This window comes from Tenrec ecaudatus, unplaced genomic scaffold (assembly GCF_050624435.1).
Source record: "Tenrec ecaudatus isolate mTenEca1 unplaced genomic scaffold, mTenEca1.hap1 Scaffold_539, whole genome shotgun sequence".
Lineage (NCBI taxonomy): Eukaryota > Metazoa > Chordata > Mammalia > Afrosoricida > Tenrecidae > Tenrec > Tenrec ecaudatus.
This window is the reverse complement of record NW_027459453.1, coordinates 1,398,624-1,542,802: the sequence shown is the minus strand read 5'-3', so window position 1 is coordinate 1,542,802 and position 144,179 is coordinate 1,398,624. Positions and strand designations below refer to the sequence as shown.

The 144,179-nt window shown below is 41.1% G+C and overlaps 1 protein-coding gene across 1 annotated transcript; it reads right to left on the bottom strand.

Moving 5' to 3' along the window:
* Positions 1-33,312: 33,312 nt before the first annotated feature.
* On the bottom strand, positions 33,313-130,065 carry LOC142436671 (thyrotropin-releasing hormone-degrading ectoenzyme-like). The gene is made up of 2 exons (XM_075540174.1): positions 129,167-130,065; positions 33,313-33,963 (listed from the first exon to the last, which is right to left on the bottom strand). Exons 1-2 carry the CDS (start codon positions 130,063-130,065, stop codon positions 33,900-33,902), a joined length of 963 nt encoding a protein of 320 aa, XP_075396289.1. The 3' UTR covers positions 33,313-33,899.
* Between the last annotated feature and the right edge of the window lie 14,114 nt (positions 130,066-144,179).

The following is a 144,179-nucleotide window of genomic DNA, read 5'->3' as shown; positions in this document are numbered from 1 at the left end:
CAATACCAGTGACTTTACCCATGAATGATACATCGGAAGGTGAAGGAATCTTTGGATTATAGAAAAAGATGTTCCCCATCTCTGGCCAATAATATCAATGATAAGCTCATTTTTCACCTCTGAATAGGCTAGCATCCTCATCTTCCATCATTCCAGTGCTCTTTGTAAATATCCAGTTCATTTTCACTGACCTATTCCTACTCTTTTAACTAAAATTGAGGAGACCTTTTAAGTCCCATGGTTTATTAAAAGGTAGAATAGGTAATGACGCATGTAGTTTTACAATTTTTGTTTTTTCAGTGACGCTGCATTTAAGGTTCAAGATTTCTTATTAATAATGTTCTTCAATGTTTTGTAAAACAATTTTAAAAACTGTTATTAGTGTGAACTCGATCATTCTTGTCACATGTTCAAACGGTCTGCAGGAGCACTGAACTGTTGAATGTGGCTTTTAGGGCCCAAGTCCATAACTCTGACCTAACTGCTTTTTTCCTGCCTGGGTCTGGGGCAGAAGGTGGAAGAAGGGACTGATAGAATTCATCTGTGAGTAATCGTGAGTAGGATTTATTGGAATACCATCCAGGTAGGATAAAAAAGCTTCTGAGGAGGGATGCGGTTGTCCACAAGAGTCCGGAACAGAGTGAATCCTGTAGACCCCAACACCCCTGTGCACTGAACCTCGTGGTTCCAGAAGATAGTTGTTACTTCAGAAGAGCACAAGGAGAACCAGGAGCCACAATGTGAAACAGAGTGATGGATGGGCAGCCCTCAGAGAAAGTAAAGCTGAATGCTTTTGTATGACAGACTGCCTTGGGGAGTGGAGTGCCTCTGGCCACTTAATTGGAGAAGCAGGCCTTTCATCACCACAAAAGTAGAGCCAAGTGCCTTTGTGCTGAGGCTTACTAGAGTGAGGTGCCTGGGACACTCAATTCAGGGAGCTGGGCTTGCTGACCCACAGACCTTGAGCTGAGGCTTACAGGGGAGTGGCATGACCTTTGCACATTATTAGCAGTCCTGAAAAAAATTTCCAACACGTCACGATGAGAAAAGTACATCACTTGTGTTATAACTTTTTTAACTTCTTCAATAAGCCTTGTAATCATTAAAATTGTATGTGAGATTGCTGTGTAGCAACTGTAATTACTATTAGAACCTAAATGTAAAAGTAGGTAGCGTTTGAGACAACTGACTACCAATCGTTCGCTTAAAAATTTGACTTCTGTCTGTATAAGGATGGACTGAAGGTTCTGGAGCATCCCAATTTGGTTTCAACCCTTATGAGTTTTCTTTGAGCATGACCTTACGTGGCTTAATCTTGTAAAGGCATAGTTCTCATACGTTAAATGTGGATAATATCAATGTCAGGATTAGATGAGATAGTGGATGCAAAATGCTTAGTAACTACTTCATATTCGAGAGCAAATTGTATCACCCCACAATCCATGTTGCAGTCCGATCTCATGGAATTTGTGAATGTGACTCAGCTCCAAAAAAGGATTGTCTTTTGTTATGTTAATAAGATGTCGGCTAGGTCCTAATGGCAATGCTAGGAAACTAAGGCACTTTATATAGAGCAAGTTTTCAGTGAGTTTCAGCCGCGGGTGATGTATCATTTGTATAGATATGTGTTAATATCCTTGTGAGAAATTTAAAAGGTAAAAAGTGTTACAGCAGTCTGCTTTCAAAAAGGATGATCATTTCAAAAGCCAGAAATCACTTAAAAATAAAATAATAGAATTATTCCTCTGATTTTAAACCAAGTGAAACAGAGTATATAACATTAACCATAATGTAAAAGAATGAAAATATGTGAATAGGACTTTCTTAAAATACTTTATAATAATGACTTGCTAAACAACAAACTGGTGGTATAGTGATTATGTATTGGGCTTCTAGGTGCAAGGTCAGCAGTTTGAAACCACTAAGTGCTCTGAGGGAGAAAGATGAGACTTTCGACGCTAGTAAAGGTTTAGTCTCAGAAACCCAGAAGGAGAGTTCTAGCCTGTCCTATAAGTCTCTATGAGTCAGAAATAATTCTACACCAGTGAGTTTGGCTTGGTTTTTATAATTAACAACGGCGCCCATATAGAACACAGGTCTAGTCAAGAATACATGGGGCTATCTATAATCACAGTCTCAATTTAATCTGACAGGTTTTGTTTTGGGGGTTTTTATTTAATATCATTTGTACAGGACATATAATTCATGGGAAAAGATAGTGCAGTGCATTAGAATAATTTTCTAATTGAAAATCGCTTCCTTCAAGCAAGGTAATAAAATATTCTAGACAAGAAGATAGGAGAGTTGTGTGACTTGGCAGCAAAGTGTCTTAGTAGTTATAACTTCCTTGAGGAAAAAAAAATCTCAAAGCGAATTGCACATAATGCACGCTGCAGCACAAATGTGAAATTTAACAAAATATATGTCATTTAAATCCAGTCTTATATGAATTCCCTTAAAATCTTCTCTATAAACTTGGTATACAGCTTAGTTAAGCAGCTTACCAATGCATGCTAAACCCTAAGGGATTTTTGCCACTATCCTCCCCAAAGTTCTATCTCTTCCAAAGTTTGGAGTCACTGCATTATCTGTCAATAGAAGCTTCCCCACCACACAGCTCGCAACTGTCTCACTGCCAACTGCGTCAATTTCCATCTCACCGTGACCTGAAGGTGTGCATGCCAAACACTGACTTAAACTGAAAATTTTACTCGCAAAGTGTAAAATATGATTTGGTTATACCGTGATATTAAATAAATTTTCAAGTTGTAGAGAATGTATTTATCCTTTCAGCAAAATAATTCTTCATACCAATAGCAGTTAATACCACTGTCTAGTTTTCTCCATTGCCATGAGAAAAAACTCTCCCAAATCAACAAGTGACTTTAATATTAATAGAACATCAACTATGTGTCCTATCAGTGGATTTTCACTGTAAAAATATTTATTTCTATTAATACACAAGAAAACACACTAATCTGATTTAACTGAAGTATTCACAAATCTATATAGGTATTTAATGTACATTCACCAAAAAGTCATTTTGATACAAATAGCTTCATACCTGTCTGTCAATAATCTGGACAAAAATTAATATGACATAGAGTAAGATCCCCATTTATTAGATTAAGAAACTAAGGTCCATAGAGATTTTTGCCCAAGATTAAACAGTGAGTTAGTGGCAGTGTGGGAAATTAAATCTAGAATCATTGCACCAACTTTTTCCCTTGATAGCTTATTCATCTACATTTTAAAATAGACGACAGACAATTGAGATACCGAGGCAATAAAGAATCTAGAAATTTGTCAGTCATCTGTCTTTGAGAGTTTACATTTTTCTAAAAAAAGTAGTCTTCGTAACAAGTCATCAAAATAACTACACTTTAATAAAGTATCAGAAGAAAAGAGTGGTTTTAATTAAACTTGTGCAGAAATCTTCTAAAATCTTGTGAAAGTAAGTTATGTTTGCAGTTTATATGTCTCATCAATTACAAAGTGGGTTTCATGTGAACTTTCTGCATCCAAATTTGAGTGTTTACCAAGAGCTATAGGGTTGATCAGGATAAAAAACTCTTTCTTGGTGAAAAATGTTATTGCAACATTGACAGTTATGTTACTGTAATAAATAAATCATCTAAATATTCTGTATGGTTATAAGAAGCACAGAAATATTTTTAAATTATTAAACAAAAATAGTTAAGTTCAAGCTTGTATTATTCAGAAATTGATAACATTTGCTGTCCAAAATGGCTTATATTTTTCACAGTAAGATTTAGGAATGCTTCTCTTGTGAATTAAATGTCATGATCTAATTTTGGGGGGAAACCTTTCTAAATTATTTTGTAAAGATTTTTTTCACTATGATTTTTGGTAATGCCCAGAGGATTTGGGGGTTTTGTGTTTTGTTTTTTTCTATTAACCTGTAAATATTCGAGTGGACTAGAGAAAATGTTTTTGATAACATTAAACATATAGTATTTTAATATTCATCTGCTGACGATGGGTAGAGTAAGGGCAGTTCAACCTCCCCTCCTCTCCACATTAAACACATAAGGACTACTTTCATTCATTTTCTATATTGGGACTTAAAAAAAGATTTTTTAAATGGATTCTGTTGATTAAAATTAATGGACAATGTATTCAAATTTTAAAAGTAGTAAAAAATAATAGGGAGGAAAGTTAATTTACAATAAAACACTGGCATTTCAATAATTCATTTACCAAATCCATGTTGAGTCAGCATTTATTATAAACCAAACACTGTTGTAACAGAGACTACCATGCATGGTTAATCCAGTAAAAATCCCTCTCCCAGCAAACCTTACACATGTAATAAACTGTTGCTGTGGTGAGCTGCCACCAAGTCCGTTTCAAACAGAACCACCTTATGCACAGGACAGAACTCTACCCAGAGCTGTGCCACCCCCATTGCTGCAGCCACTGTGTCGTTTCTTCACCTCCAGGTTATTTCTCGATTCCCGGCCGCTCCCCTTCACCAAGCTGGATGCCCTTCTCCAGGGACTGCTCTCTCCTGACAGCTTCAAGTGATCTAAGACGGAATCTGGCTAGCCTTGCTTCCAAAGGCACGCTTCCCATGCTTCTTCTGAGACGGGTCTGTTTGTCCCTGAATCAGTACACGTTACTTTCAATATTCTTTGGCAGCACAATTCCAACGTGCCAGTTTCTCTTCGATCTTCCTTAATCAATTTCCAACTCTCCCCTGCATACGAAGCAACTGAAAATACCACATTTGAGGTCAGGATGACCAGAGTCCTCCCAGTAACATCCTTGCTTTTCAATAATCTAAAGAGGTCTTGTGCAGCAGATTTGCCCAATACAATGGGTCTTGATCTGCTCACGGCTGCTTCCATGATCACTGATTGCAGATCCAGGAAGGACAAATCCTTAACAGCTACAATCTTTTGCCATTTTTAGTGATGCTATCTGTTGGTCTAGCTATAAGGGTTTGGATCTTTCTTGACATTGAATCATAATCCATACTGAAAGCTACAATGCTTGATCTTGATCAACAAGTTCGCCAAGTTCTCATTTTCAGCAAGCAAGGTGTGTCATCTGCATATTGCAGGTTGTTAATAACCCTTTTTTCCAATCTTGATGCCACATTCTTCTTCATATAAGCAGTTTCTCTATTTTTTCAACATATAGCTTGAATAATTATCGTGACGTACACCTTTTCTGATTTTAAACCATACAGTAGTCCCGTGTTCAATTCACACAACTGCCTCTTGATGCATGTATACATTCCTAGTGAGCACAATGAAGTGTTCGGGAATTCCCATTTTCCTCAAAGTTATACACGGTATTCTATGATCTACACAATTGAATGCCTTGTCAAATCAATACAACACAAGTTTTATTGATACTAGAATCATTCTAGTATTCTCTGCTTTAGTTGACATAGGAAAAATTTAAAGAATTGCGGTTTTACACAATCTTTTTAAAGACCCTTCATATAAATAAAATGGCATATAATTCAGTGAAACTCAAAACCAAACTCACTGCCATTGAGTCAGTTCTGTCTCATAGTGAACCTATAGCCCAGTGTAGAACTGCCTCTGTGAGTTTCCAAAACTTTTAACAGGAGTCGAAAACCTCATATCTCTCCCACAAAACGGCTGGTGGTTTCCAACCTCTAACCTTGCAATTAGCAGTCCAATGCTTAACCACTACTCCATGTAATTCAAGAGCACAGAATAACGAATACTGCATAGAAAACCAATATAAAACTCAAAACTCACTGCCATCAAGTTGATGTCAACTCAAAACAACCGCAGGTGACAGGGAAGAACTACAGCTGCGGGTTTCTGAGACTGTAACTCTCTACAAGAGTCAAAAGCCCTGACTTTCTCCCGAGGAGCTGCTGGTGGTTTCAAACTGCTAACTTTGCAGTAAGCAGCCCAACTCAGAACTACTATGCTACCAGGGCTCCTCTGAAAAACTATATAGGACAAGGCAATAGAGTCTAAGTTTAGCTGTATTTGATAAGTAATCAGGGAAGATTGGTTATAGGAAGGTCCCTTTTAGGAAGTGTTATTTGAGTATATTACCAAAATAAATCTCTAATGAAAAAGTACTTCAGATCGAGGGAAAGAGAACAAAAAGCTTCGGAGAAGGAACTGAGACTGGTGTCATATTATGTTATAATACGGTGGCTGTGTATTTTTCTGATGCTGTAAGTTGTGCCATTAGCATTGCAGATAGCAGCAAGGTCACCAGAGACTTAAGCAGACCTTTCAAACTGTGTTAGACAGGGTTCGCTAGAAAAAAACAAAACCAGGACACTTATGATTTGAAAGCTAGATACAGCACAAAGGAATATAACAGCTAATTAGTCCGTGCAGCAGTATAGAGGGCTCAGTTCAACTCACTTCCATGGAATAGTTAATATACTGGAAGTCCTCCAACTCATGAGCACTGCTCAGTCCAAGGTTAAGGAACAGACAGCTGATCAGGCAGAAAACAGCAGGACGGGTCACCAATAGTCAGCAGCTCAGGAGCTTAGTGAAGCAGGCCCAGATGGGACATCAAACTCAAGCAGTGCAAGACACAGGATCCAACAGCCTCAAGCTCGAGCCCTGTATACACCAGCTCCGTGGTGAAGCAGGTCTTGCAGGAACTTCAAGTTCTAGCTACAAGATCCACAGGTTGGCTGTCCCACAGGTAGTGTAGCTCACAAGTTGAGAGCTAGCTAAAGCAGCCTTATGCTGGTCCAATCACCAGAGAGCAAGAGAGAGGGGCCAGGGTTTGGCGAGCCATTTATCTATTTGCCCTCCAAACAAACTGCAACTTTATTAATCCCACATGTTCTCATTGGCCATGTTGACACAATACCTAACTATCACACAAACTAAGATAAATTAGGGAAAAAGTCTGGTGAGCTAACTCCATATATTAGCCATTGAAAACACTATGGGTCACAACACAATATTTTCTGATATACTGCCAGAACTTTACCTCCCTGCATGTAGACTAGAAAACACTACATAATGGCCACAAATTATGGAATCAACCATACCAACAATAATGACTATGATGAAAGACCAGGCAAAGCAGTCAAAGACAAAAGCCAGAGGAGTGATTACAGTGCGACATCACATAATCTCACCTGGGTGAAATGGGAAGTTGAAAGTGATGTCTTCATAATCTATTACCTAGACTACTAATAAAGTTCTAGTGAATATATGTGTATGGATATTCAAGACCATGAAAATCCTCACAACTGAGTTCATTGAAAGCATCGTGATAAACGGAGAAAAGATTGGCATTGTCAAGCGTTCCATTTGACTTAAATGCACATCTATGTATGTTGACGGAGCAGCACTCAACATGCTCCGTGATGCACTGCGCTGGTACCTCTGTTGCGCGGGAGTTCTTTAGAGTGTTGAAGAACAAATAAGTCACTTTCGAGGCTAATCTGCACCTGACCCGAGCTATGGTATTTGCAATTACCTCATATGCGTATAATATTTGGACATTAAATAAGGAAGATTGGAGAACCAATGCATTTGAATTAAGGTGGCAGCAAAGAATATTGAAAATATCATGGACTACCAAATAAGCCAACAAATTTTGAAAGAAATACAGCCAGAATGCTCCTCAGAAGCAAATGGTTAGACTTCGTCTCATATACTCTGGACATGTTATTAGGCGATACCAGTGCCCGAAAGAGGGCATATGCTTGTGACAGCAGAAGATTGTCAATGCGAGGGACTGACACTGTGGTTGCAGCAATATGGACTTGTCAGTACGATGGACTTTGTATTGGACAGGGTTCTCTAGAGAGACAAACCAGATTGCTAGTAATTATATATAAATATATTTATAAAGATAGACATATAATTCAAGAAATGAACCGTTAAATTATATACAGCTATATAATACAAGAAATTAACAGTTAAATTATAAAGCAGTGAGACACTAGCAGTCCTTTAAGGTTTGAGAGCTGCCAGTTGCCAGTCCTCTTCTGTAGAGAGAGCTGGGCTACATATATCCAGGCAGCAAACAGCAAGGCCTGTCCCGAACTGTCATCAACTGTCAGTCCCCCGCTCCAGAGATGAACATTCCAATCGTGTGGGCTTAAAGGGACCTCAACTTACAGCGACACAGTCCACAGGCTAGGCATCCCACAGGTAGTGTACCCCTTTAAACTGAGGCACAGAACAACCAAAGTGAGGGTCACCGAGCCATTTATCCCTCTGCCCTTCAGTTAATCCTACTTGTGTTTATCAGCCAGGCTGGCACAATAAACTATAGCAGACTTGTCGATGCAATGGACTTGATGATGCAATTTGTCGATGCAATGGACTGATACAGTGGATGTAGCAATATGGACTTGCTATGTGATGGACTTGTCGATGCGATGCACTTGTCGATGCGATGCACTTCTCGATGCGATGGACTGACATTGGTTGCAGCAATACGGCTCAAACATAAGTACAAATGTGAGAACGGCACAGGCCTGAGCAGTGTTTTGTTCTGTTGAGCGTAGGGTTGCTATGAAGCAGGACCGAATTGAAGGCACTTAAGAACAATAACATACAGACATTCAGATAAATATCTTTAGGTTTTTTCTCTCTCTAGAGCAGTGATTCTCAACCTGTGGGTCGTGACCCCTTTGGGAATTGAACGACCCTTTCACAGGGTCATCCGATTCATAACAGTAGCAAAATTACAGTAATGAAATAGCAATAAAATAATGTTATGGGTGGTGGGTCACCACAACATGAGGAACTGTCTGAAAGAGTCGCAGCATTAGAAAGTTGTGAACCACTGGTATAGGACATGTATCGGGACCACATCATCTGACTTCTAATTCTTTGGATGTGAACCAGAGGCCTATTGTATTGCTTGTTGCTCTTAAGACTCATCTGCTTCCAATAGATGTCAGCAGTCTGTTTGACCTGCCAATCTTAGGTTCATCAACCCTGAAGCTTCATGAGTAAAGAGAAGCCACCATACTGACTTTTCACCCATGACTTGGGAATTCCAAGCCTCTCAACTATGTACCTAAGGTACACCTGACCCAAGCCCTGGTAATTTTAATTACCTCATATGCACTGTTTGGCAGTGAATAAGAAGATTAAGGAAGACTTGATGCATTTGAACTATGATGCTGGCTCAGAATACTGAATGTACCATGAACTGCCAAAAGAACCAACAAATCTGTCTTGGAAAAAGTACAGCCAGCAGGCTCCTCAGAGGCAAGGATGGTGAGATTTCTCTCACATAATTTGGACATGTTTTCAGGAGAGACAAGTCCTTGGAGAAGGACATCATGCTTGGTGTAAAGTAGCAAGGCAGAAAGAAAGAGGAAGACCTTCAGCAAGAGGATTGACACAGTGGCTGCATCAATGGGCTTAAGCAGAAGACAATAGGGAGGATGGCGCAGCACCAGGCGGCGGAGCTATGAGCTGGGCCCAACTCGATGGCCCCTAACAGCTAACAGCAACACTATGAATCATTCCCTTAAGATTAAAAAAAAAGTCTCTTTCTTTATTTAGACACATATATAAATTTTACTGCTTTTGCAACTATCTACCTTAACATTTTAAAAATTTTACCAGTCTCAGTACAGATAACTAAATATCACGCCTGAGTGTGTTCACTTAAGAAAGGAGTGCACATTTATTATTTTTACTCCAAACCCTTTTCATTGTCTTCAAAAGAATTTTAGAAACACATGCATGAAAGATACATTGCATATTAACTTTGATTCTACTATATCCTGAAGGGCACAAAAAGACTAATAAATAGAAAACTTTAATATTTTGTGAAGTTTAAAGTAATATCTTCATTATATTTCTAACACTTCACACATGACATCAACCATAGAGATTCACTTTCTAGGCTCACTATATAAAACAAAAACACAAAATACAACAGCATTATATCAGCCCAAATAAATCAACTGCCATCAAAAAATGAGGATCAGTACATTTTCTTTATTGTGATCATTTATTTGTAGGGTTTTTTAATCTTAAATTTCAAATGACTGATATGTTTGACAACATATATATAAAAGATGACACTGTGTACAGATCCTCAATTTTTATATCCTCTAGCTTTGAAAAATAGAATTCATTCTGAAACATGTTATGTTCTCTCTAAGATTGTTGCATTAAAGACATCCCTTGCCTACTCTGACCTCACTTCACCCGCACTTCGCAGGGGTAAATCCATTGCCATATGGGGAAGAACTCTATTCTTCCTATGGCCAAGTTCTGAAGCAGGGGCGTTACATGCCTAAGCGTGAGCCTTAGTGAACTTAAACTTTTAAGAAAGATTGAACCAATAAAAATAAAAATAGACAGCACATATTATAAAGTCTCCGGGTAGCTCAAATAGTTAAAATCTTGAGTGCTAGCCAAAAGGCTGCTGGTTAGAACCCACCCAAAGCTATTTTGGAAGAGAAACCTAGCACTCTCGTTCTGAACTCTTAAATATCTTTAAAAATTTAAAAGGGTTTTTAACTCTGAAAATATGCAGTAGCCATGCACCAAAACTGTCTTGATAGCAACTAACAATAAAAATACTGTATTAGTTCGGGTAGACTAGAGAAACATATTCACAAACATGTATATGTATATAAGAGACAGGTTTCTGTACAAGAGCAATTGAACATGGAGAAAACATCCCAGCCCAGTCCAGATCAAGTCCGTAGTCTGATATAAGCCCATATGTCTGATATCAATCTATAAAGTCCTCTTCAGAATCACGAAACACATGCAATGAAGCCAAATGCAGGATGATCACAAGCCAGTGGGTAGAAAGTCTCCGGGTCCAGTGGCGTTGTAAGCATCTCAGCGCTGGCAGGGGTTTCTCTGTGGCTTCTCCAGCTTCCGAGGTCTGGTTGCGTCCATGTAACTTGTCTTCTGCAATGTCTCCCAAGGAATGGGAGAGAGAGAGGTGTCTTCCAGCTCTCCAAGGAGGAAGTACCAGATTTCCCAGAATTCTCAGGAGAAGCCCATGCCCACACAGAAGTCTCATTGGCTATCTCCAGATTGACAACCTAGACTTAACCCGTACACTCTCAATCCTTAAATTGACACCAGATTAGGTGACTACCACAAACACATATTAAAATACTTACAACCTACAAAAAGAAAAACAAAAACCAAACTCACTGCAATTGAGTCACTTCTGACTCACGGCAACTCTGTAAGACAGGGTAGCACTGCCCCTGTGAGTCTCCGGGTCTGTAACTCTTCATGGGAGTAGAAAGCCTCATCTCCCTCTCCAGGAGGGGCTGGTAGTTTTCAACTACCCAACGTGTAATCACTACACCACAGGGCTCCTTGAAACATACCATGGACACAGTAAATCTGTGAACTTGGAAACATTCCCATTTATAGATTTAAATATCTGAATGCCAGAGATCTCACAGACACTGAGTAGCAGACCTGAAATTTAAATCCAGTTCCCTGAATCAGCAGTATAGAATCAGTCATTATGCTTTACTACCGCTCTTCTTAATTTTCAGCATTATTCAAAGTGGTGAGAAAAGTGGGTTTATCGATCCTGAAGTTTCCAGATATTATTCATTCCAGGTGAGAATGTTAAATAAATTAGACAAAAGTATCAACATAAGTCTTTAGATGAATATGCAATATTGATTTTTAATATACTGTACATAAATATGTTTAATATGGTACATACAAATAAATTAATTTATCCATACATATAATTTAAACTTTTCAAAAGTTATATAGAAACAAATATAGTCATTTATCATATACAAATAATATAGCATATGATTATAATTTTGATACATATGTATACTCAATTAATGTGGGTACCATTATATATATTTATAGACAAATTGATTATCTTAATAAAAACTAAATGTACCAGTTCTTTTTAATGTGACAGTTGAGTTTTATTTTTAAGCATATATAGAAATGTAGAAAGAAAATACATCCCTGATTATAACCTCTTAGTTTAAAGAAACTATAGGTTTTTGTGTTGTTGAATGAAGGAGGCAATCAAGTAGAGTCCGTGGCCAAATCCACATGCCTACCTGTTTTTGTGTAAAATTTTACTGGGACGCCTATCCTCATTCACTTATAAATTATTTATGGCTGCTTTCTTGCCACCTCTACGAAGTTGAGTAGTTGTTGATGTCATGTTATGGCTCCCAAACTGTAAAATATTTATCTAGTGTCTGATCTGTTACAGTGAATGTCCTCTAATCACTATCATATTGATTTTGGAGTTTTATTTCCTTGATTGAAATTTATTCTTATAAATTGTCTCAATACAGATGCCAGGAAAGGGTAAGGTAGTTTAACAGATATTAAGATGATAACCCAATTAAATCTCTTAAATGATTAAATAATTAATATAAAGTGAAACTGTGAAAGGGAAGCCTTATACACTTTATGGCTGTCATATCTACATTTGGGCCATATAGTCTTTGACAATCCCTCAAATCTCAGCAAGTAGCACTGAATGTGACCCAAGTCCATGCATAAGTATAGAAGTATAACCAAACTTCTGCTACAGCTACAGAGTGTTGGTTTCGTCCACTGGAGAAGTTTGGCTCACCAGGATTCATACCACTCACTATCTAGTTTTATTAATATTAATAAAAACTTGCAGGGTCTATCTACATGTACTTAAGCTAAATGATCCTAAACATTATAAACCTACCAATTATTTTACAGTCAAGTGAATGTTTTTCCAGTCTGTAAAATAGAAGAAAATGCTAAACAATTTAAAAGCTAAAAAACATGCTATTCTATCTTATTGAAGAGATACTTTAGGTCATTCATGAATTATTTCTCATAAGGAGACTAAACCCATAGGAGAAAATAAAGCCAATAAAGAATAAATCTAAACTATAAACCATTAAAATTCCTCCAGTTGAAAAATGGCATTTGGAACTCACTCCTTCTTTCAAAATTAGACTCCCTAAAGCTTTAGAGATGCCCCAGGGGCATCATTTACGACTGCCATATTGGATCCGCTCTGCTTATGTATGGCAACCTCCCATGCAGGCCACCTCTCTTTTTTACACTTCAGTCTGTTTTACATTTACATGTGCTGCAGCTGCATCACAGTTCTCAAAGATCGTGAAAGAGGTTGTAAGGCTAAAACTGACGTAGTAATATATTTTCCATTTGAAAATCATAATGTTTCAATCTCAATCTCAGATACTGCAGTGGTACAGTCAATCAAGTAAAAATGTAGTTTGCAAAAATCTTATTTTATAAATATAATTCACTCCAATATGGATTTCAACTCAATCTGAAAAAAGAAACAAAAACCCCAAGTGCTTAAAATTGGATCAATACATAACATCATGTGAAACAGAGAGAAGATTGAAGTGCTCAAGAACAGAATGCTCCTCAGCAGCGAAGATGGTGAGACATCTCACATACTCTGGACATGTTACCTGGAGAGACTGGCCCCTGGAAAAGGGCTTCATGTTTGCTAAAGAAGAAGGAAGCACAAAAATATTACTACCCTCATCAAGATGGATTGACCCTGGCTTCAACATTAAGCTCAAGATAACAAAAACTGATAGGAGGATGTAGCTAGGCAGTGTTTCCTTCTGCTCTCTCTATAAAGAAAGTTATGCGTCTGGGTTGTATCCTCTTACCATACTTGTTTAATATATATGCTGTGAAAATCATGAGAGGCTGGCTTATAAGGAGAAGAATGTGGCATGAGAATTGGAGGAAGGCTTATTAACCCCTGCGATAAGTAGAGGAAGGCTTCGAGCACCTGCAACATGCAGATGGCACAACCTAGATTGCTGGAAATGAGGAGGACTTGAAGTATTTGCTGTTGATGATCAAGAACTGCAGTCTATGGTATGGATTACAACTCAATGTCAAGAAGACCAAGATCCTGACAACTGAACTGACGGGTATCAACATGGTAAATGTAGAAACTGAAGTTGCCAAGGATTCCATCTTGCTTGGATCCACAATCGCTACTCATGGAAGCAACTGATGCATTGCATTTGGTAAATCTGCTGCACGAGACCTGTTTAGAGTCTTGAAAAGCGGGGTGTTACCTTGAGGACTAAAGTGTGCCTGACCCATGCAATGGTATTTTTCATTGCCTCATATGCATGTGAAAGTTGGATATGCAATAAGGAAGGCCAAAAAAGAATTGATCCATTTGAACTGTGGTGCTGGTCAAGAATATTGAAAGTACTTGGACTGCCCAAAGGAGAAATAAATATCTGTTGAGGAAGAAATATGGCCAAGAGTGGTCCTTAGAGGCAAGGAAGGAGAGACTTCATCTTACATATTTGTACATATTATCAAAAGAAACAAGTCCCTTGAGAATGACACCAAACTTGGTTAAGTGGAGGAGCATCAATATAAAAGGAAAGTCTTTAGGGAGATGGACGGACACTGTGGCTGAAACAATGGGCTCAAGGGTAGGAACTATTGTGCAGATGGCACAGGGCCGTGCGGTGTAGCATTCTGATGTGTATAGTGGTCACTATGGGTGGTCACTGACTCCATGTACCTAACAGCATACTTGCACTCTCTCTGAGTTAGTGTCAACTTAATGACTCCTAATGATGACAGCATCGATCACTATTTAGAAGACTGTACCTTTGTTATTAACTGGAAAAATATTTCAATTTATTTTTCTTGTGATAATTTCCTCATATCCATCCCAGTTTAATTTTTATATGGTTTGAGAGACAATCCCCTCTGAGATTACAGAAAATAAAAAGTAAACAAAGTATACCTCACTCAGGTGAGAGAGGGACATCTGCTTTTCGCTCCACAAGATTGGGAGTGAATATTCCATGGTTTACAACAAAGATCTTTGTTACTCTTCTTTATTGTATCAGATCAGACAGCCTAAATGCTGAAGGTAAAGGAAAGCCATGATCATGGTCATTCGAAGCCCCTAAACCGCAGAAAGGATCATCAATCAACAAGTAGTCCCTGTCTTTTTTCTGAGAAGCTCAGAACTGGATAAAGAATGCTTAAAATAACACTGGGAAAAGGGAGACAAAAAATATATTTTGACTATTTCTCTCTTAGAGAGCTTTCTGCCTTTATTGGCTTTTAGAAGGGTAACCTTAATTTACATAACGACCCCTCAGTCTCAGTTTCTTGTAATGAAGCTATTTTGAAAAACCTACTGATCTCAATATAAGCTATTTTAGCTCTCAAGTTTATAGGAATGGTCACCTTTCTTTTCAAATTGCCTGATTGGCAGTGCTTCTGTCAGCAGTACTCCCCAGCCTAGACTTTAATGAAATGTTGCGCTTGTCCTCTGAGGCTTAGGATAGCTATTTGGTTATAATTAACTCCGGATTGACCAATGGCCAGTGAAAGAACAATTTACTCCAAGAAAAGATTATTACAACCATCATTTTGTTCCAAGTACAGCTGCTCTGTTTGGACAAAACTGAAAATACAAATGACTCATCCCACTGTGTTAATTTCAAACAACCACGAGGGAATAAGGAAGCATGAAAAGATTGCGCCCCTTCACTGTAGCTATGCAGAAGTGTAAGCTACAAGGGAAAGAAGAAAGAGCATCGTTTTTCAAACTAGTTGCCACCAAATTACACTAAAAAGCAGTTCAGAGAAAGAGGCACCCAACTTCCTTTTTTCCAGATGTAATGCAGCAAACTGTGGTGGGTCTCCTCTCAAAATCCATCCAAAATAAGTTCACTCTGTCAACCTCTACTGCTAGCACTCTTGTAGAAAATTCCATTCTTTCTCAGATTAATGCAGGAGCCTCTCAGCTTCTGCCCTTGATTCTCCTCTATCCCCCAAAGCCATATTATATGAAGCAGCTAAAAACTGAAACTCACTGCTATTGAGTCTATGCTGATTCACAATGACCCTAGAAAACACAGTAGAACTGCCCCTGCGAGTTTCTGAGACTGGACCTATTTATGGGAGTAGAAAGCCCTATATTTCTCAAACCAAGTTTCTAGTGGTTTTGAACTGCTGACCTAGCAATTAGGCAGCCCAATGCGTAACAACCATGCTATCAGGGTTATTTAAGTGACCACTTAATATTAACTCAAAGCAGAGTTCAATTGCTCCTCTGCTCAAAATGAAAGTGAGCCTTTCATTAACCATGGAAGATCTTTGATTGTCAGCAACAGTTAGTTTACAAATCCTACTCTCAGGTCCATGCAGTCTGACCCGGTCCCCCGACTTTTCTCCAAGGAGTCAGACAATGTTCTCCTTCAGGCTTCTCTCAGGTGCCATTGAGTCCATGTCAATTCACAGTAATGCCATGTGACCAAGTAAAATTATCCTCTAGAGCAGCGGTTCTCAACACATTTCCAATGGTCTTAGGAACCGAGACCCTTCTCTATCTGTCTCCAGGCAGGTCCGCCCACATGCAGATACACCCACATACAAGTACTGGGCATGAAGACTGTTACCCATGCTACACCATGCTTCAAGACCAAATTTCTTTTATTTGTCATTAAAAATAAATGTTTCACAATATATAATTACTACAGTGATTATCCCTATGCTTTAAATATGTTCAATTTGTTTAACAATGAAAATACATCCTGTATATAAGATATTTACATTATGATTCATAACAGTATCAAAATTACAGTTATGAAGTAGCAACAAAAATAATTTTATGGTTGGGGGTCTGTATCAAACATGAGGACCTGTATTAAAGGGTCATGGCATTAGAAAGATCGAGAACCCCTGCACTAGAATGATCTTAGCTGCAATCAAATGATCTCCAGTTTTTGCTTCTACCGAATGAATGGGTGGGTTCCGTCTGCCAACCAGTTGGTAGGGAGCTGAATAATGAACCATTTCACCATTAGGCCTTTGAGATAGCATCAATGAATATGGTCCTTTGGCCACAATCCTTACATGATGTACTAAAACTGCTGGCCTCTGCGCTGCTGGCTCGAATTCCGTTTTGGAGAGAGCTCTCTACTGCACTGACAGTAGATTAGGGGGATGAAGTCTCCACTGCAGCAGAGGGGGTAAACCAAGCCAGCACCCTGTTTCCTTGGGGCTATGGTCTGCTGAAAGATTAAACACCACACCTCAAAATCATTTTCTCTATATAAGAGACACTTCAAAAGCAGGAGCAGAGAGAGAAGTCCCAGGATCACCCATCAGAAGAACAACTACCAAAGGAGTATATTTGAAATCCCTTTCTAAAGTAGCACAAGCCAAGAGCAAAGACACCAGATACACCAGAAGATATGATGTAGACACCATGGGACTTAGCAAAGAAACCAACCCAACATCAGAGGCTGAAGCAGAGAGATCATGAGAGAGAGAGCAGACACTGAGACTGCGAGGCAGAGCAGCAGGTCAGCTTCTTGGCCGCAAGAGCCAGAGGCCAAGAGATCATGTGGCGAGAGGCTGATACTATAGAGAGAGCTGGCTATTGGCTATGAAGATGCTGCTGTGGACCAATGACCATAACTGTATTGTTTGCTGATCCTGACTTGGGATTACCTCCCAATTCCCCTAATACACAATTGTGGGTCCTATGTGTGACTTCTGCCTCAGCATGAAACGCAGCATGAACGTAGAGTGTCATGGCAGGAATGGTCCGTGTCAGCATAGGATAGAGAAGGACGGAAGGTCGAGGCATGGCTGACGTCTGCCTCATGTCAACAGGCAGGCCAGGGGTCAGGTGGGGCCTCCTCCATGCCTTTTGAGCAGCTTTCTCTCCTGACCACACACCTTGTTTAAAACTACAGCCCGACCTGCCAACATTTTATTTTTCGTATATAAGTTATCACTTTCTAACATCATAAATGTTTTGTTTTCGACCTGTCTTTTCCCATTAAAAAGTATGCTCCAGGAGAACAGGAATATCTGTTTCATTAACTGCTGATTTTCCACCAGTTGGCAGAATAGTATCTAGTAAACAGCCAATAAACATATGTCAAATCCATTAATTAATGTGGTTCTAATGCCCAAGAAAAGCGAGATTCTGCATTTTCAGAAGAAAAAAGCATTTCATGCAAAACCACCCTTCTTAACAGCTCCACCCTCACACTGCTCTGATGGTAAACAAAGCTCAATGCACTTGCCCCCAGTCTTCACAGCAAACTCTACTTGGGGGCCCTAATGGCAGGGCTGTTGCAAATAGAGATACCACATCTTTAGTCTCGTTGACATCTTATTTACCGAAAAGGCACAGCTTTGGCAATTATGAGGAAAACCGTCATCATTTTCTCAAACAAGATGAACCACGAGAACTAGATGGTAGCCAGCTACCATTACTGAACATCTTGACCAAAGCTTCTGTGGAATAACTGGACCAAACGGGAGAAAAGTGTGTACCAGCGTTTCAAATGCTCATAGGCTTCACACTACCTGGAGCCCTTGAAACTGCATGAGATCAAGCTGACCAAAGCAACATGAAATATTAACTAGAAACCTCAGGGGCAAAACGTTCAAGTTCCTGGAGGGGAATGACTCGGCAAAGGAGAATGAGGAAGGTTGCAGACCTGGGGTATGTACTCACTAGCATTAAGGTCAACATGGGGAATTGGTATATACTTTCAACAACAGTAAAAGAAAAGGTTTGCTTCTTATCTTCCACATAATACAAAGGGTTAAAATGGAAGATGGGAAAACACTGAAAGATTTGTTAAGTACCTCCCTTGGGTCAGGCACGGCACTCGGCAGTGGAAATCGAGCTGCAAACAAGAAAATAAAACCATCTCTTCTTGTATCGCCTATCTTGAGGTCACATTCCTAACACCCAAAACCAAACTCTTAAAAAAACACAGAGTGAAAACCCCTAAAGTCATATATAATTGGCCCCTTCTGATCTCATCTCTTGCTACCCCTTTCCCCACTGACTTTAGTCCAACCTCACTGGCCTTGTTGCTGTTAATCAGACTAAAACATTGCACACCTCAAAGCCTTGGCAATAGATCTTCCCTCCGACTAAGACACTCTTCTCCCCGCCGTCCAAGTGCCTGCTGTGGGACAAGGGCTAGAGACCAAGATTTAATAAGGGAAATGATAACCTTAATGCTGCATGAAATGAGGGAAAGGGAGAGGAGTAAAACAAAGAAGGAAGATAAGGAGTGACCGCAAGGCTATAATATAAAAAGCGGAAGTCAGAAAACACAACTCTGAAAAACAGATTATTTTAAGTACGCATACATCTGAAGGAAGGGGGGCTTTAGGCTGAAAGAAGGGCAAGTGAAAACACCCAAGTAAGGAGCCTGCGTAGTGCTTGTAAGAAACAGTAGGCTGGCAGTGTAACCAGAACAGGTGTGCACAAGGAGGAGAGGAATCGGAGACGAGGATGGAGCGGCAGCCACACCATCCAGGGTCTTGAAACACCAAAGAATCCCTGAATGGGCACTAGGTGCCAAGGCAAGGTGTGAACAGGAGAGCAGCAGCAGCAGCTAAATCTAACATCTGTCCAACAGAATCTTAAAATTCAGGACATATCACATTCACATACCACTTAACATCAGAATCCATTTCAGTTAAAAGGTGCACAAAGACAAAGAAAGCGGGGCAAGTCAGATAACAGTATGAGCTGTTACAATGGTAAATGGCTAGAAGTGATCAGATTTCCAAGATATTTATAATATAGAACCAAAAAGATGCATTATGACTTGGGTGTGTGACATGAGAGACAAAGAGTTTAAATCTAAGGTTGCTACTTTGTTTGTGTGTTTTCTAAACAATGTAGGGGTTCTCTAGCTAGCACACTTCAGTGCTTGGCTCCTAGCTGAGAAGCTAACGATTCATTTCCCCTCAGAGATACCAGCGAAGACAGGGCTAGCGATCTACTTCCAAAAGTTCACAACAACGAAAAGCAAACGGAGTCGTATTCTAGTCTACACACACACAGGACCACCGTGAGAATGAATCACCAGACAGCAGCCAGCAAGAACACCAAACAACTTTTGGAGGAATGGATCTGCCCTGTTCTGAGATAGGCAAAACTTCAGAAGGAAAAAGAAAGTGATTTACAATGTGTACCTCAAATTTGAACATGGTAATTTTCATATACGCTTTAGACACTCAAACAGATGCCAAATAGTACAAAGTAGACATCTGAAATTGAGAGCGAACTCAATTGGAAAGATCAAATTTGGGAGTTGTTAGCTATCAGCAGATAGTAATTAAAGAAGCTAGGTGAAGTCAATAAGTGACTAAAGTTGGTAGTTAAGAAAAGAGCTACGCAACTTGAGACCCGGACACTTCGAGAGAAAATGTGAAGAGAGACGGAAAGGAAAGTAAATACATAGGAAGAGAATTCCCAATGAGCAGCAGGAGGGATGGCAGGCAGGGAAGAGAAATGTGTTGTCTGAAAAGACAAGTGAAAAAAAAGTATCTTAAGGAGTTGAGAGAACAACTGTGTCAGAATCTGCTGGCAGTTCAAGATGAAAACTGGGAATTGACCACTGAAGTTCACAATGGAGAGGCATTCTTGCACTTGACAAGCACAGTTTTAGTGGCGTGTAGGGGGCAAAAGCCTGGTGTTAAGTGCATTCAAAAGACAAAGGAGAGAGAAAAATTGGAGTCAGTACAGACAGCTAACCTCTTAAAGGCTATAAAAGTAAGGAGAGAAATTGTCCAGTGGCTGGAATGAGTGGGAGTGGAAGTGTGTGGGTCTGTGTGTTTAAGTGAAGAGAAACAGTTCCCCATTTTTAGTGCCAACAGAAAAGGACCCAATAAAAGGGGAAAATCAAGGATTTAGGGCAGGGACAGAACTCCGAGAGATATCTGGGAGCAGGCGAGCGAGGCTGGGCTCGGGTGATCCTGAGAGAAGGTCCCATCACTGGCGTGGCATCATTAAAGCCATGGGAATAGGGGTGGGGGGGAAGAATACAGAGCATGAGACTTTAGCAATGATTCAAGTCAACATAGTGGAGCCAGTGCGTTCTCTCACTTCACTGCAGAGCTGTCAGGACCGGATACTGCTGCTGGAGTCTGTAAACAACGCCTTGGGGGGCTCCTTACAAACACACCCGAGCAAGTTAAGCACTTTCTGAAATTGCATGTAGTTTCAGGAGGAGAAGCACTCTTTCACAAGACTAATACTAAATTAATGAAAATATGTTTGGGCACAAACCCAACGTTGTAAAGGCCAGACACTCTTAAAAACGAACGCATAGGGGAGGGTGGTAAGCAAACTGAACATCAAACAATGCTGGCAAGCTGCACAGTCATAAAAATCAACTAGGTTTTAGGTTCCTAATGGAAGAGACCATTTATTATCATCGCTGAGGACAACGTTATCTGGTCACTACTCAATAAATACTAGTTGAATTAGTTAATTCAATTCTGTTGTGTTGCATTACATGCTCCTCTCAATGAACTCATGGTTTGCTGGTTTATAGCCGTAATAATCTCATGCAGCGTCCCCACTAAAATGCATTGTTTTCATTGATTTCTCTCATTGTCACAGTGCTATTTTTTGGCTTTGCATTTTTAGTGTAGTCTTGGAAATGTACACTATGCGGTAAATGCAAAATATCTTAACAAGGACTGCTAAATGATCATATTATAATTAATGAAGGGAAAATTGCCTTGCTGGATTGTTGTAAAATGGCTGATAAATCCTGAAGTGACTTGGATTTGGTATTGTTTTAGCATAAGGCAGTGGGGGTAGGAAACGCATAAAAATATTTGCCATTGAAATTAATGGGAACTGCCTTTCTTTTTCCTTAGAAAAATCACCCTATGAAGGACTTTGACGAAATAAATTAGCTCCATGAGGCAGGAGGCGTCTACATTTACTTGATTCCAAATGGGGAGCAAGGATAGTCATTTGCACAAAAGTATTTCCCGGTGGTACTTAGAAAACTGAAACGAGATGGACTGCCTCACCTGTTTCCCTGAGAGCCCACCGAGACAGCTTATGTTAGTTTCCACCAATAACCCACTAGATTAAATAGCTCTATTGTAAGTTTGAAGAGCTCTAGTTGAAATAAAGTGTTTTGAGGATGAAGTCAGAATTAGACTAGGCTATACAGACCTCCCAGAAATTTTATTCCCCCCGACAAAAAAAGTGTTACTTGATCAACTTAAGAAAACACACACCCCCATATACTCAAATATAAGCCGACACGAATATCAGCTGAGGCACATAATTTTATCATAAAAACTGCATTAAAAATGTGCTGACATATTATTATATCTGCAGGTCCACCTAGATAAGATAGGCGGGACAAACAATGTAAGAAGAAAATAACGGGACCAAAGGTCCCGGAGGGAAATGAGAGTGTGGGAGGTGGGGGAAAGGAGGAGGTATTGGCCAACTCAGGGACAAGGGAACAAGGAGTGGTTCAAAACCAGTGCCAGGGAGGGGAAGGGAGGACTGGTAGGGAGTGACCAAGGGCAAGGTACTGAGAGGAATTACTGAAACCAGAAAGAAGGCTGAACATGGTAGTGGGACAGGAGGAAGGCGTAAGGAAATAGAGGGAAGGAGTAGGAGGAAAAGGGCATACCCAGAAGCCTAAATACAGACATGTACATATGTAAATATATTTATGATTATGGGGGAAATAGACCTATGTGCATATATTTATAGGTTTAGTAGTAAGGTAGCAGGTGGACATTTGGCCTCCTCACGTGCATTCCCTTAATACAAGAGCACCTTGCTCAGCTAAATGGTCATTTCATGATTCCCACCTTCCCAGCATGATCGCTAAAGATAGACGTATGCATAAGCAAATGTGGTGGGAAAAGCTGATGGTGCCCGGCTATCAAAAGATATAGCATCTGGGGTCTTAAAGGCTAGAAGACAAATAAGCGGTCATCTAGCTCGGAAGCCACAAAGCCCACAGAGAAGAAGCACACAAGCCTATGTGAACACGAGGTATTGAAGGGATCAGGTAGCAGACACCAAAGAACAAAAACCATCATTGTGTGATCACCTTCCCCACATAAACGCTGAAGATGAATGTGTGCATAAGCAAGTGTGGTGAAGAAGGCTGATGGTGTCCGGCTATCGAGAGATATAGTGTCTGGGGTCTTAAAGACTTGAAAGTAAACTAGCGGCCATCTAGCCCAGAAGCAACAAAGCCCACATGGAAGCAGCACACCAACATGTGTGATCATGAAGGGCCGAGGGGACCAGGTTTCAAGCAACAAAGACAGGTGGGGAAAAAATCATATCATTGTGAAAGAGAGGAGCGTGTGACGGGGACCCAATGCCCATCTGTAGACAACTGGACATCCCTTGCAGAGGGGTAGTGGGGAGGAGATGAGTCACTCAGTGTTCACTGTAGCAATAATGAAACTTTCCTCTAGTTCTTAAATGCTCCCTCTTCCCAACTATCATGAGCCAAATTCTACCTTGCAGACCTGGTTAGACCAGAGGATGCACAGTGGTACAGATGGGATCTGGAAACACAGGGAATCCAGGACAGATGAACCCCTCAGGACCATTGGTGAGAGTGGCCATACCAGGAGGGATGGGGGTTAAAAACGGGGAACCGATCACAAGGATCTACATATAACTTCCTCCCTGGGGGATGGGCAACAGAAGAGTGGGTGAAGGGAGACACTGGGCAGTGTAAGATAGGATAAAATAATAATTTATAAATTATTAAGGGTTCATGAGGGAGAGGGGGGCAGGGAGGGATTGGGAGGGAAAAAAGGAAAAGGAGTTGCTGATTCCAGGAACCCAAATGGAAAGCGAATTTTGAGAATGATGAGGGCAACGAATGTATAAGTGTGCTTTGCACAATTGATGTATGTATGGATTGTGATAAGAGTTATATGAGCCCCAATAAAATTGTTTTTTTTAATGTGCTGAAAAACTCGGCTTATACACAAGTATATATGGTAAATGGTATTCAGTATTTGTACATTCCAATAGCTAAGCAAAAGCAGAAAAAATATATACGGAGGAAGAAAAAACACACTGAAAGGATCACAAATAATCACTATAATATGCATAATCAAGTATTATAAATCTATTACCTCCAATTAAAAACAACAATACAGCCACTGATACAGGGAGAAGACCCAATCACAGAGTAAGTATGGAACTGTAACCACGCTACCGGATGAGAGACAGTAAGCGTGCCTACCTTCAAGGAGAAGGACTGTCGTTGTCATCAGTGCTGTCAGCATGAAGACATAGATACATCTGTGACAACTTGAGAAACTACACAAGCTAACCTCTCTCATTTACAAAAATTCAAAAGGTACTATATCTCATAATTTGTCTATTATAGGAAAGTAAATCGATCAACATACTATATAAAACCAAATGTATAAAGTGAAATCTATGAGCTTTCCCTAGTACACAACATGAAAACTGATCTCCCATCTACTTCTATCTCTTCTTCTCATTCAATTCCCCTCTCTTTTTCTGGACTTAAGTAAAATGAAGGCTGCTTTTAATAGGTATTTCATGTTCTGGATATATAGTACAATGAGTCACTGTTCATAGCCTGGCTAGCAGGTAATTGTACCGTACATTTGTACCGTACACGTTGGTACTTAATTACATCCCATATTGTGTAAGTCTCTAATTCACACATTCCTATAAATATCTCATTGCTTCCTCATCAAAACCACAATCTCCCTGAAGGCAGATATTCTTGTTACAAAATACCAGTTCTTCCTCTAAGATGGCACCTCTGTGCCAGGTGGGTAATGGATCTTCATAAAAGCATAAAGTGTTGAAAAGAAGTAATCGAGCATACGCTTTAGAGAACTTCTTGATATACAGATTTTGAGCAGCACCAAAAGGAAACTGAAAACTATCAGTCTATAATTAATTGAAATTTAAACAGGGTGAATAACAAAATATTCCAATAAAATTCTGACTCACTTTATCTATCACTGAATTAATTATGAAATGTCCATGAAGAAATCACACTTGAAATACTCAAATATATCTTCGGAGATAAAATTAGGAGCTATCATATGTGCACTTTTAGCTAGTTAAGTTTCCAGTTTTTCTATAAAGAACATGTATTGCCTTTAAGGAACTAAAACAACAATAACAACAAAGGAAAAAGTCTTGTATTATTCCTGAGAACAGATCATGGAGTTTGAAATTCCAGATCCAAGTGTGTAATCTGAGTACTTTACTTCATCACCAAATGCCTAGTTTTCTTCATCTGGAAAATGAGAATATAAGAGGGACTATCTCCTAAGGCCATAGTAAAACACTAAATGGGTCAAAATGTTCCATGTCCTAAGGAGTGACTCATATATAGTAAAAGTGATATAAGTATTTGTTGTTGTTATTTTTAGTATGTCTTTGGGATAGGAGGAAAGAGGACAATTTCATTCTTCAAATTTCTACAACACATCCTTTTAAGAAGCACTCCATGCCTCTGAGGGTTCTCATGAAGATAAAATATAAATAAGATAGCTTGCTGTATTGTATCAAGTAGATGATACACTTTTAATTATAATTGAACAGCTAGAAATAGAAAAGATCTGCCAATCTCATATAAATAGATTACCTACAGATAGGTTAATTATCAAATTTAGAGATTTAAAACCAAATCCTCACATGGTGAACACCAATTACATAATTCTCCTCTGGGGTCTCTCCTGGATAAACCGCATGAGGAGAAAATTCAAACCCTTGGGGGTATGTTAACAGATGAGACCACAATAGAAAAACAGACTGCTCAGTACTACAATTGAAAAAGAACTTGGGAAAGAAGGAAAAGAGAGGAGAGAAGGCATTGCAGAGTTTATAATCGAGAAATAAAAATTACTTTTAAGATTTTTAAAATTTTAATATTTGTTAATAGAAAATTTTATTTTAAGGTCATTGGTCATATAATACCCTTACATGCACATTTCGCCTCCATAGCTTAAGTAAAATCAGGTCAACTAGTAGTTTATTATTGGCTCAATTGGTCTAAAATTTGACTTTCTAATGGAAAGTAGCAAGCTCCTTATTCCTCTGGGATTTGGTTGGGGAAAGCAAGTTAAGGCAGCTCTCAGCTCTCAGCTCTGCAGAAGCAGCCTTTGTCCACCAGAGATAAGTATTATCAGAACATAAGCCTTTCTTCCCCTCCTCCTCTTAGAAAATCACTGGGAATTCCTAGAAACCCATTGTCTATAGCCATGCCCCACATCCATTGTCTCTTCAACACATCTATCAGGTATTTGTTGCCAACATCCCCTGCAACTTGTCAAAGTCACTGTGACAGGTAAGTCGCGCCTCATCTTGGCTGGGTCAGGATTCTCAATACGTTCCCAGTAATCCTCCACGATGTGATCTAACACAGCACAACAATTCCCATCTTGGGGTCTGCTTGTGAGTAGACAAGCACAGGTGAGAACATAAAGGCGGGATGCAACCTCCTGACTTAGGTCACAGCCCTCATGCAATGGGAAGGAGGTTTCTTTGGGGAATGTGTCCTACTACTCATGTACTGGTCAGTTGAGGCTGTGGGAAACTGCCTCGCTTTTTGATGGTGGGGATCCAACATCTGGCTCATCAACCCCTGGGGTTCTTTGGACTTCAACCAAAGACCCACTATCTACATTAATGACCCTCGACGTCACCAATAGTTTGCCATTTGGCCTTCTGTGCATGGATTTTATGAACTCTGCAGCCACAAGCCTGACCTCGGACCTCAGACTCATCCTCCTCTGTAGTCATTGACCTTTCTGTCTTCTTTCTTTCTGTGTAATCAGTCACTATAGTTAGGCAAGTCAGGAGAAGCCCCCAGCTTAACATCTGATCCATGCACTTGAGCTAGACTGAACTTACCCATGTCTACAATTGTATGAGGCATTGTCTTGATATCAATTTATCTCTTTATAAGTGTCCCTAGTTTTGCTTCTTTATCTGTAACACAGTCAGTAATTACCTTAACGTTGCTAAAGTTAATTCTCAGTCAGTCCGCCTGTAACATGATGTGTCAGAATTGTCTGCTCCTATTTGAGATACTCTCTAGACATTGTCTATTCCTGGTTTCCTCAGCACCTCTATTAGCAGCTTTGCAGTTGCTGGAATCCACTCAAGGGCATGTAGATGATAGCCTCAGATGACTGATCTCTGTCAGTGCTGCCTTGTCCCATTCTCTTTTCTACCTTCTTTCACCACCAGGGTGAGTGCACGAAGCTTCACATTTCATTAGATACTGACAAATGTATATCTCAAGCCAAACCACTCAGTCAACTCCAGTTTCAAATCCAACATCTGTTTAAATTTCTAGCAGATATAAAATGTCTACCTAAATGTTTAATAGATATGTCAGTCTCTAAGTGATCTCCTTCTTGGACAGACGATCTTTTGTCTCAGCAAATGGAAATTCCACCCTTCTCATTCTTCAGCCCTGGTGCCAAAGTGACTTGCTTGTGGAGCTAACCACAAAATCAGCAGTTCTAATCCATCACCCACACCGAGGAGAAAGGATGACGTTTTCTGCTCCCACAAAGGTTTACAGCCTCAGACACCCAAAGGGACAGTTACACTCTATCCTACAGAGTCACTGAATTGGAATTGACTCAGGGTCAGTGAGTTTATTGATATATTTATGGTTCTTTCCTCAAAACCTTAGAGTTGGTGCCTTGATTTCTCTCTCTTTCACACCTCATACATCTTCGTCAACAAATTCCAAATGGTTCTGCTACCAACCAGAATTGTTCTACTCCTGTCTATGCCACTGTTAACAGCCTACACTAAGTGGCCATCATTTTGGGCCTGAATTTTAACTGCTTTTCATGCCTCTGCCCTTTCCACCTACAACAAAGTTCTTTTATGTGAACCACTGCTGACATTTTCAGATGAACAGTTGGCCTCACGATGTAAAATGTTTAGCAGCACCTCTGGCTTCTAAATGTCAATATCATCTCTCCGCATTTGGGACCATTGCAAATGTCCCCAATACCTCCGAATGTTTTGGTTTTTGGATGGGGCAACAAATTTACCCATGATTAAGAACCAATACTATATAGCATGTCTTATCCAAGCCATGGGTCACCTCAAATACACATGAAAGTTGGATAGTGAATAAAGCCACAGAAGAATCGATGCAATTGAACAATGGTGCTGGCAAACAATATGGAAAGTACCATGAGCTGCCAGAAGAACAAACAAAGCTCTCTTCTAAGAGATGGACAGCAATGATGACTGTGTCCCATTTGAGGGGATCAAATAACAAAACTGTAGTAAGCAGAAACATTTGATGGTGTAAGATATGGCAATTTAATAATAATAATATATAATAAGGTTTCCTGGGGGGTAGGGAGGGCTAAGGAGGGGATAAAGGGGATCTGATATCAACAAGTTCACGGAGAACATGTTTTGAAAATGATGGTGGCAGCAACTGTACAAATATGCTTGATCTAATTGAAATATAAATTTTTATAATATCTATAAGAGCTACCAATTTTTAAAAAATAGAATACAGCTAGAATGCTGCTCAGAAGTGTGTGAGGCAAGACTTCATCTCATGTACTTTGGACATGCTACCAGGAGAGATTAACCCATGCCAAAGGAAATTATGTTTAATAGAGGGTCAAAGAAAAGGAGGAAGAACCCCCAACATCATGGACTGACATAGTGTCTGTAACAACGGGCTCAAAAATAATAAATGATGGCGAGGATGACATAGGAATGGGCCGTGATTCACTTTGTTGTCCAGTAGAATAAAATAACGAGGGAGGTGCTCTCAGCCATCCAAACAGATGAGTTTGAAAATGTTTCCAAGAATGGAATCACAGATTTGACTAATGTATTAAGTATAATGGATAATACTTTGAAGGTTAAAAGGTTGTTTTGTAAAAAAATTTAAATGCATAGCTTAGAAAAAAAAAACCTGGGTTATTTTTGGATACCCGCTTGAATGTTGTCATCAAGTCGGTGCTGCACAGTAACCCTATGCACATCGGAACAAAGCACTCGTCTCCATCCCAGCGTCACGCCTGTCCTTCACTTTGAGCTCACTGTTGCAGTCACTGCCAATCCCTCTCTCTCATTGAGGGCCTTCCTTCTTTACATTGCTGCTCCACTTTACCAAGCATGATGGACTTCTCCAGGGACCGGTCTCTGCTGATAATAAGTTCCAAGTATGTGAGACAAGGTCTTACCATCTTTCCTCTAAAGAGCGTCTGGCCGTCCTTCACCAAGATAGACCAGTTTGCTCTTTTGGCAGTCCGTGGGACTTTCATTCTTCTTTGCCAACACCGTAGCTCAAATGCAGAGAATCTTCTTCTGCTTCCTTATCCAATATCCAACTTTCACACGCACAAAAAGTCACTGAAATACCATGGTTTCTGTCCGCTGTACCTCAGTCCTCAAAGTGACCTTCTTACTTTCCAATACTTGAAAGAAATTTTATGCAACAGATTTACATAATTCAATGTGTTGCTTCATTTCTTGAGTGCTGTTTCCATGAGTGTTGATGATGAATCCCAGCAAGACGAAATGCTTGCCAACTACAATCTTTCTGTTTTTCCTGATGTTACCTATTAGTCCAGTTTTGAGAATCTTGGTTTTCTTTACATTGAGTTGTAATCCATACTGAGGCTGAAATCCTTGATTTTTAACAACTAGAGCTTTAAGTCCTCCTGTCTTTCAGCCAGCAAGGTGTGTCATCTGCATATTGAAGGTTGTTAATAAGCCTGCCTCCCAATCCTGATGCTGAGTTCTTCACATAATCCCGTTTCTCTGATGATTTGCTGTGCAAACAAATTGAGTAAGTAGGACAAGAGGATTCAATTCTGACACACGCTTTTACTGAATTTTAAACCAAGTAGTAGTCCCTTGCTCTGTGCACACAATGTCCTCTGGATCCATGTACAGGTTTCACATGAGCATAATAGGTAGTTCCTGTTCTTCTCAAGGTAATCCATAGTTTGCAGTGATTCATACAGTGGAATCCCTTCACATAGTGAATGAAACACGCTGCACAACAGCTGGTCTTCTCTGTGTTAAGCCAAATCCATCTGATTTCAGCAATGATATCTTTTGTTCAATATCCTCTATTGAATCTGGCCTGAACCTCTGGCAGCTCCAAATCAATGAACTACTGCAACTGTTGTTTACTACTTCAGCAAAATATTGCTTGCATCTGATATCAAGGATAATTTTCTTATTCTGTTGAGTCACATTTATTTGGAATGATTATAAATATGGATTTCTTCCAGTCAGTTGACAAAGCAGCCATCTTCCAAATTTCTAGAGGAGTGCTACCAGTGGTTCATCACTTTGTTGAAACATTTCAATTGATATTCTATCGATTCCTGAAACCTTGTTTTTGGCTAATACTTTCAGGACAGCTTGGATCTATTCCTTCAGTGTCATTAGTTCTTAGTCACATGCTACATCTTGAAATGGACAAATGTTGATTAGTGTGGTTCAATGACTGTGTATTCCTTCTTTCAATGCTTTCTCCATCATTCAATATTTTGCAGATAGAATCTTTCAAGATTGAAACTGAAGGCTTGACTTTTTTAATAATGAGTTATTTCAGTTAAAGATATGCCAACTATGTTCTTTCTTTTTGGTGTTCTAACTCTAAGTCTTTGCACATTTAATCATAATAATTTATTTTGTCTTCTCAAGCTGTCCTTTGAAATTTTCTGTTCATCTCTTTGTGTCCATCATTTCTTCCATGTATTGGGCTAATTTTTCTACTACCCTAAGTCCTTTGCTCAAAAACCATTTTCCCAATGGTGTCTTCTGTGATTTCCCATTTAAAAACCTCAACACCTTATTAGACATAACCAAACACTTATTAGCAATGGTTAGGGTGACATAGGTAATTCATGAAGGCGATGTTCTAAGGCCTACTTTGGTGAGTAGAGATTGAGGCCTGAAAAACTCATGTGGCCATCTAGGGTACAATTACTGGTCTCCTTTGCTCCCCCACTGGGAGGAGAGAAGACTGATAAAAATAGAAACTCTCATGGAAACAATTAGTCTAATAGTTGTATGGGGCATGCACACATCAGCCTTCACATCCATGAAACACAAAGCACTAGGTGGCGCCTGGCTACCACTTCCACCTGCTATGGAAAGGCTTACACAGAAGGCTCGGGTAGAGCAGAGGAGAATACAGTACAGATTCCAGAATCACAAAAGAGACCGGGCTCACAGGCTGGAGAGAGACTGGTGGCACCCTGAAGTCTATGATCCTTAGTCACTCCTCAGGTCTGTAACTGGACTCACCCTTGTAGTTCACGTTTCAGTCACACATCAGACAGGTCTCAAAGAGGGATAACAGCGCTAGTGTGGTAGGCACACCTGAGTATAATCAACCAATTAAGACCCAAAGGGCAGCATTTCCCCAAGGACAAATTTCAGAGCATTCGAAAAGAAGCATGGATGGGAACGGGTAACAGAAAGGAAGTACATATGTGATGGTACATGAGATGAAACAAAATGTGTTTAATTGTTGAAAAAAACTGATGATCTGCTCTGTAAACCGTCACCCAATTCACAACAAAATCAATTTACAAAAAGAAAAAAGTAAAACAAGTAAAAATATGAGCTTCATCTACAGTGCCACACACACACACTTTCTATTCATCCTTTCTGCCTTTGCTAACCCCAAGGTCAGCAGTTCAAAATCACCAGCCACTCCATGGGAAAAAGATGAGGTTTTCCATTCCTGTAAGGAGCTCCAGTCTAGGAAACCCACAGGGGCATTCTACCCTATCCTACAAGGTCGCTGTGAGTCTGCATCAATCTTATGGCATTGAGTTGTTTTTGTTTTGTCTTTTAATCTGTAGCTGATAGGCTATATATTTTACTTAATGATTTAACTTGCCTCAAATTAATAGGTTTTAAATATTAGTATAGAATGAAGTTTTGCATTTTTTATCCACAACTCTATGGCTATCAGAAAGTTAAGTGTCTACAACAGGTGAGTGACCCAACGAACACCTGCAGAGGAAATGAGAGGAGGAGGGAAGGTCGAAGAGAGGGCAGGAAGGGAAGATAGGTAAGGGAAGAGAGGATGGGTGAAATAGACTCTATAGTAAGACAGCCACAGCGAATACCCAAAACGAGTCTGCCTGGGTCATTCATAAAAACCGAGTTGATTCCAAAATATTCCTTTTTTGAAAATACAATTCACAATGTATAACAAAAGCTAAGACTTTGTCAAACTACTTCTGCTTTTACCAAACTTTATGTAGGATTTTATATAGAAAATGTACTTATAATGTCATTAACAGACATATGAAAATATCTATAGAATGCATAGAAACTGAGAGAAATTTTACAAAGCACATGGGCTGTGATATCTTCCCAAGATAACACTGACTGTGCCGGGGTAAAGTCAAATCATTCCATGCCATACACCCTAAAGTATGTTAGCGAGTCACCATCACAGTGAACAGCGTCCATTTCTACAGAGAAAGCGTACATGGTTCGGCTGGGAGTGAAGCAGAGGAGCAGAAATGCTCCCTGCTGCAAGCTGACAGTTACATGGGACCCCTGAAGTTTTAAATTGAGTTCCTCTGCTAATTACCGGCCTGAAAGAGACAAAGAATGATCCACATTTTATTCTCTGCTGAACTTGCAACAAGCACTCGTGAATGGGACATTAGGGTCAAGCTGGGAAGCTCCAGTTTGTTTGACCGAGTACAGAGCATGGTGTCACCTCCCGCGCAAATAAGGTCAGGTACACCTCCCTGCCTTGGGTTCCCACCAGGGAGATGTCAGTGTAACCGGGGCTAACTGAGGACTTGAGAGAGAGGATAAAACAAAAACGCAAACAAAACAGAAAACAAAAAATCACGTTGCCTATGGATTTGAAGTTCTGTGTTTTAAAATGAATTCAAATGTGTACAATCTCATTCTTTTCCATCACATGCTACACCTAGTGGTAAGAGTGTCAACTATTCTGTCTATTTTCTAAACAGCTCATTGTATGACCAGTAAAGCTACACAGCAGGCAGGTACTTTAATGAAACAGGCCTATTCTCTGGGGACAAGAACCTGTGGTTGAAACGCTAGCACTGTGATCATGAAAGCACTTTGTTCTTGCCAATGAGCAATACTTTTGATGTGGATCCTGATCAAAAATCCCCTTGGGAAGGAAAAACGTGTAGCGGTGGGGAGGGGGGAACAAAGGAGTGTTGTGATGTGAGATTTCAAAACAGATTTTCTCAGAAGAAAAAATACCTTCAGCATTCAAAATGGGTATGCATTCTACCTTTCTGGAAAGTCATAGAATGACGTTGCCAAAGCAGCCTCATTGAAGTTAAAGTAATAAAAGTAATTAATTTATTCATTCAACCAACAGTGTTGAGTATACTACTTTCGTGCATGGAAGAAACATAAGAACACTCGAGAACACAATCCCATGACCAGTGCAATTTCTTTCTCTCTTCTCTTTATTTAACTTACTATAACTCGGCATCCAACATGTGGCTGAATGAAAAAAACCTAGGGGCAGCTTACACACTGTAGCCCGGCATGTGAGAGTTAGGAAACAAGCACTAATCAATGGGCACCTCCTCATAGTGTCACAGTGAAGACTTTGGGGAATCACAGAGAATGTGTTTGACATCCCAGCTCCTTCATTTAATGGCTGTCTGCAGGAATAGGAAACTTCATGGTCTCAATTTCCTTAATATAAAAAATAATCGTGTAGCAGTGCCTACTGTACACAGTAGTTAAGAACATGAAGTGTGACACTGCCAAGAACCTTTTACGCATGTTTTTAACAAAGTAGAATTATTTTGGCTATCTTTTAAAATGCTAAACCTACATCAGTTCTTAAATAATTATACACATACTTTGTGGCAAGAATCCAGAAGCACCAAACTTTATTTTACCTCTTGTGAAATCATAGCCTCTAAAAATATAACCCTTAGACTGTTCATGCGTCCTAAGCATCTTAACCAATAAACTCCACCTTCAAGGAGCCCTTCTGAAAAAATAAACAAGAAAATTCTTACCGAGTTTTGGCAAAGAATAGGGCACTTTAAAGTAGTCTTCATAAAACTCAATTAGTCTCTTTGTTATATGGAGGGCGTAGTGCCCGGATCCTCTTCTGATGGCGTCGGGTCTTGCATACAACCGCACCTAAAACATATGCAGACGCAGCACTTTAGCCTTTTGGTCTCAAGTTGTATCTATCGTGCAAATATGAACCTACACAAATTACTTCAAGGACTACAAAAACTAAACAATATCCTTTGTCCATTATATCAAGGCACTTTGTAATTGAAAGAATCAAACTACAACAATTGAAGTAACCAAGGTGAGCAAGTTACAATTTCCTCCCTTTGCAAGACGACAAAGAGAACAATTCTATACCTTGCTTCAAAATAAATATTCAAAGTGATCACTTATGTGCGCCTGTTAGAGATTTGAAGGTATGGTGGATTAATATAATGGGTCCCTAACGATGCTGAAAATAGTCAGGATACGGTGGCTCAGCAGGAGAGAAAATTCATGGTTTGTTAAAGACATATTATAACAAACTTTGAAAGTATTACTGAGCAGGGCAGAAATATAATTTATGCCCCCTTCTTTTCTTTGGAAAAAACCTGTCTTGTTCCCAATCTGCAAACCAGGGATAGAAAATTCTTGCCTGGACATCAACAATCCTCATTCTGGTGGGCACTCTGCAAGTGCTCCTGGCTCAAACCCAGCTGAACATCATTCATATTCCAGCACAATCTGGACCCTTAATATGGATTTTAAATCAAGCACTGTATATTATCTAGTCCTCAGCCAAGAAGGATCCTAAGGCAAGTAACATAAAACTGAACAAAACTAACAATTGTACAGAAAAGGCTAAAATGAGATTAGTTTCCATAAAGCTTTCATAAAGCTATCCAGCATCCTTCTTTCCAAAGGCTAAGTCTATTTTTCACAGATGTGGTCCCTAATCCTCATATCAATTGTGTGAATAAGAAATGTGTATTTTGTACAGCAGTGGAGAGCAGTGTCCTGGGAGTTGGATTTTAGTCCAACTCTGCCACTAAGAACGTGGGATGCTGGTGAGCAAATTACTTAACCTGCTTGGGTCTCAAATGTTCTCATTTATAAAATAAAGGTGTTTGCCACCAGATAGTTCTACAGTGTTTTTCAATTCTAAAACACCTATTCCCAATCCCATTTTACAGATAAAAGGATTTATTATTTTCTTACTGGTGATTTTCCCAAATCAGTATAAAATATTTTATTTAGTATATGTAAATGGATATTTATGTTCATAAAGACTACAAAGGAAAACTGTAGTCCATGTGTAATGGTTAGATCTTATACTAACTTGGTACTTTTGTGGAGGCAGGGGTGGAGTCAAACCTGTCAATCATGTAGTCGCCTAGTGACGCCTCCTTGGGGGCGTGGCTTTTTATAAGCGAACAGCAAGAACTTCTTTCTCAAGCCCGCCGCCTTCCCTGCTTGCCAAGATTGTGTCTGCCTCTAGCGTCAGCCCCATGTGGACTGCAGACCCTGCATGTTTCAACACCCTGCCATTTCCCACCAACCCTGGATCCACAGGACTCTGCGCCCACCTGTGATCCCCCTGCTTCCGCTAAAGGTACTTGTTCTGTTTCATCCGCCTGCCTCAGCTGGGATGCATTCTTGATGTGAAATTGTTTCTTGATATCAAGGGTTTTTTTTTTTTCTGATTTCAAATCCATAAACAATCTATGTCATTGGTTTTGTTTCTTTAGACACCCTAGCCTACCCCATCGCAATATAACACATGATTGTACAGGTGACTCTTTACCATCTATATTAAAAGGAGAGAGAAGGGAAAACCAAAGCAGCTGCTCTTAAGTCAATTCTGAAGCAGCAGCTCGATATGTCCCAGAGCAGACCCGCTCCATAGAAGTGTATCACGGTAATTCGTCTGGAAGTCGTTCCTCGGGACTTCCTTCAACAGAATTTCTGGGTAGGGGTGAGCCAATCGCAAACTATCTGTACAGTCAAGATATAAGTACAATCTAAAAGCCTAGAAAATCGAGGAAAACACATTTTGACTTTAGCTTGAAAGACCTATAATTCAATACCAGATTTACTGACTAACACATTTCCAACAAAAATGGCTGACAGAAATATAACCTCTTCCATCAATCAATTCCACAAATCAGTCAAGATATCTGCAATGAATTCAATAACAATTAACTACTAAAATGATGAAGCTGCTTCTCATGCAGCAACTAAGTTAGATATAAAATTGGGTCCAGTCACCACAGATTTAGTCGGCAGCGGTAGAAAGCCGACACTCTCAGGAAAGCCCATCTGAAAGAGCAGCACATGCCACTCTTGACACTCGGGGAGATGCAGTCATTCCGAGTCCCTGCTGTGCCTGGCATCAACTATTCTGTATACATTCGGTATTTTAGGTGGAATTCCCAAGAGATAGGCCACAAGACAAGTAGGGTGTGTGGGTGATCAGGAAAGAGGCGTGCCCAGGAGATACCTCCGAGGGAATAGGCAAAGCAGCATCCAGAAACGTGAGAATCCAAGCGAGGCTGCAATTTCAGGTGAAATCTGGAGCACAGACTGACCCACAAGGGCCTCGATGATCTGGAAAGTGTGTCCTGCGTGATTGGCTGGCTCCCATGAGCCTGGACCAGGCCTCATTGGCTGCTCAGTGCTAAGGACGGGCATAAAACCTCAGGCACTTCCTGTTCTTGAGACAGCTGGGCAAGGAGCTCCCCTAGTCAATTGCTCTTGTTTTGGGACTCTCAGGTGTGAGCAGTTAGGAGTAAAATCACTAAAACGGAGCAATAGGGACATCAAATAGGGAAGGGGATCTAGCCTATACAACAGCAACTGTCATAGAAACTAATTCACTGTCAACAGATATTTAATTAGCACGTGCTCGGTGCCATAATAATCCGAGAAGTGGTGGACTGCTCACAAAAAGGTCAGTGGTTCAAAGCCACCAGCTAACTGAGAGGTCACCACTTCAAACTCACACTTCAGGAGCAGCATGAGGCCATCTGTTTCCATTGAGGTTTACAGCCTCGGAAATTCTAAGGGACACTGCCTGCCTCTCTGTCCCGCAGGGTCACTATGAATCAGAATTACTCAATGGCAGTTGGTTTAGTTTTTTGATTATTTTTAATAGGGATGAAAAAGACTACAGGAGGAGCAGGTGTGCATGTGTGTGTGAGAGATTGAGAGAGAGAAATGACTCAATGGCAGTGGGTGTTTTGTTCTTTGGGGGGAATTTTGTACCATGGTCAAGGCTAAGTATTTTTTATTTAATGATGAAGAAAACATGGTCTCTAGTTAAATGAGGTACAAAGCATTAAGGTACAAAGATCAGAGATAATATAATCATCATTATTAAAAAGCTTAACATATATTCAGTAATTTAGTATTTGTATTTTTTAGTTACATTATTTTCATATCAACTTGAAGATATGAAAATGTAGGGGTGGAGTCCAGTCTGTCAATCAGGTCACAGCCTGATGATGCCTCCTGTTGGGCATGGTCTTCTCATATGAAGGATCCTGGGCTCTCTCTCTCTCTCTCTCTCTCTCTCTCTCTCTCTCTCTCTCTCGCTCTCGCTCTCGCTCTCGCTCTCGCTCTCGCTCTCGCTCTCGCTCTCGCTCTCGCTCGCTCTCTCTTTTTCTCTTCCCTCTGCCTTTACCCTCCTGCTGGCAAGCCACTCAGAGACCTTCCAGAGCCCTGTGATGCTTCTACCACCATTTGATCCACAAGACTTGTCACCTACCAGCCTGTGATCTTCCTGCATTTTGCATCATGGCTTGCAGCTGTGTGAGTCTGAAGAGGAATTTATGGACTAAGATCAGACTTACAGACTAGTATTGGACATAAGGACTTTATCAGGACTATACTGGGATATTTTATTTATGCAGAATTACTTCTTGATATAAAGCTCTCTCTTACACATATATGAGTGTCCTTGGAATCCACTCTGTCCAGCAAACACATTGTACAAGTAACATTTTCCTGTGATATAAATGGCAAATGTATCATGAGAAAAATATATAGCTTTCAGAAGGTTTGAAATGAAGTAACTAATAAATTCAAGTTAAAACTATAACTAGGACCACTACAAAATGACAGAGTAAGGGTCACTGATTTTAATCTTAAGCACCATCACCGATTTTGGTAAAAATGCAGCTATTTCTATCAATCAACTCCACCAGTCTGTCAAGCTATCTGCAGGACCAGACAAGAAAAGCATGATTGAGTCAATCTGGTTGTTAAGAATTGATGGAAATGATCCAATTCCAGGTGAGGAAATAAGACATAGAAGCAGTGTCTTCATTTATTCATTCCAACATGTATTGCATGCCTGCTGTGTACCAGGCACTTTACGGGAGCCTACAAATAAAACAAGACCACAGAGTGCGTAGCCCTCGAGGTCTGAAGTTTGAACTCACCAGCCGCTCCAATGGAAAAAAGATAAGTTTTTGGTTCCTGTAAAGATTTACAGCCTTGGAAACCAAAAGTGGCAATTCTGCTCTGTCCTATAAGGTCAGTGTGAGTCAGAATTGACTAGATTCATACCATGCACTTCATAGCAGTGCCTAGATGTTGATAAGTAATGGCATGGATTAAGTTGTGTATCCTCAAAAGATGGGTGAGCTTGGCTGGATCATGATTTCCTGTATTGTGATTTTATTACTCCCCCACTTCGTGATCTTCTATGTATAGCTGAAGCTGGACTAGGTCATGGTGATGAGGATTATGTTATGTTTGTTATGTCACCGAGGCAGGATTCAGTGGGAGGCAACAGCCCTAGTCAAGATAAGGCCCCTCGTCCAGTGTCAGGAGAATCCTCCGGGGAGATAAGAAGAGAGAGAGAGGACCCTCCCCACCACAGTGAAAGAAAAGCCAGCAGAGTGTGTCTTTTTCACCGGGATCCCTGCCCTGAGAGCCTAGATTCAGGGAAAGAGGGATGTCCATACAGATGGAAATCTCCAAGGAATGCCAAGCCCACAGATGCTGAGGGCAGACAAGGACTTTGTCTTAGAGTCAACAGAGGAAGAAAGCCTTCCCCTAGATCTGGCATTTTGAGTTCTGACTTCTAGCCCTGAAACCATGAGAAAATAAACGAACTTGTCAAAGCCATCCCGGTGCTTAAGCTGTGTTGTAGCACCACTACTCTTCACGGCATCTTAAATGACACACAGATTAACAGCAAAAGGACAATATGAACATCAAAAGGGCATCTTTTGCTTTTCCTCTCATTCCAACAGATCAACTGATTAATCTCTTGTCCAAGGCCAAGTCCTTATTCCATCCCCTTTTACTTGAACAAAGACGTCACTGCCAAAATGCCTTCCCCGTTTCCTGCATCACCAACTGATGCCTGCCTCCTGGATCATTCTCCTCGGTAGGCACATACTCTGTTTTGTCTCCTTTGTTAAAATTAAAAACCGAAAAACCCTTAACCTCTGTTCCTCCAATTATTGTCCCATATTTCCATTCCCTTTTATATCAATGATACTCAAAAGAGTTTCCTATATTATAATAAACAACATAAAATGTAATATGAACCAGCATGAAAGTGGGCATATAATATAGAGACAATTATAAATGGGGTGTTTTGAAACGTATATCCCCTGCTTTTAAGTTGCTCATGAACTACAACCAGGCTTTTTTTTTTTTTTTTAATTTTAACAATTTATTGGGGCTCATACAATTCTTTTCACAGTTCATTAACCAGGCTTTTATACCCAGAAAACCAACACTAAATCCAATGTCACTGAGTTGATTCCAACTCCATGTTGGGTTTCCAAGGCTGTAAATCTTCAAGGGTGCAGAAAGCCTCAACTTGCCTCCATGAAGCAGTTGATGCGTTTGAAGCCCTGACACTGTGGTTGGTAGTCAGCCCAAAGCACCACCTGGGCCCCCAACAGTCTACCAGAACTAGACGCACCAAAAGTACCCTACTAATGACTTCACAATGCATGCTTGCCCTGTCAGCAGTGCTTGGGACAGGCGATCATGTGTTCTCTTTGAAACACTTTTGTTATTTGACTTCTATTCCCACTTAAGCACTCCCAAGTTTGGCTGGCTCCTCCTCTTTCTTCCCTCAATGGTAGAGAGATCCGGATTGCAAGCCATAGGCTTCTTCCACAGGCTGTCTACACTTAAGATCTTGCTAATCATATATCATATCTAGTTTTCAGATATTAAAACTGAAGACTTTCCCTACAATTTCAGATTTGTAAATGCAGCTGCCAACTGATACCTCCACTCAAATATCTATCAGTCATATTAAAACCAAACCTTGATACCTTGATATCTGTCTCTCTCTCTCTCTCTCTCTCTCTCTCTCTCTCTCTCTCTCTCTCTCTCTCTCTCTCACACACACACACACACACACACACACACACACACACATCCTGCTTCTCCTATAGTCTGTTTCATCCTGTTTAAAACTAATCCAAAAAACAAAGCAGCCACTGTTGAATCAATTCTGACTCATCGTGACACTGTAGGACAGAGTCAAACTACTTCCAGGATCTCCAAGACTGTGAACTGTACATGCTGACAGAAAAAAAACGCATCTCCTCTGTCCCTGGGAGTAGCAGGTCAGCTCCCACTGCAGACCTACCTAAAAGGCTTATTAGTGTTGTGCTTAACCATAGTTAAGTGCATGCAGCAGGACAATGGTACACTTACCCACTCTATGACATTTCAAAGTTTGCATAGACTGGCAATAGAAAATAATAAAAGAAATCTGCATGCAACTTTCAGATATGTCTCTTATGAAAGGCATTTAAAACAATCAGGCAGATAGCCGTGAATCTAAACCAGCCAAAGACCATAAGCTGGAGCTCTTCTGACCCCAGCACTTTAGTAACAATGAAGATAAATCACAGCGTCAGTAAAGGGAGATAGAATGCATGTCAGTCTTGGCTCCATGGAAAAGACATATGAGACACACTCGGGGAAACTAAATTTACACAGTCTCCAGAATGAGCATCAAGGAGGGAAGCTGATCACACTCTATAAATACCACCAAGGTAACACCATAAATAATTAAGGAGAGGAAATATTCGTCATCTCTGAAGGAGCTCTAAAAATGAAGTTTTAGATTTACTTCTCTATTCCCACTTCTTGGCATCAAAACAGCTTTGTGTTGAGAGTTGGTTGCTCCTGCCCAGGACATATTGGCGCAGAAGAGTTGACATGTGGCTATAGTTACTCAGCCCTGCATAAGAAGAAGGACTCTCCTTTGTCCCACAGACCATACAGCTCAGACCCCCCAGCAGTGGAGGGATTAGACCTCTGCCAATCAACACTTCTGAAGCATGCCTCTAACCACCCCAGGGAGCCAGTGTCCAACCCTCCTAAACACAAGAAAAAGAAATTGGATTTGTGGCTTCTCAAAAAGTTAAAAATGAGGGGTCATAGGGAAGAGATGAGTCAGTCAGGGTGCAGTGTGGCACCAATGAAACACACAACTTTTCTCTAGTTCTTTGGTGTTTCCTTCACCCCACTATCATGACCTCAATTCTACCTTACAAATTGGATTAGACCAGAGCATGCCAACTGCTATAGATAAAAGCCCCAAACACAGGGAATCCAGGATAGATAAACCCTCAGGGCCAACAATGAGAGTGGCGATACCAGGAGGATTAGGGGATAGTGGGGGAAGAAAGGGGGAATCAATCACAATGATCAACAAGAACCCCCTCCAAGGGGGACAAATAATGGAAAAGTGGGTGAGGAATGATGGGGGACAAGGTAAGATATGGAAATAATAATCTATAACTTATCAAGGGTTTGTGAGGGTGGGTGCGGAGGGGAGGTAGGGGAAGAAATGGGGAGCTGATATCAGGGGTTCAATTGGGAATAGAATGCCTTGAGAATGATGGTGGCGGCATATGTGCAAATGTGCTTGGCACACTGGATGAATGTATGGATCGTGATAAGGGATGTAAGAGTCCCCAATAAAAGTATTTTAAAAAATGCAATGACCACATAAGACAGCAATTCCACTCCTAGGCATATGTTCAAAAAATTAAAAGCAGGACACTGATACTTATATACCAATGTTCATTGTAGCATTAGTCATAATAGTAAAAACTCGAAACAACCAAAATGCCTGTCAACAAATGAATGGATAAGCAAAATGTCTGTGCATACCTATGAAATCTGCTGTCATCTACGCTGGCTCATGGGGACCCCGTGGATGTCAGAGGGGAAGTTTGTTCCATAGAGTTTTCCATGGCTGAAATTTTACAGAAATAGACTGGCAGGGTTTTCTTCTGCAGAGTTTCTTGATAATTTCAGACAGCCAGCCTTGTAATTATTAACTGACAACTATGTGTCTCACCCAAAGAAGGTACACACATACGATGGAATATTACTTACTCCATACACATAAATGAAGTTAACATACACATACTACAATAGATGAACTTAGAAAGCATTCTGCAAAGTGAAATAACCCAGAGAGAAAATGACAGGTGTTGCACAATCCCACCTAAATAAGCAATAAAGTAGGCAAATGTACAGCGTAGAATGTATATCAGTGGTCCTCAGGCTCAGAGGGGGGGGAAGGAAAGTAAGGACTTAATGTGCACTGAGCTCCAGGTGACCAACGTTTTAGAATAGCACTGCCCACAACTATCCAAAGGAAGAAACACAGTAACAGTGGGTCTACTGCATGTATGTATGTATGTATATATATGTATATATGTATATATATTCTATTTGCTCAAATGAGTGCTCACCATGTAATAACATGGCATTTAGCAACCTGTAAAGTATAGGTAAAACATCTAGAGATTTCATTAAAGTGCAATTCTAAGTAGGTCTGAGGGGATTAGATGTGAAAGTTGAGAACAAAGAAAAATCAGTTTAAAAATATGACTTTGGTCATAGAAAAAATGCTGAATATTGTTTGATAAAACATTTCAAGACCAATTACCTATTCATTGAAATGCCTTTTTTAAACAGAATAAACTATACACATGGAAATGGTTGGTTAGAATACACAAGAATCAATCAACTTTATCTGTGTAAAGACAAGATGGAAAAAGTTCAATTTCATTAGACAAAACAACGTCAAGGAACAGCCATGAAAAGAGATCATCAATGGCTCATATGCAAGTTCAAGTTGAAGCTGAAAAAAGAAATCCATGAAAGCCAAAATAGAGCGTGGATTTAAAAGGCCATCTCAAAAATAGATAGGACACATTAGACCAGATGAGTTGTGGGATCATATCAAGGATACCATACATTGAGTCTCTCTCGGCCCGCTGAGGGCCGCTCTGGCCGGTGCTTCGCCCCGGCGCCTCCGTGCGCTCGGCCAACGGCCTCCGAGAGCGCCCCCCCGAGCGCCCCGGGAGCCAGCGGGCGGCGGCCCTCGCCAGGGACCCTCCAGCGGGCCCAGGGCCCCTTTTGTTCCCCGTAGGACTTTTTGGAAAAGAACTTAAACGAATGGTTTCCATGAGGGGGCTTCAGAAAAGTCGTAAGCTTGAATTCAGAGATGATGGAGTTTTTCCATTTTTTTTAAGCACCCTCATGTACATAAAAACCTTGAACTAAGACCACACCATATATGCTAAAAAAAAAAACAACAAAACTGGAGGGTGTTTTTTGGGAACCAAGTGGCTCTAAATCCAACACATGCCCTTTGAAGCAAGTTAAAGGATTTACTATGAAGCCCAGAAGCAGATAGTGCCAAGTAGCAGGCAGTAGTAGTTACCCATTTGGTGAGTGGGGCAGCATTTCCTTCCCCCACTGCTGCTGAGATGGCGGAAATCAGTCGCATCCAGTATGAGATGGAATACACCGAAGGTATCAGTCAGCGAATGAGGGTCCCAGAGAAGTTAAAAGTAGCACCGCCGAATTCTGACCTAGAACAAGGATTTCAAGACGGCTCTCCAAATGCTAGTGTGATAATGCAGGTCCCAGAGAGGATTGTTGTGGCAGGAAATAATGAAGACATTCCATTTTCAAGACCAGCAGATCTTGACCTTATTCAATCAACTCCCTTTAAGCCTCTGGCACTGAAAACACCACCGCGTGTTCTTACACTAAGTGAAAGACCGCTAGACTTCCTAGACTTAGAAAGACCTGTACCAACGCCTCAAAATGAAGAAGTGAAATGTCGATTGATGACAAACCTCGTCCTGGATGTGTGTCAGCTTCCCAAACAGACGAAAATGATGACAAAATCTGTGCACTTGTGCTCAAAGACTAATGACAGACCATTGAAGAGATGGGGACGTTATCTGAGCTCAGTTCAGCAAATTGTAACGGAAGATTTAGGAATGAGAAGGGACGCTGCAAAGTTTGTTCCATGGGTTCTGACTGACCAGGGAAAAGAGCCGTGGAAACATGCCTGTGCTCTGAAAGAACAACTCTGAAATGCCCCCAACATTTTTCTCCAAGGTCATTACTGGTAAACAGACATGGTGCTATTCTTTATACCCCGAAACCAAACACCAGTCAAGCCAATGGAAGACGCATTGTCACCTTGCCCAAAAAAAAGTTCATCAAGTGAAATCAAAGATCAAGACGATTCTCATTTGTTTTTGTTTTTTGGATATAATGGGGGATAGTGCATTTGGAGTTCATTCCACTACGTCAAACTGTTAATCACACTTTCTGTTTAGAGGTTGTGAAAGATCTCGTAATGTTGTGTGACAGAAGTCTGATCTGTGGCAGAAGGGACACTGCTTTTGCCACCATGACAATACACTTGCTCATGTAGCCATCTCATTGTGCCAGGTTTTGCCAAAAAGGGCATGCCTCTCTTCCCCACACACCTTACTCACCTGACTTTGCTCCGGGCAACTTCTTTTTGTTTCTGTGAATGCAGAGGGACATGAATGGACAGTAATTTGATGACATAGAGAGGTGAGGACAAAAGCGAGGGAGGCGCTATCAGCCATCCAAATAGATGGGTTTGAAAAATGTTTCCAAGAATGGAATCGCAGATTTTACAAATGTGTTAAGTGTAATGGAGAGTACTCTGAAGGTGATAGAGTTGCTTTGTAAAAATATTTGAATACATAGCTTTGAAAAAAAAAAAAAGGATACCATACATTAAAAAGGCAAAGTCAGAAAAATTTTTAAAAATTAAAAACAGAGGGGACCCGGAAATGTGCTTTGGGGCACAGAATGGTAGCTAAAGCCAATAGAGAGATGCTGAATCAAAAGAGTTACACAGAAGGTTTCAAAACCTAGAGGTTGTTATCATGAAAAATTCAAACACCTGGAAATAAACAACTAAGAAGGAAAAACATACCCAATATTTTTCAAGTTGAAAGAACTGAAAAGGAAAGGGTTCAGTCATAATATTGAAAGATTCGGCAAAACAAGAGGGAAACCCTACAAAAGATGGCTTTCCAGAATGGCTGTTACAATGGGCTCATCCATGACAATTATGGAGATGGTGCAAGACCAGATAGTGTTCTGCTACATATAGTGTTGTAATAAATCAAAGATGACCTGGCAATATCACACCAACATCATAGACCAGATACTGAACAACAAAAATATAATCAAGAACTGACAGCACTAAGAAACTAATGACACACCCATTCAGAAGTTTCAATAAATGGCTCCAACCCTGGACACACTCACACATCTGTTTAGAAGATGGCTATCTGTTTGGAAGATAGTAACCAGACTAAAGCCTGAAAAGATGCCTATTTGTTCCCATTCCAAAGAAAGGTGAGCCAATTGAATACCAGGCTTTTCAAAAGTTTGTGAAAAAGAAAAGAGATTAGGAAAATGAATTTCCACTAACTTTTTAAAGCCCCCTTGTACCTACATTATCAAAAAATATCTTTAATATTGAATTGTCTTAGCGTTCTCTATTTTACTTCTCTAGATTCCAATATCCATTGAAGTGGCTACACAGCAACTCAGAGACCAAATCCACGATTAAATGATTTATTAAAGAAGTTAACAAATTGTAATGCCCATAAGAGGTGCTCAGGGTAGTTGCTAACCAGGACATGTGTGTGACAAAGTCACAGGTCTGTTAATACGGCCAAATTGGCGTACCCTTTTGCTGTAACCCTCAATCCAAAGGCAGTCAGCTCAAGCTCTATGGATCAGCAACCCAGCTCTTTTAAGAACCCAGAGGTGCCCCACTGGAGAAGTCTGCCTCCTGAACAACAGCCCTAATCTCAGCTCGGAAACCCAGCCCTCCCCTCTCATGCTCTAGCTCCTGGTGTGACAGCTGCCCCTCTGCTGCGATAACTGTCATCTGGATCCAGAAGGACCCTATGCAGTCATCTCTGGTCCACTCTTGCGTCCTGCTGATAAGGACATCCCTACTCTTCCTTCTCAGGTGATACACAGCAGGATGGCACTCCCAGGAATCCTGTTTTCAATGACTCACAAGTGAATCTGATCAGTATTATCCCCACCTTCTTACCAGACCCATGCATGGAAAGGTTGTTTATGGGAGTTAGAGACTTTGGCCAGAAGAACCACATTAAATCATTCAGTGCCCCTTCGAGTATCACATGCAGTTAAAGCTTTACTGAAGATAATTCAACCATGGCTGCAGCAGTGAGTGGACAGAAAGCTGCCAAAGCTCAAGCTGCGTCCCAAAGACGATGCTGAATTAGAGACGCCATTGGGGGAGTCGGGGGATCCTGGCAAGAAGCAGAGAAGACCAGAAGCTTATTTACCTGTATTTTATTGACTACACAGAAGCATTTGACTGTGAGCATCCTAACAAATTATGGAGAACACTGCAAACAATGACCACTGCAGAACACTTCACTGAAGGCATGCAGAAGCTGTCAGAGACCACAAGGCAACTGTTAGAACAGAACAACGGAATGCTGTGAGGTTTAGAGCAGAAGGGAAATGTGTCTGGGTTGTGTCTATTCCATCTGTGTCCTGAGCAAGTAATCTGAGATTCTGGATGTTTTAAAGAATATGGCGTCAGGACTGGAAGTAGATTGACAACCTGCAATATATAAATGAGATAAGCTTGCTTGCTGAAAGTGAAGAGGACTTGGAACACTTCCTAATGAAGATCAGAGTGTAGCCTTCAGCAGACTGCAAATCCATGTGAAGAAAACAATGGACCCAAGTCAACATCATGATAAACTGAGAAAAGATTCATGTTCTCAAGGCTTTCATTTTATTTGTACCGATAATCAATGTCCATCGGAGCATCAATCAAAAAATCAAATGATCTATTACATTGGGGCAATCTTTTGAAAAAAGAGTTCTTTAAAGTGCTAAAGAGCTAACTTTGAGGACTAAGGTGTGCCTGACTCAAGCCATATTCTTTTCCATTAGCTCGTGTATGTAAAAACCGAGCAATAAATAAGAATTGATGCCTATAAATCATGGTGTTGGTGAAGGATACTGAAAGAACCATGGACTTCCAGAACAAAAACAAGTTTGCCTCAGAAGAAGTACAGGCAGAATGCTCTTTAGATGCAAGGATGAAAAGGCTTTGTCTCGCGTACTCTGGACATGTGATCCAGAAGGTCCGGTCCCTGGTCAACACAGACCGATTCTCACAGAAGTCTACACAGTGGGTTCCAAGATAACAGTGTTTCAGGGTAACCCAGAACTGGACTGCGTTTCACCTGTTGTACATAGGTTGCTCTGTGCTCCATTAAATTGGCAACCCACAATACCAACAACAGATCCGGGAAAGACTTTGAGAGTCTGTTTTTCTTAGTGCTCCTAAATGATCCTGAGGCTGCCGTGTTATGGGCCACTCTTTAATAGTAAGCATCGGAGGAGTTGAGAGTTTTGTGGGAGAGACAGGCACAGAGAGATAAAACTAATCTAACGACACGGCAACAAATAATAGAATTCGCCCTAGTAATGAAAAGAGTGAGGGGTTTGGTTGCTAACTGAAAGGGCGGTAGTTTGAACCCACCCCATTGTTCCACAAAAGAACTACCAGGCCATTTGCTCTATAAAGACGACAGACAACGCTGTATGGACAGCTTTACGGGGTCCCGTGAGGTCCTTGTGGGTCACAATTGACTCAGTAGCACATAACAAGCACAGCAACAACATATTATAGGTCACTAACTAAGCCTGAGGAAGTGCAGTTTCCCAGAGAAGAAAACTCTTCATTCAGTTCTGAAAAATGATGTTATTAAAGATCTTGAAAGGACGCTCAAGAAATTCTCGTGACATTTCCATTCACAGATAGTTAATATGACTAAGTTGAGGAATAAGAGGGATTCAATTAGATCCTGATTGACGTTGGTTGGCCTGGGATTTTACAGTGACTGAACAGAAGACAGTATGGAGCAGAACAGCACGGGCTTTCAAATCAGGTAACATCTCTGAACGAATGTTTCCCATGGGGAAATGGGCACAATAAAACCTGTCTCTGGGGTTGTAGAAGGTATAACAAATGTGAGCTCTTAACATGTGTCACGCTCTCTCCCCTTTTATTGGCATCTAAAATCAATGGCAACTCCAACCTCACCATAAATGCTCTCCCCACCCTCCATCCTTTATAGTTACTTTCATTTCTGATTGCTCTAAATGTGCTTATGTCTCTAAAAAAACACTGAATTTGCAAATTTTCTGTCTTCTAGGGAAAAATGAGTTAAATGTATTATTCCACTTGCTCACTGTTATTATTCTTTAAATAATAGTTCATAAGCCTATTCCTCAAAATAAGTAAAGATGTGGTCATCGTATATCTGCCTTAAGTTTTTCAAGGGAGCTTGGATTTCAAATATTCTGCCCACTCATTAAATAATGATCACCAATTTTTGGTTTAAAAAATGGCTACCACTGACATAAAACAGAGCATAATAAATTGCCACCATGGGTCCGCAGAAGGGTTTTACTAAAAAAAATTTTTTTTAATAATCTCATTCTAATGTTTGTCTTCAATTCCTAACATATAAGGTATGATGGGGCAAACCTCCATGATTACCATATTATCCCTGTACTCAGATTGTGTATAATCTGGGGGTTGGGGGGTGAGTCTGCAAAACCGGTTGCCACAATGTTGGAATTGGTCTGCATAATACCAAACCCAAAACCAAACTCACTGCTATTGAGTCTATTCCAGCTCACAGTGACCCTACAAGGACAGGGTAGAACTGTCACTGTGCATTTCACAGACCCTAACTCTTTATGGGAGAAGGAAGCCCCTTCTTTCGCTTACAGAGTGGCTGTTGGTTTCAAACTGCTGACCTGGTAGTTAGCAACAAATGGATTACCCTTATGCCACCAGGGCACCTTCTTGTGTGCTGAAGGCAGTTATTTCTTCCAGTGACCCACAGACAACACTTGACTCTCTTATTTTGGTTTCCATCTTCTGCTTGCCAGCCAAACAAAGAAAGTCTAGGCATTCTGCTCCCCATTTCTCTCCCATTCTACATGGAACAAAGTATTGTGATCTTAGTTAGAAGTTTGTTTCATGTTGCCTCTTGCAGTGCATAAATCCAGGCAATTATGTGATGGCCTTGCTGTTCCCTTGGTGCATTCTCTTCATACTTGCAGCGTTGGCCTGGTAGTGGCGAATTCCCAGAGCATTTGGTTGCGGAAAATATCGTGATTTTCCACACTTGTTTTTAAGTGACATCTTTCTGGGTAGAGGATTCTTAGTTAGAGATCATTTTTGTTTAATAATTTATACATTTTGTTCCATTGTCTAAAATTGCTGGGGGGTATGTACACTGATTCTATGAATGCTTCTCAGTAAGTTACACTGATCTTTGTCTCTTGCTGCTTTCCGAATTCTTTTGCTTTGGTTTTGAAGAGTTTTATTAGAAGACGGCTGGGAGTTAATCTTTGTCTCTTTTGGTTGACATCCATGGATTGTGTTTGGTTGCAGTTGGTTTGGGCGGGGTGACTGGTTGTGGTTGGGTAGTTGGGCGGTTGTGGCTGTTGGTTGTTGTTGTTGGCTGTGGTGTAAATTCCACTCAGAGTGACCTGTGTACAACAGAAGGACACACTGCCTGGTCTTCCACTGTCCTCACAATTGTTCTTTTCAAGGTCATTGTTGCAGTCACTGTGTCAGTTAATCTCTGTGAGGGCCTTCTGCTTTTTCACTGTGCCGACACGAGTCCGTAAGTCCCTCATTGGACTCATGCAGTCACATGCCATGATGCAGAATGCAAGAAGATCACAGGCCGGTGGGTGCAAAGTCTCGTGGTTCCAATGGCCGTGGATCCGAGAGTTCTCATAGTGACTCACCAGCAGGAAGGTGAAAGGAAAGAGAAAGAGGCGCCGGTCTCCAGGCAGCCATTTATTTCATCGCACCTCCTAAGGAGGTCATCAAGTTGCAACCTGGCTGGCAGGCTATCCTCCACCCACATCTTCTTACAGGAGCCAGGTACAAACAAAAAAAAACCCCCCTAACTATCACATTGTGCTTTTTCAGGAACCAGTCTCTACTGGTGACATGTTCAGAGTACACAAAACTAAGTCTCGCCATTCTCACATCAATAAAACACAAGTAAACTACTGGTAAGGATGTTTTCTTTCATCTAAGATCCAGCAACATCAATGTCATCCCTCCTCTGATTCCTGCTCAAAGTTCTGCTCATGTAGCTTCTCGTATTTGTTTCTCTGTTCAGTTCTGATCATCTCTATGGTTATCGCTTGAAAAATAATATCTATGTCTTTACTATTACTATAGAGTTCTGGAATGTCTATATTAGACTGATTCCTAATTAAATCAAATATTACCTTTTCTTTTGTTTCTTGTTCTTGAGGCTTGTTATTTTGTCTTTTAATTCACTCATTCTACAGTTTGTCTGTTGACCTCTACTATGGTCTCTCTCCTATTATATTACTACTTTGCCTTGTTTTCCAATTTTCTTTCCTTTTTAAGTTTCAGTTTCCTTGTTGAATCTCTCATTTTGTTCCTCCATTTTCTTTTTTAACCATTTCACTAGCATATAATTCACATATAATACAATAATTCAATCATATTTTTTAAAAGTAATACAATCATCACCACAATCAATTTCAGAACATTTACCTCGTGTATCCATTGTCATTAGCTCGCCATTTCCCTACAACCTCCCCCACTGTGCCATGAGGAAACCATTCATCCAATTACTTACTTGATATATTTCTATCTCAGTCGAAATATTAAAAAACCTTGTTGTATTTAGTTTAGTTTAAATTTGTTCTAATTTTAAAAGGCTCAAAAGAGAGATCAAGTGGTAAGGTGATACATTTTTAACCTAATTGTATCTTTAATAATCCACTTTCCAATACACTCCTTCCATTGTTTTCTGTGACTTTTGCTTCCTCCAAACACATTTAGCACCACGGTCTGAAAGTGATTGATTCTTGGCAGTAGTCTGACCTCAGAGGATAAAATCTCTCTCCTCCATGCTTTTCTTTTGATTGATCCTTCTCTTGTAATTCTGCGTGCTTTACTATTTTTAGTTAAACCTTGGTCATTTTCCTATTTCTTTTTTAACTTTAAATGTCATACTCTAGTTTTCGGTGGGAACTGTCTCTGATTGACTGACCTGGTAGCACCAAGGTCAAATAACCAGGTGCCAATCAAAAGACTGGGGTCCACACTCAACAGCCTCTGCGTGGGGAAAGACCCCTGCCTTGGAAACCAGCGGGGTGCTGCACTCTGTCCACAGGTCCCTGTGTATCCGAATCAAGAGAGCAGCCATGGACTAGCTATCTTTTCCTGAAAGAAGTCATTATTCAGTGCTGATTCAGTTCCGGATGCTTGAATTCAGAAAGACAACAGGTATATATGGAAATGGCGGGAATATTTAGCTGCCTGGACTGTGATGTAAGCAACAGGGCTTGACTTTCCAGGGCAAAGACTAGAGGGCTCTTTCTTTCCCTCATGGGTGCCCCTTTACCCTCCTGAGTACCCCTTTACAGGCTCTCCGATGGTGTCTCACAGTAGACCAAAAGCTGGCTCCTTCTCTCTGTGTCAGTAACGGTGTGGACTCTTCCCCCGACCCTGCTGCTTGCAGTTCCTCCCTGTCCTGCTGTCCATTTGTCTCGAACCTCAGCAAGATTCAAGTGTTCTCTCGTAGCGGCACAGCCTCCTGTTAACCCCTCTCAGGTTCAAGGCCTATGAATTCCTATCACCAATCCACACTGCTTTAACATACCAGGTGACAGCTTATTCAGGTGAGTTTCTCTTTGATGTCCCTTCTCTGGAGGACTGCCCAATCCCAGCTCAAAATGGCTGTGAAGAAGGAGTCATACAACGTTAGTGGGAAGGTTCTCTCGGCTGCTTTGCCATCGCTGGTCCTCATCGTCCCTGCTGCTGGAGTCACCCCAACTCCCAGGTTCTTAGCTGCAGCCCAGAATTCTGGGGCTTCCATCCATGCTGTATTTATTCACTGTTCGTTGAACAGGGTCACATTAGAGTTAGCCTGCCACCAACAAGGTTGGCAGTTCAAACCCACCAGATCTCCACAGGAGAAAGTTGAGACCGTTTCTATAAAGATTGACAGCCTCAGAAAACCTACATAAGATTGAGTCAGAGCGACTCAAGGGCGGTGGGTGGGTGGTTGCACTGAGCCGGTTTCTGGGGAATGAACAGGGGCACGCGCGCACTGCTTCTTCCTCCTCATTCTCTTTGCACTCGCTCTGCTTTTATGCTTCTTAACTCAATTCAATGAACAGTTTTAATTTTCTAAAAGCCGAACTATAGATAATGGTTACATAGGTGCTGTTATCATGAAACCCCAAAAGTTATTATACTTTCAAAATTTTGCAATTTTTCACAAAAGACTTCAAAATACCAACAAAAAAGGCGCTGAAATAAAATATCTCTAGATGCCAGAATCATTTCATATGTATATGTGCTCATCAGTTTATCTGGATTTCATATCTGTAGTCCAAAAAATTAATTCCTCATAAAGTAAATATAAAATGTCATTTAGGGCTGTGCAGTCTTAATGTTCCCTAAACTTTCTTGCCAGAGCACAGATGTCGTCCTCGGCAGAATATAAAGTCAACACTCTATGACTGGCAAGCTCTAAGCAACACATAGTCACAATAACAGAATCTGAGTGGGAGTGGATTTGGAAATACACAGTTCTTGTACCTGTTCTATCATGAAGAATCAGAGTGAACCTTATAACTACACCCTAAGTCATTTTTACTAAGGCAAAATTCTGGCAAGAAAGGAAAAATCTACAAATAAGCAAAGTGCCGACTGAGGCAATCAGGATGACGAATGATTTGCTGAACAACAAACGTTACAGAGATTTCTGCTCTCTGTGAGCATCGGAATGTGATTATTTTATACCAGACCCCTTGAGATACAATCCACGCTGGAGAGGCGGAGCGAACGACCTCAGTTCTCCTTCTCCTTTACAAAGATTAGAAGAAGAGAAAATAATTAGGAAAACCGTCCAGAGGCCTCTGTAAACCCAGAATTGTACCCATTCCACTAGATAAAAAAATCAAAGGTTGACTTTAGTCTCCAAACAACTGAACCATAAAACACTATTTCTCTATGTGCATCAACACTTGTGTTTGAATTATCCAATGTAATATTTTCATTTTTTTATTTATAAAAAAACCTGTTCCTAAAGGAAAATTTTTCCAATATTGTCTATTCAAAATATGATGTAAATAAACAATGAACAAGATACATTTCAGCTATACCTCAGTGCAAAATCACTGACCCTAAAAAATGGTATGAAGATATTTTTATCCCTATTTCCCATCACTTGAAGTATATTTAGGCTACATGGACAAGAGGGTCAGACATGGTTCACTAAGGACACAAACGGAGCTAATCATTAATGCTTGTGAATTTCCCCATTACCTGGGCCCTTCAATCTATATCCTTCTGCTTTTAATGCCTAGAGCAAGAATGCTTTAGTACCACACTACTGTTTTAACCTTCTTAATGTCACAAATTCCAGAGACTTTCCAAATTGCCTTGTTTCCTAAGTGGATCTGAATTATGTTCACTCTGATTCTCATTCACTGCCACTGAGTCGACTCCAACACATAATGGCATTCTAGGACAGGGTGGAGCTGTCCCTGTCCCTGGGAGTTTCTAGGACTGAAGCCTTCACGGGAATAGTAACTTTCAGCTTTCTCCTGTGGACCTGCAGCCCTTGTGGTTAGCATCCCAATGTGTAATCATCTTTGATTCATTCTCTTCTAATTCAAATTCCTATGATTTAACATTCTCTCATTCAGATAACTTTCTATCTGCTAAAACTTTCTTTCTGATAAACACAGAGCAAAACTCAACCTGGGGCTATTGATTCGGACTAACAGTGATGGAGGACAGTTGCTCCACGGGGTTTCCAAGGTGGAAAGATTTACAGAAACAGACTGCTTCGTCTTTCTCCTGTGGAGCAACTGCATGGCTTGAACTATAAGCGCCACCAATGTGCCGCCAGGTTCAGGACAGCACCAATATATTTGGTAAATATTCAGACAATCTACAGTTTCTGGTGTAATTTGTATTAGGTGTATCCGTGATTCCAATAATCTTCATTCTGCTCAGAGTTCAACTAAAATGCTTTGCTCTGAAGTAGGTGCTGAGGAAGAGATAAAAAAGGAAGGTGTGTAATTAACGGTGGTCCAAGACTGCCGCATACTTACTATTTTAATGTCCTCTTTTCATGATTATGACATGCATTAATCTGGTAGCCCTGGTTATGCTGTGAGGAATGAATATTATTGAAAATTTACCCTGGTGCCAACCTCCATTGAGTATGTAGTGTCCAGTCACGTAAGAGTTCAACATGTGCAAATCAACAATTTATGTACTGTTGGTCTTAGCTAGCCTATACTTGAGTAATTTCCTTTGCTCGATGGTGTTTTTGATTCTAGTGAACAAATGAATGACACTATTAATAGATTTGTCTGATGCCCCTGTTCTGTATCATAAAATGATAACGATGTCTCTAAGGTGAACCAGAGACATGTATTAACCATAGAGACATGAATGGATCTGGAGCTTGCACTTAATGCCAGCCCGGATCTAAGAACAATTAGCTTTTATGACATGGCCCCGCTGGATGCTCATCCACATGAAGAGATCACTGAAGATAAGGATGTAAGAGCAAAGTGTGGTAAAAACGAAAAAACTAGATAGTGTCTGGCAATCAGAAAGACTCACATCTGGAGTCTTAAAGGCTTGTCTTCAAACAAGCAGTCATGTAAGTAAGTGGCCAACGAAGTCCACATAGAAGAAGCAAACCAGACTGTGTGATTCAAAAAAATGGTAAGCAATAAAACTCAAATCTTTCTAAAGGTGTTCCCTCCCCTCCTGGTCTCAGAGCCAAGTTCTGAACACCTGCCTGGTTTGCAGAAGGCTGTGCTGAGAGTAGAAGTCCAAATCCACTTGCAGAGCCCACGTGTGGAATAAGCTTCTCCTGAGTCCCCTCTGACCATAGTCAAGGGATATGAATAGACTTGTTATCCGACAAAGAGCATCGTAAGGTTGATTATGGTGGGTATATTTAGGTTAAAATGTAATATCTTATCATTTGATTACCCTTTTGACACATTGTCCAGTTTTTTCAGTTTGTTTTTTTTTTAAGTGAAGAGACAATATTCATGGACAGAGCTGCCAGTGAATCCTCTCAGAGCACAGATCAGGGCTGTGAACAGCCTTATGCTCATCCAGAGTGCAATGGGAAATAGGTCAGCGCAGATGAAGCTCACTTAAAATGGTCATTTAAAACACCTTATCATTTGAGCTCCTTTGTGTTCTAGTTCTATTTTCTATCCCCTTTTCAACTGAAGTTTTTCTCTGTTTTCCTTTGTTATTGTTGTTAGCTTTGGCGGTGTTGTTTTGTATGTTTTTCTGCATATGAAATCTAGGATATACAAATCTATAGACACAGTATTAATAGTTTCTTGAGGGTACGGCTGGAGAGGCTGGGGCAAATGGGAAGCTAATGACAATGAGTACAACAAAAAAGAAAATATTTTAAAACGGTGATGAGGATTGTACAACTCCTCTTAAGATGGCTGAATTACTGAAGGGTATGATATGTGCATTATATGCCAATAAAACTGTTCAAAAAAAATTAAAAACAGATAAAGCAAATTATTTAAAGGAAAAAAAGATAATTGACGTGCTCCCCTAGAACTAGCAAAGTAAACAGAAACAAATGCGGCTGTGAAGAAAGTAAAGCCTTTGACTACGGTCATTACTTCCTTGAACCGAACATCTCCAGGAACAGATCAAGTCTTTTTACCTGCAGACCACATGGTGGGTTCAGTCTGTGACCTTTGGTTAACAGTGAGCACTTAACCACTACACCACCAGGGCTCTTTCCTGTGTGTGCTGCTGCTAGACGCTGCTGAGGCAACTCTACACCCAACAGAACGGAACACTGCCCAGTCTTGTTCCATCGTCGCGTGTTTGCTGTTTGAGCCCATTGATGCAGTCACTGTGTAAATCCACCTTGTTCGGGTCGTCCTCTTTGCCACTGACTCACTGCTTTACAAAAACGATGCCCTTTTCCAGGGACTGGTCTCTTCTGATAACATGCCCAACGTCCATGAGATGAAGGCCTAAGGAGGATTATGGCTACTCTTCTTCCAGGACAAACGTGTACGTTCTTCTGGCCGTCCATGGTACTCTCAATATTCTTCAGCAATATCAAAAGTCAAAGGCATCAATCTTCTGTCCTCATCATTCAGCTTTCACATGCATGGGACCCACCTGAAATGACCATCGCTTAGACCGCAAAGTCACGCCTTAGACCTCAAAATGAAACTTTAAAGTGGTCGTGTGCAGATTCACCAATGCAAGCAATATGTCATTAGATTTCTTGATTGTTGCTTCCATGAATATTAATTGTGTATCCAAGTAAAATGAAATCCTTGACAACTTCTTTCTTTTCTCTACTTATGATTTTTCCTGTTTGTGAGTATTTTTGTCTTTCTTTTTTATAATTTCATTTCATTATAATTAACGTACAGTTCAATAACTCAGCCACGTGAAGGTTTGTGCAGTCCTGACAACAGTCAATTTTGGAACCTTTCCTTCCTTCTCGTTCCCATTGTTGTTGACTCCCTATTCCATCCCACAGCCCCTTCCCTTGCCCCCGGCAACCATCAGTCTACTGCAGGGCGTTGTCTTCCTTTACCAGTGAACATTTTCAAGTCCTCTACGCTCTCAGCAAGCAATGTTGCGTCATCTGCATATCAAGAGTTGTTCATGAGTCTTCCTCCAATCCTGATGGCAAGTTTTTCTTCTTAGAGTCCAGGTTCTCAACTTATTTGCTCAGCATACAGATTGAAACTTGAGGGTTGATCAAATCATTTCTGCATCCAATTTCCCATGCTGGCCATCAAGGTCACCCACATTTAACTCCGCATCCCTATCCCCTTGCATTGTTCTACACCATTCCCTTAGCTGGGGCCATGTTTCTCACCGCACTTATCTATTGAACTGCCCGTTCATCTCTCGAGCATTTCACACCTGCTCCCTTTCCCACTTACACTCGCTCAAGTCCTACCTCCTCCATAAAGTCTTGCCCAGTTTCTTCAGTCATACCAGACATTATTCTGCCCCTCAGGAAATGTGTACCTCATCAGTCTTTGAGGGCACTCTAAGAGAGCAAAATGCATGGGAAGCATCTCAGATCAGAGACATTTAGTCTATTTAGGAGCAAAGTCATGAAATGCGCTCTATTGGTGTAAAAAGTTCCCTGCGAGTTCAATGTCTTGTATTTGCACTGTCCATGCAGAGTAAAGAAATGTAACCATCCGAGCGTTTTTCATTCCTTGCGTGGGCTATACGGGCAGGTGAACTCTTTTAAGTATTTTCTTTTTTATTTTAAAAGACACTCAAAATTCTGAGGTGTGGTACTTACAACAAGGGTTTTAGAGACCAGCACTTAAAGATCAATCGGCTTCCTACTTATTAGATCGATAGCTTTGGCCAAGTCCTATAGCTTCTGTAAAGCCAAGAGGCTCTGTTGAAAGGAGCACATGATACCTCACAAAGCCATTATAAATAGTAAATGAGATAAAATACATGCGAGCTGCCTACAGAATACATGCTGCATATAAACTCCTCAAATGTTAACCTGGCTACGACAACCACAGACAAGTTTATGTAGGCAATGGTTCTCCACATACACTCCTGAGAGATGCAGTGGCAGCATCACCTGGGAACCATCTAAAAAGGCAAACCCCCAGGCCCCATCCCAGACTTTCTGAATTAAAAGCCCTGGGAGTGGAACCAAAGAATCTATGTTGGGAAAAGCCCTCCAGATAAATCTACTACACACTAAATACTGCCCCAGAAAATCACCAAGTTGTAAGAATTAGATCATATGTGTAAACCGCTTCGCTTAGTGACAAGCAAAGAGATACTAGCTAAATGGTTCCTATTATTTTTATTAAGATATATTTAATCTAAAAGTGCTTTCACTCTACTTCTGAACACATGTCCTGGCCTGTATATCAGTAACTCTCTAGTTGATTCAGTTACCTCGCTGCCTAATTACCAACCTTTGAGGCTGCTCCAAACTGCTGCTCACAAACGATATCCAATTGCCTGCCTAGGAACACCCCTGGGTCTAATTACAGCACCTGACCTCTGGCTGTAGGCGCATGACCATCAGCTAGCCCATCACAGGGGCGAGCACCAGTGGCCTCAGAATGGTGCTCACGCAGCTCCAGGCTGGACACCTCCTCTCGTACCCTTAATGTCACCACCCTACGTACACGACATGCAGGGTTCTGGATTGCTCGGATTTGTTGAGGTTTAGATTTTATTTTGTCTTTGCTTTTATTTTTTGAGGATTAGGGGCCTGAGTTGGGGAGAGTTGCTTTTGTTTCCTTAACAGCCGAATAGTAAAACTTTTCCATAAAAACTGTGTATTGCTCAAGGCCAGACCGTTAAGCAGCTGGGGCATTTTTGGGCACTGCCTGTTACTGATTTTATTTCTTTTTCACTGCACTTGCAAGCAAGTCATTTATCTTTAAGTTAGCAAGCAAGAAATGGGAAATAAAAGAAATATGTTTTATTTAAAGCAGTGTTTGGGGTTTGGAATGATGGGGGAAATGACATGGCCTACGCTGATTTCATTTTCATTCCACTGCACTGACAGCAAAACCATTTATCTTTTCTACAGCCCCACTTCCATCTCTCCTCTTTCCCTCCTGTTTCCCTTGTCTGTCCCCTCCACACCCTACTCTTGTCGCACCAGTGTTCTTGAATTTTGATGAGACCAAACTGGGGGAAAGCAGGACAAGTGATTCCTTTGGGTAACAAGCCCCAAGCTATCCGTCTCCTCTGTGATAAACAGATGGAATAAATAAAACATTATTTCAAGGCATAAATCAGAAGAGAACTTCCTTTTTCCATCCAAATGGAACAAATGATAATCAGAGAGACTGTTCCACTCACTCCCACTACTTATTTTCCTTTAAAATGGAGATGCAACATGCTACCAACTAGCGCTGCACCCTATGATGTAGCTGTAAAGCACAACAGAAACAACGTACAATAGCCTCAAAAACTGATGTTCTTTGATAAGTTCTATATGCTTTGTTTTAATGTAATACACTTTCTTATCATGGAATTGGTAGGTAAAGGTAGGCATTACCAACCTGTAAGGAAAAATGGGTTCAATGTTTTACTATAATTACAGTCACTCTGATTTCCCACTCTGCTTGAGTCATACCCAATATGTATTTCTAAATCAAATGGTATTTTCATAATTTTAAAAACTTGAATATCTTTATTTTTATTAATTGAAGCCTCTAAGGATTTATCTGACCTAGATGGACTCTGTCCTTGTTTTTTATTTAACCTTTAACCTCCCATAATCCCCTCTGCTGGCTTCAGCAGAGTTGACAACGGTCTCTAGTTTCCTATCAGACTTCCAATCAGTCAACTGTGAGTAGGGAAATATGGGCTAGCACCTCAAAGCCTAACAAAAGACAAGAATCTGGTGAGCTTTCCATAAATATTTTTGAAATGTGAACTTTATAAAAGAACTTTGAAACTAGTATTCATATTTTCATATATATTTCCAGTGACATAAAATTAGGATGTCAGAAATTATATATATGATATAAATATATATACATACATACATTTCTTACTGTCAGTTGATTATGACTCATATATAGATGCATATATAATTAAGGTTTTAAAATACACTAGATATTATTAAACATGCTCATACAAATTATAAGCTACATCAATAGCAAAAACTCTAGAGATTGTGCCACTTGAAAAACCGTAGTATAGCAATGCAAGCAAGTCAGAAAGAAGGACAATTTTCCTCTCTGTAAAATTACTTCATCCCACTTACAATCTCATCTTGCCTGGTTAAACTATTTCAACAAATTTATCTCTCACCCAGACCACTTATGATTCATGTGTAGTACCATTTCTCTCTAAAATATAACATGGTGAAAATTTAATAAAATTTCACAAGTATCTAGGGTAAAGATTGTCTGTTTGCCTATGAAAGTCTCCAGGTCATAAAAGTAAAAAGTATTCTCCTATTGTGTCTGTCCATAATTACAATGAACTAAATCACTGATAATCTAAAAGAAAATATACAAATATCTCTGTAACAACACTTTAGTGCCAGCATTTGCAAAGAAAATGAGTGGAACGTTGTTTCTGAAAAGAATATCGATCAAACTTAAATTTGACCCATTAATGTGTAATAAGTGACCCTACTTCAGAAAAGAAATTCCAAATTAGGAAATTACTTGGAACGCGTCAGTAACACTCAGCTTCTATTTTAAATCTCCTTGAGTCTGCACCCCACCCAATCAGTGACTGCCTTCACAGGAATTTAATTTTAGTAGGTGTCCATATGAGGTGATCCAAGAAGTTCATGGAAATTTTATATTATTTTTCACTTCCATTTTGTCAAAAAACTTTTTGAAGCCTCCTTATACACAGCATCACAAAAGCATACTATAATCATATCAAATTCAGAATGGAATTTGCGAGATTGGGTTGGAGTATTTCGGCTTCGAATGATATAATTCATAACCTGACATTGTTCAAACCTAGTAGAGCAGTTTTTTCCTCTCTGATACCCCTGGGTAATTTACAATGTATGTCAATATGCAAAAACCAGAGTGCCTGGTGTTGATTAGGCAAAAGCCAAAACACGCACAATTACTAAAACTGGGCTGCTTGCCCTGCATACACTCCTAGCAAGAAAACTGATGAGAAAACGTGTGGGAGACTAGCAGAAAGGGAAGTCTGAGCAGAACGAATTCCCCAAACAATCTTTTGAAAGTCAAAGCTATATCTTTTATATTTCACCCTGATAGGTAATCAAATAGCTTAGGTGTTAATTTTATGTGTTACATTTTCTTTCTTTCTACTATTAATCCGATAAAAGAGAATAACTGCTAAAAGCTAGCTTCATCTTGGATTTAAGGAGCTTTAAAAGGAAAATAAATAGTGTTAACAATGGCAAGGGGGTGGAGATTGTACGATATGTCTTCATTGTGGTCTCAGCAGTTTCCCACACTGGCAATTTCATGATGGGTAGACGTTGAATTCTGAGAAGAAATATCTCTGGTAAGTGTGTTCTAATAGGTGATCAAAAAAATAATGACAATTTCCCAAAGACTAATAATTTTAGAATATCACTCGTGCACATAACCTAATTACTTTTGTTAACAGCACGGGTTAATGGTATAAGAACAATCGTTCATTCTTTCACTCACTCACTTGCCTGACCAGCACTACTTATTTTTTCAGAAACTCTCCTACCCCTGTGAGGGTCCCACCCTCCAGTTCACATCATATTCTCACTTCCTCAATAGAAGTCTTAATGTGAATTAAGGAGAAATACGGACACTGCCCCTGACTCCCTCCCCTCCGAACTCTATTCCCTCTAATTAAAATCTGTTTCTTTAAGGTCTCCACCTTCTTGCACCTCCTCTCACTGGACACATCTGGTCAGTGCACATTATGAAACATCTTTGCCTCTGTAAGCGGGGAAATGAATAAGGCTCCTCCGAAGGAGCGATCCCACCCCTCGCGTGTCAGTTTGAGATAATGGACGACTCACCGGTGGCTGTGACGCTGTACTTTAAATGCAGCCAGGGCCACCAAAGGAAACGCATTTCAGCGAGCGTTCCCACACAGAGACCCCAAAGCAGAAATCAGGTATTAGCCACTGACCACTATAACGAGGGGAACACTGTTAGCTGCGTACCTGAAGGGGACCAGGCTCCCACTGCTGAGGGATTAAGAACACTGCTCGCTAAAGTGCCAGAAGCTGAGCCCCTCACCTTGGAAGGCCCTCAAAATAAGATAAGGAAGAGCTGCCTTCTCAAGGCAGAGTCCACCATAATAATGTGGATAGAGGAAAGCTTTGGGAAACTTCATTTACAGACAGAGCATCAAAATAAGAAGGAGCTACAAATATCAATTAATAACTAGAACATAGAATGTACAGAGTGTGGGATATAAAAAAGACTTCTCCCCAGCTTTGTCTCCCCCAAAGATATGCCAGACATTAGAGGCTGTTTGCAGGCACATGGTGGGAGGTCAGATGCTTAAGAGATATCCGCCCTGAAGGCATTCAGCCATCAGACTACTGTCTGGTCCCACCACAGGTGGGGCTCACTCCCTGCTGTTAGGGACAATGGAATGCTTCCCCTGAAAGCTTGGAGTCTGCAGCTCAAGGGCAATCAAGGTTAGCCCACCATCATGAGTCTAGGATCTGCCCATCTTGTCACATGTGTACCCCCAATAACTCCCCTTCCTATTGTGCGTATACCCCTAGATTGTCTCCCTCATTACTGTAGTACCTATAGTACAACCCTTTCCTGTGACATATGTCTTTACCTGTAATTAGGGGGCTTGCACACCCCCAAAAGATATATAAGCCTTGGTTAGTAATAAATCTTCCTCCTGCCCTCTCTGCCCGCGCTGTGCATGGACCTGGCTGTTGAGATCATGGCCATCCAGGAGGTGAGCATGCTACCAAGAAATGTGTCTGATTTCTTTATTTTACTCTCTCCCATCTCTCCCATTTCTCTATGACTTTATTATAATCTTTATATAGCTCAACAGTACAACTGTGCTTACTGAACCCATGATTATTTGTGGGGGGCTGGCTTCCCCCACAACAGAGTATGAATCTAGTAAAGTTGAAAGTCACCAAAAATGAAATGGAACACACAGAGATCAATATCCTACATATTCGTGAGCTGAATGGAATGGTTTTGATCAGTTTGAATCAGGTAGTGATTTGGCTATGGGAAGTGGGATAGTGTCAAACTCATCATCAAAGAGAATACTTGAAGCGCTCCCTTGAAGAACAATGTTGTCCGTGATAAAATATTATCTATACATCTACAGGAAGTCCTGTTAATACAACTTGTATCCAAATTTACAAACTAACACTAAAGCTACTGGTGAAGACATTGAAGAACTGTACCAATTTCTTCAGTATGAAACTGAACAAATATGCTATCAAGATGCCATCACAGTTATTGGCAATTGCAATGCAAAAGCTGGCAACAAAGAAAAAGGGGCAGTCATTGGGAACTATGACCCTGCTGACAGAAACAGTAACAGAATTTTGCAAGAACAATGACTCCTTAAGGATCTCTGTAGGCATGGTGGGCTATGCATTGAGCTTCAAACCACAAGGTCAGTGGTTCAAACACACCAGCAGCCCTGAAAGATAAAGATGAAGTTGTCTTACTCCTATAGAGATTTAGTCTCAGAAATCCAAAGGGGCAGTTCTACTCTATCCTACAGGGTTACTATGGACTTGAGTTAACAAATTCTGCAATGCAAATACCTTGTTCAACAACATAAACTGTGACTTGTACACATGGATCTCAACAGGTAGAGTACACAGGGATCAAAGGGACCACATTTTGAAGTTGGAGAAATGCAATATCAGCAGCCAAAGTGAAGCCATGAGCCAACTGTGGAACAGATCACCAATTGCTCACACACAAGTTCAAGTTGAAACTAAAGAAAATGAAAACAAATTGACATCGCTAAAATACAACTTTGAGTATATCCCATCTGAATTTCAAGAATACCTGTGGAACAGATATGCTCCATAGAAAACTAATGAGAGAAAATCTGTCATCTGTAGGTTGACATGAAGCTCATACATGAAGAAAACAAAAGGTGTTTAAAAGACAGGAAGCAAAAAGAGATCAAAATCCATATCAGAATAGACTCTAAAGCTAACTCCTGAACATATACAGCTATAGAAAACTGCAGAGAGGATAAAGTAAGAGCTTAAGGTGACCAAAATGAAGATGGAAGTTATCAAATAAAACCATAAGTACCACATGGAAGTAAAACTTTGCCAAAGATAATTCAACAATAGTCAATGCAGCATATTGACAGGTACCAGGCAGAATTTCAAGCTGGATTCAGAAGAGGACATGCAACAAGACTAACAATGACAGAAGATCCCAGAAAGATGTTTACTTGTGTTTTATTGATGGACTATGCAGAGTCATGAAGCTGTGTGCATCATAACAAACTCTGGGTAACATTGAGAATAACGGGAATTCCAAAATGCTGATATCATAGTGCTTATGCAAAGCCTGTACATGGACTAAGAGGCAGCCATAGGAACATGAATGGATGTACACATTGGTTTAAAATCAAACAAGGTGTGTGTTAGGGTTGTATCCTTCACTATACTTATGCAATAGCATGCTGATCAAAAGATCTGTGAAGCTGCATGATATAAAGAAGAAATTGGCATCAAGATTGTAGGAAGGCATACTAAGAACCTGTGATATGCAGATTATACAACCTTACCTGCTGAAGGTGAGGAGGAGGAAGAATTTGCTGATTAAGATGAAGGACAGTCGCTTTTTAGTATAGGTTGCAATTCAATGCAAAGAAAACAAAAATACTCACAACTGGACCAATGGGTAACATCACAATAAACAGGGGAAAGATCAGTGTTTGCAAAAATTTTATTTTGTTGGTTTTTTCCCCAAAAAACCATTTTATTGGGGGCTAATATATTGTCATCCCATAGTTCAATCACATGGCGCAATACTGTACAACTGCTACCACAATCAGGTTCAAAACATTCGCTTCCTTCTTGAACTCTGACATCATCTCTCTCTCTTCTCCCATCACCCTCAATCATACTCCCAGAAACCCTTATTCTGCCTGCTGTCTCTATAGGTTCATCATTCCTGGATCTGATCAACAGAAAAATGTAACAAAAATTCAAGATAATTACCCCCAAAGACAAATTGCATCTAAAATAAAACCCAGTATAAAAACACAGACGCACACACAACACAGAAAATATTGAAAACCAGATCAGGCCCAACATTCATCACAGGAGCTTACCCTCAATGATAAAATACATCGAAGATAAACCCCGTAATGAAAAAAAGAAAGAAACTACAGAAAATGATGAAAACCAGATCAGGCTTAACAGAGGGGAAATCAGCTGCCAAGGTTTTCACTGCTCAAGTTAGGTTATCATTTTGATCTCCCTAGAGTCATCTTGCCATGCCCTTGGTTTGGCAACCAGTTTCGTCCCATCCCTCAATTATGGATCTAGGGAATCAAGGAAGACTTATTTCCTATGTAGAACTCACAAACGTATCTTGGGCGCCCCCCATCACTCATAGCCTTCTGCAAACTAATGTCTCACAATTTAGGTTCTGATATTGTTGACCTCCTTTGGCTTCAGATGATATGGTTTATAATCCTTTGGTGGTCACTGATATTGGTGTACTTCTAAGTGGATTTAGTTGACATCTCACTTAGATGGCTGCTTATTTGGAAACAATCCTTTAAGACTTCTGATGTTATCTTTTTTCTGATAGTAAAGCACCATCTAATTTCTTCACCACACTTTGATATAGCATTCATATATCCTCGGTTCCCTATCAAGCAGGGCCATGATGTAAGCACTAATTGTTCTCTATAGGATATCGTATGAACCCAAAATCTATTTCTGGATGTATGGATTTTTATCTGCATTTGGCTCCCTTTAGAGACCGCATTGTCAATTTATGTTAGAGAGTCTTATTGATCACCTCCTTGAGGCAAAAAGATCTTCTGTTAATATTGTCATTGATTAGCCCCTGGTACCTAATTTTTTTTAAATAGAGATATCGGTCCAATGTAGACTAACTCCCTATCGCAGGACCTGAATTATTCGCTTGTACAGAATCAATCGTTTCATGGCTGGACGCTACTTATACAAACAATGGGAGTTGGCTGCCAGGGAAAACTTAAAATAATACTCACTGAGAATGTCAGTCACAGGTTTGCTAGAATGATATATATCTTCCTATAGCATATGGGGCATTGATGTGGTAAGACAATGATTGTCAGCCTACTGACTGTTCAATAATCTTGGTATAGCTGCCTTCTGTTTAGTAACCAGGAAATTTAGTGAAATATTTCATTAGGCAAATCTGCCACACAAAACTACTTTAAGGTGTCGAAGAGCAAGCAGGTCACTTTGAAGACTAAGGTGTGCCTGACCAGGCCCTGGTGTTTTCAATTTCCTCATATGCAAGTGAAAATTCGACAATGAATAAGGGAGATGGAAGAATTGATGCATTTTAATTAATATGTTGGAGAAGAATACTGAAAGTATTGTGGACTGTGAGAAGAACAAATAAATATGTATTCAAAGAAGTACAGCCAAATTGTTCCTTAGATACTCTAGTGGTCTTCTACTTGACCAGAAGTGCTGTTCTATTCCATAACTCGACCAGTTCAAATCAAACTAGTCTTAAAATGATCAGTTCATATCACTAAGGTCTTCATTGGTTAATGTTTGTATCGGGCCTTTCTTCCTACTCTGTCTTAGTCTACAAGCGCTGCTAAACCTATTCACTGCGGATGACCCAGTTGGTACTTGAAAGACCAGAGGCATAGCTTCTAGGATCACTGCAACACGCAGCCATCAGAGCACAGCAAACTAACAATCGGGTGGAGGTCTAAATCAGGGTGTTTACATCGGGAATTCCAGTTCAACCCACTGCTGATAATTTCAACATCCATCTCACGTACACTGAATCAGAATCTACATTTTAATAGGGTCTAAAAGAATCACATGAATATCTTGTCCAACTATAGAGTCAGTTTCAATTTATCTGGAGAAAAAAAGGAAATTTTCAACAGGAGGTTAACCAGAAAAAATAGGTTGGAAGATTTTATTTAAATTACATCCATATACACTTCACATAACAATATTAATAAAGATGGCTTTCATCAGTAACAAGGAACAATTTGACACCCAGACTGACATTTGTTTTTAATGGTCAGCAAGAATACATTTTCTCCCTCCAAAACTAGACAATTATTTTCTTGTATGCACTGCATCCAATATTGAGCCTGTAGTCCCATAACCAAGAATCAAATATTCTGTAAATGGCAAAATGCATGTTACAATAATTAGTTATATACTCGTGTATAAACCAAATTTTTCAGCACATTTTTTATGCAGTTTTTGTGGTAAAATTAGGTGCCTCAGTTGTTAATCAGGTCAGCTTATACTCAAGTATATACGGTAGTTAAGGCAAATAAAATGTACCATTAAAAAGAACTGGCAGTCATATTTTCAATTTCACTAAATAATCCTTCATTTCAAAGTAATTACATTTATCCTTATAGAACCTCGACATCGGAGGTTCTCAAACTGTGGGTTGCGACCCATTTGGAGGTCGAATGACCCTTTCACAGGGTTCGCCCGATTCATAAGAGTAGCAAAATTACAGTTATGAAGTAGCAACAAAAATAATGAGGAACTACATCAAAGGGCCGTGGCGTTAGGAAGGTTGAGAACCACTGCTCTAAATAGAAAGATTGACTTGACTAACAGTCTGACGTGGTGGAATGAACTCCAAATGCACTACAAGTCAATGTTTCAATCTGTTTGGGAAGTTAATGGATGTCCAGAATGAGTTTTGTCATCAATAGACATTTCACCTTTTTTTTGAAACAAGGAAAACACTCATACGCTTGAGTTTTTCCCATAGTGCTATCCTGTAAGCTGTGTTCAACATCGCAACAGTTTCTGTGTCATTTTTCCCGAGCAGGAAACAAAACTTCACAGCCACAAGCTGTTCACTTAAATCAACCATCACAAGAAATGAGGTTTGAGAGAAACTGGTTTTATGAAAAAAATCCACTGAGACCATAGAGAACCTCCCCAGGTGACACCACTGGATACACTAACTCAGAGAGAGTTGCTCAATGCTTGCCCAGTGGGGAAAACACATACTAAGAAAGCTCTGCCAGCCCAATTCTGGTTTTAGGGGGTATCCCTTTGTATATGACATGATTTGAAATCAAGAAAGGTGTGTGTCAAGAGTTGGGTCTTCTCACCTCACTTGTTCAATCTGTAAACTGAGCAAATAATTAAGGCCCCTGGATTGCATGGAGAAGAATATGGCATCAGGATTGGAGAAAGGCTTATTAACACCTATGATATTCAGATGATACAACCTTGCATACTGAAAATGAAGTCCAAGGACTGCAGCCTACACTATGCATTACAACTCAGTGTCAAGGAAACAGAAATCCTCACATCTAGTCCAATAGGCAACATCATGATAAAAGAACATTGAAGTTGCCAGGGGTTTCATCTTGCTTGGATCCATAATCAACATTGAGGGCAGCTTAGTCAAGAGATCAAATGCCACATTGCATTGAGTAAATACGCAGCTCAAGTTCTATTTAAAGTGTGAAAAGCAAGGCTGCTATTTTGAAGAATAAGGTGCCCCAGCGCCATGCCATGATCTTCTTCATTTGCTTCATAGGCATGTGAATGTTGAACAATGAATAAGGAAGACTGAAGAAGAATCTGCACATTGGAATTGTAGTGCTGGGGAAGAATATTGAAGGTACCGTGGACTGCTAACTGGACAAACAAATCTGCCTTGGAAGAAGCACAGCCAGAGTGCTCTTTAGAGGCAGGGATGGTCAGACTTCGTCTCAAGTATTTTGGCTATGTTATCAGGAAAGACAAGATCCTGCCACAGGGCATCCTACTCAGTAGAGATGCATAAATAAATTAATTAAATAAAGCCCTCAATAAGATGGATTGGCACAGTGGCTGGCAACAATGGGCACACAAAGGAACGGCGGTGAGGCTGGAGCAGGACCCGGTAGTGTGTCGTTCTGTTGTACAAACCGTTGCTCTGAGTCAAAACTGGCCTCATTTCATGTAACAACATCAGGCCTCTTCTGAGACTTGCCATTCCAATGCTTTGACCATGTTTTTACCAATGCCTGTTCGCATTCTAGATCCCACTAAATTTTAAAAGTCGAGTATCTTTTACTTCATCACCAAGTTTGGACCCATCCAAAACAGTGCGAAAGGCACTACAAGTGATATAAGTAAAACATTCTTCTCTATTACTTTTTCCTCTCCAGCAAAAAAGGATTGTTGATTGCTGTACTTTTCTTATTAGCATAGTTACTCTACTCTTAAAAATACAAAATTCTGTTTACAAAAACAAAATCACCCTTGTTTTCTTTCTTCACAAAAGTTATTTGATCAACAGAAATGTTCATTTGTTTTACAGGCTTTCTTTCCTATTTTCCCCCTGAGATTTGAGTAGAAACATACAGATATATAAATCTCTCAAGATGAAGTCTAAATCTCTTTAGTGGACAGTACTTGAAATTATGTAAAAAAAATAGTTTGGAGAAAAAATGGTGACTATGTGCAAATAAAACTGGATAAACAGGCTTAAATGGAAAAAGATAACATTTAAATTGGAATTAAACCATTTTTATAACAATGTGATGTTGTGAAGTCAACATAAAAATAGGTGTGAAAATTTCTTTGTTTATTTTTTGTACCAAAGACTGGTAAAATGACTATGGGCAATGTGTGATCTGGGAAAAACAAAATCAGTGGCAGAGATGAGTCATGGGGTCTGCGGTAAATACCCTGCCGCCAGTGTGACTCGCCCACTCTGTCTATTCTCTCATCCTCTGTCAACCAGACTCCCCACCACCCTCATTTTTCTGTGTTTATGTTTTTCTGATAAATTTTTTCTTGCAGAATACCCATCATAACAAACCCAACCTCTCTCAACACCATGACGCCTTTTAGCTGCAACTCCATGTGGCTTATTTAAAATTTACGATGAAGCAATGTGATTGGCCCAGTACACTTTTTTGACCCATGTCATGCTATTAGCCATCATAGTCAATTATTTTAAAATGGTTTCCTTTGGGTCAGATTTTGACAGATAGCTCAGTTATTTATTTGTGTACCTGGGCAATAGGATGGGTTTGGGATCACCTGGAACAAACCTGTTTGTAGTTTGTATAAGCACAGCGCCTTCAGAACCGACAGCAAGTAAGTTGTTGTTTTGTTCTAGCAATTCATACAATATTCATTACAAATGGTTTTCAACCTTATTCAAACCCAACATAAAGAGTCGACAGGAGCGGTGTGTGTTTTTAATGCGAAAAATTCTGCTTCTCACCAGATGACTCTAACAAGCTACTCTCTGCCCTCCTCCTCCTCTAGGCTGGAAAGCACGGCTCCATAGGCTCTAATTGATCTCGTTACATCATCTCCGATCTTTGTGTTTCAATTTCAGTATGTTCTCTTACAACTGGTGGTGACCTTCCTCACTATAAGTACTATGCTTTCTATAGAAACATTTTTGTAACCGAATTTCTTTTTCCCTTCTCCTAGCGCATGGGGAAACACAAGTGGTAATATTTTCACAGACAAATATAATTGTAAGAATAGAACTCTGAAAATCTTCATTTACGCCATCCTTTTAAAGATTAAAAATGAAACCTGAGAAACTGACAATGGCTAATTTGTTAGGAGGCAAAGATTAGCACTAGGTCGGCAAGGGCTCCAAACAGTGCTCGTGTATTTCCAGCATCCATTGCTGATGGTACCAGCCCTGGAGAACCCAGGTCCTAGAGCTCACTTAAAGGAGTGCTAGGGACACAGGTTAATGCTCTCAGGTGGTGACCGAAACACAGAATCCATCAGCTTCTTTGCAGGAGAGATGTGGCAATCAGCTTCCATAAAGAGCACAGGATTGGAGACACAAAGGTGCAATTCTACTCTGTCCTAACGGGTCATGTGAGTCGGAATCAACTCAAGGGCAACAGGTTTTTAAAACTCACTCCCAGCTTAGTGTGTGGCGATTACAGAAAATCTTGATCTACTTTTTTTTTTGAGACATACCTGATAAATTCAAGCTCAAAAGCTCATTTATAATTTATCATATGGTGATTACTGACGTTTTCAGATATCCCTTTTAATTCTAAAGTAGTGATAACAAGTCTAATACATGGTGGAAATTAGTCTATTATCTGGTGTTCATATATTTATATATAATCTGGGTAATGTGCTAGTTTCTCAATTTCATTTTTTGATATCTTACCCCGGGGACCTACTATAATAAGATAAGCAGCCAACAGTCCTTTGATGTTCCTGGAATACAGTCCCTAGGAATACCTGTTGTTTGATATCAGCATGTTACCACAACTAGGCAGAAGACAGCAACACCTAACAAAACTGTACATTATTCACAAATAATTATTTATAAATACTGCTTCCTTTGTATGCTGCATGAATATATTAATTGTGCATTTAAAAATATACCTTTGTAATGCATTCATAGTAAAAAGTGCCTTTTAGAAACAAATTTGAATATTTTTAGAACACCATGTATAGAATTTAATGAATATTCACCAGAGAAATGCTTTGTAACACTTAAAAAATAGATGTGCGTTTGCTTTCTACAAAGAACTTAAAAATTTATTCCTTTTTGGGTCCGTGTTGCCTCACACATGAGCCGAATTTCAGAAATACTTTCTGTAACTGAGGTCATGACCTAGTAACCACAACTTATCCTGTCCTCCCTGAACAGTGTTCACCAATATATGTATTTTTAAAATTTTGAATTAATTACCAAAAACTATATTGGGAAGACTTTTTTAAAGGTTTTTTTTCTGCCTTCTCTTTAAAAACAAAACCATTCCCATGTATGCCTGGTAACCACGAGGAGTCACTGACTCGTGGCTGCTGGCTGTATCTGACATTAACCCACCTCCTGCCACTGTGCTGACTTAGACTCACAGTCATCCTCCAGTCAGTTTCCAAGATTGTGTGTGTGTTTATGCGACAAGATGACCTCAGCTGTCTTTGGCTGGTGGGTTTGAACTGAGAAGCTGGAAGTTAGCAGTCCAATGCTTACCTACCGGCCCCACTTGCGCTCCTTGTACAGGACATACAGAAACACGCATCAACGATCTTCCACTGAGTTGACTCCCTCTCGCGGCAAGCCTCCCTGTGTGTGCTATAGTGGAATGATGTCCCACAAGTTTATTTCAAGGGTAGATTGCTAGCCCTTTCATCGGGGGTGTTACTTGGTGGACCTTCACTGCCAACCTTGTGGTTGGCAGCCAAGATCATTAACTATTTGCTTTACCCAGGAACTCCTACAGAACAGGGCAGATGGTTCTTCTAAGTATTGTTTCTCTGCTACTTGCTGTTACCCCTGATGTTGCAGTGAGTTTTCTATTCTAATATTGAGAGAAGTACTTCTTTTACTAATGCCTCCATCGATGATGAGAAAAAGGCAGAGAATCACAGGATTCGTTTTCTTGACCCCTGATCGTTCACATTGGTGTTAAGTTGGTGGCTCCTGTTCTAACGCTGTGACAGATACTCTTCTAAGAAGTGAAAATCAAAACTTGGATAACAATATTACCTCTAGCTCTTTGCAGTTTACAGAGGATTATGCATTATCCAGTGTAATCTTTGCAATAAAGGAAAAGTAGGTAGAACAGATATTTTTATTCTCATTCTACCGAGAAATTCAAAGCTCACACAGATTAAGTAGCTGTGTAAGGCCACACAGCTATTAAAAGACCAAGAAGGATGAAATCCTTCTGATTTCAAATCCATAGCTTTTCCTAACACAATCTACACATGAGTTACACAGCTAACTCATTTTTCTTGCATATAGCATTTTAAAATACTTTTTTACTGTTCATGAGATGGAGATTTACAGCAGAAATCGGTTTTATACTCAATTCTTACACACTTTGTTGCAATTCCCCCCAAGGTACTCTCACGTACACCATTGTCTTCCTGTGTGTCCTATTTCCATTCCTCTTCATTCCCCGTCAGCTAAGCTTTGCCTTGAGTATTTCCTGTTGCTCTTAAATGGTTGATGATTCTAACAAAGGAGTTCAGTTCAAAACACACAGAAGGACTAAGGGCCATAATCACGGGGGTTCCACCTGTATCTATCCAACCATTAGAAAGCCTGATCTTTTTTTAAGATTTTTAGTTTTGTTCGACATTTTTCTCCTGCTCCATCCAGGACCAAACATAATCCTTTTCAGGGCAGTTGGCAGTGGTGGTGGGCAACATCTAGTTCTTCTGCTCTCAGAATTATAGTGACTGATGTCTGCATGGTTCGTTAGTCCATTGGACTAATGGTTTCTCTTGATTTTCATCACTCTTCTTTCCTCAGGTGAGGAGACCCCAAGATTTGCACCTTAGATGGATGCTGATAGTGTTTATGACCCCAGTCACTACTCACCTTAGTAGGATGTAGAACATTGTCTTTGTCATGCCAATTGACCATGGTATCTCCCAAGACTACCTTCTTGAGAGAGCAGGTCCATTCCCTGAGGTTGTTTGGTTATGTCTAAAAAGTTTTGATAGCTTGATCCCCTGTACACTCAGCCACATTCATTTCTGTCATTGAATTCAAGGTAAAATCACATATACAAATAACCTCTGTCAAATCTCTGTATGTACATGGGCTTACTTCCCCCTCCACCTCCCATAGCTGTTCAGCCTTTGTGTCTACACAAGCATGTACTTGTAGATCTCCATGATTGCACGATGGTGTCTATAGTAGTATTTGCCTCTGGTTCCTTTTAACTCTAGAAAACCTCTTACCCTGCTTCCATTATTCTTTAATATATATATATCTTTGTAATAAAGATAAAACTCCCATCTTATGAAATTAGGATGTTTCTTACATATGCCACACAAAAGAGCCCATTTCAGTGGAATAAAGAGACGGTTTGTCAGGTCCTTGTTAGTGCTTTTACAATGACATGTGTGTAAGCCTGTGCAAAGGAGCCCTGGTGGCACAATGGTTTCCAGCTTAGCTTCCAACGAAAATATCTGTAGCATGCAATACTCCCCGGTCCCCACAGTGGCTCCACGGAAGAAAACGCTTCCAACGAAAATATCTGTAGCATGCAATACTCCCTGGTCCCCACAGTGGCTCCACGGAAGAAAACGCCAGATATCTGCTTCCATACAGATTGAGCCTACGAGACAGCTCTACTCTGTCACGTGGAACACACAACACCTATAAGTAGCAACAAAACTGTTGTGTAGGTACACATACACACTCAGGTATTTATAGGACAAACAAGAATGTAAGCGCCTTACCATCTTCCGAGTACCTTACTCGAGTAATGAGACTAAAGAGAACTGAGAAAAGGTGTGTAACAGGAAGTAAAAAGAGGAGAGAATAAAGCCAGAATTTTGATTAGCACTATAATTACTGTTATTGGTAACAGATACTTCATTCAGAACCATATGCTTTCCTCTGAGTTTCCCAGTGACTAACTCAAAGAAGGAAATAACAGCAGCTACATAATTCACCATCAAGGGAGGGGGGCGGTGAATATTCAAGAGAAGTAGAGCACTTCCCGTCATTGATCACTGGAAGTTACTTTTCTCCCAGAGTCCTCATGTAGTCTACCTAGTACACTATCGAGAACCAGATTATTCACAAAACCAAAAGTGAATTAAAAAATAAACCATGGTTCCTTGCCAGTTCCTTATAACATCTCTCAGTAAAAATTGGTTGCACCCTGCCAAATCATGGTTTGTAGAAGCAACCTTATTAAGAACCAAAGTAATACGGTCCATTACTCAGCAAACCTGATGGCCATAGATGGATGGAAGGACAGATGTGTAGACAGATATATAAAATTATCTAAGGGACTATCTAGAAGAACACCTTATGTTTTTCCATCTAAGCATTTGTGAAAGTATCATGCAGAATTATTCAAAGTTAAAAGCCCCAGACAAGATTTTCTTGGCATAAGAATGTTCTGTTTTGCATCCCTTGCAGAGGGGTAGTGGGGAGGAGATGAGTCACTCAGGGTTCAATGTAGCAACAATGAAACTCACAACCTTCCTCTAGTTCTTAAACGCTTCCTCCCCCCAACTATCATGATCCCAATTCTACCTTGCAAACCTGGTTAGACCAAAGGATGCACAGCGGTACAGATGGGAACTGGAAACACAGGAAATCCAGGACAGATTAACCCCTCAGGACCAAGGGTGAGAGAGGCGATACTAGGAGAAAAGGGGGTAGAAAGGGGGAACCAATCACAGGGATCTACATATAACCTCCTCTCTGGGCGATGGGCAACAGAAAAGTGGGTGAAGGGAGACACCAGGCAGTGTAAGATAAAATAAAACAATAATTTATATATTATTAAGGGTTCATGAAGGTGGGGGAAGCGGGGGAAGGGAAAGAGAAGGAGAAAAAGGAAAATGAGGAACTGATTCTAGGAACCCAAGCGGAAAGCAAATGTTGAGAATGATGAGGGCAATGAGTGTATAAGTGTGCTTTGCACAATTGATGTATGTGTGGATTGTGATAAGAGTTGTATGAGCCCCAATAAAATGATTTTTTTTAAAAAAAGAATGTTCCATTTTGTTGACAAAAAGCAAATCCATCATTTTTGACAGTCTGCTGATTGTTTGGTATTATATATGAGATCATGGAAACCTCCTCCCTCAGACCTGCAGAGAGCAAAGGGGGGAGGGGGGCAAGGATGAAATGAGTGGCACTTCTCACCTGTGGACAGTTAGGCCCTCTCTAAGACAGCAGAAAGCACAGTGGTTAGCACGCCTGGCCTGTCCCTGAGTTTCGGTTATGTATCACCAGCAGCTGCTGAACATCTCCAGCTGGCTATCATTCTTGCCCTTTAATCTTCCTTGCGATTCCTGTGTTCCAGATCTATTGTGAGAATCTCACCTCCCACCGCACATTTGGGGATAAACATAGGGAGACTGTCGTATAGCCTCTTCTTGTCTTCGCGCCACCATCTGAGGCCGAGTCTTGTCTAACGTCCGTTTGGATTGCCTCTCTCAGAGCCTACTTCTAGCACCCTGGCCGAGCAGTCAACCAGCTCTCCTAAGCATTTCCTTCCTCATGCCTTTGGTTCCAATTCTGATGGAGTAATATTTCCAAAATAATAGAAACGATTATAATTACTGAAATTTTACTATCTCCCAGACATGATTCTAACTACATATATTATCATCCCATATATTCCATCATAACTCCATGAACTAATCCTATTTTCAGAAAAGGAAACGGAGGCATAATGAGTCTAAATAGCTTGCCAAAGCTCACTCAGCTAAGACAGTGGAGTCTGAATACATAGCTTGCACCACTAAAATCTGGCTGAAGAGACACCCCGGACTGGCCCTCACAGCACAGCTGCAGTGTTGTCCTGTGGGCACAAACAGTCCCAGGGAACACCAACATCACCCAAGGTCACTATGACTTTGATGAAGGGAGAGCAAAGCCAAGTCTACTTCATAATCCTGCCTAAGCATATAAAAAAACAGATGTATCGTGTACTCCGTTAAAAAATGCCAACCACACCCTCTCCCAGCTAATATGAATAATTTCTGCTTTTTCTGAGACCAATCACAGTGTCAGATTTCTTTCAGCACTCCTACTAAATCCAATTTATAAAATTACCAAATTACAGAATTACCTCTGGTTCCTGATAACATCCTTTGACCTACCCTGAATCACCAAATCATATCTTAACTTTTTCTAACATACTCTACAGTAAGAATAAGTCCAGGTTATTCCATTGCAGACGCATTATTTATGGGCTTTGGTTAAAGGATATTGGTGTCACTGTGCAGTACTGATTCTCCTGTTTCCCCCCTGATAAAAGTCCTATAATCACTACAAATTACCTATATGGAAAAGCTCACACTCATTAGCAGGAAAACCCCGTCCTCCTCGTTCTTGTCCATGCCTCACGTCCTTTATTTTTATTCCCCCTTTAAAATCATTTTATTTGGGGCTCTAACAATTCTTATCACAATCCATACATACAACCATCGTGTCAAGCACATTTGCACATTTGTTGCCATCATCATTCTCAAAACATTTGCTTTCTACTTGAGTCCTTGATATCAGCTCATTTTCTTTTTCTCCTTCCCCATCCCCCTCCCTCATGAACCTTTGATAATTTTTTTTCATGTCTTACACTCTCCAACATCTCCCTTTACCCACTTTTCTGTTGCCCATCCCCCAGGAAGGAGGTTATATGTAGATCCTAATGATTCGTCCACCCTTTCTACCCCACCTTACCCTTCCCCTCCTGATATCACTACTCTCATTATTAGACCTGAGGGGTTTATCTATTCTGAATTCCCTGTGTTTCCAGTTACCAGTGTACATCCTCTGGTCTAGCCAGATTTATAAGGTAGAATTTGGATCATGATAGGGACGGGGGGAGGAAGCATTAAGAACTAGAGGACGGGAGCCATTAGAGGGGCCCGAGGGCTCGGTCCCCCATACCAGCTACGTGGACAACTGCCATTCCCCCCAGAAGAATTTACTTTATTTCCCCATTGTCATATAGAAATATATTTATATATGTACATGCTTTTATTGAGACCTTTATAAATGCCCTTTGCCTTCTAGCTCTTTCCTCTATTTCCTTTACTTTCCACTTGTCCCACTATCATGCTCAGCCTTCATTTGGGTTTCAGTAATTCCTCTGGGTTACATTGCCTTTGATCAAGCCCTACCAGGCCGCCTACACTTTCCTTGCCATTGATTTTTGATCACTTGTTGTTCCCTTGTCCTTGGTTTGTTAACACCCACTTCCTTTCCCCCACCTCCTCCTTTCCCATGTCCCACCCCCACCCCACCGGAACCCTGGATCCTGTTGTTTTCTCCTCCGGATTGTTCATCCCACCTATCTTATCTAGATAGACCTATAGAGATAATATGCACAAAAAATAAGAACAACAAAAAACCCAATGACCAAAAAGACAAAAGCCTATAAATAGTTCAAGGTCTGTGTTTTGGTACCCCCTCTGGACTTCCTTGCTCTGCTCACCTTGCTGTTCTGTTGCACACCCTTAGTGTTTTGCCTCGGTGTGGTGGGGTCAGGTTGGGCACAATTCCCACACTGTGTCTCCAGTGTTGCCCCCCGTAGAGCTATGTGTCAGTGAGGGATGTCGTGTGTCATAGTGGGCCCGGCCATATGTTCCTCTCTGTGCATTGGCTGCTCTGAGCAGGAATATTGTCCTCGGGGCTTGGTGGGTCAGGATGTGCTCCCCATTCTTTTCCTCCCCCTCCGTTTACTCCCTCCGTTTACTCCCTCCGTTTACTCCCTCTCCCTGAGCTGTAGATCCAATAGAGAGGTCTGAAGGACCAGCCCCAATCCCAACTAGGTGGGCAGCCCTCCCTCTCCCCAGAAGAATTTCCTTCAGAGGCCAGCACTGAAGGCTCAGTTCTACCATGTGCTTTCTCCTGCTATCCTACCCCATGCCCATCTTGAGCTGTAGCTGTGCTCCCCACATCGTGCCATGCCTCCGCAAAAGCACCTGTTCTACTTTGCATGGTTCTTGCACATTCGACCTACAACTGTCTCACTACCCTGAAGACTTACATGCACTGATTGCTCCCATGCTTCCATTATAATGTACAGCCATTGTACAAAAGTTCACATTTAAGCAGTCACTTTCTCTGTTTGTATCTCTAGTGCCACAGAATACAAGCTACAGGAAGGCTGAGGTTATGCCTTAGCATGTTTTAAGAAAGTAGAGTTGAACACACATGGAACTTGAAGATAAGAAAGCAGCCTAAATTTTGCTTTACCACTTAGAAGTTGCATTGTAGGCAACTAGCTTCAGCTTTCTGAGGCTCAATTTCCTCACACTAAGGAATGACAATACCTTCTAGGATTGTTCTGAAGACCAGAGTACATAGTAGTGTCAACACTCAAGGTGTGTTTAATGAATTTAATAGGATAGGACATGTCATAACTGCACACACTTCTTTTAATGTCTGCTATACACAAATATTTTCATTAAAAATAAATGAATACATCCTACCCTGTCAGAAGTGAGTCTTGATCCTGTATGAACGATCCAAGAAAAGCATGTAGCTTGCATGTGAGAAACTTGAACGATCACTGACTTAGAAATGCACACTACACAACTAGCGCGAAGCTACTTGATGCCACGCACTCTTGCTTCGTTAATGAGCTGTGGTATGTTCGTAATAAAAGGAGACTTGCTGGCACACTGATTGAGGCATTCATTGTTGCTAACCAAAAGGTCAGGGATTCGAACAGCCAGCTGTTCTTCAGAGGAAAGAGGGGCCATCGTCTGCCATAAGGTTTCTCAAAGAATTTCCCCTAGAGCAACCCTTGCTAGTCTCGAGCAGGGGCAGAATCTTGGGAGGCAAAACGTCCCGCTCATTCTTCGAGGGTGTCAAAGGTATTCCTTGAGAATTTACTGAGAAATCTTTACCTCATTCACCCAACAGCCTGAGCTTGCCTCTTCAGGCTTCCTTTTGTTCAACAGGGAAATTCATCTGAGTCCCTGGAGGATGGCAAATCTGCCATTTGGGCATGGTGTAAAGCAAGAGTGCAGAATTTTTCAGGAATGGGTTACAGAGAGGAAAACCAAAGCCCGCATGGAAGAAGCACACCAGCCTGTGTGATCACTAGGTGTCAAAGGGATCAGGTATCAGGCATCATCAGAACAAAAAATTATATCATAATGAATACGGGGGGGTTGTGCGGGTTGGAGCCCCAAAGTCCATGTTTAGGCCACTGGACATCCCCTTACCAAAGGGTTTCAGGGAGGAGACGAGCCAGTCAGGGTGCAATGTAGCAACAATGAAACATACAACTTTCCTCTAGTTCCTAAATGCTTCCCCCACAACCCACCCCCCACTATCATGATCCCAATTCTACCTTACAAATCCGGCTAGACCAGAGGATGTACACTGGTACAGATAGGAAGTGGAAACACAGGGAATCCAGGGCGGATGATCCCTTCAGGACCAGTGGTGTGAGTGGCGATACAGGGAGGGCATTGGGAGGGTGAGTTGGAAAGGGAGAACCGATTACAAGGATGTGTACATTACCTCCTCCCTGGGGAACAGACAACAGAAAAGTGGGTGAAGGGAGACGTTGGACAAGGCAAGACATGACAAAATAATAATTTATAAATTTTCAAGGGTTCATGAGGGACAGGGGAGTAAGGAGGGAGGGAGAAAAGGAGGAACCGATACCAGGGGCTTAGGTGGAGAGCAAATGTTTTGAGAATGATGAGGACAATGAATGTACAAATGTTCTTTACACAATTGATGTATGTGTGGATTATGATAAGAGCTGTATGAGCCCCTAATAAAATGATTAAAAAAGGAAAAGAAAGTATGTAGACCTAGATGGAGAATCTGTTGAAAAGTAATACCTGCACCTTTAGATTTTTTTAAGAAAGGCCACTATTAATTTTAGCAATACTTTTTGACTTAATAATACTTCAAAAAATAGTTTATTTTGAAAATTGGTATCCCCAAGTGCCTTGTGGTCTTTCCAGGCCCCATTAATCCAGCAAAGTCATATAACAAACCCATGACTCAGAATTAAAGCCCAGAAGCCTTATCTCCATGCCAGGGTTCTGGATTTATGTGTGTATAAGGCTATTCAAAAAACATATATACCAGTGTCTTCTCAAGGAAAAAGTTCCTTGGATCTGTACATTGAGAAGCTGGGATGGAAAGTGTTCAGTGGAGCTTGGTTTTGGCCCTATCCCAGCTTTTGCGCTGGCTCGCTGGCAGAACATCCTCCGAATCTGCGAAAATTTGCAAATCAAGGCCAGGCTTCAATCTGCAGCTGGCACAACGCATTTCTGTTTGAAATGGATTTCAGTTGCAGTTTTTTCTGACTAAACTACACATCAAAGGGGGAAAAATGAATGCTTATCCGTTAAAATGACCATGGTGCCAAAGCCACACAATGCAATTAAAACCCTGCGGGCAAGGAGGCTGCATGGCAACAACATGGCAGCACCAGCTCCCGTTTTCCGCCAGCGCCGAAAGCCTACTCAGAGACAGCCATGGGTAAAATGGTGCCATGCTGCCCTCCCTAACTAGAGCACCCAAGGCTGACCAGCAGGAAGGCCAGGCCCCTTGGCAGCCACAGACCCAGTCCCTGCTTCCTGCTGCCAACCGCACTCCAGCAGTTCAGCAGCTGTGCCTCCGAGAGGCCTTGGTTCGCAGATCATCTGCTCAGGTACAGGGAGGCAAAGCAGGAAGTAGTTTTCCAGCTACATGCCCTATATCCCACAGCTCTTTGCTGTTTTAAGTATTTAGGTAGCAGGAAGGCTAGGACTGTGCATAACTAGACGCTGATTAAAATGCACAAGACATCATAAATTATGGTGCAGATGGCTACCTAAACACAGCACACGCACACACACAGCACACACCACACACACACCACACACACACACACTCCATAAAAATCTAAAGTATATGTGGACTTTACAAAATCTAAACTACTCATTCCATAAAACATTACCACCTTGAGGAACTTGTGGAACACCTATAAATTTGCTTATTTTTTCCCGAGAAAATTAGTAGGAAGCAGCCAGTAGCTATCATATTGAAATACTTCCTAACAGCACCAAAGTTGAAGGTAGAAGTTTATCTTGCTCGTGTAGAATATACAAATGAAAGATCTGGGAGTTAGTTGCTGAGAATAACTTGTCACTTAAAAAATATATAAAAGTAAAATGCAGTTTTCCTTTAAATATAACTAAAGTTATTCTTTACTAAAGCTAAAAGCAAAATACCCTATATAAAATTTAAGGCTCTATCTCAATATAAATCTATCAATATGCCTGCTGTCTTCTATGTCTAGCACTACTACAATAGAAATATCACAAGTGGGTGGCCACGGCAAACAGAAATTGTGTGAAAATTCACAGGTTAAGAGGTGAGGAGTCAGCGCTGGAGGAGGGATTTTCTTTGTGTTGGTTCTGTGGACGGCCCTGTCCCTTCAGCTAGCCTCCTGGTTTCTTGCAGATCTCCACGTGGCTCAGCTTCAGTCTAGTCCCATCTCTACTAGCTTGCTTCTTTAATTGCGTCTGTATATCAAAAGAGACTGACTGAAATACCACCTACATAAAGCCCTCGTCATAAACATCGTAACAGAGACAGCCCGCCCCCAAGTGGAATTACACCTACAGGCATGGAGGTTAGGAATTACAGCATATGTTTTGGAGAGACGTCATTCAATCCATAACACCTGCCTGAGCATTTCACTTTTATCTAGGGCGCACCAAATTAATTTGGTAAACTTGCGATGAATACATCACTTATATTAACAGGTATTTGTGGTTCATTGACTGCAAACTTGCCACCAAGCTGAGCATGGGCATTCAATGCAACGTCTTTAGTAGCTTTTCAAAAAGTAGCCCCATTTCTAATCCCAATTCTCAATTCCCGTATCAGTTGCGCCACATCTGAAGAAAGAACACAACACCAAAGGGGAAAAAAATTAAGATCACAGTTACCAGGCATCTTGATATATTAAATCTCTTGCATGTGTTTTATTCATTTGCTAGAACTCAGATATAAGTGCCACCTGCTGCTCCTTTGAGGGCCAAACACTTAAACTGCACAGAACTACACACCATGGACACATCAAGCCTCGAACTATCAGTACTGCTTAGCATTTGAAGCAGTGTGAGTTTATGCAAGTAAAATTAATTTCATATTCATACTCTTGTCTCTGCAATAAATGCTGCCATAAGTTGAAGTTTTATACGGCAAATAGTATATATGAATGCTTCATTCCCAGTGCATTTAGTTTGAGAAATAAGTGCAATTTATAAGGCAGTTGTATTCCTTTTTTTTCTCTTTTTTAAAAGGAAGGCCTGGTGTTCTAATGTTTAGCTACATGTGATAAAAAAAAAAATCAAGCACTGTGAAGGGACTGAGAACTCTATCTGGCTGTCAAACTCCCCTGTTCGCCTGTCACAATTCCATAAACGCTGACGTCCCAGTCACAGACTCTCTCACTCACGGGGGGTGCTGTACTCACAGTGTCTGTGTCACACCGGAAGAATCCCAAATTTAGGAAGTCCCCAATTTTATAGAGAGCTGCACACAAACCTGCTAACCTCTCTGCACAGAATCTATTTGGATCAAGGAAAAAATCTCCCCTGTGCCTCAAAGGCAGAACTGTTCCTAGCTTCTAAAGCTGTTTGCTGGGCAAACACCCCTGAAAAGATAGTCCAGAACAACAATGGTCACAAGACGTGGAGAATTCCCATGGGAACTGTCACCCGACCCCCACACTAGCAGTTCTCAGCTACATGCTATATACTTTCTGAAATATGTTTTTTCTAAAATCTTCCACGCTTTACCTAAAAATAAAGGTTTGAACTAGCGCTGGAAGCACATTTTTTCCCCCAGTGATAAAATGGAACAAAGTTTGCTGTTGACAAAAAATAAAAAATTCCCCTTTGATGATAGAATTAATAACCTTACCACTATTATAGTTTATTTGCCTAATACCATTCTTAAAATGTTCACTTCAACATCTAATGTACATTACATTTTTTCCCAAAATACGCATCTATATTAGTAGTCACTTCATCAGGTGTTCTATAAGGCAAATAAAATATGAAAATTCTAAGAAGCAGCCAAATGGTTTGGCCATTGGAAAGAACAGATACATTGCCTTGTTCCCTGATACAGTTGTTTGAAATTATACATATATCCTGCCAGAAATAATACAATTGTCAAGCTGAACAGCTAAGTCCAAAGTTGAATGCTTCTAATCTAATAAAATTAACCAATGGCTTACATCACAGGAGTGAAACATTCCAAGGGGATAAAACAAGAAAGGAGAGATAGAGGGAGGGAAAACACTTCTTCCTTCTCAAAATTTAAGAAAAGTTTGTTTCAAGACCCACAAAAACATCCTACAAATCCCTTCAGGTATGTAGGCAGTCTCCAGGTCACCCAGGTCTGACTTGGCTGCAGCCTGTACTGAAGGGCCAGCCCTGTGTTGCCTACTAAAAATGAGAGGAAATGGATTGTAGTCACAAGGGATGGTACTTTGCAATGCACATCAAAACATTATTATTAAGTATTATTGTATTGTGTTAAGGATGTTTTAATATATCCCAGGGTACTTCTTTAATGATTTTTATTCATAGAAATATTACACACACACACACAAAGGCAAACATTTGACCGACCTAACTATTGTAACTTACAAAAGAAAAGAAAGAAGCAGGATTGAAAATCTTTCATAAGTCAAGGCCTGCCCAGAATGACAAGAGAAGGAGGAAGGTGGGGAGCGGGTCTTTAAAATAAATTTTAAAATTTTTAAAGAGAGAGAAGGAGGAAGAAGAAAAATAATGCAGAAAAAAATACTTCACAATATTCCTGGACCCAATCTTTCTTCATTTGCTTAAAAAACGGAATGGTCACCTCATAGATTTTCAATGACATAACCATAGAAAGTTAACAGACTGATAACCTTCTTGAGACTTTATTAAAGTTTAAGTGGGTAATAAAGCCCAAGCTGGTACATTTGCGACCTACCGGAAAATGAGTTCACCTGCTCTTGTGAGTGAAGTTACGGGAAATAGTCATAGGCCAACAAAATTACCTTTTTAACACCCACCACACTGTTACATAACAACCAAAGCATCATTTGTTGTATTCTTTATTTTTTTATTATTTTTAAAGCAATGGCTGAGTGCTCTTGGATCATAATTAATAGTAGGCTGCAGAAGTTCTGGTCATTACTTTACAGGAAATGTCTGACCTAAGGTCATCATATTTATTATGAGTTGTTCTAACCTCCTAAATATAGAAAATGAAAAAGCAATTCCTGTTATTTGCTGAACACTTGTACATAATCATAAAGTTGATGCTCTGTGAACAATATCAATGCATTTAGCTAGTAGATAAATGGACCAAAGGAATGACACTGAAGCGTCACCACACAGCATACAGGGAAATCAACGAGGGGAGGCACATTGACTGTGGTCTTTGAAGGTGGTATCTGGCTTGACTGGCTGCATGGCCCTCGAAAGGCTCTGCTTACTTTATGTATGTAGAAAATAGGAATCACAAAGCCCCCTTTAAGGGTTTCTGTCCGGCTTGTAAGATGTATTTAAAGCATCCATAAGTGCGCATGTGGCAGAAACTTAAATACTTGTTAGTATTGTCTTTCCACCTATTTGCATCTATGATAATGCTACAATCTAAAATAGAAGATTATATAATTATCCCAATTTATCAGGATATGAAACTTCCTAGGATGGAGGTACTAAGTGATTTGAAGCTCTACTCGTAAGGAGGTAAGTAATGAGTTTCCTTCTCACCCATGTGTGTGGGAAGAATTTCTATTGCCCATCAATTGACCCTTTTGTAGTCAATTTAGTGTTCTCCAGCTGTATTGCTGGCCATCTACCAAAATGTGTGGAGCAACAGTAGCACTCCAAATTGGTCAGTGTAACAGATACAACAGCACTGATGCTGATGTTATTATTATTCTCCTTTTCATACAGATCAACTGACTTCTCCCCAGCAGTAAAGCTATTTCCTTAGTTCCATTACCATGTCAGCAGTCAACAGGGTTGACTGAGAGGCAACTGAGAAAAGAAACCTCCTCCTTTCTCTGATTTTCAGCAACTGTGCTGCCCTCTAAAAATCCCATCCCATCAGCCTCTCGGGCGATAAATGAGGCCTGGGCCCTGGGGCTCATTAGCACCATCCTTTACCACCTGCCTCGAACCACTCACAAACATGGACACAGCACTCATACACCCACGCATGCCTCCATGGGTAAATTTGGACATACAGGCAGTACCAGGTAACAAAATTCCCACGTAGCGACGAATCCTACTGACCCTTTAATGCAGTGGTTCTCAACCTTCTTAATGCCACAACCCTTTAACACAGTTCTGCATGTGGTAGTGAGCCCCAAAACAAAACTATTTTCATTGCTGCTTTATAATTGTCATTTTGCTACTGTTATGAATCAGGCAACCCGTGTGAAAGGGTCATTCAACACCCACTCCCAAAGGAGTATGACCCACAGGTTGAGAACCACTGCTTTCATGTTATGTGAATTCATCCTAACTTTGAAACAATTGAACCAACCACTACATGCAATTAATTAGCCATCACAACCACTTCAACTTTCAAATCAATGAAAATAATAAGAAGAATTTCTTGCACTTGAAAAAAAAAATCCAAGATCATCAAGTCAATTCCAACTCATCAGAAAGAGTAGAACTCTGCATTTGGGTTCCCAAGTCTTTGCAGGAATAAAGTCTCATCTTTCTCCAGTGGACCGCTGGGGGGGTTGAGCTGCTAACGTTGTGGTGATCAGCTCAACATGTCACCCATTCTGCCACCAGGGCAGGGCTCTTCTTGCACTGAAGTAAGAGGACACAAGAACTACACCACTTGTTCTGACAAACTTACAAACTTCACAGAACTTCACATATTTGATATAAATGGAATCCTGGAACAAATAAAAGGGCAGGGAAAGAAAAAAGATCCGTGGTTCCCATGGCCTGAGCGTTGGGCAAAGAGACGAAGCGCAGAGGCACGAAGGCCCGTTGGGGAGTGATGAGCTTGTGCTATATCTTGATTGTGTTAGTGGATACATGATTGCTCACATTTTTCAAAATCCAGAGAACTTTCACCTTAAAAGGATAAATATGATGATATGCAAATTACATATGAATAAATCTGACTTAAAAATAAAACAGCTCACTGGAGAAAGGAAAAGAAAGTAGGGGAACCCACACTAACAGCAAATGCTATAATTTATCCTCCAATGGTGCTCCATGAAGTTAATACACAGAGTTACCACAAATCTTTAAAAGAACTTGCAACATTTTGTACCTGAATGAATTCTTGGGCTGTATGCTATTAGAGGTTGGGATCGACTGAAATTGGTATTGCCGAGGCACTGTCAAATTCCAACGCCACGTGCTGAAGGAAAGAAAGGGACTGAGCACCACAAGAACAGCAAAACTTTCTGTTAATGAGAAATTTAAACGGTTGCCTTCTTTTCTTGCCAATAAAATATTTCTTCGAGGCTGCAGGTTAAAAATATAATTGCATAAATACATAATCAATATTGGTTCACTGCCATCGAGTCAATTCTGACTCATAATGATTCCAGAAGACAGGGTCGAACCTGCCCCCTGTGGTTTCCTAACCTGTAACTCTTCACAGTAGTAGAAAGCCTCATCTTTCTCCCAAGGAGCAGCTGGTGGTTTCATACCACTGATCTTGCATTTAGCAGCCCAACTCCTAACCCACCATGCTATCAGTTGCCTTGAAGTCAGTTATGACTCATGCTGAGCCCATGTATGTCAGTAGAGCTGTTCTCTAATGAATGTCCATTGGCTGATTTTTTCCAGAAGTGAATTGTCTGGTCTCTCTTTCGAGGAGCTTCTAGGTAGACACAAACCTCCAACCTTTCTGTAAACAACTGAGCTCTCGATCATTTGGAAAACCCAGGGACCACATGATCATAATAAAAATCTACAGACTATTTTTAATCTCAACACTGCTCTACATTTATAGCCTTGCCTAGCCTATAACATGTTCATATTCATTACTTTACAGAATTCCTGTGTAATCGGACACACAATTAACACTAAAAATTGTGTTATTATTTGTATATACCACAAGCATATATAGTATATCATTCCATTGTCACTCAACTACGTTCAGGTAAGTTAATTTAACCTACAACACAGCTGACGTAAGCAAATAGCACTGAATGGACAGCTTTCACACTGGCTTTGAATTTAGATATGAGATTTGAACTCAAGTTTTCTGACTCTTAATGGTAATAGAGCCCCCGTGGCACAATTCACCACAGAATATTTGTGTAAACAGCATATCCCATATGTGATAGGCATACATGCTACTCCAACCAATGTACGCATTTTATCCATTTTTAAAAGGATACTGGAGCGTATTGCACATGAACTAGAATAAGGTCACCTCTTTTACAGTCAGTTAATAGCTGACTTTAAGCAATGCTTCTATCTTGAAAGAAAAATAATCAAGGCAGTATGGTTTATGTAAAACAGTAGACAAATAGATCAGTAAAATAGCATTTAAATAGACCAACACAAATCTAGTCTATTGATCTTTCAAAAGTGTGCAAAGACAATCCAATAAAGAAATGACGGGCTGTATAATAAATGCACTGGATTAACAAAACAACAGCATGCCCCAAATATCTGAACACTAGCCTTACATCCTTCAAAAAACTACTTTAAAACAGAGCACTGACCAAATTGCAAAATGTAAAATTATAAAAGTTCGAGAAGAAAATGGGAAAATCTATAAGATGTACACCTGATAAAGGATTTATATCCAAAAAAATACACAAGAATTACTAAAATTCAACAATAAGAACTCAAACGGCCCAATTACAAAATGGGTTAAAATATCTGAGAAGGCACTTCACCGGAAAGGGACACAGGGCATAAGGAAAACGCTCAGTATCAAATGTCAATTGTTGTTGGGTGTCGTGGGTCAGACCTGATACACAGGACAACAGAACAAAGCACTGTTGTGTCCTGAATCCAGGAGATTCCCTGCACAGGGATCTCACATCCAAACAATAGGCTCAGCTCCATCCTTCCTCCTGCCTTTCAGAGGGCTCATTTTAAATGCAGCAGGATGGCATTCCAGGGAATCCTGCTCACAGTTACAGGGAATTCTCAGTCTCTTCCCTCACCTTCATACGAGAGCCATGCAGAAAAGGGTCCTTAGAAACTTTGGGGTTTTGTTTTCTTAACATTGAGGTGTAATCCTTGTTGAAGAGGAGTCTAGCCCATAGCTTCCCAGATTGATTTGGCCTGCCACTGGCTTTTAAAAAAATTACTCAGCACCATCCTCGCAATTAAAAACTTACTTATAGAGCCCATACTCCAGCATGTCTGGATTGTTACAAAGCCCTTCAGGGACATATCACCCACTTGCTGTCAGCAAGTGAGCCTGTGTCACCTGAATCCCACAGGTGTGACTGGCTCTTCCTACCATCTTGAGGCCACAGTTGTCTTCATAAACTCCAGCTGCTCAGCTTCTTTGCACAACGCGAAGACTGGATAAGCACGAAGAAAGGACACAACCCTGACACACCCTTTCCTGGATCTGAAACCACGCAGGACCCTGTGCGTTCAAATGACCACCTTTATGTCTACATACAACCTTGGCTTGACTAAAACGGAGAGTACAAGAAAGCCCATGTTTCTAAATCACATACATTATTTATTACGATTCTAATGAATCATGGTTTAATGCCTTTGCATATTTAATAAAACACAAATAATCATCGTTCTGGTGATTTCTGCTTTCTGTAAATACCCACCTGACACTAGCAATGATACCTCAGAGTCTACAACCACATCCTCTTCTGAGTCCAGCTAGAAATTCTAGCAGCGCCCTGTCAGTGTAAAATGATCTTCAGCAAAATCTCACCTGCATGGAATATTAATGATATTGTTCAATATTTGCTGTGTTCCTTGGATTCACCATTCTTTGGAATGGCACTGACACGTATCTCTTTGCGTTCCAAATTACTTGGCACAGAGTCGTAAGTGCTTCAGCATAGTATCCGCTAGTTGACACATTTCAATTGGTACTTCCTCAATTCCCAGAGCCTTGTTTGTCACAGTGCCTTCACTGCAGCTTGCATTTCTCCCAGTAATACCACCGATTCTTGGTCACACGCTGTCTCTTGAAATAGGTCAACTAATTCCTTCGGTCCGGTGATGCCATGTGTTCCTTCGATCTTCTTTTGAGGCTCACTGCATCACTGAATAGTTCGCCCTTAATGGGTGCAGGGTGTTGGTAAGTGCCCCCATGTGAGTTCCAAATCACAGCCACCTTATTTACAAGAGAAGGCCCCACTGCCCGGTCCTTCACATCACCACACTGGTTGACTTGAGCAAATCCATCTTGCTAAAGATCTTCCTCTTTTCAACTAACTTCACCAAGTATGACGCCCTTCTCCAGGGCTGGTTTCCCCTGATTATACGTCCAAAGCATGAGAGATCAGGTCTTAACCCCTAGCTTCCAAGAAGCATTATGATGTACTTTATTGGACAAATGGGCTGGGGGTGGTGCTGGGGGGGACCTCTGACCCAGTATTTTCAATGATATCATGTGAAAGGAAATGTTGGACAGTAAATAAGGAAAACTGAGAAATGATATCTATGATTATGGTGTTGGTGAAGAATACTGAATAGCTTCTGGACTGCCAAAAAATTGAAAAAAAAAAAAAAAGGTCTTAGCGGAAGTACAACGTGACTGATCCTTGGAGGAAAGGACTGTGAGCTGTCTCCCATACTTCGCACAGGCTGTGCAGGCACAGCAGTCCCAAGAGAAGGACATGACACTGCAGGGGAAGTTGAGGGCTGCAGATGCAATGACAGGAAAGGGGCAGGGGCTACAGCACCTGCCTCAAACAGCAGCAGTTGTGAGAAGGATGCAGAGTGGGGCAGCATTTCACTCTCGTGTACATAGGCTTGCTACGTTGGGGCTGAGTCAATGGCACGCAAGAACCTAACAACATGCCTTGTAGTTGGTGACTGGATGAACTATGGAACATAAAGTCAATTTCAACATGTGGCAACTCAGAGCTCAACCCCTTCTGAGGGTTTTCACGCCTGTTACCCTTCTTTGGAGGGGCTGTTGGGTAAGTTCCAGAAACAACTCTTCCAGTTAAGAGTTTAGGATTTAACTCTTTGTGCTACACAAAAACTCCAGTCCAGCCACGAGACGGAATATTATTCAGCAATACAAAGAAATGATCTAGCAAGCTATGGAAATATATGGGTGGACCTAAAATGCATATGAACTGTATGATTCCAACTCTATGACACCCTAGAGAAGTCTAGTCTCTAGAACCAGTTTAAAAAAAAATAGTGGTTTCTAGGGACTCAAGGGGAAGAAGAAAGGAAATAGGCAAAAGGAGTGTTAGGGCAGTGAGACTATTCTGCAGGTGATTTTGCTGGCAGTCATATGACACTGTGCATTTGTCAAAATCCATAGAACTACACAGCACAGAGTAGGAGCCTTATGTAAATGAGGTACTATACTTAATAATAATGCTGCTGTATTGGTTCTCCAGTGGTAGCAATTCTAATGCACAATGCAAGTATTAATGAAAGGAAAAACTGTATCCAAGAGACAGAAAGGGTACATGGGAGCCCTTTGTACTTCATCATTTTGCTATAAATTGAAAATGATTATAAAAATGGTATATTACAAAGATAGTTTATCATACATAAATTTCTCCATAAGATTGATTTAAAAATAAGCTGATTAAGAAAACAAAGAAAGAATGAATTGCAAAGAAGTGAATTACACTGATCAAAAGGGGTGAGAACATGAACTATGTGGCTAGACACCAAACTGAGAGGTGAGTTTCTCCATAACAAAGTCAGAAAGGGATTAATATGAAATTAGAGAAATGTTTTGTGTTACCAGAATTCAAAGAAGATGGTATCACTTAGTCCTTGTAGATGAAGTTTTTAGGTAAAAATAATAAAAATTCAGAAATGTTTTAGTGAATATTTTATGCATCACTTCTATTTTAAAAGATGAGACATAACATTAAAAATTACTTGATCTACTCCCTCAATACAAGAATACTTGCTCTATTAAACTGACATTCCATGATCCTCACCTTCCCAACACAATCACAGCAGACAAAGTAGGTGCATAAGCAAATGTGGTGAAGAAAGCTGATGGTGCCCGGCTATCAAAAGATATAGGATCTAGGCAGGGGTCCTCAAACTTTTAAAACAGAGGGCCAGTTCACTGTCCCTCAGACCCGTTGGAGGGCCAGACTATAGTCTAAAAAAAACTATGAACATATTCCTATGCATACTGCACATATCTTATTTTGAAGTAAAAAAGAGGGGGGGCGGTCAAAAACACCCAGTGGGCCGGATAAATGTCCTCAGTGGACCACATGTGACCCCACGGGCCGTAGTTTGGGGATGTCTGGTCTTGGGTCTTAAAGACTAGAAGGTAAACAAGCAGCCATCTAGCTCAGAAACAACAAAGCCCACATGGAAGAAGCACACCAGCCTGTGTGATCACAAGGTGCGGAAGGGATCACGTTATAAGGCACCAAAGAACAAAAAATCATATCATTGTGTGTTTACCTTCCTGATATGATTGCTGAAGACAAAAGGGTGCAAAAGTGGTACAGAAAGCTGATGATGCCCGCTATCAAAAGATACAGCATTTGGGGTCTTAATTTGAAGGTAAACAGCGGCCATCTAACTCAGAGGCAACAAAGGCCACATGAAAGAAGCACATCAGCCTGTGTGATCAACAGGTGTTGAAAGAATCAGATATCAGCCATCAAAGAAAAAAAATAAAATTATTGTGAATGAGAGGAAGTACAGATTGGGGGCCCAAGACACATCTGTAAGCAACTGGACATCCCCTTACAGAAGGGTCGTTGGAAGGAGATGAGCCAGTCAGGGTACAGTGTAGCAACAATGAAACACACAACTTTCCTCTACTTTCTAAATGCTTCCTCCCTCCCCTCCCCCTACCCGACTATCATGATCCCAATTCTACCTTACAAATCCAGCTAGACCAGATTTGTACACTGTACACTGGTACAGATAGGAACTGGAAACACAGGGAATCCAGGACAGATGAGGGTGGAGTAGAAAGGTGGAACCACAAGTATCTACATATAACCTCCTCCCGGGGGGATGGAAAACAGAAAAGTGGGTGAAGGGAGACGTTGGGCAGTGTAAGATATGAAAAAATAATAAAAATTATAAATTATCAAGGGTTCATGAGGGAGGAGGGAGCAGGAAGAGGGAACAAAAGAGGAGCTGATACCAAGGGCTCAAGTAGAAAGCAAATGTTTGAGAATGATGAGGGCAACAAATGTACAAATGTGCTTGAAACAATGGATGTATGAATGGATTGTGATAACAGTTGTACGAGCCCCTAATAAAATGTTTTAAAAAATCTTTTAAAAATAATTACTTGATTAAAAAACTGCAACAGCTACTAAGATAACCTGGACAGTGGCTGCTGCTTTTTGACAATACACCCCAGTGATAGCAAAGAACTGAAGACAAAGCAGCTTCTCTATTCCAGGCATTTTAGATATGTAATCTTATTTTACCTGACATGCATAAAAATGTGTTAGATGAAATGAAATTATTTATTTAACATAGTTAAGTAACACGGCTAATATGTAATTATAGCAGAATCAGTTCCAGAAAATGTCAAGCTTTAAAATCATCCTGTATGCCATACACAGCCACTAATCTAAACAAGTAGTTTGTCAGTTTACTGATGACATGATCTTTCTCAGATACCAATTGTCTGAAGAAATCATTGACAAATGCTGGACCACGCGCAATCTGTCCTTCCATTCACTGGCATGTGCATGGAGGAAAATGACCGTCAGCGTATTGCAGCCAGTACTAGAAGGGGGAGTGGGAATTGCCCTGCTCCGAGAGCCTAACCATATTCTTAACCAGCTTTCTCTCCACAGTGATGAAGATCTTCAGGAACGAAAGCAAAAAACAGAATTAGTAGAATCAGCCTTGATTCTGTTAATACCTTCAGATAGTTATTGTTAAATCTCAGAGTCGACACCATATAGAATTGAAAGCATGACAAAATGACTATGTAGGCGATAAAGAATCTGATTTTATTAATAAATACTCTGTTGTGGGTGTGCATACAATATGCAATCTGTAAAATTAATTCTCAACTGTTCAATTAATTACTGTGTTGAGCAGAGTAATTTAGTACTGTCCACTTACAGACTAAATGATCCCAATGTTAATTCAGTTGAGCTTGTTTAGACCTGTGCTCTCTGACAATGAACAACTAGCTCAGCTGTTTCCTATGTATCCCCACATTCTAAATATCTTTTTTTTTAACAATTTATTAGGGGCTCATACAACTCTTATCACAGTCCATACATATACATACATCAATTGTATAAAGCACATCTGTACATTCTTTGCCCTGGTCATTTTTTTCTCCTCTTTTCTTTTTTTACATTTTATTAGGGACTCATACAACTTTTATCACAATCCATACGTATACATACATCAATTGTATAAAGCACATCCATACATTCCCTGCCCCAATCATTCTCAAAGCATTTGCTCTCCACTTAAGCCCTTTGCATCAGGTCCTCTTTTTTTTTTCCCCTCCCACCCCTCTCCCCCCTCCCTCATGTGCCCTTGGTAATTTATACATCGTTATTTTGTCATTTCTAAATATCTTTTAAGTACAAAACAAACCTTAGAACCTTGCATTCTCAAATTTTCTTACAAACCACACGCAATATCTTATATAGACAAGTTTTAAATTCCGCCGCCTGTCTAAGTTCTGCTATCAGAGGCTGCAAAAATCACTTAGAAGACCACTCAGCTTCTATGTTTTGCCCCCCTATAGGAGGGGTTCCAAAAAGCTCATGGAAATTTTTTATTACTTTTCAACTCAATTTGTCCTTGAACTTTTCAAAGTCCTCATAGAGAGGCCCTTTCAAATGTAAACCTGGTGGGTCCCTCCTTTGTTTTTCTAAAAGCCTGAGAATTCCCATCTCCTGCAGGCTGAATAGGAAGTCCTTGCAGTAAACCTACAAGGGCCTCTCCACAGCACACGCAATCCCCCAAATCATCCTTTCCTTTGCGTCAATGCTTTCTAGTAGCACCTGAAGAACTCCAGGCAGCGTTCTGTCTGAGCCCTGTGCATATGCTGTCCCTCTGCCTGGAATCCTCTCGCCTCAGCTATCCGAAGGCTCACACCTGCAGTTCATGAAACCTTTGTTCAAGCGTTCATTCACAGTTCATTGTGATAACCACCCTATTTTAAATGGCATTGTTTTTCTTCTCAGCACACATCACCATTGAACTTACCATGTATTTTCTGTTTTGTCAATCTTCCTCGACCAGAAGACATGTAAGGTCTGTGAAGTTTTATCTGTTTATTTCACCGCTGTGTCCCCAGTGCCAGGAGAAGTGGCTGGCACGTGCTAAGATTCAAAAGGGGGTATTTGTCAAGTGAGCATGATTGTGTGATGAATAAATGACTGACAAAAACACAGAGAAGAACGCTTGCGTTCATGTCTACAACAGCTGAAATGTAAATCTAAAATAAATAAGAAACTAGGGCAAAAGTCAGCTTTACAGTTTAGTACTAGAATTTTATCTTACATGGTTTCTGCCCTGTAAAATCACTGATTTTAAAATGGTAGTATTATGCAGATTTCTAAGAAAGGGTTACTATCCTGTGACTTATACAGGTACTATTCTTAGTCCATGATGACTTTCTGACACGAAATCAAAAACAGATAGAAAAATGAATGAGTACTGTCATTCAATGTAGTCTCAGAAAATACATAAACATGGGAGTGTCAAAATCCTCCTCATTCTTCCTGAAAAACATTAAATTAAGACATTAGATTTAGTTGTCTAGTTTTGCTTTAACAGAAATACTATGACTGACTGGTTCGAGGAAACGAGAATGTATTCTCTCCTAGTTTAGAAACTAAAAGTCCAAATTCAGGGTGTCAGCCCTAGGATGAAGTTCTTACCTCCCTTCAATATCTGTAGACATGGCATCTCCGGGAGATCTCCATGTGTCTTGGCATGAATGTTTCCCTGAGCACAGGTAGCATGTTTACCAGCGTAAAGCTCAGTAGACAGAAAGGGATAGTAAAGAAGGACAAATGGAAAGAGTAAACCTAAGAAGGGTGTGGAAAGGGTGTTGTTACACTGTACACATTGCAGTCAATGTCATGCACCAAAAGGTATATGAACTATGGAAGGAAAATCCAAATTTCTCTGTAAACTGGAAGCCAAATTACAATAAAGCATCTTAGTTTTTTCTCTAAAAATAAAAGATAGTAAATTCAAAATAAATAGTACTATGGTTCTAATAAAATCTTAAACATAAAGGCTTATTGATACTCCTGTTACCAACAGAGGCCAAATTGGCTTTACATATAAATCTAAAGACTCTAAACACTGTAACTAAATTGTCCTGGGCAACTGAGGTAAGTGATAGAATTCAATAGCCTCGTCGCAAATGCCGATAGAATAGAGAGAAACTGTTTTAGCATTTCAGCACAATATTCAGCAACTATGTCCCCATAAACAAGTTGTTCAGGCCTTGAAGATTCCATTTCCTCATCTATAAAACAAGGATGCTCAAAGCAGGGACATCATGTAGTGGCTTTGCCTCTTCCTGGCACCCGTTCAGTGCTCAATAAATTACCCCCTATTATAATAATTGAATGTGCTAAGGACTGCTAACAGTCCATCAATGTCTGTTCTCTTTTGTTACTGAGCCGTAGAACCCCTCATTTTTAGCTGGACATGTGACCTTCCTAACTACAATTTACATTTCCCAACATCCCTTGAACTTCGATATGACAGAGAAGTTCTAGACAATAAGAATTAAACAGAACTGCTCTTTGTGAATTGGGGGATAGTCCTTTGGTCACAATAGGTCACTGCAGACCAAGAGGCAGGGAAAAAAGACTGTCGATGCCTCTCAATCAGAGTGTGCTTCAGAGCTTTCTAACTCAAAGGAAGCTTCAAAAAGTTCAGTCCTAAAACTTCTGTTATCTTTTGAACCTTCTTAGTGAATTGAGTAGAAGGTTACTGGGCAGATCAGTCCTCTACTCCACAAACCATGCTGCAAACCTCACAATGCATCCTGCTTCTCCCGCTTCCTCCAGACTTCCCTGTGTCCTGCTTCTCTCACCCGCTGAGCCGTGTTCTTCGCACACACTGCCCCTGAGCCCTGAGTGTCGGGTCTTCTCCCTCTCTAGTGTGACTGCTCCCCCTATGGTTCTAGCTCAACATTAAGCGTGAGAGTGAATTCATGTCCACACCTGAGGGTTACCAAGGGTCATCGGCTCATACGTTCCATCAGTCGCTATCTGACTAGTAAGCCTGGTCATACTTTTCTTTTTAGTTTTGTTCCAAAAATAAAATTACGTTATTTTCATTACATTTCCCATGAATTTCTGGAGCCCCCTTGTATGCTGTCAAAGCATATGCTCTCCTGCATCTAAAGACTCCAACGCAGCAGGTTTGGAGCTGCATCTATACGTATGAATTTGAGAGAAAAATGTCCTCAGTTTATTCTGATATATATATATGACCACCACTGTAGGGCTACTAAAACATAAGGAGGACCGAAGGCTAATCAATCATGCATTAAAAACATTGTTAAATGCAAGTTCAGACTATTCCAAAATACACCAGCAACCCCCAGAAGCAAACCAGGGTACTCTGAAAATGACAAAAGCCAGATTCGTGTACGGTAGAAGCCTGTCAGAAAAGGGAAACTCAAATCTTTTCCATTAAAATAAGACAAAAGAAAAGCTTACAGGCGTGCAGTCGATGCTGACTCCTAGCAACCCTACAGGAGAGGGCAGAGCTGCCCCTGTGAGTTTCCAAGGCTGAGACTAACTCTTTCCTCCCCAGCAACTGGTTTCAAACTGCTGACCTTGCAGTTAGCTGAGTTTCTGAGACTGTAATTTTTTACAGGAGTAGAAAGCCCTGTCTTTCTGCCACAGAGCAACTGGTGGTTTCAAGCTGCTGACCTTGCGATTAGTGGCCCAATGCATAACCACTACAGTACCAGGGCTCCTTCCGCTCAAACAAGTGACAGAAAGGTCCTAAGATTTTTCCCTGTAAAAGGAAAATACTTGTGAGACTTGGAAAAAGCAAAGCAGTAGTGTTGAGTCCCAACTCTCACGGGTTTCGCTCATAAAATGTTTACTTCTCACTTCCTTTTACTTGTATTTTCTCTTCATTTAAAATAACTATCCAATGAAAATCTGAAAACCTTTCCCTTTTAATCACTCAATTGGTTACGCCAAGCCCTTAAGTCTCTCGCGCTGTAGTCCAGATGTCCTGCCTGCAGCGCCATTTGAGTTCAAGTTTTTCTGCAGACAAAGAAGATTACCAAGGAGTAAGGTGAGTCTCGCCAACCCCTCTGTCACCTCCGAATATAGGCTGGCTGCACACCTCCACACTTTTGCAATTTAAATTCACCAAGAGCCAACGCATTTTTCTAGACTCGGGAGGGTCCTCCCGGCACATGTGGCCATCTCTGAATACACTGCTGATTATCACAGCTGCTGGCGCTGCTGGCATCTAGTGGGCAAGGAAATGCTGATCCACAGCCGGTAACGCGCCGGACAGGCCATCACAACAGCAACCACAGAATCAGTCAGGTCAACATGAGCATGGTCCTGAGATGGAGAAACTGTGTTCCAAAGAGTGCTTAAGGGTCCCTCCCCTCGACAGCTGGAGTTAGAATGCTCAGAGAATTTCATCTCTGCCTCGGAATTAACTCCATGCAGACAGACAGAAAGGGCTTGCCCTGCTTCCCGCTGCGCCTGCCTTGCAGACCTCCTACCGCAACCCGTGGGGGAGGGCAGAAGGAGCAGAAGGGACTCTGCAGACCATCCCAGCTGGAGTCTCAGCCCCACAAGTTAGAGTCACGTGGCAATGGGAACATCACTCCAATCTCCCGGAGCTTCTGTGCCCTCCTCCATAAAATATTGTAAAATAATGTGACAGAAATTTCTTCCTAACTGTTATGAAGATGAAATGAGATAACTGATGCATAATAATCAATAAAGCAAACACTAGGTATTATTTGATTAATGAAACATAAGTATTAGCCATTATTTGGTGAATAAATGATTTATTTTTGTACAGCCCCAACAGTGCAGACAATCTCTTTTCCAGCTTTCGAACTTGCTGTACAGCCCCCCACCCCCACCCCTTCTTTCAGGACAGCCGGACAACTAGCAGGATATCACTCTGCTTTACATACGGCTACTTGTCACAGGCACCTGTGCATGACTAATGCAATCATTTACCTGCTTTATTTTTGTTGTTGAAAATAAACACGGTAAAACAGCTAACTGTAAGTCAAAAAGTATTGATACTACCGTTTCCGTTCATTTGCGCATGGGTTTATTCCAAACAAAATGTATGTAAGCATGTCCTTGGATCCGTGGATGGGTACGGACAAACCCTGTCAGCAATGTCCTTGTGCTGGTCTGATCAGGGCGCCTTCATAAAGGAAAGGGAATAGAAGGTGGGGCGCTGCAAGACAGCGGCGCCCCACAGGATCTGCCGGGCCAATTAAACTCCAGACAACAAAGCCAGCTCCGAAAGTTACAGCCACTGTTTGTAAGGATCCCAGTGGGATAATCTTCATAGGTTTTCTCAAAGAAAAATGCACAATTAATTAGAGTTTACTGGGGGGGGGGGAGAAAAATGAAAACCGTATAGGTGAGAAAGGGCCAGGAAAGTTGTGCCAAGAATTTTCCCATCAAAATACACCTGCTCGGTCCTAAGAGCAGCTATTCGGGAAATCCTAGCCCATTCATCCCACAACCTCGGTCCTGGGCCTCACACTTCCCTTTGTCCTGAAAACTCACAGAACATTTGAAAGAAACCCAATTTGTATCCCTTGCGGATGCCAAAATTATCATTGACATGGTCTAAATCCAAGAGGGCAAAGGAATGCCCCTTCCTCAGGGCAGGCGAGATAGGTACAAACACTGCCTTTGGAAGTATAGATGTAGACAGAAGATATGTCAGGAAGCAATAGCTTCGCATTTTGTAAAGGTTTAATAGAGGTTTCTATGATTTTGTAGCATTACTTTTTTACGTATCCTTACATGCCACTTCCACAGTTAAAAATTACAATTCAGTGACACTGACTATATTCTTCAGGTTGCACAACCACGTTCAGCCTGCCTTTCACTGTTCCCGAAGCTTCCCATGCCACATCTCAAGGTGTGATGAGCTATTGGACCTGTCTACATAGTTCGCTGACAGAGTGCAGTGCTCGCGGCAGTTATTCCACATTAATTAAGCTACACTGAGGCCTGGACTGAAGAAGGATTCAGAAACAATTCTTTTCATGTAAAGTTGAAATGTTATCCCAGGGCGCATTCCATTTCTTCCTCCTAATCCTGACTCTCCTTCTTCCTCTGCTGTTCTTCATGAACCCCATGGCCACCAAGTCAATTCCAACCCATAGCGAGTCTATACTGCAGAACAGAGTAGCCCCTGTGGGCCTCCGAGGCTGTAAGCCTTTGGGATGGGAAGAAAGCCTACTTTTCCTGTCTTGAAGTCACTAGTGGCTGTGAGCCCCATGCTGTGATTATCAGCCCAATTCTTAGCCCACTCCAGCATCAGAGTTCCCATGGTAGGTACGTCGAAACCAGTTATTGTCACTTAGATGCCTGCTTGCAAGCTGTTTAGCACCCTGTGACAAATCAGGGACAAAACAGAAGTACCAGAACCAATGATAAGCCAATTAATTGAATGTCCTATGAAATCGTGACCCCTAAACCTTCAAATCAAAAATCAAACCCCTTGAGGTGTCTGACTCTATATAAGCAGCCTTTACGACGATTCTCCTCTTTCTCTCCTCTCTGTTCCTTTACTGCTGCTGCTATTAAAAAACAGATATACATGCATGTATCACACAACATTTGCTAATTCAACTTCTTACAAATCTCCATCTCTTTAAATACTTCGTCTCTAGTATATTACTGAGAACAAAGTGCCTTGAACCTAAGAAGATCTGATCATCCAACATATGACAGAACTTAGCTCATTTGCTCCAATAACGAGGTTGATTATCATAGGAATAATAAGCACTATGCATTTTTACAGCATTATCCACAGATGCATTATGCTGGGTATATTGTCCTCTCAATCTATGCCTCCTTCCCTTTTGCAAACTCCATCTTTAAACCTGCTCCCACAAAGCTCCCCATTTGAGCCTCCTGTGCACTTTCTCCCCTATTCCATGCACAGCTCTACCCTGTTCACTCACAAGACACACACGCACTCTGGTCTGTATAGTTGCTACACATTGAGAAAGAGCCCTTACATATCAGGCACTTGGATGGGTGCTTCGCTTCCTTGGTCTCTCTTTAAGCCTCTCAGCTGCATTACAGAGTACTTATTGTTATCCTCATCTTCGTAAGAGAAAACTAAGGTTCTAGTCCTGGTTTGGGGCTGCAAATCACAAGGTCAGTCATTCAAAACTATCAGCTGTTCCAAGAGAGAAAGATGAGGCTTTCAACTCGCTAAAGATTTACAGTCTCAGAAACTGACACGGGCAGTCCTACTTTGTCCTCTAGTACCACTCTGAGTCAAAATATACTCAATGGCAGTGAGTGAGTTTCTGGTGTCTGAGACCCAATGCTGGTTCATGGTAGAATCTGAAGTCCAACCCCACTGTGCCAAAAGCCAACGCTATTTCCACGAGCCTCTCACCAATCTACACTGGAACCTCCATGGCCCCCAGAAACCCCACAGCACTGAACAGACTCACTGTATGCTCAGTTGATTCTTTTACAGAGGACTCTTTCAGAGCCACATACTGAGCCTGGACATTGCATCTTCTGTTTCTTTGTCTCCACCACACACTTCTCCTATGTTCATATAAAGGCCTTTCTGGTAGAATTTTTCATTGTCTAATGAACTACTGAATAAATATGTAAATAAAACTCACTCTGGAAAAATAATCTGATTTTGAACAGTTAGTGTGTGTTTGCGCGCGTATGTGTATATATATATTATATACATATATGAAATTCTGTGAGAGACTTCGGCATTAATTCTAGGCATGTGTGGAAATAACCTAACTTTCAGCCTGACTTGGCATTTGAAAGATTTACATTTGATCAGAGACACATATTATAAGTTTTCCATATTAAAGAAAACCTGCCATACTTCTTCATTTTCTTTCACTGGCATGACAGGATTGCGCTGTGTTAAACTGGAAGTGGAGAGAGAGAGAAAGGAGTATCGCATTCTGACCGGCCCTCTACCTGAGGCTTCACAGACAAGAGTAGTAAGAAAAAGTATGAGATAAGGGAGGCAGGGGAAGCAAAAGGGAAAAAAAATAAACCTAACGTGCAGGGACAGTAATAATTTGCCATCCTCTCAGGAAAAATGGTCTAAAATCTGTAAGTTCTCTTTGATTCCCTTTTTACCCCTTTGTCACCGAAATCAAGGCACTCATCACGTCCACATGACTTCCCTTCAAATCGTACCTGGCCCCATTCCTAAGCGCTCTGGATGCCTCCTGAGAGACAGCGAGGGCATGGCACTGGGCTAGGGACCATGCGGTGAGTAGTAGCTAGTTTGTATACCATTTCTGGGACTGGGAATATTATCGCATGTAACAGCGCATATCTTCAAACTACAAAATGAATAAACCGGGATAACTATCCAATGAGAATCATTCCTGAAGAGAAAAATTATGAATAAAAAGAGAAAAATCAAAATGGGAAAAATCACAAGGCTTCAAGGAGGAAGTGAAACTGAAAATTTTCCCTCGAAGTTCTTGTGCCAGAATAATTCTTCCTTGTTAGACCATTTTTTAAGAAGTCTCTGCCTCTTTAACACAGTGTTTCCTGGAACTGTGGGGCATCATGAGCTGAAGCCAACGTGACAGTAAACAGCAGTGACAGTGTGTTCTTGTGATTTTTTTAGAAGACTAATGGAACAAACTGGAGACGTCAGAAGTAAACACAACCACCTATGAACAGCTGATGTTTGGCAAAGGCTGAACTACATTCAGTGGGGAAGAGGTCATCTCTTCATTAAATGGTGCTGGCAAAGCTGGGTTTCTATTTTCAGAATAATGAAACAGGACCCGTATCTCATATCACACAGAAAACCAAAACTCAAGACAGAGCAAAGACCTAAATGTAATACCTACACACTATCATACATAAATAAAAATGCACAAACACCAGACTATAAACTAGAAAACTTTAACCTCCCAAAGATTAAATATTTATGCTCATCAATAACTTTCCCCAAAAGAATAAAAAGAGAATCTAAGGTCGGGTACTATTTTTTGGCAATAACGTATCTGAAAAAATGGTCTGATCGCTAATGTTTTCAATAGAACACTTCAATCCAAAAGAAGCAAAAAGACAACCCATTTTAAAGTGAACAAGACATGTCACCAAACAAGACATCCAGGTGGCTAGCAAACATCAGAAGATGCTCAGGATCACTGGCCAGAAGGAAGATGCAGATTGAAACTACAATGACATATCATCTCACTCCAGTCAGAATAGCACTGATAAAAAAGGAGAACAATAACAAAAACAGCAACACAGAACAACAAATGCTGGAGCGGTTTGGGGAGACGGGGACTTTCAGACACTGTCAGTATGACGGGGCACAAATCAGCACACCCACTGTGAAAAAGGGAATCCACACTTCTCCGAAAGCCAGGACGAGAAATGCCATAAGAGTTAGCAATCTAACTCCTAGATGTAGATCCTAAATAAGAGGCATTACATCAATAGACAAAAGCACATCCATGTTCCCTGCAGCATCAGTCACAATAACCAAAGATGGAAACAACAAAAGAGCCCACCGAGGACGAAACATAAATAAGCAGTGGCACATACATACAACGGAATATTCTGCAATGATAATGACGAATCCACTAAACACGGGTGAATCTTGAAGAGATCATGTGAGTGAAATAAGTCAAACTCCAAAGTACAAATATTGTATGAGACTGCCATGATAAAATGTCCAGAACAGATTTAGAAACATCATTTGATCATTACCAAGGAAAGAAGGGGAATCACTTACTAGACAGCAAACAGGATGATTCTGGTGAAGAAAAAGCAATATACAACATGGAGGAAGTCGGCGCAATGTGACCAAGGCAAAGGGAGACACTGAGAACATCGTAAGCAGAAAGGACAACGGTGGTAAATGCTATGGGGCTCTAGGGGCTTCATGGGTACAAGTCGGGCTGCTGCCCCAAGGTCAGCCGTAGGCTTTCTATGGGGCAATTCGATCCTGTCCAATAGGGTGCTCTGTGGCAGTTAATTTGGCTTGGGTATGTAAATGCTGTAACATATACAATTCTGGAAGAACAGTAATATTGACCAAACATCTGTGAGTGGTTACCTTCTTAACATGTATACTAGCTAAGTGTGGGAGGGCATCTGAGAGTACACATGCATGCACGTGTAGATATCATTAGGGAAATTGGGCGTATGTATACAAATAGGGGCACTTTTGGGGAAACGTCTTAGACCTATCCAAACACCTCAGAGGACTGAGCTATTGGGTTTGAATGTTAAGGACCATCGTCTCGAGGGACATCTGGGTTAATTGGCATAACATACCTCATAAAGATAATTTTCTACATCCTCATTTGAAGAGAAGCTACTGGAGTCTGCAAAGCTTGAGACTGGCCATCACAGAAGCCTGGAGCACCAGATGGGTCACCCTGACGCAGGCTGCTGGCTGTATCCTGGGGACTCAGGCTGGGTGTCACGGGGCCTTGGGACACTGAATCCTGGACCTTTACGTCGTACGGCATGCCCCAGAGGCAGAATCAAAGAGATCCCTTGCAGGAATCCCACCTCAGACGCACCTAGAACTTGTGGACTTAAACCGGAAAATACATGTGTCCAAGGAAGCAGAAAACAGCTGTATCAATTTTGGAGAATTGTTGGCAGGTAGACAAATAAGGTCTTGCTACATCAATGCCTCATAGATTGTGCTAAGATCAAATATTGTTCTGGCAAATATGTGATGATCGTTCTGCTATATTTGGTTTTTGTTTGTTCATAGCAGGGCATACCTCAGGTGCTATGGAGTAGGGAATTAGCCTTCAGAAGAAGTGAAATAAGTTTTTCCTTTTTTTGGTAAATGAAACCCAGGAAAGTGGGGAAGGGGGATAGCAATAAAAGGGAGATAATGTCAGAGTACCCAGGAGAAATCCAATGTTTGGGAACTGATTATGGAAGCAATGGTAAAATTCTGCTTGATGAGATTAAGTGGTATGATATTTGGGTTAATTCCAAAGTAAGAATAAATTGAAAGACCACGTCAAACAAACATACATCCAGGACTGGTTTGGGCATACACTAAATCCCAGTTCCAACTTAAAAATAATTAGTTCGTACATCATGGCCATGCTCAATACTCCAATACTCGTCTCCAGGAAAGGAACATGGAGGAGACGGGTGCTATCGCAAAATGTGGTAAAGAAATTAGATGGTGCCACCTATCAGATAAAATAGCATCTGGGGTCTTAAATCTTGTCTCCAAACAAGCAGCGATCTAAGTGAGATGTCAACCAAGTCCACATGGAAGAAGCACACCATCACCAGTCACCAAAGGATTGTGAAGCATATAATCCAAATTGAAGGGAGGGCTCAGTATCAGAGCCTAAAGCCCAAGAATCTGGTTTGCCAGACGCTACGGATGACATGGGAGCCCGAGATTCATTGGTGGAACTATGCAGGAAATAAGACTCTATCCAGAATCGAGGGACAGGAGGAAAGTGGTCACTAAACGGAGGGCATTGGTGAGTTGAGTATAGAAGGTCAAAGGCAGAAGCCTGCCTGAAAAAGTTAAAACTTGTCAACAGATTCCCCCTAGGATGCACGCTGGACCTGATCTGGTCTCCAAAATCGTATGCATTGGGGATTGTATTGTTTGGCTGGGTTTCTGACTGTGCATATTCAGGGGTATCTTGGGAGTGCAGTATCATTGCAGTCACCCTCTGGAAGCTGCAGTATATGTCTTTTTCATTTTTCAGGTTATGAAAACCAGGACAGATGAACCTATATCGTCAGCAGTAGGATATGAGTTTTGTGGGGGAGGGGGCCACAGATTAGGTAAAGGGAGGCTGTTATCAAGGGGGTCCATACAGAAAAAGATTGTGTGGAAAATGACCGTGGCAGCAAGTGTACAATTCTGCTAGATGTGATTGAACTGTGGCCTGGTTTGATAGGTGTATTAATCACAATTAGTTTAGAAAGAAGACGAAAACTGAAGACTCAAGGAAGCAATTAGTAGTCCAGTCCAAAGGATGCACGGCCCACATGAGCCATAATGTGCGACCAGAGAACCAGGTGGTGCCCAGCCACCACAGTTGGCGCTGACTAGGAGCACGGAAGATGACCCTGATTAAAATGATTAAAAAGTAGGGCAAATTCAAAAACAAAAATAGAAAATACCAGCTTACTGCTCTGAAAGGTATTGGAAGACACCGCAAGGCTAGTTCCCTAAGACAGTGGTTCTCAACCTGTGGGTCCCGACCCCTTTGGGGGGTCTAACGACCCTTTCACAGGGGTTGTCCAATTCACGACAGTAGCAAAATTACAGCTATGGTTATAGTTATGAAGTAGCAATGAAAATAAGTTTTATGGTTGGGGTTCCCCACAACATGAGGAACTGTATTAAAGGGCCCCAGCATTAAGAAGGTTGAGAACCACTGCCCGAAGGCAATCTTCCAACTTGAAACTCAATACGGGGCTATAAAATAAATAACAGCCATGAAGAGCATGCTCTATATTGAGACTAATGGGGCAAAGAAGGATGGAACAGAAAAGCCAGATCAATGGAAAGGAGTACCCAAGGGGAAATTAGGAGATTTCAATTAATGTCACAGAACAATGTGTGTATGAATTAATGATTAGGAGATTATTTTGCTATGTTAATTTTCACTTAAATTAAAGTGTGTTAAAAATAATTCATTGCCATGTTAAAAAGGTATACAGGCATTCAATGAATTTGCCTTCACTCGGCCATGGGCTTTCAGGACTAGAGACTTTAGTTTCTCCATATTATTTGACACTCTACTTAGATAAAAAATAACATTTTTAAGTATTTATCTTTTTTCTTCTATGATGATCATTTCCTCCCACTTCAATATAAAAGTGTGTTTTTGGCTCCTCTACGTACTCAACTTTATTTTCTGAGTCTCCATTCTGCAACTTCTTCAGCATAGTCAAAAGTACACACCTTGGAGCTCAACTACCTGGGCCGGAACCTCACCCCTGCCACTTATGGACCACGTAACCAGGACCAAGTACCCTCACCAATCTCTCAGCGTCTTACTGTCCTCGTCTAGCAAACAGATAACGCAGGTCCTGACACAACCTGTTCACCCTCTGAGGAAAGCCTTATGATCCTTCCTCCCTTTCCTGACCCTTTCTTCTTCTCAAACACCATTCTCTGACTCGCTTTTTAACACCTCATGTTCACTCACTTCCCAGGCTTCAAGACTCTTCGGTAATCATACCGCACTCATTGACTTTCTTCTCTGTTCTTCATCATCTAGCAGTCTACTGACTTTACCTTTCTATGTGCCTTGTAAAGAAAGCCCCATGAGTGGCAGCGTGCCTATCGTGTCTTCAACTACTTCCTGAACCAATAAACATAAAATCTATATTGTCCTGCTGGTCTACACATAGTACACTCAGAGAAGACACTGGTGTCTGCTAGTCAACTGATTAAGGTTAATCAAAATTATTCCATTTCTTATCATTCAAATTCCTATATGTATGTGAACAGCTTATGAATTCTTCCCAAGCTGTTCTCTTTTTAATATGCTTAATTAAGCTAAAGTATTCCAAATATCTCAGTTCATCATTGGTTATAGTTGTTCAACTTATGTTTGTGAATAAATTAATAGCTCTCTGTGGTTTTAATATATAGGGTCAGCAATATATAATTTTATTTTAATGTCAACAGTACACATGAATAATGATTAGTTTCAAACACTGGCCAGTTCCTCCCTAAATTAAATCTAATCAGAGAACAGCAGCATCTCACAGAGCCAGTAAGTTTCCAGCCTGCCATCTGGTCTGATAAGGACATGCAGAAACATTAGTAAGTGGCAACGGCTGAGGACAGGCAGAACTGTCAGTACTTCTGATGGCTTCTTCCACACTGAATGTGCAGCTTTGTTTATCTGCTGAAATAGAAAGGCCTTCCAGGAAGATAATTCCTTGATCTTTCAGCAAATGGTTTTTCTCTTTTCTCCCCTTGGAAATTCCAGACCCAGAAATATCAAACAACCTTCCACCAAATATACTTGTAAGTCTTCCTAAAAATTAATATCCAATCCTCTAGGAATCTTTTGAACCTAGGTAATATTGAACTTTAGACTATGACTTTGCCTCATCATACACTTTATAGGATACTTACCAGAAAATTTTCTCTGTAACACAATTTGTGTCTGAGATCAGATGCAAAACTTTGGCTTTGTTTTCATGTCAGCTTTGACATGAAAGTCCACAAGGCCAATAAATCTTTTTCTTGAGCCTTAAACTAGATTAATCTAGTAGCCTTAACCAAATAGGAAAACAGATACTGGTCAGTAAGAATGGAGAAAATGAACTATTGCAAGTATGTGGGCAAAGGTGATAAGACATTGTCTATTATTCCTGTGCTTCTCCAGAAAGCTCCAGATATGATCTGAATGCCTCTCGGCACAGCCTTTTAATGGTTCCTCTCTGCTTAAAGATAAAATCCAAACTCCTTATATGACCTACAAATCCCTTTGCAATCCCGACCGTGCAGAAATAATCAACCTCATCTCTCCTCACACCCTTCTCTCTACCTGTCTCAACCCGCTGCCGTGAAGTGGAGACCAACTCCTGGCAACTGCATGTCTTGCTGAGCTCCACAGTCCACCCATCCCAGGCAGGGATGAAAAAAGACGTGGCCAAACAATCCTTTAAAGCGAAAATCTTAAAGAACTTAAAGGTAAAAAAGAAGAAAAATAAATCTGAAATTAGGAAAATAAACGCAACTGCAAAGGAAAGAAAATCAAGTCTATGAGGAGGTACTCTGAAAAAGTGAATTTTGTTTTCAAAGCTAGGTATTTAATTTTTTTACAAAACAACCTTATCACATTCTAAGTATTCTCCATTACACTTAATACATTGGCCAAATCTGCAATTCCATTCTTGGAAACATTTTTCAAGCTCATCTGTTTGGATGGCTGACAGCACCTCCTTGATTATCTTCTTCACCTTCCTACATCAGCAAATTGCTGTCCTTTCATGTCCCTCTTCATTTGCAGAAAGAAAAAGGAGTTGCACAGAGTGAGGCCCGGTGAATAAGGGGCACGAGACAAGACAGACATGCTGTTTTGTTGCCCAAAACTGGCACATTGAGATAGCTCTGTAAGTAGGAGCATTGGCATGGTGGCAAAACCGGTCCCCTTCTGCCACAAATCAGGCCTTTTCTGTTGCACCCTGCTATGCAATCTTTTCAGACCTCTAAATAGAAAGCTTGATTAACAGTCTGATCTGGTGAAATGAACTCCCAATGCACTAGCAGTCAACATTTTCATCCATTCAGGAAGTTGACAGACATCCAGAATGAGGTTTGTCATCAACTGACATTTCATCTTTTTTTTGAAATGAGAAAACAACTCATACACTTGAGTATTTCCCATAACACTGTCCTTATGAGCTGTGCTCAACATCAGAACAGCTTCTGTGTCATTTTTCCCAAGCAGGAAACAAAATTTCACAGCCGTACACTGTTCTCTTAAATCAACCGTCACAAAAAAAAAAAAATCCGAGGTTTGAGCTAAATTGCTTTTAAGAAAAAATTCCCTGTAACCAAAGAGAGCCTTCCCAGGGGACACCACTGGGTAAACTCGCTCAGAGCGAGTTGCTCCATGCTCTCCTAGCAGGAACAATGCAGACTACACGAGCTGCCCTCTGCCCAGCGCCGTTCCAGCTTTGGTACCCCTCACATTTAGATGAGCACGCGATTGCCATTAAATCATTATTTCCTGATCTAGCCAGCATGTACCCAACAAGACACAGTCGCGCTGCCCGGATAGGGCAAGATATGACAAAATAACGAGGTATAAATTACCAAGGGCACATGAGGGAGGGGAAAAAAAAAAGAGGACCTGATGCAAGGGGCTTAAGTGGAGAGCAAATGCTTTGAGAATGATTGGGGCAGGGAATGTATGGATGTGCTTTATACAATTGATGTATGTATATGTATGGATGGTGATAAGAGTTGTATGGGTCCCTAATAAAATGTAAAAAGAGAAAAGAGGAGAAAAAAATGATTAGGGCAGGGACTGTACAGATGTGCTTTATAAAATTGATGTATGTATATGCATGAACTGTGATAAGAATTGTATGAGCCCCTAATAAATTGTTAAAATTTTAAAAAAATTAAAAAAGAAAATGATTAGGGCAAAGAATGTACAGATGTGTTTTATACAATTGATGTATGTATATGTATGGATTGTGAGAAGAGTTGTATGAGCCCCTAATAAAATGTTTTTTAATAAAATAAAATAAAATACAAAAAAAGAAGCAGAGGGGCACATTTTCCACCCCAGAGTAATTGGTGGGTTCAAATTGCTGACCATGTTAGTATGTAGCCGAGTACCTAACAGTGGGCAACCAAGACTCTTTTTTTAAAACAGGATTTAAGCGAGGAGAATAATGCAGCTTTCTACTCCCATGAAGATTTACAGTCTCAGAAACCCACAGGAGCTATCTGACTCTGTCCCAAAGAGTCGCTAGGAGTTGGACTCAACTGGATGGCAGTGAGTGAGAGGGAGGACACAAACTATTCTTTAGTCTAGATATGCCGAGACTACACTAGAAGACAAGGGAACTGATGGTCCCCTCTGTAAACACCTGAAATCCTGCTGGAAGACCCCAAGGATCATTTCCCAGTTTGTACAAGGAAGGAGAATAACCTGGTTGTGCGCTATACAATCTAGCACACGCGTTATCGCGTTATCATATCTAAACACACCATAAACATGAATGCTCTACACTAATTGAACTCTTCTGTTTTGTACGTTTGATTTTCAATTCAAGCTCTTTCCCTTAGTTTCTATTCTGCTCCTCAATATATATGCTTCTAAGCCTTAAGGCTGTTGATAAATTGTGGATTATATAACAAAACCCATTATCGTTCATCACTGAAGCCACCATCAGCCGAGGCCCGCCACCAGGGGATGGCGATTTGCGGAGGCACACTCCATTACACCGATATCCCGATGGAAACCTTGGGGCTTGATGCTTGTGTCAGCGCCTCCATTAACGAAATGTTGCCTGCTTACTCCTCCCCTGTTCTGCAAATATGTCCCTCTAGTCTACCATTCCGACAGTTCTCATCCTCTGACTCCTCTTCCTTTCTGTGCCCACTGAAAACAGCTTGTTCACCTACCCTCAGAGACAGACAGGGGTGGGCACATTCCCAGCTCCCTCAATTGCTGCTTTATGCTATTCCTCTTCTACTTCATGGAAAACCTTCTCTCTTATTGGATGGAGTTCACGGCATTCACAAATCCTTTCTGCGCCAGCCCCCTGGCCGTGCATTTCTTCAAGGAGCTGAAGTCTAGCTTACAGATTTCTTATCAATCCCTTCTCAATAATACTGTCTGTTCTAATCTGACCTCTCCATGTACACTCCAGAACTCTTATCTTCATTGCCCCAATTCACCCAATTTGCAGTAGAACTTAAAATCCCTCCAGCTTACTTAGAAATCTGCTTACCTTACCTAGAAAACTCTCTATAACAATCTTCCTACCTTATCCACTTCATCTCTCTATTTCATGAAACTACAGTTTAGTCTCATGTTGACTTATATTCTTCAATCCCACCCAATCCATTTTTCACTTATGTCCCTATAGGCTCCCACTGAAGGTTGGCTTCCCTCTTTATCGTTCTTGACATTAGGACTAATTATTTCTACAACACTAATATGTTGTACTAGAAATCTTGTCCTCTAGACAACTGGCTCTGTATGTCTTGTGAATCCCCAAGGTTGAAAATCTGCATCTCCTCTCTCTCTATTTCTGGGTTAATAAAACTTGCAAATAGGCACAAGAGTGTGCTGGGTATTTCTCTCAGAAAGATGAGTTGTTAAGCATTAGGTGACCCGTGACTGCTATCTGAAAATGTCTTATAAATACAGCTCTCCCATTATCTAAATCATTTTAACTATGCTATGCATGAATACATTTTCCTACCCCTTCAAGGATAAGGGATACTTTTGAAGTCACGTTACTGTTTACACTGATGTTCCAATCAGTCTTGATCCATCGTGACCGTGCGTACAACAAAACAACACTGCCCAGTCCTGTGCCGACCTCACAGTTGCTCGTGTGTCTACACCTACTGTTGCAGCCACTGTGTCCGTCCACCTGCCCCTCCACTCAAACAAGCATGGGGCACCTTTCCAAGAACTGAGCTCTCCTGACAGCACGTCCAAAGTATGGGACTTCTCTCCGTCCTTGCCTCTAAGGGGCATTCTGGCTGTAATTCTTCCAAAACAAATCTATCTGTTCCTTTGGAAGCTCATGGTATTTTAAATATTCCTTGACAACACCACAATTCAAATGCACAGATTCTTCTTCAGTTTTCCTTTTTCAATGTCCAATTTTCACATGCATAGAAGTCGATTAAAAATCCCAATGCTTGGTTCTGGAGCACCTTCGTCACCAGAGTAACATCTTTGCTTTTCACCAATTTAAAGAGGTCTCGTGCAGCAGAGTTACTGACCACAATGCATTTCTGCTGGCTGCTTCCATAAACATCGATTGCGGAGTCGACCAACATGAAATCCTTGACAATTCGATCTTTCCTCTACTTATCAGGATGTTGCCTATTGCTCCAGTGGGAGGGTTTCGGTTGTCTTTACATCGAGTTGTGATCCAGACTGAAGGGGACAATCCATGATCTTCATCAGCAAGTGCTTCAGGTTCCCCTCCCTTTCAGCCAGCAAGGTGTGTGTCATCTGCAAGTCACAAGTCGCTAACAAGCCTTCCTCCAATGGTGATACCGCATTCTTCCTCAGCGTCTCCGTTCTTCTCCTTGGCATGCAGACTGTAAAGGTACGATGGGAGGATACAACCTTGGGGCACAACTTTCTTGATGTCAAAGCATGCAGTGTGCCCCTGTTCGTGGTCCCATGTGCTATGATCCACACAGCCAAACACTTTTGCACAGTCAACAAAACACAAGTAAACATCTTTGTGGTGTTTTCTGATTTCAGGCAAGATCCATTGACATCAGCAATGATAACCCTGGCGCTAAATCCTCTTGACAGAATTTCCAGAATTCCTGACAGAATTCCAGACAGAACTTATGGAATTCCTGGAATTTCTGGAACTCTCTGTCAATGTCCTGCTGCAACACTGTTGAATGATCTTCAACAAAATTTCACATGTAGGTGATATCAATTTTATTGCTGTATAATTTTCACATTCTGTTGGGTCTCAGTTCTTAAGAATGGGTAGAAAGATGGATTGATTCCAGTTAGTTTGCCAAGAAGCTGTCTTCCAAAATTCTCAGCATAAAGGACTAAGTGCTTCCTGTTCTTCATCAGCTTGTTGAAACATTCCAATTGGTACTCCATCAATTCCTGAAGTCTTTCAGTGCTTTCTGTGTAGCTTAAACTTCTTCCTTCAGTACCACTGGTTCTTGCTTATATACCACCTCTTGACATGATTCACTATTGACGAGTTATTTTTGGTAAAGGATTCTGCATATTATTTCCATCTTCTTTTGATGCTTCCTGTAACGTTCTGTATTTTGTCAATGGAATCTTTCAATATGACAAGTTGAGGCTTGAATTTTTCTTTAGTTATTTCAGTCTAAGATATGCTGAGGGTGTCTTTCTTTTCGGATTTCATATTTTATATTTTCTTCTCAAGTTGTCTCCTGAAAAATTCTATTTAGTTATTATACTTCTTCATTTCTTCCATTTGCTTTAGTTACTCTACAAATAGAGCAAATTTGTATGTCTCTCCAGACATCCACTTTGATTTTTTTTTCCTTCTTAGATTTTTAATGACGTTTTGTTTCTTTATAGATTTTTCTTGATGCCATTCCACTGCTCATCTGGTCTTCTGCAATTAAGGGGGCACAGCGTCAAATCTGTTGGGATATTCTCAAAATTCAGCTGCAATATACTCAAGGTCATACTTTGACTTGGGGGGACTTCTTTCAATTTTCTTCTGCTTCAACCTAAACTTAAATATGAGCAATTGATGGTCTGTTCCACAATCAGCCTCTGGCCTGGTTTAGCTGCTGATAGTCAATCAACTTTGCCATTGTCTCTTTCCACATCTATCCACAGATGTAGTCAACTTGATTTCTGTGTATTTCATCTAGAGAAGTCTACATGTCTTCAACCTTTTGTGTGTTGAAAAGAAGTTATTTTCTATTAACAAGTCTTGCAAAATTCTATCATGCGATCTCCAGTTTAGTTCTATCACCAAGACTATATTTTCCAACTACTAATCCTTCCTCTCTTTCCAACTTTTCCATTCTAATTACCATTAATTGCCATTGCATCTGGATTGCATTCTTTAATTTATTCATCACTACCTTTTGAGGTTGGTGCATAAATTTGAAAAATAGTGGTATTGGTGGGATTTGTGTGAATGTGGATCGATAGAGTCCTATCACAGACAGCACTGCACTGCACGCTATATCTTGATGTTCCTTTGGATGATGAAAGCAATGCCTTCCTTTCCTTTCGATTTTGCTGGTGGGAAATAAAATACATAATTTTCTGATTCAAAACAGCCAATATCAGACTATTTCAGCTGAACAGTGCCTAGAATATCAATCTTTTGTGCTTTTCACTTTTAATGACTTCCAATTTTCCTAGATGCATTCTTTGTACAAACCACGTTCCAAGTACTCATTTACATTCGCAACACCTTCTTCCTGTTTTGAGTGAAATGCCCCATCAGAAAACGAAGGGCCTGCAGGCTTTACTTCATCCAGGCCTGATGGTCCCCTCTACTCTGAGAAGGCAGTTCTTCACAAGTAATAGTTTTACTTCCAATGTGAGGGGCTTATCTTCCAGCATAATCTTTTGCTTTTGATTTGCTTCTGTTACTTGGGTTTTTAGTAACTGACAATGTTTTCTGCTATCCATAGTCTTTCCAGAGGCTAATCGCTCTGAAGTGGACGACAGACTAGTCCTTCAGAGTCCATTCTCAGTCTGGATCCTCTCCTGAAACTTGTTCACGCCGAGTTACCCTGCTGGTATCTGAGATGTCAGTGGCACAGCTTCCACATCACAGCCATACACAAGCCACCACAGAATGACAGACAGACAGCGAAATGGTGGCTGGAAGACAGAGTCAGCAATAGCTGGAACCATTTCTCCATTAGACATTCTATCCATCACAGAACCTGTCCTTTTCTCACCACATCCGTGAAATATACTGAGGTTTTCATAGTATGTGTGTTCTTTTTATATTCTCTAATTCCTGGACCCAGTAACCCTGGCCTTGTCATCTCACCTGTTGATAGCAATGCTGATCTCACTTGGAGCGCTAACCCTGACTCGGCACATCTCCCGCACATCCGAGGCAAGTTACTGATGATGACCCAAGGCAGGCACCCACCTCACAGATCTCTGCCTGCCAGCTCAGTGCCTATTTGGCATGACCAGCCTGTCAACAATTCTTAGAGACGATGCTCAAAAAGAACCAAACCCAAACGTATTGCCATCTGGTGAGCTCTGACAGACAGCAACCCTGCGTAGTTTCTGAGACTGGAAATCTTTAGATAGCAGTACCCTCGTGTTTCTCCTGCAGAGCAGCTGGTGGGTTTGAACTACCAGCCTTATAGTTGGCAGCAAGGTAGTGACCCACCCCACAGGACCACACAGAGTCCTTTCCTAAAAAGAAAACAAAGATGATTTATGCTTCTTGATAGTGACGTCTTCAGTGTCTAGACTTTGCTGGTTCCATTTTTCCATTTGACAGTCTCCTCAGTATTCTCTCTGGAATCTCATTTCACCTACATCTTCCTGGAAAATTCCTTAGAGGCAATAATAATGAAAGTATCTGTCCTACATATTAACTACCCCAAACAGTTAGAAGCTCCTGAAATTCGGACCTCTCTGAAAGGAACTCCCCCATTCAAACACCAAGTGGACTCTCCCTAAGTACCTACCATTTTTTATACACTACGAACAACCGAACCTACAAACCTGGGTAAACAAAGGAGCCTGCCTCAAAGTGTGCAGACTTTGGCGCTCCAAAGAGGCCAGCCAAACAGCCGATGGACAGCTGTACATCTGTGGAAAAATGCATGCTCCACGTACTTTAAGAGGATCTCGGAAGATGACTAACTCTTTCTGGGTTTGTCAGGAAGTCTCTGCTTACATTCCAAGACAGGCTGCAAGCTAACACATTTCTTACTGTTTGCTTTCTTTTTCTCTCTGCGGTCATTGTTACATGTGCAATATAATCAAAACAGAAAGGCTAATGACAGAGAGACTTTTGTTATCAAACATAGATTTTTTTTCTATGACAACTGAAAAATAAGTCTAACCATATACTAACCTATTTCTCTTATTAAAATAAGACCTAAGTTCTGCTTCCAATGGGAAATAACACAGAATAACTCAATTTTTAAAAATGTACACATTATTTCTTCACTAAAACTGGCCATCAGAATGTGCCTTACAGATCATTTAAAAATATAAACATATCACACGCAACCTCCTCCCTGGGGGATGGACAACAGAAACGTGGATAAAGGGAGACGTCGGACAGTGTAAGATAAGACAAAATAATAATAATTTACAAATTATCAAGGGTTCGTGAGGTAGGAGGGAGTGGAGAGGGAGGGAAACAAATAATGAGCTGATACCAAGGGCTCAAGCAGACAGCAAATGTTTTGAGAATGATGATGGCAACAAATATAAAAATGTGCTTGACACAATGGATGGATGCATGGATTGTGAAGAGTTGTATGAGCCCCCAATAAAATGATTAAAATGTGTGCATATATATGTATATATATAAACATAAAAAAGAAATGTGCCTTACATTCGTGTGTGAATGTGCAAGTGTACACTTTCCAGGGGGTGTATTGTATACACACTACCACTGCATATTTGGTTTATGGTTTCTGTTGTAGTCAATCCAAAGTGAAAATATGTAAAATGCAAGCTTTAGGACTTGCGTTTTCTTCCTGAAGTCCTTCTTTAGAAATGTATTTCTTGAAACACCCACTCCCGTTTGCAAGGATGCAGGAAAAGATATCATGTTCTGAAAATCTCCCTTCACGTGTGTACTTTCCAGACCTAGCAACCATGGATGATCAGTAGTTCAAACACAGGCAATCAATACTCTTGTTATTAATTGGGGACTTTATAAAGGTCACTTCCTCTCTTGGAGTATGCACAGCAATATGTAAAGCCTGAAAATATGGGCAGTCATAGTTCACTGTCTGCATCGAGGAACAGAGGAAGAATGCCACCGTAAGAGAGAGAAAATGAACCAGAAACAGCATTTAGAAGGGCCTATTCTGTGAGCTAAAGTATGTCCCCAGAAAGCGATCATCAAGTCTTTTCCTCAGTATCTGTGAATGTGACCTTACTTAGAAACAGGGTCTTTGCAGATGTAATTAGTTAAAAATCCACCGCCATCCAATCAATTCTGACTGATGGTGCCCAATGGGGCAGGGTAGAGCTGCCCCCTTTGCAGTTTTAATACTTTACCTCTTGACCGCAGCAGGAAGGCACGTCGTGCTCTCAAGCAACAGCTGGTGGCTCGAACTGCTGACCATGTGGTTGACAACCCAATGTGTAGCCACTAAGCCACCAGGGCTCCTTGCAATTATTCAGATCACAACGAAGTGGGTCATAATCCATTCTAAATGAATGGTGTCCTTGAAAAAGGAGAAGCGAAGAGAAACAGAGACACACACCCAGAACTTGAAGGCAGACTGGAGTAATGTATCTTTATGAATCGGTGGAAGGACAAGGACTATTGGAAGGGAAAAAAACTAGAAGAGCCCCCCCCCTGCCCCCCCAAAAAAACACAGACTTTCCCTAGAGTCTTTGAAGGGGTATAACCTGGGGAAAGTGTAATTTCAAACTTCTAGTCTCCAGAACGGTGAGAAAGCAAATTCCTATTATTTTAGGCCACTCAGTTTAATGACCACTTGCTGCAATGGCCTAGGAAACTAACACATGCTGAAATAGGAATCATAAGTTCCCACAGCGCCCCGAGCACTAAGTTCATCCTTGATGTGGACTTCAATCACTTTCTAAAATAAATTCTCTTTTTCTTTAGCTTTGATGGAGTTTTGTTAGCTACTAATAAAAAATGTGACTAATAAAATTCTGTATAATAAGTTACAATGCAACAAATGGGTTATTTGGGTAGTGTGCTTTATGTGCCCAATGGATTGGCCAGGAAGAATGAAAACCCACATTGCCTGTGAATAGTTGGTTCAAAATGCACAACAAATGCTGATAGGAAAAAAAAAAAAGTGGTTTTGCTTTAAACAGGAGGCCTGGTGTGCTGTTGGGTAAGCATTACGCTCCTAACCTCAAAGTCAGCAATTCAAACCCACCAGCTGCTCAGAAGGACAAAGGTGAGGCTGTATGTTCCTGTAAAGATTTATAAAACCTATGAAACTCCACAGAAGGTTTCTATAGTCAGAACTGACTCACTGGCAGCAAATTTGGTGTTGGTAATTACTTTAAATTTTAAAGCCAATCTTTGCTTTCTCAACTTTTTATTTCCCTATCCAAATCCTATCAATTCCTCCTTTAAAATCCCTTCCATATCCACTTTGTTCTATGCATTTTAAGTTATAATGACTTTAGTAGTGATAATACTTAGTCTTACCTATGTGAACTCTCCTCGTGCCATAAAAGCTGCACCAGATTATCAAGAGTATAAATAAACACATGCAGCTTTGAAGGTACCCCAGTGGCACGGCAGTTAAGTGCTTAGCAGCTGGCCAACAGGTTGCCATTGGAAGCCACCACCTGCTCCACGGGAGAAAGGTGTGGCAGTCAATGCCCAGGACACTTACAGCAACAGCCTGTCCTGGTTTGACTTCGCTCGTGGATGCAGACTCACTAGCTCCCAACTGGAACGCAGAGTTTTCACACCAAAGAACACACTGGTCTCCTGAGAGCACTGGGTTGATCTAAGAGGGAAGTATAGAAATTGGATACCCAAAAAGGGAGGACAAAGTAATGACATGGCTGGCTTACAAACTTCCATGGGTATGGGAATATGTTCATAAGAATATTTTGATAGGAAACTTTTTTTGAAAAGAATATTTTGATAGGATTATGATGTAGATATTCACATACTGCAATTATTACGCATAGAATAGTTTTGTTTCTATGAGTGTATAGAATATTATGTTTAAAAAGCCTGGAATATTTTGAATTTTTTGAATTTTAGTTTTTTCCTTTTAAGCACAAATATGATTTTACTATTGTCCTTTTTAAAAAAATTATATTTGACTAAAGAATGGTATATATGTGCCAAGTTGAGGACTGTGATAGTTAGGTTTTCTTGTGTCCACATGGTTCTTGTAGGAACCTGGAGTTTAGTGTATTAATGAGGTCACAGCTTGAATGGAGGACCGAGATAAATGGCTCTGTGAGGCCAGCCTCTTCCTGTCTCTTTCTCCTTGAAGGCAGGCCATACACACTCTCCGTTTCATCTTCCTGTTGACAAGCCACTTCAAGTCATGCTGATGGCAGCCAGAGCCCAGAATGTGTCTACCACTATTGACCTACAAGACTGCACCCACCCCCACCGGCCCGTGATCTTCCTCCATTCTGCCTCACTGCATGTGGCTGCACGACTCTGAAGGGGTATTTATGGACTAGTATTCGACTTATGGTGTAGAATCAGATTTATGGACTTGATCTGTACTAGGCTGGGATGTTAGCTGGAAATATAATTACGTCTTGATATAAAGCTCTCTCTTACACTTAAAAAAATGACAGCATTGGAAATCCTAAGACAGTCTGTCTTACAAGGTTGCTCTCAGTTGGAATCAACTCAAAGCAATGAGTTTGTATTAGCTTTCTATGTAGCTTTAAATTATTCAGTGAATAAAACAAATACTCGAGTGGTCTGGTATCAAGATCCTCTATAATCTAGTTTACATCTAAACTCTTAAATGTATATATCACAAATTCATTAAAGAATTTCTGAACAGATTGATTTATAATCATCAGTGTATTATGTGCCAAATGCTGTGCTTCCGATTTCATATCCATAAAACTGAAATAAATTCATTTTTGTCAAGTCGATTCAGACTCACAGCGACCCTGTAGCATTACTCCATAGGTTTCAAAGGCTGTAAATATTGACAGAAGGAGTTGATGGGTTAGTTAGCAACCAAGACTTAAACACTGAGCCACCAGGACTCCCTTTATTTATGTAATCTCTTCTAATATTTAGAAAAACTTTTGGTAGTTTGAGAAAATTTATACAACTTCTTTGACTCTATTCTCACTGAGAGATGGAGTTTATGCCTCATCCATTGATCATGAGTCACCCTAAGCTTGAAATTAATAAAGTAATACTGACACATGGCTGCATTAGAAATGGTAATACCTTCCTAACAAGAGAGAAAAATATAGTGACAAATGCAATTCTCCATAACTATTTTATAATGCAAGGAACAAATGATGTAAATCTCTTTATACTTGTGTCTTTGGAAAATGAAATCAATAGCTAAGAAGACCAACTACCATGTGAATACCATGTGATCCCCATGCTTCAAAGACGCTCAAGTGACGGAGAGAGGCCACATGTAAACCCCTCGGCTGCCAGCCCCAGGTGAAGTCCTAATGGCATCGGGCCCTCCAGCTATAGATTATCTTGATATCCCAACACTGACACTTCCCAGCTAAGGCCCCAGACATCATGTAGCAGAGATAAATTGCTCCGTTCCAAAAACGATCTGAGTCCCTCACACAAAGAACCTGTGTGTGCCATAAAAAGTATATTATATTGTCAAGTGGTTTGCTCTACAGCAGAATCAGCCAAAGCAAATTTGTATCCATGGAGCATTGCTGTAACAAGGGCTTTTAATTAAAACATGGCCGTAGCTTCAGACATAAGAAGACTATGAGTGGAAACTGTTGATGAGGGCTTCGAGGCTAATACGATAAATGTGGGTAGAAACATAATAAAAGACAAACTTTTTGTGTGGTCACAGAAAGTTTAGCTCTACAGTTGTCTGCAGTATGCGAAAGGAGAAGAAACCCATTCCACTCTTCTTTTCTAGCCAAGGAGCTTCCAGAAAGAGTACTGACAGTGCTACCTGGCTGATCGTCAGCAGCTCTGGTAGTGTAGCGGTGACCCACTGGGGTGCTAATCACAAAGTGAGCAGTCAAAACCACTAAGCACTCTGCAGGAGACACGTGGAGCTTTCTGCTCTTCTGAAGCGTTACGGTCTCAGAAGCTCACGGGGCCAGTTCCACCCTGTCCGCAGCTGCTATGGGTCTTCATCACCTCGATAGCAGAGAGCCTGTCTGGACCTGGCTTATCACTCACTAGCCATGAAACACACACACACACACACACACACACACACACACGTTAAGAACAATCTCTACAGTTTTCAAGTAAAATGTAGCTAAACCATAAACGAGCAGGACTTTCTAGGTTTTAAATTAAAATTGTGTTTCCTTCCCAGACTACAGAGGGCTTAAGATCCTTAAAGTAAAAGCAGCCTCCGAAAAAAAATATTCAAATCAAAGGGTTAGAAAACATGATCTAGTTGGGTGAGCGGGGAGAGAAGCATTAAAGAACTAGAAGAAAGTTGTAGGTTTCATCGGTGCTGTACTGCACCCTGGCGGGCTCATCTCTTCCTTGTGAGCCTTTAATGCTTCCTCCCCTCCACTATCATGACTTCAATTCTACCTTACAAATCTGACTAGACCAGAACATATACACTGCTACAGATAAGAGCCCATAACACAGGGAATCCAGGGCAGGTAAACCCCTCAGAACCAATAATGAGACTAGAGATACCAGTTGAATACGGGGTGTGTAGGGGAGAAAAGGGAATTGATCACAAGAATCAACATACAATCCCATCCCAGGAGGACAACCAACAGAAAAGTGGGTGAAGGGAGACAGAGGACTATGTAATATATGAAAATAATAAACTATAATTTATCAAGGGTTCATGAGGGAGGGAGGGCGGGAAAAAAATGAGGAGCTGATATCAAAGGCTCAAGTAGAAAGAAAATGCTTTGAAAATGATGATGGCAACATATGTACAAATGTGCTTGACACAATGGATGGATGGATGGATTGTGATAAGAGCTGTAAGAGCCCCAATGAAAGTACTTAATAATTTTTTTTAAGTTGGCAAATTCACATTTTCCTCTTCAAAAGCAAGACTCTTTTGTAATAGATACTGCATTGAATTTAATTCCCAAACAAACAAATAAAAAAGAAAAGCTTGATCTAAAGATAATGCTAGAGTATGACTTTATTAAGACCCTAACGGGCCTTTTCAACGTGACAACAGGCTGTTGGAGTCTTTCGATTAAGCCTCTTCCAAGCCTTGTCTTTTAAATAATAGGATAGGTAAGAATTATAAGGGTCTTGTTCTACAGACCCCGAAGGTAAAGAAAGGCTCATCTCAAAGAGATTTGTGCATGTAATTTTGTCTAATCGAGTGGATACCAGTTGATACATAAAAAACCCACCATTTTTAAAAGAATTACAACTGCTTGAATTCCCAGCAATAGAAGCGAAACAATAAAACAGAAGCCTTGCTTCCCAACCCTGCACTGAAACAAACTGAGAAGGTTATTCAACACCAACCACAATCTACTGGTTGTTGTCTGCATAAGTTTTCCTGAGTTTACTGACAAATCATCAAATGGTAAACAACTTTTTTGGAGAATCAACTGAATGTTTTACAATGATCAAAGTTTTAGTACCTGAATTATATACTCATATTCTTTCATGATGTGTAAGTCAATCATAAACCTATGCTCTATCTTTCAAAATGCCACAGTTTGGATTAATAGAAATGTGGCAGTCTCTCCTGCTGACATTTATATGTCCTGCTCACAGCTCATCTTTTGCGGATAAGTAACAGTTTGATTCATTCCAACATACAACACAGTGGAATTTTAATAAAAGAAGAAAACATCTAAAGGGGAAATTATGGTCCAAATGTAAATTAAATTGCAATCAATCACATGAGGCTTATTAATTAATTCAAGAAACTCTCCTCAACAGAGGAGACCATGAGCTCTCTATTACCCCTTGTTACAAGTTCAGCTTAATTAGCAATGTGTGCCTTGAGCACTGCTCTCAGGCATTTGGATCGAATCAACAACAGCATCCAGAAAGATCAGGCAAGAAACTTAAGGAGCAGTAAGTTTATATAAATAGTGGTGGAGTGATTATGAAAAAAATAGTGAGACTGGTTATACAACTGAAGAATAAAGCCGATGTCAATGAATTGAGCAAACTGCCTTTTAAATGTAGAGAAAGGAAGATTTAGAATGAAATATAAAGGCCCCAGCAAGGAAGGTCACGTATCAGGGAGAACAACTCTCAAGGAGTCGAAAAGAGCCATAATAAAGGAATTGGCGGCAGGGGCTCAACTGAATTGGAGAACTGCCATCGGCCAGTGACGTCTGTATCCTCCTATTTTCTCCGTATTTTCATGAAAATGGCTGCTGTAATCACCGTATGCCTGTTTTATTACTGCACACTGGATGTGCAGGGGGAAACAACTTGTCTTCTGACTTGATGGTCTTCAGAGTAGAGGAAGTACACATAAGAGACAAACCCCGAGTGGCAGCTGGGCAGGGTAAGATCCTGGACCTCAAGCTTGAGCTTGAGTTGTAATAGGAGGAGGCCTATTGGTGGTTCGCTCTCTCTGAAGGGTCAGCGGAAATTCGTACAGGGGTGGATAAAATTCTTTAGGACCAGAGAGCAAATAATATACATTTAAAACACTTCCATAAGCTGTTGACCCTTTTCCTATCAAGAGGTGAGGTACACTTTCTCTTCTAATGAATCAGGGCCATCCTTAATGACCCACTTATAATTAGGAGATATTATGTATGTGATACTGAGCAACCCGTAAGGATGCCGGTAAAGGCCACAGTCTCCACCTAGTTCTTTCAGAACACCCCCCTTCGGAGCCCTGAAGTACCATGTAAGAACACAGGCCTGAAGTACCATGTAAGAACTCCCCTACAGAGCCCTGAAGTACCGTGTAAGAAAACCAGCCATTCGGAGATCACCACGTGAGTTAGAAGGCCAGGCCACACTGCGTTCCAAAGAGAGTACCCACAATGAGCAGCAGGTGAGTTCCACGAGCGTGCCAGCACCAATCCCACAGACACAACAAAAGAACCTACACGGAGTCACCTCTCATCATAGAGTGCAGGCTAGCCTGCCTCTTTCCTGTCCAAAATTCCTGATCCATTAAAGGAGAGCTTCAGTATAGCAAAGTGGTTTCTATCTGCCACTAAGCTTTGGGATGGTTTGTTTTATCACAATAGTAACCAGGAAAACAATGTAAATGAAGAATTTGTATTTCTAGTTTTAAAAATGTGAATTAAAGAGAGGTTAAGTAATTAACCCATGTTACACAGAGAAACGAAATCTAAATTCTCAGATCTATTTATAACAAGAATACTATACTTTCTCCCACAGACCTCCCCATTTCTATGACTTTTCTTTATAATATTATTTAAGTGAATACCAAATCATGTTTCTTTTATAAAGTAGATCTCTAGACTCTAACTCACAGAAATTTCTCCCTCTTCTAAACTCTCTTGGACTCATTATGTACAAGAAACTTATTCTCTACAGGTTACACTTGACAGTTAGTGAATGCTACTGTCATTAATTCACAATTAGTGAACTTGTTGATTTTCTTATTCATATTCCTCTTTTTCCTGGTCCTTATTATTGGCCTCCCTGGTGAATTATGGCCCAAGCAAGGGTTGAAAATCCAAATAGCCACTTGATTGAAAAAGGTGAAGTAGACTAGGTACAAAGATGCAGAAGTGGTCTAGATTAAGTTACACATGGAAGCAAATGTCACTTGTAAATGGGTCAATCACAAACTTAAGAAGTATAAAAGCTTCCTGACAATGTGATTTTGTTCACTTTATTTCTAGACCCTAGAGCCTATGAAACTGCCTGACTCTCACAGAGGACATTCAATAAATAACTGTTGAAGTAATAAATGAAGACAAATACTGCCAAGCTAGAATGTAAGCCCAGTGGTACAAGATTTTCCAATTTTCCAAAAGGCCAGAAATAAATACTTTTCTATGTAATCCCTCAATTTCTAAACTTTTACAGCTAATCAGAAAAATAACATTAAGCTGTTTGGGGGTTAGGTAAACAAATCGTGTCTGCAGGCTTGAAGTCTATCTGAAGGCTGCATGTCCGATCTCTGTACCAGTGGGACCTTGGACTGCTTTTTATCTTTCCGATTACTCAGGGCAGTGCCTGGTGGGGGGGGGGGAGGGAGGGAGTAGGTAGCTTAATAAGCAGGTACTGAGGATATGGCTTATGTCTCAAACGTGCCACCTTGAGGCGCTGCTGTCATTCAGCTGGGGTTGACAAAGACACTACTCAACTTCATCGCTCTCATCCCAAAGGAAGGAGTTTCATCTTCGGCTCTGTAATGGCCACCTGGATTTCACATGACTATCCCCCACTCAAGATTCTGAAGCTAAACTTTCACTCCTTCCAGCTGGTAAGGGTTGATAAATGTCATTCCTATCTGTTTCCAGTAATAAAAAAAGAAAGGCAGGAGAAAGAAAACAGATTGAATTTTCAAAGGGTGACAGAAGAAGCGAGACTGGTTTTGAAATCAGATTTCCACAGTATTAAATAAGAACTCCCTATGGCAATTTTGTTTTCCGTTTTACTGATCTTGGCATTTTTAGATTATACAAACTAAAAGTTTTTTCCAATTGACCTTTGATACTCTCTGATAGTGTGCTATTTTATTTTTCTACATAAAAATTATGAAGTCAAATTTTCAAATGTTTACTAATTACTTAGATTCTTAACTCATAAAAAGTCACATCTAAATAATTGGTGTGTCTGATTTTAAACCTTTAGCAACAAGTACAGATGAGTGGGACTGAGAACAATTTTAAGATACTTTATAGCAGTGGTTCTCAACCTGTGGGGGTCAAAGGAACCTTTCACAGGGGTCGCCCAATTCATAACGGTAGCAAACTATGATTATGAAGTAGCAACGAAAATATTGTTATGGTTGGGGGGTCACCACCAGATGAGGAACTGTCGGAAGGTGAGAACCACCGCTGCAAGGGAGCATGCCCGAAGAAAGCACCTCCGGTACCTGCCCCACGTGCTAAGTGACTCAAATCAAATCAAACACCAAATTTTGAAGACAGAGAGAAAACGAGGTGTCTTGGATTTCCTTTCACGAAATGATCTAACCTGTATAGCCTTGAAATGGCCATAAGAACATCAAAAAGCATCTAAAGATTTCTATAAAATGATTATAGATGCAAAAGAAGAACATGTTCCTCTATATCCAAAATAAAATCCCTGATGGTCCACTGCTTAAACTGCTCTGCTGCAAAGCGAGACGTCAGTGGTTCGAACCCACCAACTGCCCCGTGGAAATAAAAGACGTGGCAGTCTGCTTCTGTGAAGAGTTCAGCTTTGGAAACCTCTCGGGCGGTTCTGTTCTGTCCCATAGGGTCACTGCGAGCCAAAACCTACTCGATGGCAGTGGGCTGGGAGTAGGTATGGCCAGTATCCACTGCACTTAGAACAGTAACTACGGTCACATAGACTAGGCCACTATACTTTGATAATGGCATTAATTTCCTTTGCAACCATATTTATTTTAAACCAGGTTTCCCAGAGCTTGCCCCTGTGTCCTTTTGGAGAATGGGGTTTTTAAATGTTATTTACACTGCATTTAGGTGATAAAATTATTACTAACAAAAGTCCAACTTTGACTGAGTTCCTGCTATTAGTCTAAGTAGCCATAGTAACAGCAACAACAACAACAAGAGTTAATATCTGGAACGCTGGTATGATTTTTTTATAATAATTTACTACATTTTCATTGTCTTATCAACTCTAGCATAAACATCCAATACATGATCAAATTAACATGGCCTTAAAGAAAAAGGAACAGAACTCTTAGGAACACAGAATCCTGTAGTTCCGGGGGGGGGGGGGGGAGGGGGGGGCAAGAGGAGAGTTTAGCTGCATGGGCACTAGGTTAAACTTTCAACTGAGCCCTTTACATCTGTAGGGAGAACTGAAGGAGTGCATTGAAATGCAAATATGTACCAGGGGTATAAGAAATCAGTTATGGGTCAAGCAGAAACATCTGGTCTTTTTAGGAGTCCTGTTAATTTGAAAGCACTGACCAAAACAAACTCAGTTCCACCAAATATATTTTGGCATGGCTCAAAAACCAGCATTAGTTGGAGGTATTTATTTTACCGCAGCAAGATTTATCAGTAGTGATGTGCAATTTACAGTATTGATATTTTGATATAATAAGCTTTTTTCTCAGCATATGAAGATATACCTTCTATGCCTTTCCCCATATTTGATGATAGTGGGGTTTTTAATGGTTAATCTATATTCTTTATAATATATGGGAAAATGATGGAAAGGGGTTTAAATTATCCATACCTAATGCTACGATTTATCAAGTGACTAATTTATGGGAGACCTTAACTATCATGCAACTATTGAGGCATTTCGGTATTTTATTTATATAACGTGACCTCATAAAACAGAACTTTGGTGAAGTTCCCGTCTCTGAGAGACTAGCAGTTTCTCTTGAGAGTTTCCAGGCACCATAAGCTCAGGTCTAGGGATCAGAAAACCAGAGTTCAAACTCAGCTCTTCACTGACAAGCCTGGGGATCCCAAGTGCGCTGGACTGCTGAGCCTTCGTTTTTGCCGTTGTGAGAATCACTGGGGATCTCCCATCAGTCATTTCCAGCACACCTTTAATCAAGTTGTTTGCATTTTTAAGTTTGTTATGTTTCTACTACTTTGTTATTTTTTAACTCTCACCTGTTCTAGTCATTTAAGTAATCATTTGCTTTAAACGCAATGAGTCAGGGGAAGAGCAAGAATCTTATTCTTTCATTAAAATATACCTAAGAACCTCGTACTACCAGACACTTATTTATGGTAGATTATATTCCCCGCACGTGGTCGAGTGTTGTTTAACACATTTACTCATAGGCACCTAGGAGCCCTGGTGGCATGGTACTCACTCATTGGTCTGCTAAACACTAGGTCAACGGTTCGAATCAGTGCTCTGAGGAGACAGACAGACAGGGCTTTCTACTCTGGTACACAGTTACAGTCTCATGAACTCATGAACTCACAGGAGCAGTTCTACTCCGTCTACTCTGTCCTGCAGGGTCTCTGTGAGTCAGACTTGAGTCTCTGGAAGTGAATGAGTCATGGGCACCTGATGCAATACTGTGAGAGTATGGTATCATTATGGATTTATTATTGTTATTATTCCCAAGTCAGGGGATATATATGGGCTCTACCAAGCCTTGCTGCCTGAACTCAAATCCCTGCTTTGTCGGTTCATCATGTAATCACAGTCAAGATACCTGACTTCCCGATGCTCCCCTTTTCCCATCTGTCAAACTCGGGATATCAGCTCCTATCCTACAGGGCTGCTGTGGGGTTGATAGAACTTAGATAGAGGTCATCAGGTTCAGAAATATTGGCTTAGCTAAATTAAACAACTTCACCAAACCATAAAGTTTTGGAGGAACTGGTGCAATTCGCACCTGTTCTGTTGGATTCTTAAGCACAAACTCTAAACAAGTGAAGGAAAGTTTTTTAAGGCACTAATAAGTAGAATACTGACCAATCTAAAAGGCATCAAAGGCACTCGGCTTTGAAGACTAACTAGCCGTGTTTTCTCCCCCTTCACCACTAGAGACATCTCCAGGGGCAATAACTCTAGGAAAAGCCACTGGAATGACCATGCCTTGATCCTCAAACTGCAGCTCCCGGCGGCGGGGCACTCTTGGCAGCGTGTACCATGCCAACCACCCCTCCAGCCTCTCCGGCCTTGAGCTGTACTAGGCAGGGCTGTGAACTTGACGTTCTACTTTTAGAAAACTTTACGCAGCCAAAGCCCATCTTCTGCCAAGCGTTTGCCAGGGGACGAAGAGTCAGACAGGGTGGACCTGGTAAGAGGAATTTGCCAATACCTTAACGGAGAGGCTCTGCTATGTTGGCCTTAAGCGCTCAGTCATTTTCTTTAGAGGATAACTTGTTAGCCTTTTACTGTCAATCTGGCATCGCTCAAATTACACATACCCCTTAGAAAAGCAGCAGCACTGGGAGTGGGAATCTATTCTAAGGCCCAGCAAGCTTACCCCAGGAGAAGGTCCCAACTATGCAAGGGGGGCGGAATTCCCTGTTTGGCACTGAGTGAGTGAGTGAGTTTGCGGAGCAGACGGGCTTTGGGGACGGGCTTTGGGCTTTGGGGAGTAGAGGGTTTGGGCTGGTGACTTTACGCCGCCACCCCTTGCTTCCCAGAGGGAATGGGACCGAGTCTGGGGGGTGGGTGGCAGGCAGCCCAGAGGGTCCTGAGGGTCCCGCGCCGCGGGGCCCCGCCCCTCCCTACCTTCTCTCCCCGTGGAGCACATAGGAGCTGTGGAAGAAGCCCAGGAGCTCGTTTTCAATGAGGGCATTGTAGATGATCTTCAGGTTGTAATTCCTCTGGGCGTCCAAGGTCCGGTTCAGCACCACCACCAAGACCTGGGTCTGTGGGTAGAGGAAAAAGCCGGCCACGGGCACGGCCCCAGCCACGCGGTCCTCGGCCACCTGCACCTTCTCGACGGCCACCCGGGAGGCGTGCAGCACGACGTAGCGGGTGGCGTTCCGGCACGCTATCTCCACGTTCACCTCGCCGGCGAAGGTGAAGTTCTCCATGAAGGCGGTGAGCATCAGATTGTAGTGCAGCGGCTTGAGGTGGCCCGACAAGCGCAACTGGGTCCAGGGGCGCCGCGGCTCGCACTCCTCCTCCGATGGTGGCCTGGCGGACGGGGTCGCCGGCGTCGCCTGGCCGGCCGCTTCGGACGGCGCCGAGCCCTCGCCCGCGGGGTGGTTGCGCGGGGCGGCTCCCGGGAGGCTGGCGTTGCGGTCACGCGCGGGGGAGCCCGCGGGGCCGCCGTCGGCGCCGGGCGCGCCGCACTCGTCGAACCGCAAGCTGAGCAGCACGGCGAGCATGGTGACGGCGAGCAGCGCCACGAGGGACACGGCGAAGGCCAGCACGAGCCGTTTGTGCACCGTGATGTGGCGCTCCGTGGTGCGGGGTCGCACGCCCACCGAGTCCGCCCACGGGTCCGAGGGCCCCCTGCCGCCCGGCCGGGGCGCGGCGGCGGCGGCCTCCCCCATGGTGGCCTGCGAGGGTGAGCGGCTCTCCGCGGCCCCCTCCTCTGCCCTCTTCTTCTTCCTCCTCTTCTTTTTCTTCTTCTTTTCCTTCTCCTCCTCCTGCTCCCCCCGCTCGCCGTCCAGGGCCATCACGCCGCCTCCTCCGCCTCCTCCGCCGCCCTCCCCAGCACCCCCCGCGGGCGGGCGCCCCGAGCCCCCTCCGGCGCGGGCATCCGGCAGCGCACGCGGGCCCGCGGCGCGACGCCGCCTGGCAGCCGGGAGCCTCCGGCCCGCGCTCTCGCAGGACGGGCGCCGGCCCCGGGCGCGGGCCGCCCCGACTGCCCCCGGGAGCCCCGCCTCCCCCCCCGGGCCGGGCCGCCCGGGGCGGGCTCGCGGACGCGCCCAACTTGGAAGGCGCCGCCGCCGGCCGCCGGCGCGCTACTTCCTGGGCGGGGTCCGGGCGCCCCCTGCGCGGCCGCCGCTCCCGCCGGGCCCTCCCCTGCGCCGCGCTCTCCGCGGGAGCCCGTCCGCCGGCCCCGGGCTGCGAGCCACTGCGAGGCGGACGCCGAGCGAGGGTCCCGCGGGGGGGAAGTTAGGGCTCCCGCTTTCGCCCCCCACTCCGGTGTCGCCGGGGCGTTCAGTGCTCCTCCGGGTGGGCTGCGCTGGCGGCGGCGGCGGCGGCCCCGGGGCGCCCCAGACCAGCACCCCGCAGAAGGGCCCGAGAGGATGGCCAGGAGGGACCGACTGGAGCGCCGCCGCCGGAGGAAGTCCGGGAGCTTCGGAGCCCTTCCGGGAATCTGCCCTGGAGACTCCTTCTTCGCCACCCTGGACACTTTAAGCCGCGGTGGCGGCCAACGTCTCCAGCTTGCCAACCGGACAGCCAACCGCCCTCCCTGGTTTGGATGTGGCTCTGCCCTCCGCAGATGGCAAGTAAGCGCTGAGCGCCCGGCCGGGCCACCCCCTGCAGGTAGCTGGAGCTTCGGGCTGGCTTGGTATCCCCGTGGGGAGAGCTGGAGTGAGTGAGTGTGTGTGCGTGTGTGTGTGTGTGTGTGTGTGTGCGCGCGCGCACACAGGCTCGGGTCTATATTGCCAAAGCTACTCTAGCTGCCTTCAGGGACTGAACACCTATTACCCCACCCCCACCCCACCCGAACATCCCCCCCTCCCCTAGAAAGGCAAAGGAGGCGAGAGCGCTGGGCGGCAGGGAAGGCAGGAGAGGGGAGCGGCTGAAAGGCAGAGGCAGGCACGGGAGATTAGAGAGCTTTTCCCCGCTCTGTCACAGCAGACACCCACGGCCACAGAGGGGGTTGCTGAGCCGCCTGCAAGAACTACATTGTAAATCTTCAGCGAAACAAGCCCCGCAGCCACTCCTCTCCCGGAATCTCGAGCCCCACCGCGCTGTCCAAGGATCTGTATTGCCTTCGGAGGTGAACCCCCTGGAGGAAAAGAAGATCCTGTTGGGGAGATTTGGCCTGTCTCAGATTTCACATCAGGCTCACCAGAGGATTTGGAGAGCTGTATGTAAATTGAGATAAATTCTCCATAGACTGTCGACATATATTATACAGTATGATGTGTGCAGGTGTGCAGTACTAAATTGTGGTTAGCAAGGAAGCATTGGAGTCCTCTGGCTGTACAAGCTAGAGAGAGAATTTCCCTCCCGTGTCTTTAGAGTTGAGAAATGATAAAAACATAATACCTAAACATAACATCCAGGACCATATACTTGAGACAGAACAACAGGGTTCAGAGCCCCAATACTTCAGACTTGCTGGAGGAGTAAACAAAGCAATGCTATAATTGGTCGGCATTTTTTCCCCGCTTCACCCAGTCAAGATGACTCTTGTGCAGTTTTTCGGTGTTATCTTGAAGATTGTTACAAAAATGTGTTTGGAAATAAACTTTGTTAAGAATGGTTATAATAGGCCAATATTTATCAAGGCACGGAGCGGCGTTGGCTGGCTGTGGACACATGTCTGCACGGGGAAGTTCTGAACGGTGGTGCAGAGTTTCTATGAGTGTGCATGGGCTGTGCAGGAATAGCTCGAATTGGAAGAATATTCAGAGGACAGCCCCAATAAAATTAACATCCAGGAGGCAGGGGACTGGTGTTTAATAAAGCGAAGTGTTACTGGCTTTAGAGTCCATAAAAATAGTTTTCACAATATAAAGAGAATGAGAGAATTCCTCTTATATGTGTCTTTCAAGTCTTCAAATCCTCAAGGCATTTAAAATGAATCGATATTTATAATTAAATATAAAGTGTACTGATTATGTTCAAAATTATTTTCCTTACAAAAAGCAACATGTAGTGCTACTGCAGAGCTGAAAAGGTACGATGACCTTAAAATATGACCAAAAGACAAGAGATCAAGTACACATCAACTTTGTCCTAACAACAATTATAGAAATGCAGCCCATCGTGCTAAATCTCTTTTCCATTTTTCCCAGATGGAATACATGCCCAGTGCTATACATTCTAAATGTCCATTTAAGCTGCTTGAAAATGATGAAGAGAAAATGTTCTAGGGTGGCTTTTTAAAAGCATGTTGTATGTGGGCCGTTAGCAAAACCAAGGGAAAATGCCACATTCTGTTCAAGTTACTTTTTTCTGCTCTGTTTTTACATCGCTGTGCTCTTGCTGCCCATATGTATCTGGCTAAATGCATTGGAAGAAGCAAGGCGCAGCGTTACCTATTTTGCTTTCATAGCATCACACAGCAGGGGAACGGAATGGTGGGACCCTTCTCAGATCACCTGACCTCATGTTTTAATCTGCCAATTCAGGTTATTGATCTGAAGTCCATGGATTCATCACACGTTGATGATCAGAAAGGTCTGGAACCATTCGCTGGGGTCTGACAGCCGCCACCTAATGAAGAAGTTTACACACTCAGTATTGCTAGTCGTCATGAAAAGATGGGGCACATTTCCGTTCTTTATGCCTTTTCAATGTGTTCATGTTCTTTTCAGTGCTACAACAAGGAAACTCTCAGATATTTTGAGATAAAGAATATATATATACCAATTAGTAAAGGCTTTACTAAATGTGACTGAATTAATAAATGATTTTTTTGAAATTCAAGTAGACTGGACATGACCTCTTAATGCACTGATTCCCCAAATGTAGCCTCACTCAATAAATTGACTATCAAGGTCAAGTGTATGGATATTTCTGCCTTTCATATCAATGTTATAAAAGCATCCTAGTGAGGTTTTGTTTGATTTTATGGTGTTGTGTTTTCTGAAAGTGTTTTAGCACCCTCACCCTCAGAAGCAGGGTCTTTGGAAAAATAGTAATATCTTCTTAGAACCTGCTATTTCTATCCTGTGTTTCTGTTAGATTGTGTGTCCAACAAAAATATCAAGAAATAATACCCTGATATTTCTACCAAGGAATATTGGTGTTATGGGCCTTCTGTGTTGTGAGCCACTGGGATAAAGACACTTTTGACTGGGCCAGTTCTGGAGCCATGCATTTCCCTAGGGAAATATCGAGCTTTCCAAGTACATGATGTTTTTTCTCAGAAACACATTTATTTGTTTGAATAATATTATGATTTTTCCAGTGAAGTCAATTTTGTGGCCCTAGTTGACTTGTAAAAATGGAAACAGTCTGAATATTTAATATTCATGAGTCCAAAGAGAAGTTATTTTTAATTAAATTTATACTTCACCTTGTCCCTGTAAATGATCAAAATGAACTGCCTTTCGTGAATGTGCTGGCTTCAGAGCAGAGACTTTATGCTTTAATTGTTTACACCTGAGCTCTTTTTGCTCTCCTTTGGAAACTGGTTTGTATGGTGAGGTGCAATTTAAGTGCCCTTGGATTCTCGGCCCCTTCAAGTGCGATTACTGCTTCTCATCCAGAAGCAGCTGTTGCTCAGGAGAAAGAGCTAGATAGAGCCCTAGTCAGCCCCAGCTGCTTACACAACCTAAATCCAGTGACTGAATGAGCTCAGTTTTGGGGGTGACTGACTGTGGAGAAGTGGGACTAGGCAAACGCTACTAGTTCTTAACTTTTATGAAAGACTTAGAAACTGATATATTACCCTGTCTGCTTTCAATAGATTTCTCAATTATCTCCATTGAGAAATGTTTAATTTTTACCTTTTTAATGGGTAAAGAGACACTATAAAATGTTTAATAGCAAATATGATATGGATTGAATTGTGCCCCCTCAAAAGAAAAGGTGGAAGCCCTCATCCTTGTATCGAAATGTGACCCTGTTTGGAAATGAGGTTTGTCACTTAGGAATGAGAGAGGACTCTGATTCCATCTGAGAGACGGTTTCTAAAAGAGGAGAGCAGGCGAGAGGATAAAGTCACTCGAGGAAGAGGGCCACCATGTAAAGATGCATTTCAAAGCCCAGTCACTGAGAAGCGCCCAGAGCCTGCGGAAACTGGAAGAGGAAAGGAAAGATCTTGCTCTAGAGCTGAGGGAGCATGGTTCTTCCAATACCCTGGATTTGAACTCCTAACCTCCACAACTAACTTCAAGACAATCTCTGTTCTTTAAGCCATCTATGTAATGGAGCAGTGGAGCAGAGAGGAAGGATCAAACCTTCCCCAAACTGGCAGTCAAACAGGGTCGATGCGTGTGCTGTGAGGGCTGAGTTCCTGCAGACCACACGCAATTGGGAACCATGCTGACATGAATATGGAGAAGCTGGCTACCGCCATGTGACAACAGAAAAATGAAAACACAAATTTGTTTGAATAATATTATGATTTTTCCGTGAAGTCAATTTTGTGGCCCTAGTTGACTTGTAAAAATGGAAACAGTCTGAATATTTAATATTCATGAGTCCAAAGAGAAGTTGTTTTTAATTAAATTTATACTTCACCTTGTCCCTGTAAATGATCAAAATGAACTGCCTTTTGTGAAATTGTGATGAAATTTTTATTTTGGAAAAATTCATATTATTGTCTGGTTTATTAATCTTTTCATATTGCACAACTTGTTGATTTCACATGTGGCGCCACTGCACCTGTCAGCAGTGGTGAGGGATTTCCACAAGAACGACCCTGGTGGGTAGAACGTTCCTCACCATCTTGAGGATGGAAAGAGAATTGGTTAAAATTAGCCCTAATATGGAAACATGGAAATGTCCATGATGTGAGTAGTTTGTCACTATAGATAAGGCCTTTGATTTAACTGGGAGTTGTCTGACTTCTGTTTGTTTTTAAAGATCTATGTGAATAGAAATTACATCTAAATGTCATTGTCTTTTGTTCCTCACATAAACATTGGTGAAACTATGGAATTGTCCCTTAATCCCTTAATGCATTAATATATTTACTTGTTGTAGGCCATTGAATCAATTTCAAGTCAAGTCAAAGCAACTCCATGGAGCCAAGTAGAACACGTGGTCGGGGTCCCTAAGCTATAATCTCTGGGGAAGCAAATCTGATTGCCAGGTCTTTTGTGGAGCAGAAGGTAGGTTTGAACTTTTCAAATAACTTTCAAGCTGTCATTACCCCACCCCCACTAGCATTGCTATAGAATTATTGAAAGTCTTCTGATTATTCTTACATCAAAACAAGGTTAAGTCTAAGCAGAAAATAGATGGGAAATGTAAGGAAAAATCTGACCAAATATCCAGGGTATTTCCCAATCAAGCATTGAAAACTATACGCACAGAAGAGATAACTGGGATCTCTGGAAAGTTATGTTTCCACCAAGGTGGGGTGTTGGGGGGTCCTAATCAAGGAGGCCTGGTGGCACAACAATTAAATGCTTCACTGCTAACAGCAAGCTCTTTGGTTCAAACCCATCCAGTAACACCACAGAAGAAAAGACCTAGGAATCTGCTCCAGTAATGCATCCGGCCTAGCAAGCCCTATCGGGCAGTTCTGCTCTGGCTTACAGGATCACTATGAGTTGGAATCAACTCAGTAACACACACAGTTGGCTATAGTCCCTGGGTAGTGCAGTTACAGATACAGCTGCTAACCAAATCACTGACAGCGAATCCTCCAGAGGCATAGCAGAAGAAAGGCCTGTTAATGTATACTACCCCCTCCACCACCACCATCCCCCCAAAAAAACATTGATGAAGCACTGTGGAGCTCAGTTCCACTCTGACACTGGATCAATGACAACGTAAAACTTCAGTGTTTGCTCTGGGTTCTTTGTTTTATAAGCTCAGGAGACAAACTCTATAAAAAGGCAAAGTATGTATTGTGGAAATCTTATATATTTATAAAGCTTGCAAGCATAATAGGCACCAGATTTTACACACAGAACAGAAATTGGGTCATTTTCTAGGGATACATTATGTTGAACTAGTCTGAACTAACTAGTCTACTAGCTGAAGAAAGGAAAACTATAAGATACCAACATATTTTTGTCATGAACTTAAGTTGTTCAAATACATAACTATGACAAGAATTAATTATATAAGAATTAGGTAATGGTAAAGGTTTATCGAGGACTTTCTCAAGCTGAAAGAACATTTCAGGCCTCCAACTGCAATGTTGAAAGATTGAATGGACAAAAAATCAACAAAACAAAGTAACAAAATAATAAGGAAGGAATCGAGAGCCAAAAAAACTGATCAACCAATGTTCAGTTCACGCCAGGAGAGAACAGCTGATCAAGAACTGACAGTACTGAAAAAAGAAGTCCAAGTTACACTGAAGGCATCAGCGAAAACAAGGCTCTGGGAATTGTGCAGTTAACAGATAGCAATTGAGCTGTTTTGTCAAACAGATAATACTGTAAGCACACATTCACCTACAGCAAGAAATGGGAAAGACAGACACCTGCTCCACTGACTGGGAAAGACTCACATCTGTGCCAGTTCCCAAGAAAGGTAATTCGGCTCACTCTGGCAACTATCCACCAATATATTAGTACAAGTAAGCTTTCACTGGAAATATCCTTAAGTGGGCATAGCAGTACATTGACAGACAACTGCCAGAGATTCAAGCTAGATTTAGAGAAAGGTGGAGAATGATGGATATTATGGCTGATGGCAGATGGAGCTTACAGAAAAGCAGAAAATACAAATAAGAAGTCAACCTGTGTTTTATTGATTACACAAAGGCATTCAACTGTGTGGATCATAACAAATTATGGATAACTTTGCGAAGAATGGAAATTCCAAAAGACTTCATATTGCTCCTATTGAGCCTGTGTGCAGACAAAGAGGCTGTACCAGAACAAGAGGATAGCGCATCGTTTAAAATCAGGACTAAGTTACTGGAAGGGCTGTATGCTTTCATCATCCTTACTCCATCTGTGTGCTCAGCCAGTAACCTGAGAAACTGAACTCAGGATTACAGGAAGGCACGTTAACAGCCTGCTATGTGCAGATCATGGACCCTAGCTGGTTAAAAGTAAAGAAGATTGAAAGCACGTACTGATGACTAACAAAGAACGCAGCCTTCAATGTGGATTTCCCTTCGGCATCAAGAAAACACAGGCCCTCGCAGCATAAGCAACACCATGATAAAGAGAGCAGTATGGGAGTGCCAACGATCTCATTTTAACTGAGTGCACCGTCAATGTCCACGGAAGCAGCAGGCAGGGAGCCAAACGACATACCGAACTGGGAATAGCTGTTGCAAAAGACCTATGAAAGGTGTTCAAAAGGCGGGTTCCTCTTTGATGACTAAGGGGAGCCTGACCACAGCCATGGTATTTTCAGTCCCTTGTGGTCAATGAATAAAGAAAACCGAAGGAAAATTGTTACCTTTGATTGCGGTCTTGGTGAAGATCATACTGTGGCCTATAAGAAGAAGCACACCGGTCCTGGAAGAAGTGCAGCCAGAAGGCTCCCTAGAGGCAAGCATGGTGAAATGTCACCTGACGCACATTGGACATGGTATCAGGAGAGACCCGATCAATGGTAACTTCGAACTTCAGTGTAAACTAGAGAGGCAGCAAGACAATGGGAAGAACCTCAGATAAAGCGGCGCCCCAGCCGCAGCACTAATGTGAAACAGAGCAATGCTGTGAGGTGGTGCGGCATTGCTGTACATGCAGTCCCTGTGTGTCAGAACCAGCTCCGCAACTAACAACACCGAGAACTTGCCACGTGCCCTATGGTTGTTGAGCGACTTTAGAATATCTCATTTATCGTGAAAATGACCCCAACAGGATCATTGCTACCATGATCCCTATTTGAAAAAAATGAGACTGAAAGAAATTAATGTGTCTAAACTAATTTAATTAGTTGGTGACTGTCTTAGGTTTCTAAGGCTCAGATCACATCATAAACTGTGGTTAACATATTAGTACAGAAATGTTATGCCATAATTCTAGAAGCTAGAAGTCTAATTCAATGTGTAGACCAGGCCATAGCCCTCCCCCCCCCACTCCAAGTCTCTAAGACAGTGGTTCTCAACCTTCCTAAGGCTGCGACCTTTTAATACAGTCCCTCACATGTGACCCCCTCCCAACCACATAATTATTTCTGTTGCTACTTCATGGCTGTAATGTTGATACTGTTACGAACCAGGCAACCCCTTTGAAAGGGCCCTTTGATCCCCAAAAAGGTCACGACCCACAGGTTGCGAACTGCTACTCTTAAGATCTTTTGTTAAGAACCATATGGTCATATCGTTTGATGCAGAAAAGGCATTTGACAACATCCACCCCTTATTCCTGATGAAAACAATCAACAAAATGGGAATTAGATGGGAAATTTCTCAACACAATTAAGGCCATAGATTATAAACCAAAGGCCACTCTCTTCGTCAATGTAGGAAAGCGGCAAAGATCCCCGCCTAGTGAGTGGGAATCGGACAGAGACTCATCACTCTTATTATTCAACCTTGTGCTGGAATGATTAGCCAGAGCTATTGGACAGTCAAAGGAAATCAAAGAATGTGGATTGGCAAGGAAGAAGTCAAAGTCTCACTACTTGAAGATTATATGATTTTATACATAGAAAATCCCCCAAACATTCAGAAAATTGTTAGAAACAATCTGAGGAGACTCAGCAACGTGGCAGGATACAAGATTAACATACACATAATCTGATCCCTGTGTGCTAATGAGAGCAATACGGGAAGAATATGAGAAAAAGGAATCAAGTAAACAATACTAGTTACAATATCCACACAAACAATGAGACGTACTTAGGAATAAAGGATAAGCCTCACCAGAAAAACCTAGGACGTGTACAGCGAAACTATGCTTCTACAAGAAGCCGAAAGAGAACCACTTAAAGAATATTTATGAATACAATTGCAATTCAGATCCGGACTCCACATGCGTTCTTTAACGACATGAAGAAGACACTACTAACTTCATGTGGTAAGGAAAGATACCCAGGAGGTATAAAAATAAAAAATACTTAAGAAAAGCAAAGGAGGAGGCTTCGCCCTTCTGGACCTCACAACCCATTGTACAGCCACATTATCGAAAACGTCCTGGTACTGGCACAATGACACTGGTACATAGACTAGTTGAACCAAATAGAGATGCCAGAAATAAATCCTTCCACCTAAAGAAAATTTATCTTCAAAAAAGGTCCTAAAACCATCAAATGGCATTAGATAAATTAGATTTCCATTTTGTAGAAGAATGAAACAAGACCTGTCACCCCATGAACAGAAACATACTTAAGATGGATCAAAGACCTAAAAGTAAAACCCAGAGCCATAAAGTCATCGGTAAGAAATCAAGCTGAGAATAAAAATTCCATAGGACCTGGTAATCTCGCTGCTGGGTGTAAATCATAAAGAAGTAAGAGCCGTACCAGGAGCAGACATAAGCACATCCATGTTCAATGCAACACTGTAAGCTGGAACAAGAAGATGGAAAAAACCTAAGTGTAGAAGAACGGATAAAGAAACTGACACAAACACACAATAGAATAGTATGCATCACTAAAACTACCAACACCAAACCACAAATCATGTCCTGGCATATGGAACTAGAGAATATGATGATGCATGAAATTAGCCGTCACAAACGGAGAAGTGTGATATGAGACCACTCTTATAACGAGGGGGGAAACCAAGACGAGGACTTCCATGCTAAAGGGAACAGGCTTTGGAATTTGGGAGGCCATGGAGGAAAGACAAAGCAATGGGCTAGGCTGTTAACAGGTGTTTCATTAGGTGAAATGGAATAAGGCGGTCCACAAGAGGGAGAAGAGAAATCGAGTGGATGAAGGGTGAACTATTGGGACTTTGATTAGTAGTTTAAATTGTTGAATACAAAGTTAGTGATCTGAAAATTAAACACGCACCTAATTTACAATAAATATTGTTTCATGAGTTTTCAAAATTTTAAAAAAATTTAACATTTTTAAAATTGAAAAATTCACGGGTTGTCAGATGCATCCTCACATGGCTGCCCTAAGTCCGTGCTGCTCCTCTTTTACGAGAACACCAGCCACACAGGATTAGAACCCACGCTGCTCCAGGATGACCTCATGCCAACCGAGGGCGTCTGCAAGAATCCTATGTGCTAAAAAGCTACCGTCATACCTAGCAAGGGCTAGAACTGCAACATACCTTTGTGAGAGCCCTTTTCAATCAACAGCTGTGGCAATGCTCAGATTCCAAATCAGGTCATGTTGTTCTGTAACTTCTACAGGTAACCATAATGCTATCCTGTTCTCAGAAAGGTAAGCAACTGTAACAAGTCTGAGGGCATAGCTGAAACTCTTTATATAAGTTATGAAGTTGGTGAGACACTGAACTAGGAGTGTAGGGCAGAACCAGACAGCTCTGAGCTCTACTCTTACTAGCGTACAGAAGTGCTACCTGGGTGTTTGTTACGTGAAGTGAATAAATAGAGAATAGTGTAGTGTGACCCTCCGCAGAATAATTATAATTTTATAAAATAATGATTATAGAAAGCACAGCATTATCCATCCTGGATTGAGAACTAAGTAGTTGAAAGAGTTGACGATAGCTTATTTTCATACTGCAGAACAAGCAGTTTATGTGCTTTACAAATCTTAACTTGTGGATGCATTAAAAATATTCCCCTTTGACCCAAGATGGTTTGACAGATCAAATTTACACGATTTGAACGGCGCCTCACCACTTTCAAACCACAGTCAGTATCTGCATAAAAGACATACTGAGTGTAAACGCACATAAAGGTGAAACACATCCTGCTTTAGTGCCTCCACGTACTCTAATCTGTAAATGTTAATCTTTCTTACAGTAATTTATCCCATCTCTTTACATTAAGAGAAAAAAATCATCACAGCCCCTTATTTGATATATAAATATAACTATACTAAGTAGAATATTAAATCTAGCTATCAGATGATCATTGTGGATAAATTGACAAAAATATGGTGAATTAGTGTAGTATTAAAATACAGCTAACATGGAAGTCATATGCCTAGGTGTGATTTTTTTTAAAGCTGATTTTGGCACACGGTGTCTTATTTTTAATATTGTAATATTAAACCCTGTTCTTGCATAGTCAGCTTCCTGGTCAAGGACATTTTAATGTCTGTGTCAGAAGCAGACTTTCTGCTAGAAAATAGTTCATGATGAACATGCAAAATAATGCTAAAAATTTAAATCACATTGTCAACTACACTAAATTCCTACCGGGATACTAGGCAAAGGAGTTGTACTTAGATGTCAGTCCACTATGTCTGTGTGAAGGTGCAGAGGTGGAGTCCAACCTATCCCTCAGGTCACAGCCTGAGGATGCCTCATTAGGGTATGGCCTTTTGCAAGCGAGGCAGGAAGAACTCCCTCTCTTGCCCTTGACTGGCCTCCTTGCTGGGACTCTGCCTGCCACCAAGGGCAGCACCCTGTGGTTCTCCAGAGAACTGTTGGCGCCCCACCTTGCTTCCGTCGACCTTGGATCCCAGTGTTCACAGGCTGATGTCCCTGCGTCCCGCTTCACTTTTCGGTGTCATCAGTCTTGGGCTACCAGAGTCTGAAGAGGACCACGGACGTTGGTTGGACTGGGCTGGAATGATTTCTTAATATATAATTTTATCTTGATAGAAAGTTCTTTTTATAAATATCTGAGTGTCACTGGTTTTGTTTCTCTAGACAACTCAGCCTAACACAGGAATGAATTATTGTGTTTTTTCCCTCTTCAAGTTTTAGGTCTGTGTGCAAATAGCATAGTTCCTTCCCTCGGAACTGAAGAGCAGCTTCTGGTTCACTCCATCTCTTTGCGCATAGTCAGTAAAGCTTGTGCATAGTCAGTAAAGGGAAACTCTTCCTTTCAGCTCATGATACCCTAATTCAGAACCCATCTTCAGTCTCAGGATTGGATACTAAGACTACACCAAATTTGTTTGAGACACACATTGTTTTCTGAGAACATTTCCACACACCCAGAAGGCACTTTTCAATGGCTTAAAAAGAAAGTAGGAATTTGGGAATGCAGAAATATTCCTGAAACTCGAACATTTAGACTTTTGGCTATGGGGTATTATTACAAATATTAAAAATCTCACTAAAAGGATCTTCAAAAAGTTCATGAAAAAATGGACTTGAGAAATAATGGAATTTTCCCAGGAATGTTTGAAAGGCCCCCAGCTCATATAATATGTTGTTACACTGATTGCCTTTTATATTAAGAAACTAAGTGCTGGGGACTATACAAAACGTAAAAGTGCAATGATCATCATTTATATGCCAAACAGTTGACCAGTTTATATCTGTACAAAGTCGTCCCTGCAAAAGGGATCCACAGAAAATGCAAACTGCTGACTCTTGAAAAATAACCAACTGTGTCATAAAATGAAGCATTTTTCCTCTCAACAGTTTGTGGGAGGGGAAAAGCAATGCACCTGAAGGAGACGATTTGTGAATTATTAAATAAAAGTTGACCCTTTCATAAAATTGGTTAATTCTCAGTATAGGATTTATTATGTAAGTCTTCCTTGTATATTCACTTTAGTCATTTTTCTCTTTAGTGCCACCTTGTGGGTTCGCCAGTAACAATAAATACGTAGTTTTTAGTCTCTGGGGTTTGGGGGAAGTTTTTGTCTTCTGCTGTGTTTAAGCTAGTCTTCATCGTGGTGTGGTAAACTCGGCCATTCGTGTCCTCAGACAGCCTCTGCACCAGAAGGTATGTGCCATACCTCTGCAACTGGCCCTTCTGGAGACCAGGATGATTTCTCAGAGATCGGCAATATTGGAGTCTATACAAAAATCGATGTTAATTTACAGGATAATCACCAAACTTATCTTGGATAACATAACTGGCCAGCTCGGACGTGATTTTTCCATAAGAAAAGTGTTTTCTCAATTCAGTATCATGATGTTTCCAACAGTGTCCCATGAGAATTGATTCTAGGTAATTCGCAGCGCTGCTTAATCCTGTTGTAGAAAAGCTCTGGTATCTGATTTCGTCGCTAAGGCAGCTTACTTCTAACATGAGATTGCATTTGCATTGAGTTATCATACTCAGGTTTTTTTTTTCAATTATGCTGCTGCTATGAGAGAAGAAGGAAAAATTCCGCACAATATATTGAATGTCTTTTTTCAGACATACAGGAAATATATATTCCCTAACACGACGGTCCTCAACCTGTGGGTTGTGACCCCTTTGGGGGGTCAAACGGCCCTTTCACAGGGGTCGCCCAATTCATAACAGTAGCAAAATAACAGTGATGAAGTAGTAACGGAAATAATTTTGTGGTTGGGGGTCACCACAATGTGGAACTGTATGAAAGGGTCGCGGCATGAGGAAGGTTGAGGGCATAACATTTTCTACATATTATAATAATCTTTTAAATTGTCAAAGAAAAATCCATGGCTTATCCTCTTTAAAAAGTGAATGTAATCCACATGTGACCTCCTCCCTGGGAGATGGACAGCAGAGAAGGGGGGAAGGGAGACTCCGGATAGGGCAAGATATGACAAAATAACAATCTGTGGATTATCAAGGGCTCCTGAGGGAGGGGGGAGCGGGGAGGGAGGGGGAAAAAAAGAGGACCTAATGCAGAGGGCTTAAGTGGAGAGCAAATGCTTTGAAAATGATTAGGGCAAAGAATGTACCGATGTGCTTTATACAATTGATGTATGTATATGTGTGGATTGTGATAAGAGTTGTATGAGCCCCTAATAAAATGTAAAAAAAAGAAAAAAAAGACAAACATGAAAAAAAAGACAAACGTAAAAAAAAGTGAATGTGTCTGAACTTACTGCTGTGGGTGTATGTGGACACTTTTTGAAATTGTATTTTTGGAGTCATTTAAGAGAAAGTAAAAATCATGTATAGTCTGGTTACTTGGAATGTGTAAATGCTCAGAGTTGAACTCCTCCTAACCTATTAACATTTGAAGGTTGGGCCATGTATTATTCAAAAAG

Excerpts from the sequence above, each read along its gene's own strand:
- LOC142436671 (XM_075540174.1), bottom strand. The coding sequence starts at position 130,065 with ATGGCCCTGGACGGCGAGCGGGGGGAGCAGGAGGAGGAGAAGGAAAAG. Across the intron at positions 33,964-129,166 it reads GTGCTCCACGGGGAGAGAAG|GTGCGGTTGTATGCAAGACC; the intron begins GTAGGGAGGGGC and ends CATATGTTTTAG.